Source organism: Scleropages formosus, chromosome 4, assembly GCF_900964775.1.
Source record: "Scleropages formosus chromosome 4, fSclFor1.1, whole genome shotgun sequence".
Taxonomy (NCBI): domain Eukaryota; kingdom Metazoa; phylum Chordata; class Actinopteri; order Osteoglossiformes; family Osteoglossidae; genus Scleropages; species Scleropages formosus.
In genome coordinates this window covers 17,212,810-17,355,689 of record NC_041809.1, presented here as the reverse complement: position 1 = coordinate 17,355,689, position 142,880 = coordinate 17,212,810, and the positions used below count along the sequence as shown (strand labels likewise).

General features: G+C 44.2%; 6 protein-coding genes and 1 long non-coding RNA gene across 18 annotated transcripts in view; 6 read left to right on the top strand and 1 right to left on the bottom strand.

Moving 5' to 3' along the window:
• The window catches only part of bbx (BBX high mobility group box domain containing), a 35,741-nt gene extending 5,643 nt beyond the window's left edge, over window positions 1-30,098 (top strand). For 5 of the 6 annotated variants that reach the window (XM_018755579.2, XM_018755577.2, XM_018755578.2 and 2 more), the window contains 16 exons: window positions 11,236-11,404; window positions 12,469-12,729; window positions 15,489-15,693; window positions 16,252-16,319; window positions 17,644-17,721; window positions 17,817-17,897; window positions 19,911-19,988; window positions 20,078-20,161; window positions 20,565-20,660; window positions 21,479-22,295; window positions 22,446-22,584; window positions 23,626-23,774; window positions 23,906-23,995; window positions 24,337-24,528; window positions 25,419-25,623; window positions 25,792-30,098. In XM_018755579.2, the coding sequence (XP_018611095.2) occupies window positions 11,246-11,404; window positions 12,469-12,729; window positions 15,489-15,693; window positions 16,252-16,319; window positions 17,644-17,721; window positions 17,817-17,897; window positions 19,911-19,988; window positions 20,078-20,161; window positions 20,565-20,660; window positions 21,479-22,295; window positions 22,446-22,584; window positions 23,626-23,774; window positions 23,906-23,995; window positions 24,337-24,528; window positions 25,419-25,623; window positions 25,792-25,879 (2,790 nt within the window). In that variant the 5' untranslated portion in view covers window positions 11,236-11,245 and the 3' untranslated portion in view covers window positions 25,880-30,098. The remainder of the gene's footprint in view (window positions 1-11,235; window positions 11,405-12,468; window positions 12,730-15,488; window positions 15,694-16,251; window positions 16,320-17,643; window positions 17,722-17,816; window positions 17,898-19,910; window positions 19,989-20,077; window positions 20,162-20,564; window positions 20,661-21,478; window positions 22,296-22,445; window positions 22,585-23,625; window positions 23,775-23,905; window positions 23,996-24,336; window positions 24,529-25,418; window positions 25,624-25,791) is intronic. The other variant, XM_018755580.2, reaches the window with a different exon arrangement.
• A 6,985-nt stretch (window positions 30,099-37,083) lies between these two features.
• Window positions 37,084-52,542, top strand: LOC108936102 (uncharacterized). Its single transcript, XM_018755181.2, has 6 exons — window positions 37,084-37,124; window positions 37,218-37,345; window positions 37,779-38,135; window positions 43,373-43,648; window positions 44,557-44,649; window positions 51,952-52,542. Exons 2-6 carry the CDS (start codon window positions 37,285-37,287, stop codon window positions 52,089-52,091), a joined length of 927 nt encoding a protein of 308 aa, XP_018610697.1. The 5' UTR covers window positions 37,084-37,124; window positions 37,218-37,284; the 3' UTR covers window positions 52,092-52,542.
• A 31,082-nt stretch (window positions 52,543-83,624) lies between these two features.
• Window positions 83,625-84,733, top strand: LOC108936150 (uncharacterized). The gene is made up of 3 exons (XR_001966257.2): window positions 83,625-83,668; window positions 84,097-84,169; window positions 84,535-84,733. It is a non-coding gene; the product is annotated as an uncharacterized LOC108936150 (long non-coding RNA).
• Window positions 84,734-84,737: 4 nt separating this feature from the next.
• Window positions 84,738-88,385, top strand: LOC108936133 (DLA class II histocompatibility antigen, DR-1 beta chain-like). Of its 2 annotated transcripts, none has more exons than XM_018755226.2 (4): window positions 84,738-84,882; window positions 87,011-87,331; window positions 87,464-87,550; window positions 88,079-88,385. In XM_018755226.2, the coding sequence occupies exons 1-4, from the start codon at window positions 84,825-84,827 to the stop codon at window positions 88,270-88,272; spliced, it is 660 nt and encodes a 219-aa protein (XP_018610742.2). In that variant the 5' UTR covers window positions 84,738-84,824; the 3' UTR covers window positions 88,273-88,385. The 2 variants fall into 2 exon arrangements, with proteins under 2 accessions (XP_018610742.2, XP_018610743.2); XM_018755227.2 differs by having other exon boundaries at window positions 84,820-84,882; window positions 87,037-87,331.
• Window positions 88,386-90,716: 2,331 nt separating this feature from the next.
• On the top strand, window positions 90,717-95,764 carry tiprl (TIP41, TOR signaling pathway regulator-like (S. cerevisiae)). 2 transcript variants are annotated; one of them, XM_018755186.2, is made up of 8 exons: window positions 90,717-90,802; window positions 91,293-91,417; window positions 92,309-92,488; window positions 92,594-92,693; window positions 93,570-93,701; window positions 93,863-93,958; window positions 94,189-94,251; window positions 94,785-95,764. In XM_018755186.2, the coding sequence occupies exons 2-8, from the start codon at window positions 91,293-91,295 to the stop codon at window positions 94,914-94,916; spliced, it is 828 nt and encodes a 275-aa protein (XP_018610702.1). In that variant the 5' UTR covers window positions 90,717-90,802; the 3' UTR covers window positions 94,917-95,764. The 2 variants fall into 2 exon arrangements, with proteins under 2 accessions (XP_018610702.1, XP_018610701.1); XM_018755185.2 differs by having other exon boundaries at window positions 91,290-91,417.
• Window positions 95,765-96,035: 271 nt separating this feature from the next.
• On the top strand, window positions 96,036-100,927 carry riox2 (ribosomal oxygenase 2). 4 transcript variants are annotated; one of them, XM_018755079.2, is made up of 10 exons: window positions 96,036-96,091; window positions 96,581-97,049; window positions 97,183-97,302; window positions 97,503-97,631; window positions 98,267-98,370; window positions 98,668-98,770; window positions 99,701-99,869; window positions 99,984-100,072; window positions 100,219-100,326; window positions 100,449-100,927. In XM_018755079.2, the coding sequence occupies exons 2-10, from the start codon at window positions 96,618-96,620 to the stop codon at window positions 100,605-100,607; spliced, it is 1,413 nt and encodes a 470-aa protein (XP_018610595.1). In that variant the 5' UTR covers window positions 96,036-96,091; window positions 96,581-96,617; the 3' UTR covers window positions 100,608-100,927. The 4 variants fall into 4 exon arrangements, with proteins under 4 accessions (XP_018610595.1, XP_018610594.2, XP_018610592.2 ...); XM_018755078.2 differs by having other exon boundaries at window positions 99,701-100,072; window positions 100,225-100,326; XM_018755076.2 differs by having other exon boundaries at window positions 99,701-100,072.
• A 165-nt stretch (window positions 100,928-101,092) lies between these two features.
• On the bottom strand, window positions 101,093-142,676 carry LOC108936207 (uncharacterized). Of its 2 annotated transcripts, XM_018755422.2 has the most exons (22): window positions 142,016-142,676; window positions 140,137-140,227; window positions 132,641-133,104; window positions 123,548-126,719; window positions 123,413-123,460; window positions 121,682-121,800; window positions 119,239-119,386; window positions 118,961-119,097; window positions 117,348-117,474; window positions 116,900-116,935; window positions 116,696-116,817; window positions 115,310-115,436; window positions 114,066-114,211; window positions 113,515-113,641; window positions 111,152-111,184; window positions 110,805-110,914; window positions 110,195-110,321; window positions 108,859-108,986; window positions 107,343-107,466; window positions 104,926-105,084; window positions 104,251-104,410; window positions 101,093-102,118 (listed from the first exon to the last, which is right to left on the bottom strand). In XM_018755422.2, the coding sequence occupies exons 1-22, from the start codon at window positions 142,150-142,152 to the stop codon at window positions 102,030-102,032; spliced, it is 5,931 nt and encodes a 1,976-aa protein (XP_018610938.2). In that variant the 5' UTR covers window positions 142,153-142,676; the 3' UTR covers window positions 101,093-102,029. The 2 variants fall into 2 exon arrangements, with proteins under 2 accessions (XP_018610938.2, XP_018610939.2); XM_018755423.2 differs by lacking the exons at window positions 101,093-102,118; window positions 104,251-104,410; window positions 104,926-105,084; ... (5 more) ...; window positions 113,515-113,641; window positions 114,066-114,211 and adding an exon at window positions 114,232-114,290.
• Window positions 142,677-142,880: the final 204 nt, after the last annotated feature.

Genomic DNA, 142,880 nt, shown 5'->3' with positions numbered 1-142,880 from the left:
AAGTTGCTTTGGAGAAAAGCATCTGCTCAGTGAAAAAAATGTAGACGTGTCAAACTGCTCAGTCCTAAGACAAAGTAGGGGCGTTGCATTGAAATTTCTCGTAAAGTCGAATTCTTGTAACTTGAATGGGCCAATCTCGAGAGATGACTGTACATTGTGTTGCTGATAGGTTGCTCTGTATTAGTAACTATGTCTCAGTAAATACTTTATCTCTGCATATGACAAATTAACTGCACTCTAGAATCATGTGTCTGCATCCAAATCTCTCCTTCTGTTGATGTAATGCACTCATTGTATTTTTTTTCTCTGAGATCTACGTCACTTTGGAGAAAAGTGTCTCCAAAATGTGCTAAATGAATAAAAGTAAATTTATCACTGGATCCACAGCAATGTTATTTTAGCTCAAAACTGAAAGATAAGAAGGTGTTTTTTAGTCTTTTCTGATTACAAAAGTTGTTTTTGACTAAAATAAACTCATACACTCTTCTGTCTCCGGATCCATGTTAATGAAAATTTGATGATGTTCTACATGACAAAGGGTACCTTCAATCTTACGTTTTTGGCTTGATATATTGAGTTTTTAACTCTTTATGCCCTTTATGTGCACTGCTCTTACCATTAGCTCAATAAAATACAGTTTACAAATTCTTAAGTAGGCATAGTTCAGTATTCTCACAAATGTGATAATATGAAGAAGTGTAATAAGAGACAACATTGGGACATGTCCCACTCAGTGTACAACCAAGTGTAATGTGCCCCCCCCACCCCCTGTTTCTATGTAGAACTCTGTTAAATACTATAGCACAGAGCCATTTAAATATCGGTTTTAGCCGCAGATTTGGTTAAACTGCAGTGTGATCATATCCCCCACTCCTTGTAACTTAAGACACAATATTCTTCAATGCGTAGTTTGTGAAACATCATGATAACTCTGAATATTTGCATAGTGATTTTTGTGTTAATTTGTTTTTGTCTTGGTAGTGTTCATTTTATTACATTAATTTTTATAACATTATTACATTGTTTTTATACTCTGCTGTGAAAACACATTTTGTCTGGGTAAATGAGATTAATTTGTGGTTTTGACGGTGGGGTGTCCCATGTCATGTGCTGTATGGGTTCAGTTTAAAATAACTTTAGGACTGGCCTCATTAAACCCAGTCTGTTTAAGACACTGTCCGCATTGCTCGTTTCCTCACCACCATGTATAAGTGGTCTGCCTGTTGTTGCTTTTTTTTTCGTCCCCCAGTACGAAACAAGTTTTCATGCCACTGATAAAATATGCTGCTGTGATTGTTGTGCTGCCTCTAATGTTGTTATTTTGATGTTCTTAGGTGTAACTTATGGCTCTGTGAAAGTTTTTTCTTCAGTTTGAGTCCTTTATAATAGTTTTCCACCCAACGTGGTGATTTCCCAGAAGGAAGTAGGCCCATTAATGGGGGAACCCAATACTGTATTAGTATAGAAACTATTAGATGTGATTCCTGCCCACTAAGTGAGAGAGCAAGCGAGCAGCTCACTTAAGTAACAATGTCCTCTTAATATTATTGGAACTTTTTATTTGGAGACTACAATTTAGGAACTTGTTCTTTAGTAGACTGCAGTATGTGTGCCACATGATCTCAACAAGACTTGTAGACATACAGGAGAGAGACTCATACAACATATCCAGTAGCGTGAAGGTCGCCTATGGCACCATAAATTACATTCAGTGGGACAACACTGCAGCAGTAAATTAACACTTCACGATAAAATAAGAAACACAATCAACTGGCCACACCCCACAGCAGGAACTTGCTCTGAACAGGTTAATTTACAAAATAAAACACAAGAATTTGGGCTGCAATTCATTAAGGAAAAACAGAGAACCATTTTCCTGTCGATGTTATAGTAAAAAATACAAAAAAGAAAAAACAAGCACCGCATAGCTGCTACAGGTGCATATTCCATACATATTTTGCAATTCCGTATTCTTTGGGGTGGGGGGATGCGGTGGCGCAGTGGGTTGGACCACAGTCCTGCTCTCCGGTGGGTTGGGGGTTCGAGTCCTGCTTGGGGTGCCTTGCGGTGGACTGGTGTCCTGTCCTGGGTGTGTCCCCTCCCCATCCGGCCTTACGCCCTGTGTTGCCGGGTAGGCTCCGGTTCCCCGTGACCCCGTATGGGGCAGGCGGTTCTGAAAATGTGTGTGTGTGTGTGTGTGTGTGTGTGTGTGTGTGTGTATTCTTTGGGGTGCAGTCAATAAGTTCTAAGACTGGTCACCGTGTGGCAGTGCAGATGTTGGTTGGTGTCTTCTCATAGATTAATTCATACATAATGAATGCACAGTATCCTAAATATAGGATGAGATTAGAAAAAATACCTAAGTACAGTTGTTATTGTTGTGTGACAAAATACTAATAATAAGGATGAGAAGTCATCAAGCATGGTAGTGGTTGGATGAGTAAGATAAAAGAGACTAAGGGTAAGATGTTACATATGATATATAACCGACTAGACCTGCCTTACATGGCACACATGCCTTTTTTGTCCATCTGCAGAGAGCATCTTTGCTCTTTGCTGCTGCTGTTTTGCTTCATTTTTTTCCACAGTGTTATGCTGTACTACTTAGTTGTTTGTTTCTTCTGCTTATTCGCATCAGTTATCTTTAAACAGAATGCACCCCAAGAAAAAAGATCTACTAGCATCTCAGTTTTTTAATTATGTTACATCGATCCAGATTAAAGACATTTCTCAGTATTTCTTATGTGAAAAATATTCCACTACGTGTTGTTTTGTTAATACACAACGCATTATCGTCAAATAGTCAGGACCCCCTGTACATTGATAAATAAACATGAATAAGAGATGGAATGCAGAAGAAAGAGGGTGGTTCTTCTGTCTTAAATATCATTGCAGACTTGCAGTGCTCATAAAAGCTGCTCTTAGTGATTTTTAAAATACTGAAGAACTTAAAAATAATATTAAAGGTGGGAGATGTGAAATACAGAACTTGAAAGACAGACTTGTGGTCATATGGTCTCCTGCACATTAGATAATAGCAGAGCTGAATTAGCTCAGGAAGTGATCTTTTGAAATGACATCATCTCGATACTGAGTATGTAGCAAAAAAATGTAGTTTTAATTAATATGTACCAGTGCTGCATGAGATGAAATGGGTGGTTAAGAATTAGTTCTTAAACAAAATATTATTAATTTTAATTTCATGCCACTCAATATTTGAAACCAATATCTATAAGGTGTCTTAGGAAAGACACTTTTGATCGTTGACGCTTTGCAGTGTAAAGTGAGCGGAAATGTTATTGTATGGCAGGTAAGCTGAACAACATTCAGATCACTGCAGTAGCATGCTGGTCTCCCCAACGAGGAGACGCACAGATGTTGCACTGAAATACAGAGGTGTGCATTACAAATACACACAAGTTTGTGTGTGACCTGGATGACACAGAGCGGTACCATTGTCTCCTCTGCAGGCAGTTTCTCCGGGAGACTTCTGTGCTCTGTGCTCGAGAGAAGGGGGCATGAGAATTGAATGTTTAAGACAATGAACTGGCAGAGTGCCGATCGCAAGAGCCAGACAGATGTGTTATTTCATAGGTGTACAATTGGCAGAACTACACAAAAGAGATGAGTGGATAACACTGACTCTCTTTTGATCATTGCTCGTCCTGGTGAAGGCCATGGTGGTGCGGAGCCCATCCCATAAGTACTAGGGATACCCTGGACAGGATGCCAGTCTATCACAGGGTAGCCACACACACACAGGTACACGCCACAGGAAATTTACAGTCGCCAAAGTACCTGAAACACATCTTTGGGCTGTGGGAGGAAACCAGAGCACCTGGAGAAATCCACACAGACACTGGGTGAACATGCAGAATCCATGTAGAGGGGATATGTAAAATTTAAAAACATAAATTTCAACTTCTAGCTGTGAAGTGATAGCAGAAGAGCAGGTAGTTCCTTTTTTGCATAAACAAATACTTATTGTAAATATTACTAATAGGGGCTGCACATAGCATAGTGCTTATAGCTGCTGCCTTGGGATTTGATGGATCCATCTTTGAATCCCACATCTTGCTGTAGTACCCTTGAGCAAGGTGCCCTAAATTGTTCCACTGAATATTACCTAGCCATATAAATGGGTAAATAATTGAAAATAACTGAACTATGCGATTCATTCTTCGGAGAAAACATCACCTAAGTGATTAATTGTAAATGCTGTTATGAAACAGTCCCTAATAGCAGTACAACAATGTGTACAGAAGAACTGAATGCTGAATATAACATCAGGATGTCATAACTCCTTCTCCACACCACCACAGTGCTTTCTACCAAATCACACTTATTGTTAAAGCGTAAAAAAGATTCTTCTACTTTGTCAGCATTATTATTATTATTATTATTATTATTATTATTAACAGTTGGTATTGGTTGGCAGCATGGTGGTGTATTGTGTAGCGCTCATACCTCATAGTGCCTGGGCTGTTTTGATGTTGATTTCAATCCACTTCAGTCTGTGTAGTGTTTTCATGTTCTGTCCTTGTTTGTGTGGCTTTCCGCTGGGTGCTCTGGTTTCCTCCCACAATCCAGAAACATTGAGCTCAGGTGAATTGAACATCTGGTAGCGTAGTGGTTTGAGCTGCTGCCCTTGGACCCACAAGGTCACAGGTTGGAATCTCACCTCCGGTTGTAGTACCCATGTGCAATGTACTTACCCTGAAATTTTTCCAGTAAAATTGCCCTCTCACTCGCATTTAGTGAGTGAGTGTGTTGGATCGCCTTGCGAGGGACTGGTGTCCTGTCCAAGATGAAGCCTGCCTTATAGCCTGTACTTTTAGGATAGTTGCTGCACCACCAGATAGTGAGAATTAACAGTGGTACGATGTATAGCGGGTAGAGCAGAGATCCCAAAGAGTGTGACTTTCAGGCGGTCCACTGTTGATGTCAGGAGGATATATTGTACATTACCGTAATCGCTGCAATAAGATGGGGCAGTTAGCTTGCTAAACTATTATTTAATCATCTCATTAATTGGGCTAACAACTGTATCAGCTGTAAGTGTTGTATGTCACCCAGGATTACATTAACCTGGAGAATGTTTGCAGTGGTTAGAGGCATCTTCAAACGCATCCGTGGTAACATCTTTCCAATGTAAGAAAGAATATGAAAAAGCCATGAAGCTTTTTAGTGCTTTGGGCTGTTCACGTAATGTATAGTTCATAAAGTGTATAACGTCATGAATAAGATTTGTTTATGTTTTGAACCACGTGGTCTTCAGAATGATGGACCACTCTGATCAGTTAATTTTTTTTAAGTTCTTAGTGGAATTAAGGTTGTTTTCCCTTTTTGAAGTGCACAAAATGTGCAGCTGTGCACAGCATTATGGAGTGCTCTTTTATATGGTTGCCCAGGGCTGTTTTCTCCCGAGCTTAACCTCGACTTAAATATATGAAGAGCAACAGGTAGCTGTATGTGATGTGCAGCCGCTAGTTTGTAAACAGGAGCTTTAGCCCGAGTGGGGAGAAGTGTGAGTCTTCATGTGGTGTCAGCTGTTTTGCATTATAAACACGTGGAAAGAAACTGATAGTGTTATTACATGTTTCAGTGTGCAAATCACATTTATGCGCAGATATTCTTACACTGAAGGGGCTGACTTTGTGCACGGCGGACACCGATGCATTGCAGGTCTTGCGCGTCAAAGAGCTGACAGTTTCCAATGGAGGCTGCGAGTGTCGCAGAGCTCGGAGTGGAACTCTGATGAGAACAGAGGGTACGTGTCTGCAGAAATGAGGAGACACCATTATAGCATAGTGTCGCGTCCCAGATATCGAGCAGACAAGGTGCTGCGTGCCCGGACGGGGGACCCACTGGACAGTCTGCGTATTTTACCTACTCGTGCGTAACTTCATAGTGTGCATTTTACATACTCTTAAGTGTCCTCCAAAAAAATGAGCAGCTATTCAATTTATAGCCTCAATAAACAGGATCCAATTATGAAACGCAAGCAAGCAAGCGAAGGGCTGTGAATTTCCTCTTGTAAATACTGGTGCCGTCTTTGCTTCTGTCCGCAAGAGCTGCACCTCATTAACTGTTCATGTAAAACTAATTCTTCTGACATGATTAATGACGTATATGCGGGCTGAAAGTGTAGCGAAACTTTCAAGGAAAGAAGCTGTTTGCGTGCAACAGTAAACATCCCTATTATTTGTTTCTAGATGTTGGGGAATTTTTCTCCAGTACAGATATGTCCTGTAATTATTACTGAGTTGAAAGCAAAATGTTTGATTTAATATTTAATACATGCCTGCCTCTTACTCCCAGTAGCTCCCATGAATATTAATCCAATCTAGAAGGAATGGCCCTCCTCTCAGCGACTGTGTGTGCGTTCCATTATGCCAAAGTGCTGCCAGATTTTTGCCAGGGAGTGCGCACTGCTTCATGTGAGTTCTGCCTTCCTTCGCAAAGGCCACTGAATAGCTGTTATCGCACAAAGCCCTGTGTTCTTGAGCCATGTTGTTGCTGGACCGGGTGCACAGGGTACCGTGCCATTGCGGACAGTCCCGAAACAGTCTTGTCCATGCACGGCTGGGTTCAAGACTCCTCGGTTTGTTTTACCGACGGTGGCCTTTGTGACACACAGATTCACGGCCTATTCCCTCGCCCAGAAGAAAGTATGTGTAATCCCTTCCCAAATCGGTCGGCGTTGCACAGATTTAACAGCAAGAGGGCAGCAGATAGTAAAAGAACAAAGGCTGGAGCCCAGTGGCCCGGCTGTTTGCGTAATGCACATCAGGTGTGTGTTCTGGGATTTGCAGCTTGTGCGTCAGGACGGTTCTTGCAGTTATTCTTTCTCCTAACAAGATCGATTGGCCTCATACTGCACTCAGGCAGCTGAACTTTCATTGTGTACATTCTTGTCATTTGAAGGGGCTTGTTTCTGCATTAAGATTTTTCAGAAATGCTCCTCTTCGTGCTTGCTGTTAAAGGGGAAGCTCATCGAAAGATTCGTCTGTTTGATGGCTACACACGATGGAGATGGGAAAGTAGTTTTTCTGCAGGTCGGCTTGCAGGTGAAGTGAGCATGTGGGACTGTGCGGTCATACACACGACAGCAAACCCCTACTTGGGAGGATCATGGACCATCACTGGAGCCCGTCTTCACAGCGAATGTGCGATGCGCGCTGGTGCGACTAAAGCCAGCGTGAGAAGGCAGATTGGTGCAATTCTAAGATTTGGGAGTTTAGAGAGGAGACACTCACCTCCATGAGCTGATCTGGCACCACATTCTGTTCATCCTTTGGAAACTTCAGGGGCTGTAAGAGCGAGGGCCTCACCTGTGTGAGGGTTCACCGAAGGCCTTTCCGCTTACACTTGCCTCCCTCTGTGGAAGTCTTGTGCGGACGAGTTTCTTAAGTACATATTATGTAGGATTTCACTTCCACGAGGCTTCATTCCTGATCCCTCCTGCCTCTCATCGTTTCAGAAGCTGGCTTGTTAAAAGCTCGTTGCTGCAAAAAATTGGGAAAGCATGGCTACATGTCCCACCTATCTCCGCCGAGAGCGAGACGCGAGTTACGCCAGCCAGGGCTAATTTGCTTGTTTGACAGGCATAGACTGGAGGCCGCGGAAGGTTATTTATCTGGAATAAATGTTGTGCCGCCCAGTACACTGGCAGGTAATTATGCGGCCGCGGTATCCGAAGAGCTTCCCGCCATTCTGCTGCTGTAATTGACTTCTCTTAGAGGCTTTCCGGTTCCACTGGAGTTGTGCTGTTGGTTCTGGTTCAAACACCAAATTTACAAATGTTTTCACAGGGTTTTTCTCTGGTTTTAACTGTACACAGTACAACACAGTATAGTATGTTTTTAGCTGTCTGCAGGAGTAAATACTTTGCCAGCTGGTCTTGGCAGTGATTTGTATGTCATGGAATGAGCTGAGACCACATGGGCGTCTTCTCTTGTAATGAAGATATTGTTGTGATACTGTTCTTTACTGGAGTATTGTGAATGACAGCGTCACGGCCGCGCTATAGATCCCACTTGCGGTCACGTCCAATCCAAGTGCATCATGGAACTTGCGAGCAGGGCCCTTTGGAGAGAAGTAAAGCATGTGAACGGAAAGAGCAAATCGTCGCTCTCGTCCCTTTGCTCTCCTTTAGTCTCGGTGCTCCACGGTCACCACAAACAGCCAGGGCTGCCCGCCACCCCCCACTCCAACCCAACCCCCCGCCTCGGCCTGAGCTCCCACTAATATGTCAATTACAGCAGAATCCATGGAGCGTGGAGGCCTCCGTACAAATGAATTAATCACATAACATGCTCTTTGGAGAGAGCTCCTTTTTTTACCACTGCATTGGTCACGTGAGCTCCCAAGACTTTGCTAAGGCAAATGTTTTGTACGAATATCAGATTTGGTCTCGTCATCTTTTCTGGATGCCTTTACGTTGATCAGTTTTTCAGGCCAAATTGTTCACTTCAGTGGTGCATGTTTTTGTATGGTTACAAACATTCCAGTCAAGGTGCTTTTTTTCTTTGTTTTCCAAAGCAGTAGAGATGGTTCCCTATGTAAAGTGTTTATTCAACATGCAGGTTTACATGGAGCGAAAGATACATATATACATACATACATACATCCATACAAACGTTATTAACCCTGAAGGACATTGCATGAGGTTACAACAGCATACATACAAAAAGTAGTGAAAGAAGACACTGGAGTAACACTGAAACAAATAAAATAGACAGACAGACAGACACACAGTCTGAAACCGCTTGTCCCAAGCGGGGTCACGGTGAGCTGGAGCATAACCCGGCAACACGGGGCGTAAGGCTGGAGGGGGAGGGGACACACCCAGGACAGGACACCAGTCCATCACAGGGCACTCCAAACAGGACTTGAACCCCAGACCCACCAGAGAGCAGGCACAGGCCAAACCCACTGCGCCACCACGCCCCCTCCAAATAAAGTATAAATAGAAATATCACACTCAGGTAAATAAGTATAAACCAAGTATAAAACTGTACAAATAGACACTGTGCATGTAAATAAAAAGTAGTATTGACTGCTCAGAAGCACTCAGAAAATCAGAGGTCAGTAATAGTGGGAAGACTCATTACAGAGCCTATTTATTAATTATTATTACTTAATTACGACATAAAAGAGTTTCATAAACTGAACGTGTTGCTTGATTTAATCTGTAAAGCACGCCATGCATTTTTACATGAATTAACAGATGACTGGTACAATGAATGAATAGACGTGGCCAACAGGTAATGAGTGGTTTTTTTTTTTTTGTATTGCTATGAACATTTATGGCCTTGGGACAGCTCATAGTGTCCTGGTTAGAGCTGCTGTATTTGGATACAAAAGCCACTGGTTTGAATCACTGGGTCACAGCTTCAGATCCCACCTCCTGCTGTAGTACTGTTGAGCCAAGTACTTATCCTAAATTGTTCTAGTAAAAGGAACCAGCTGTACAAATGGGTAAATAAGTGTGCGTAGTTTAACACTGTAAGTCATGCTGGAGAAAAGTGTCAGCTACATGAATAACTGCAGATGATGATACACAGAATTGTACTATAATTAGATAAAGATAGGAATACACTGCATTTATTTCAGATATTTTGGTTTTGACTTACATACCTTTAATGTTGATGACTTTCATTCATTCATTTGTTTCATTGTGTTTATGGTAATAGTGGTGCTTTTATTATGAACATTACTTTGTAAATTCTGTCTTTGTGTCAGGGTTCACGTGCGGTCAAGCAACAAATTGAGCAGCTTTCGAACTGTACATGTGTAGTTTGTACATGCATGTCCACTAGTTCCTCTAGTAAGAAATGCAAAGTCACTTTTACCACTGTCATAGTAAATAGTGATAAATAGTGATACTGAAGTTTCTTGATTTATTAGCTGGTGAGTTTCTGTGAAAACCTCAGAAATAATAATAATTACGAAAAAAATTCCTCAGAATTTTGAAAAACTTCCTATTTTTATTAACTTCAACCAAAATTAAAATGAAAGGTAATTTAAACTAAACAACCTCCCGATGTCACGCCCACACAATCAAGCCAAATAAATGACCGCACCTGCTGTGAATCAGAGCAGTGGAATATAAAAGCAGCCGTGCCCACTCACCGGATTGTGGAATCTCGTAGAGACTACTTGCTTCACCTGTGATACGACGCGAACTTGGCTTACCTCCTCGTCCCTTCAGTTCCTCCTTCCTCCTTGCTTCTTGTTCTCGGATTCAGATTCTCGTCTTGCCTCTAGAATGACATCTGCGTCCCGGAAGACCCACGCCTGCCCCCGACTGCGATTCTTGTCCTCTGCCTTGATAATCCCCATAGTAAACATCCCCGCAATTGGGTCCACAACTTCCCTCTCGGGCTCCTGTCTGAGTCATAACACCTGATCTAGCCTGATGGTTCAAATCCCTTAAATGTCTGTAGTGTTCTTTAGTTTAAGACTGTTTTTAACCTTCTTTGTTGTCTAGACAATCAAAGTTTAATACAGGTATCTTTAATTATGGGTTAGATTCTCTAAAAGTCTCAATTAAAGCCAAATTATATGAAAAATACTTTTAATTTTGAACATTTTGTGCAATAAATTTAAAGGTAATTTAGAATGACTGAAAATAAGCATAATTCATCTCCACAATCACCTGTCTAATGCCAATTGTTAACCATCCATGTGCAGTCTTCGTCATCCTGTTATTGATTAGCGACGCTCACAATTGGACACGAGTGCGTGAAGGCAGTCCCACAGTCCTACACGGTTTTGGTGCATTTCACCGTCAGCTAATATCTAGGTGCAAAAATGCATGTTAGTTTCACTCTACCCTGGAAATTTTAGAGAATGGATAATTGAAAAATGAATAACAAATAAAGAATCTGTTATAAATCTGGAGGAATTTCATTTAATAATCTGGAAAATGTTTGTATCTTTTTCGTATGTTTGTAAATTCCTAACTCGAACCTTTGCAACATGAGTGTTCTTGTGGCCTGCAGACTTGTTTTTGTCTTGAAACAAACGTGTTTTTAAAAATGGTGTCCTCTGAGATAGCAAAGTACTGATGCCAATGTGGAGTGCAGTTACGCAGTCATGAATAGCCTTTAAGCATAACCCTTACACACTGTAGACTCCACTTCATCTAAGTCTAGCAAAGTCCTGCTTTAAAGTAGTCCAACAAGGACGACGCAGGTGAATTAACAGCATTTGCCTGTGCCCCCCCAGGGCGAGCAGCATGAAGGGTGGAGGACGGGGCAAGGAGCCTCCGGGGGAGGGGGAGGTGAGTGGCAAGCGACCCAAGCGCAGGTGTCTCCAGTGGCACCCGCTACTGTCCAAGAGGGCCCTGGATTTCTCAGAGGAAGAGGAGGAAGAAGACGAGGAGGATCTGGACAAAGTGAGCATGCTCTGTCAAAGCGAGGGTCCTCTGTCACTACCCTGACTTTGACACTCGTCCTGGTCCGGGCAGCAATGGAGGAGTCAGAGGCCACGCTTCACCTGTAACTGTGTGCTTGTCAGCAAGGATGAGTGTGCAGGAAAAAGAGTGCACTACAGGGACGAGCTGGACTGTACTCAGTTGTAAAGCCATGCGGAGCTCTAGGTCCAGGCTTGGTGCTGAAACCGCTGGATTTTACTGTAAGGGCACAGTGGGAAGTGTAATGGGTAGGGGTTGTCACCTTGCAGTCTGAAGGATCCCACTCTGAACACTGCATCTGTTGAAGTACCCATGAGCCAGCTCCTTTCCTTGAATTAATGTAGTAAAATTGTTGAGCAGTTTCAGCATGGTGGTGCAGCACCTGGGTGGTGCAAAACAACGGGTTCGATCCCCACTTAGTCTTGGTGGAGTTTGCATGTTCTTCCCGTGTCTGCGTGGGTTTCCTCCAGGCACTCTGGTTTCCTCCCGTAGTCCAAAGACATGCAGCTCAGGTGAACTGGTGACTCTAAATTGCCATTAGTGTGTGAATGTGTGCGTGACTGGCTACCCTTAGTGTGGCCCCCCTCAGCCTTGCACCCAGTGTTTCCTTGGGTAGTCTTTGGTTCACCGCAAACCCTGCTAAGGACAAGCGGTTTTTGAAATTGGATGGATGGATACTCAGCAGTTTAGCGTAGAAATCTTACATTGTAAGTCGTACACTTGCGAGATTTAGGAAGGGAAAAACTGTGTAACTATAGTGGGTGTTGGTGCTGAATGCTACCTAAGACCCCAGATACCACAGTGGTGTTTGGCACAGGCATCCTGCGCTATTTGACTGGCAGGACCTTCTCGTCATTAGCTGGACTGTGTGCCTTAAAGCTGATTCTGACGTTCCTTCACATGCACTTGCATGTCCTGGATAGTCAAGGGAGCATCTATAGCTGCACTAATATCCATGTCCTATCCTGCGGAAAGAATGTCAGCAAGGCATCTGACCATGTAGACAGTGGTGAGGCGAGACAAACTGTAACCCTGCACCCCTTCAGGAGCCACTGCTGTGTGGCGATGCCGCGGACCCCGAGGCAGAGTGCGGGACAGCCGAGGGAGAGGAGGCCGAAGAGGAGTCATCGGAACAACGAGCCCGGCGCCCCATGAATGCTTTTCTGCTCTTCTGTAAAAGACACCGTTCTCTGGTGAGGCAGGAGCACCCAAGGCTGGACAATCGGGGTGCCACCAAGATCCTGGCCGACTGGTGGGCTGTGTTGGAGCCCACAGAGAAACAGAAATACACAGACATGGCCAAGGAGGTACGGCCTGTCCTGCCATTACTCTCTCTACATTATGCTATGTTGATGTAAACTGTTTTGTACCAGCGTGTAAGGTAGCCTGAAAGCTGCGCAGCAAGCATGCCACCTGAACTGAATTGTTCCTTTTAAGAACCCACCGCTGGCTGAAATTACAGATTTATCTGACAGTTTTCTCCAAAGCAACTTGCAACTATTTACACAGCTGAGTAATTTTACTGGAGCTGTTCAGGGTAAGTACCTTGTTCAAGGGTACTACAGCTGGAGGTAGGATTCAAGCCTGTGACCGTTGGGTCCGGTGGCAGCAGCAGTAACCACTACACTACCAACTCTAATATCGTTGGTTTTTCGCCCTTTGTGGAATTAAAATGGCATTATAATGGGCAAAAATGCCCTTGTGCAAAATAACAAACTTCTGTGATAAAGGGGTATATATGAGGGTAAGTGAAAAAGTATCCCCACTATGTCCTTAAATTATCTATTATTAATGCTTTTTTGACTTAACCTCGTGTTTTCATAAGCTTGTTACAGTGGATTTTATTGTGAGGGACCCAGTTAAATGATGTGTGTGTATGTGTGCGTATGTGTGTATTCTAATCTGTAGTGTATACTTTACTCTATTTTACTATGTTGTCCAAGACTGATTCATCTAAAGTATGCTGTACTAACACTACTGCACAATACTTACTGCTCTTATACAGTACTAAAACTACACACACATACTGAAATAAATTTACTATCGCATAATGGAAGTGTTAATACTGTTCTTTACTGGAGTATCATACCCTATGAAAATGAGAGAAATGTTCTTTTTCTATAAATGTACTATGCAAATTTATTATAAAGTCTCTTCGCAGCGCTTCTTCATTGGAGTGATATTCCCAAAAGGCTCCACACTGCTTTATGCGATGAAAAACCCTCTAATAGCTATTTTTTCCAATGGAGCGCACATGTAATGACATGTAAATTCATAATGGATAAAAGTAAAGGGAGCGTTCAGCGACAACGAACGTAGCTTTGTTTAAGTTGGAGGGTTTCGTTGTAATGTACACCCTTTTGTGATTTCATTACAAGTTGAAGATATTTGCTTTTTGTCTCAGTATGTACAATAGACTTGAATATCAGACTGCAATTACCTGCTAATTTGACCTGGTGAATGTAATTTATTGTTAGAACGGAGTGAAAACTTGACTTGAAAGGATTTTGCTGGATTTTATTGGATCCTCTAAAATAGCAAAGTAAATTCAATAAGGCTAATTAGGGGACAGAGGTCTAATTGTCGCCGATGAAGCTCCATGATAGATCTTAGATGTAATATCTAGCTACAGTTTCTTTTTTTTTCCGAGGGAGTTTGTTCATCATTGGTTTGGACACCAATGGCTGACAGCAGTGTAGAATTTACTTGTGGACAAAATGAACTCTTGGGCCTTGTTTATTAGAGAACACAGTAATGAGCCTGACATTCAGTTGGCTGTCTGGCCCCGCTCGTCTCCTGTTTTGCGGTGAAAGGTCGCTGCGTGCCCAGGAGAGCAGCAGTCGGAACTGCCTTGCAGATGTGATTTTGGAAAAGTGGTACACGAGAGCCGACCCGACAGTGCCAGAGCTTGTGGACACTAGGGCTGTCACTATCGATTATTTTGGTAATCGAGTAATCAGACAATAATTTTGGCGAGTACTCGAGTAATTGTTTTTTTTTATTCACAATAAAAATAGAATCAAGTGAACAATAACATATCATGCTTTGCATTTCAAAATTGAAAATAAAGCCATGGTTAATTTTTGTAAGGGTTATAATTCCTTGATTTGTGTGATTAGTAACCATCAAACATGCTAACCCAAGCAGGAGTTTATGAGTTATGAAATCACGGTGAAAAGTAATGTGAACATTGTGAAACATGGATATATATTCATGCCTTAACTTCACTTCGTCTGAGTTTATTATCATCTACATTCCATTAAATTGTGCTCTCTGACGGGTGTTTAAGTGGTGAAACTCTTTATAATGCAAGTATATCATACATATATCATGTTCGGTCTTGTGTTTAAAACGGCATGCAAATTAGGAGTATTCAAAATGATTAAAGTAAAGCTAGTAGTGAACTTACCGTGCTGGCGGAGCATCTGTTACGCCTGGATGTCACATTTTCAGGTGTTGTAGCATTGCAGACGTGCTGTTATTGTATTTAAGTTGGTTTTTGCACAGACTGCAGACAACTATGTTATTCTTTTCTTTTAACGTGAAGTGTTCCCACACCATTGACATTTTTTGCCGTTTTTTTTGCACGGACCCTCGTCTGTGCACCGCCGCCTTTCCGCCATTTTGCCTAGTACTTGACACGGCAAATTGTACTCGAGGATTTTCTTAATCGAGTAATCGTGACAGCCCTAGTGGACACAATCTCAATTTCCACAGTCTTCATGTCAAAGCCAGCCTCTGCAGTGTCGCTGTCATGTGGCTCTTTCTCAGCACTGGCTCAATGTGATCTGGTGAATACCTTTCAGAAGTTAAGGTCTCACATAATGTCCATCAGTGGTCTGCACCTGAACCCCCGGTCCTACCATCTGTCATAGCTTGCAGTCACCGGTCAGAGCGTGACGTTTTATATGCAAATTCTGAAAAGTAAATCATGTAAGTAGCGTCAGTCTATCAGCCCCTTTACCAGCCATTGAGCAGAACATTGGGGTGAATAGCACTGTAAATGCTGTAATGAATAATGTTAGACACTGTTTCCCACAATCTGTAACATATCTTTACTTTCCAGTACAAAGACGCCTTCATGAAAGCCAACCCAGGGTACAAGTGGTGTCCCACCACCAACAAGCCAGTGAAGAGCCCTCTGCCCACCGTGAGCGCCAACCGCAAGAGGGTGTGGTCTTTGTCTCCCTCCAGCTCCCCGAAGGACTGCCCCGTGGCCAGGAAGATCCCCAGAACTGACAGTACCCCGCAGCTCAACTTTGCCATGGCAGGTGTGTGTGTGTAAGAGAGAGAGAGAGAGAGAGAGATTGTGATTGTGGTTTTGAAAACATGTGGTCCTTCCACCAGCCCACGAAGCTGGCTACTTGTTGCTCATTGTTCAGGTGAAATGTACATACCTTGCTGCTTGACAGCAAGGCAGCAAAGCTCAAAAAACATTTTTCTTATAAGTTTTTGTGCTGTATGCAGTGTTGTGTACATAAAAATAGAATAATGCACATATTATGAACTTTTATGAATTACTGAACTTTTCTTTACATTTTCTAACATGCGAGCGTCTTCTGCGAGGTCGCAGAAGTCCAAAAAAATTTTCCCATTTAATTACTGCAGACCAACTCGCGAATAATCAAATTCACGTATATTAAACTCACGTATTTGGAGGGCCGACTACATACAAGAATAATGACTATCCTTGTAGGGTTCACATACTTTCAAGCAGCCCTGTGGAGGGGTTCACCCTATATTAGGTCCCTGCTCTTGCTTCAGTGGGCAGCCTACAGCCCCTAATCGCTGTCACCAGGTGTTCTCCTAACGCTGATGTATCCCTGTAGATCCTACCAAGATGGGGGGCCTGAGCATGCTGTTGTTGGCTGGAGAGCATGCGCTCAGCACCCGAGAGGTAGGCCCCCGTGACCTTGGCAAAACCCCAGTACCCATCCCTGCCCTTGAAGTCAATATTCCAACTGTAATCTGGTGCACAGATACATATGAGCGCCAGCATAATGAGTCTTCCTTGTCCCGGCTGGATTTGTCTCTGCATCTGTATTATACATGGGCAGAGTGGTTAGTCTTGCTCTCTATAGTTCCTGAAATGCTGAACGATGATATTTCATTGTCAATTATTGTAATCTGGTTAGAGTGGAAGATGGTTGCATTCAGAGTATCGGGGGGAGGGTGATAATCAAGAGTCTTCCTGTCATTTTCATGGATGTCTGGAGGTTTCCATCTTCGAAACATTTACTGAATGGTCGGTCCAGGGAAATACACATTATCCTGTGCACCTCTCGGACTGAATTTAATGAGCATCTGATTGCAGCCAAAGCAGATAGAAAATGAATGTTCTTCAGACAAGGAGCGGGCACACATAATGGCAGCCTCAGCGTGTGTGTGTGTGTGTGTGTGTGTGTGTGTGTGTGTGTGTGTGTGTGTGTGTGTGTGTGTGTGTGTGTGCTAGCTGTAGTATGGAGAACATGAGCAAAAGGTGCTCATCCCAAGTATGCTCCTGTGTGGTCATGGCCAGGGCTGGGGCCGGGACACCTAGAGCTAAGGTGCTTCTCAGCAAATGGCTGACTGGTGACAAAGCAGCCCTCACTGCCACGGTTCTCGAAACTGAGCAGCCAGTGCTGGCACCGCCAACTGCGAAGATGCTGTGGCCACATGTTCCCCTAATCTTCCCGATCCTGTTTATCCCAGCGCAAATTGCCGCTAATTACAGCAATGCAGAACGTGTGTCGTAGGGTGTTTCCGCAGGGGGTCACTGTAAAATAATGAGCACCAGAAATCAAGTCGTAGCATAGAGAGGAGCGGTTTCATCAGTAGTGGAACATACCATGAGAAGCTTAAAGTTCCACAGATACCTGCTGAAAAAGAGCCACATGTTGGCTCTTTTTCACCAACCTTTCGCAGTCATTTTACAAGGTTATGGAACATGTAGCTGTCTTGAGCGTCACATACCCCTTTTTTAATTTGGAAAGAAAATTGCAGCTATATGAAATCTCCTGACACTTAAATGATGCAGTACCACCATCTCAATTACGGGCTAGAATGCTTGTATTGCTTCTGTATTCATACGAAGCCCAGAATAACGGTGTACGATATTCTGACAAATTCTGCTCAAGTGTTCATGATATCGCATCTTTTTAACCTGCACTTAACATTTATCTTAAATATTTAATGTAAGCCATATTGATGTGTATCATGTGGACGTGCTCTTCCTGTACCAGATGACTTCAAGCACACCCTTAGTGACGGTGGACGCAGACAAGCAGAGCGGGAAGTCGCCTTTATTCCAGCTTGCTGAGGTATTGGCCTCCTAGGAACATATTGATGATCTCCACAGCCTTACTCAATGCGCAGCGGCAGTGTTTGTTTTAAGGTTCAGGCTTTGTCTCCGCAGATTTCCTCCAGTTCGTCGCATTCGGGATCCACGGACGTTGCTAAGCACCCTGGGAATTCTGCCCTCTTCCAACTCGCTGAGGTAAGCCCACCTGGAGTTCGAAGGTCAAAGTGTTGCGACATGGTGTGACATCCAAAACAGGGTTCTTAACATTTGTCTCGTAGTGGGGTATGTTCTTGATTGACAGATAAATTGAATGCAAATGTACCCACGCAGTTTTGTAAATAAATGTTCTCCAAATAAAAATGCACAATTTAAAGTCCTAAAGAATTAATAACAAGAAGTCATTATATTCAAACATAATGGCTTATTCAAAAACGTATTGAGGAATTGTATATTAGAAGATATTTATTTTCTTAAAATGAATTCCACAGTTGCTTCTTTATCGATTTTTACAGTAGTTTTAAATAATCACATTGATATTGTCAGGGAAATTGAAGAATAATTAACATAATAGCTCTTTCTTACATACACTAAATGTGAAATAATTTAATAAGCTTTAGGGCAGCGCAGTGGCTCACCAGGTAGCCGTGCTGCCTCACGGTGCCTGTGCTGTTTCGACTTGGGTTTCAGTATGGTTTATGTGGTCTCTCTGGAGTTTCTGTAGTCTCCCTGTGTCTGTATGGTTTCCTCCGAGTGCTCCGGTTTCCTCCCACAGTCCAAAGACATGCTGTTCTGGTGAATCGGTTGCCTCTAAATAGCCCGTAGTGTCCCTGTGTGGCTACCCTGCGATACACTTGGATCCCATCCACAGAGTAACCCCAAACCCCCCCCTCGGCCTTGCACCCACTAAGACCTCTAAGACCAGGACACTTGGTTAATAAAAAATTAATTAATAAGAGAACTGAAAGATTCTGTTTATGTATTCAGCATATGTAGAGGAGTATTTTCCTTTGTTTTGTTCTACATATTGCCCTCTTCGTTGCCTTTTCTGATTGCTATCGATATGTAGTTGTAGGCTTTCTCCAGTGCATCTGTGTACTTCTCCTGCACCATTACAGCAGGTAGCAGAGAACATACATGAGCACATGACAACATATGAAGAAAGTTAGTTTTCCTACCTTTTCTTCTAACTGCTTGTAGTATTGATGATATGGCTTCAGCCATGGAAGCTGTGTGTGTGGGAGGGGGAGAGAGAAGTTCATCTGGCCACGTATAATAACGGGTACAGTACAGAAGGCCTGTCTGAGATCCCACAATCCAGATAGGATAGGTGCAGAAAGTGTGTATGGGAAGTGGAAGGTACGATCTTTTGTCATATCAGCACATTTCATCCAACATGGGACCCTTGTCCCTGTTGCCTGCATTGGAGCCCAGTGAGATGGATGCTGTCACCACGCAGGTGAACAGTTCACAAAGAAGGTCTTGAGCATTTTCTAGTCTTGCTAAGAGCTCTTCACACGCTGAATATGTGCTTGTAATTAGTGGTATACTTACTTTCTCAGTTACATTGTAGATTGTCTTTTTTCCCAAAAGATAAATCACTTGCTTTTGCCCGTCAAAGACTCCTATGGTCATCCAAAGGTCAGAGGAAATACCACGTGGAGATTTTGTGAATCGTCCACTTCAACTTGATCCTCTGATGCTTCAGAGCACTTTTGAACATCAGTGAGATTTTGCAAATATTTATAAACATACATAAAAGGATGTGCATAACGCGCCTGGGCTGCAGCCACCGAGATGAGGTGAGTTCTTAGCGGCCTAGTTCGTCAGTCGGAATTTGAGGCGGATTTGTGACCGATAATGGGGGCTTTGTGGAGCACACACCATCTTGTCAACAGGTGCCGGCTACTTTGCGGCATACCCTTTGTGCCAGAAGGTCTAGCAGTTCCAAGCGCAGTCGTTTACTCTTTGTCCCGTTGCAATAGGACAGCAGCAAGAGACTGGAGCTGTGGGCACGGCTGCCAGTTACTGGGGGGTGGGTTGTGCATTCTTATTAAGGTTCTACATTAATTCTTTGTAAAGTGTAAATTACGGAGGTGCTTCCTTGTCACTTGCAGTCATGCAGGAGGAATATCAGCTCAAGCGTCATGCAGTCCAGGAGTGTGCTGCAACTCTGTTTTCTTCTGACCTTCTCTACCACTCTGTTGCCAGATTTCGTCCAGCAGCCCCCAGTCTGCTGTGCCCGTCATCGTTGCAGAGGGGACAGCCGGCCCAGTGGACCCAGCGGAGGTGAGTTTGTCTCTGCCAAACGAGCTCACACCCTCATCGGTCTGCAGGGACTCGATGTGTCAGATGCACTGTCCAATGTTCACCTGCAGGCCTCCTCTCCTGAAAAGCCAGAGATGGGGGCAGCCAGCCCAGCCAAAACCTGTGTGAATTCACCTTTATTTCAGTTTGCTGAGGTGAGATATGTGTGCATTTCCTTGGAGAGTTGGTAGGAACTTGTCTAATCATATGGCTGTAGTTTAGTTACTTAGTCTCTCAGTCAAGTGAGATGACCTTAGGGTAGATATGGATATTTCTTTATCTGGTTGTTGTGCTCTGGGGATTCAGTCAAAGCATACCACTCGAGATTGCGACCCAAATATCACATGCTGAGCCAGTAATACTGGTGACTGTGCTGTACCTCACACCTCATGTCGTTCGGGCAGTGCTGGACATAAAAAGTGTGCACAGAGCAGTATCCTTGTTACCTGGTGCCTTGCATCCTGTTTGTCCCACCTCAGTGAGATAACAGTGCTGGCATCGAGCATCATGCCTCGCAGTGCCAACGTCTCACCTGGCTCTCTGGTTTTCCCTAAGCAGATCTCTTCCTCGTCCACCACCTCCTCTTCCCCAAGCACCTCGCAGTCCACGGAGGGAAAGCAGTGTGGCCAATCTGCTCTCTTCCAGCTTGCTGAGGTAGGCTGCCCTAGGACCTGCCCTACTGACGTCCCCTAATGTCCATGCTAAGGGAACGGGCCTCGGGAGAGCACCTTAATGTGCACAAAGCGCCAGCCTTTCAGAGTCTTACCTGTAAGAGGATCAGTGTTCATTTAAATGAAGTGGTACCATGGTTTAGAGCTCAGACACTCCAACTGGGGCAAATGGAACATGGATTGCTAATTATTAGCTGAAGCACCGGCCCCTGTTTAGCAGATCTTTTGGCTCGAACATCTGTTTTTAATAAGGCCAACGCTGCCCCCTGTTGGACCCGTGTGTATTTCCTCCTCCTTTCAACACATCACCAATAAGCTGTTGCCTTGTTGTCCATACTTGATTAGTTCCTTAACATCTCTGTGTATCAGGTGAATGCTAACAAACCGTAAGGTCTGAATAACCGGGGATGGAGTCCTTATATCAGGATGAGGTTGTCAAATTCTTGAAGTCCAGATAAGTGAATGTCTGCCTAACAAGTGCTTGTACATTTTATGGCAGTTGTATATGTCCGTTATACAGTATTTCATAATGTAATAAAAGTTTATTTTAAACAGTGCTGAGCAGTAAATGTTGTCCAAAGCAACTTATTTCACCTGCTTATGTTCCTCAAGGATATTTTAAAAACATGTTATAGAGCGCTTGTTTTTCAATGAAAAGTTGGTTGACCAAATTTACATCCTTTTCAGTTCGTAGATCCCCTTGCACTGCCATCTTCCACCTTTTCCTATTCCTGGGTGTGGATAGAGGAATGCTGTTGAAATATTTCCTCTCATGTTTCCATCTTGTGGTCTCTCTGGTAGATGTGTTTGGCCTCTGAGGCAGTGAAGATGGAAGCTTTAGCCTCTCAGCCAGTGACGAGCTGCCCAGCAGGCCCCTCCTTCGGTGGCTCCTCTGAGCCACCCAGTGATGACCTTCTGCTCTCCTCACCATCCTCTGCCTCCTCGTCGTCCACTTTCTCATGTACACCCACAGATGGCAGCCCCCCAAAGAGTGCAAAGAAGAAAAAGAAGAAGAAGAAGAAGAGAGAGCGCAGTGAGGAAGCCAGGTCAGACAAGGGGCTTGGTTCGCCGAAGAAGACTGCTAAGAAGCGACAGTCCTCTGAGTCAGACCTTGACAGTGTCATCTACACCATCGAGGCTGTGGCCAAGGGTGCCTGGGGCGGAGATAAGGCCCTAAAGAAGAAGGTCCGCCCTCCAGGCAGCGACAAGGACTACCCCCAGGAGCCCGGCTCACCAAAGAAGAAGGCAAAGTCAAAAGTGAAGAAGCCACCCAGGATGAAGGAGGACATAAAGGACATGAAGGAGGAGGTAAAGGAGGAGGCAAAGGATGCAGAGGAGCCACAGGAGGGCAGCAAACTCCCACAGCCAGAAGCCCCACAGCCCCTGCTGGAAGGAGATACCAAGGTGGTCAGTGTGAAAGCTGAATCCCCAGGCCCCATGGAGGAGCCCCCACCATCCAGCCCCTTGGCTCTCTCTTTTAAGTCAGAGGATAAGGAGGTGGACGTCAAGCAGGAGAGCTGTGGCTCCAGGAAGTCAGAGAGGAGTTGCAAGGGGGCACTGTACAAGACTTTGGTGTCTGAGGGAATGCTGACATCACTAAGAGCCAATGTAGACCGAGGTAACCACTTCTTGCTGTCCAGCTGGCCTGATACAGAGCATGTACTTTAACCTCAGCACACGTGTTTGCATGGGCTTTTGTTGTTGCACACATGCCCCTCTTACATAACCACCTTGAGCCTCAGCACGCTCTCTCTTCTACTCACCCCAGGCAAACGGGGCTCAGGCCGAGGAAGCCTTTCTGACCACGAGGGCAGCTGGACAGACGAGAGCTGGGCATTTACACAGACGGGCTCCTGCAATGCCAAGAAGCTGAAGAAGTCCAAATCAAAGGATGAGTCCGTCCCCGGGTGAGCAGCCAAGGCCAACAGATGCTTTGGATGCTTTGTGATTCTGGGGTCTGCACCATCAGCGGTGCCGTACAGACAAGGCTATGGTCATTTCTCTTCCTCTTATGTGCAGCTGAAAATACCCAAATGTGTCAGGTTTATGGGGGATTAAATGTTTTTCTTCATGGTTTGATCCCACTTTAGAAGTTACACTTTCCAGATAGACAGTACAGCAATCCCTCATTTTACTAAATTAATCCATTCCTTAAAACTGTGCAAACACCAAAAGCCTATTTTCCCATGATTTTAAAGGGGAAAAGTAATAATGCGTTCCCAGCCCATCCAAAAACTCCAAAAAATTTTCCCAAATGTCACTAGAACACTGTAAAACACCTGTGTAATTGTCAAATCATGATTTCAGCTCAATAAAAAACACTTACATTTGCACACTTATTGCTCCGGGGTAATCCCCACATTTTAATGGAAACTTTATTCATCCCAGGGGGACATTCAGTATCAGTATCAATTCTCTGCAGGTTTAGCAATAAACCAAGAGGGAACCACTGAGCACATCACTTTTATTGTGAACAGCTTTCTAAAACTGCTGCTATAATGTGCATCCATAACCCAAAAGCCATCAGCTAAACCACACACACACAGCTAAACCTTTCCTGCTAATTGCTCTGCTGTCTCTGCAATATTTCTGCTACGTAACACACCCAATATGGCCGACAAACACTCCCGTGGAAATTCATACACTTCCCATAATGCTCCACTCTCTTAAAGCAACACTTTCATATTTCTTAAACACCAACATTTGCTTTTTTGCTTCACTCACTCAGTGCGCAAATTTCAGTTTTCTTTTGATTGACACGCATGAGATAAATTTCATTATACTAATTTTTTGTTCCATAAATTGAAAATTAAGTATCAAAAGACTACACGAGACCCTGTTATATAACCCTGTTATACCAAAATTTCGGATAAAGAGAATTTGTAAATCAAAGGAAGTCTTTCCACTTGGCGGGATTATTAACAGCCCTTCTCTCCATGTCTGCACAGCTTGGGCAAGCTGGAAGAGGAGTTTGAGAAGAAGTTCAACAGCCTGCCACAGTATAGCCCCCTGACGTTCGACCGCAAGGGCACGTCCATCACCAAGAAGAAGAAGGCTGGCGGCAGCACAGCTACAGAGCAACCCAAGGCAAACAAGGGTGAGCTGCAGGGTCTGCCACAGCTTGCAGCCCTCCTCTGAAATTGAAGCTGCCCTGGTGATTGCTCATCTCGCTCAAGGATGACATTTAACATACTACGTATTCCTCTTTTTTTCCATTTTTAATCTTAGGTTCATCTTCATCTCAGAAAAAGAATTTATTCCACAAGATTGTTAGCAAGTACAAGCACAAAAAGGAGAAAACCAATACTTCGGATAAAGGTGACGAGAAGCTCTCATCTCTTGTGTAAAGTGCATTTGATTTGTTTCTCTTTCATATTTAACCATAAGTGGTCATTCATCCTGGGATGAACATAGCAGAGATACTGTGAAGATTTTTTGCATGCAGCATAGGTGAAACATCCTGTTTTAGACGGAAACGATAAGCCACTAGTCAGAATCTAGGTCAATGCATTACATGGCGGTCTCAAATGGGGTCAGAGCACGTGTGGGCAGTGTGTGAACTGATGGGTTTTGCACCATCATTGCACCCACGCCTCACGGTGTGCAAAAGAACCTCTGAACTGACCAGTTTGCCCTCGGCTTTCCTCTGTGTTCTGCAGCCATAGCGACCCAGGAGCCCCCAGCTCCGGACACGGTCCAGAAAGCCAAGACAGCAACCACATGTGGTGCACTGTCCCTGGAAGTTCTGGGAACGGCAGAGATGCTGGTGGGCAGCCAGAAGCGGAAGGCCAGGAAGAGTAAGATAACCCACCTGGTGCGCACGGCAGATGGCCGCGTGTCCCCAGCAGAGGGTGAGCACCAAGGATATTGAGAACTCTGATTAGCTGAGGGGTCAGTGTTCTGCATTTCATTTCAAACACATAGAATGGATTGTGTTGTTCCTTCAGTATAAAATCAAGCTCTGCTAATAATAAGGTAAGAAGAATTCACATCAAACGGCAATTCTACTGCAACATACCCCAAATCCTGAGCTAGTTTACATGTTTTTTTTGTCTTAAATAGGGTTCAGCTTTCATTCCAATACCACAGTTTTCAGTCATCAATAAACAGTGCCATTCGAGATAATAATTATGAGATTTGAGTGACACAATTGGAGCCTCACAGCACCTGGGTTGGAATCCGCTTCAGTGTGTGTGGAGTCTGCATGTTCTCCCTGTTCTGTATTGAGTGGAGTTTTCTCACAGTGCCCTGGTTTCCTTCTGTGGTCCAAAGACATGTGTTTCAGGTGAATCATTAGCAAATTGCCTATCGTGTACAATACACTGGTGTTCCATCCTGGGTATATCCTGCTTCATGCTCTATGCTTCCAACACAGGTGACCCACATTTAATCACTTAGCTCACACTTTTCTCCATACCAGCATACAATGTTACTGTACCTACAATTACTTACCTTTTTCTGTAGAGCTGAGTAAATTCTACTGGACTGCTAGGGTAAGTGCCTTGCTCAGGGGTACTACAGCATTCAGTAGGCCTCAAACCTGTGACCTTTGGAACCAAAGGCAACAGCTGTAACCACTATGCTGTAAGCTGTCGGACGGACGAACAGATGGATTAATGGAGGGAGGGAGGGGTTAAGATGAGATTGGCTATGTATCTCTGTCAAGAGGCTATTGACATGGGCCACTGTACATTTGAGGAGCTGGCAGGGTGGGGCTCACCATGTTCACTGTTGTCAACAGAGGACAAGGCCAAGGAACAGAGCCAGGATCAGGATGAAAAGCCATCAATCCAAGAGACATTATGCAATGAAGCAGGGTGCTATGCAGACCCTAAGCCACGGGAGGGGTGTGACTCCGGCGCAGACGGGTCCAGTGTGGCCGACCTTCCTGCATTCTTCAGCCTGGCCGCCTTGGCCGAGGTGGCAGCCATGGAGAACGTGCACAGGTCAGCTGGGTGCCAGAGCGCAAGCTCATGTATGACCCCTTCTTCACAGACGTGTCTTTGGCCATCTCTGTTTGTCTTGGTTTGCGTTTCTCTGTCTGACTCTGTGCTGCCTCCCTGTCTACTCCTGTGCTTGTCATTGCTTGATGCCTTCCTCTCTCATTGCCCCAGGAGCCAGCGTGCCGTCAGCATGTCCGGCGAGGGGCAGTCCAAGGACATGGCCCAGACTCCCGTGCTCATCTCCTGCGCGGATCAGTGAAGGTCCCGCTCCCACCCCCCCACCCCTTTGAACAAACGGACACAACGTGCTTCTCTTTCCTAACCTCCTAGCTGAGTCCCGGGGGATGGAAGGTAACCACAGAAGAGTTCTCCGATCAGATTGGGCTTGGCTCTGGTCTGCGGGGGGAAGGAGCTCACTGGACAATGACCTCCCTTTCCCCTTCGCGGCTCCCGGGCGATGTGGTGTTGCGGTCCGCGGCAGAGCCGGGCTGCTTCCAGAGCATGGCTTCACCATCGGGTGACTCTGACGGTTTAGCGGATGTCGTTGCTCCAGAGAAGGCTGCCATTTCTAAGGTCAAGTTTTGCAAACAGAAAGTGCATTTAAAAAAAGATTTTGCAGTCAGATTTTTTTTTGCTTGTTTTTTCCTTGCCGTGTGATGTTTGTATTTTTAGTTATTAATTTGCCCACGTTGACACACCAGTCAAAATGACTGAAGAACTACGACTTCCTGATCATTCTTCCTGTTCTAAATTAGTCACAGTGAGGGCAGCTGCTTTTGGCCACCACGTTGTTTTCCCACACAAGCTGTGCACAAGTTTCTCAAGGTGGGGCATTAAAAGTGCGCAGTCAGCCTGAGTCTACATGAGAAAGTACAGCGTGCACACATTCACATGATCAAGTATACAGATAACATCATCTGGTCTTTCTTTTTGAGCCTTCATGACCCCATTAGGCAATGGTTCCAGCAGGTTCACACATGGTTGAATTTAACAGGTGGTGCCCCCCTGTGACCGTGGGAGCGTCACAGTTCATAGGCGGATTTTAGAACAGACAAAGCTTCATGGGCCCATCTGACGTGTTGCGAGAAGGGAGGTCACGGAGGAAAAGATGAAACTTTCCACTATCTCGTCTGCTGTCAGTTGACGTCAGTACAGGCTTGAGGTTATCTCTTGCACTGTGTATTTTTTTGCTTTGCTTTCCCAAATCCTGATAATGAATAAAAGTTCTGTCCACACACAGATCTCCTGCGCTGGAAGCACCTCTTAGAAATACTTGAATAATGAAATGCATTTTATGTCAATACTTGACCTTACAGCAGTCTGGGTAGCATCTAAATAGCTAATCCAAATGTGTGCTACTAGTTTCCTATGGTAGGTAGTTGAATAACACAAACACTGCACTAATTTTAGCAAGAGTAGAGAAGGCTTTTTTATTCCGTAGAGTTCGTATTTAAAGATTCTTCCTTTTTTGTTTAATTTCTGAATAGCCTAGGATTTTCAGCCCAAGCAACAGTTCACTCCTTGTTTGAAAAAATTACTGTACGCATTCAGACTAAGTTTGTGTGAAATGTTGTTGCATAGCTTTTGTTTTTTTCCTTTCAATTGCATGTCAGAAGTGGAACACCCAGCCATTCATTCCTTGTTTTAAAACAAAAAAGTAAAGTATCACCCCACACTGGCCCATCATGTTTTACATGGAGAGTCGCCTGATTTCCCCACGAATATGGCGGGCATAAAGCTCAGAGACTAGGCTTCTCAAATCTGGCACTAAGCTGTGATCTCTTCCCACAGAATCCAGCATATTGTGAGTTCATAATCTGGGGTGAGGCTCAAAGATCTGCTCGAATGCTCTCTCAAGTATCCCAACGTCTCTTCCTGGAGACGTTTCCACAAAGCAGCTGGTTGGGGTTCAACCAGACAACCCCATTTGTGGATCTACAACAGGTGGAGGAGTTACTACCTATTCTATAATCTTGGTTGCGTATCCAGAGACTTGAGCTCTTGAGCCAGAGGCCAGGACACAGCCATTGCTGGAACTGAAGCCCTCACTCTGCACACTCTTAATTATGTGTAAACAACTCAACAGGTGTCCTCCTTTTAGGGATCATACGTTCACTTACACTTTCCTTGTACAACGTCTTCTGTCAGTTTATTACTGCTACTTAAACGTAAACTTTGATTTCTCTTTAAAAAAAGTGCTGTGTTAGGATCTCTTTTATTGGCTTTCTATTGCTTTTTTTTTTTCTTTAGTTTTCTAACCTCAGATATATTTCCTGGGGCCCAGTTTACTGGATTAAGACTGTTGTCAAAAGCTCATATACAAAAAATGTATGTATGCTTACTAGTTAAGCAGATGAGAACTGAGATGTGATGCACCGCTTTTAGAACAGTAGTTGGTGTTTCGCTGCTTCTGAGAGTATATATTTTTAAAGCAGTTGTATTGCTGTTTCTGGCTTGTGTCTGAATGTCTTGAGGCATCAATATGTTTGAAAACATTGGATTTCGGGGAGTACCGCCCCATCGTAAAATGAAGACTAAAGATAGTGGCACAATGGTAAGGTACCACACAAAGTGTAGTAAATGTTTAAAAGTGTGTTATTGGTCAGATTTCCCAGCACAGGTACAGTAACAATTAATTGTCTTAATTATCTGAAGATGTTCACTATATGTGTCAGATGTGGTGAGGGGAGTCAAAAGTGTAAAATTGTAGTTTTTAACATTATTTAAAATAGAGATTTTAGAGATTTTACTGCTTTCTAAAAAAACATAAAAGTAAGGATCTGCAGTTTTTCTTGGAAAAAGCTTAAGTAGATGAAGTACTGAACAGCTCACAAAATATTTCCTTGAAAAAGCAGTCCATATATCGAGTTACTTAAGTAAGTGAGCAAAAACGGAGTGATAACAAAACACTTAGGTCTCACTCCCAAGCTGTTCTGCTTCAGCTTGTCACTTCTTCTGTAGGCGTCTTCCTAGAAGAGAAGTCTCGCCAACCAGCTAGATCACACACCTCCCAGGGAGCGATGTCATAGAAGGCAAACAAGCGTGTGTGTAACTGTCAATGCTCGGGCCTCCATGTGGACCTGCAGACATTTGCCAAAGAAACAGTGTCTTTAAACGGAAACTATGGTAAGGAAAATGCTAGAAGAGTGGGTGCACTGAGGTTCAACGGTGCACAGATTTTTTTTTCAGGTAACAGATGTATTATATCAGCACAATGAAATCTATATTACTGGTGGGGTTCTCCGAAGTTTAACCTGTCGTGAATGGTGTACAAAGCGTTGGCACCTTTTAAATGCCTCTTTAAATAAAAAAAACAATATTTGCACCTTAAAAACCCAAACCAAAATATCACTCTTCAGAAAATTTTAGTTCTTTTTCTCCATTGCTCTTACTTTTCCACGTTCTCTGCATTCTCTCAGTGTTCAGCAGGCTTTGCGTACTGTGGGAGGCCTGTTGAGAAACTGAACATGTTGCTCAGTTCTTATCATGTTTATATTTGAATATTGGAAATATTTTAGGCTAATTTGAACATTTTGGCATGAAATTTAAAAATGTCTGCACACTTTAAACCCTCCCCTCCCCATAACACATCATCTTTCACTTTTTCTATATAGAAGATGCCTATATAAAACTAGAGTTCCTATATTAGTTAAATGATTATTAATAAATACCCTTTTGTGCTAGTACTGTCTCTTGAATGTAATGGATTTTGTACCTGTATTTTTCTATTTACGATTCAATCTCAACTTTCTGTATGCGATGGATTTATACGGAGGAGATTTTTTTGGCTGTTTACACAAGCAAATGGTTTGTTAAAGGACCCACAATCATCACTGTCGCAGCAGGACAGACGCCCTCAGCGGAGCGTCTCTAACAGTTTGTTCAGCCGAAATACTGGAGAGTTTTTTTTTGTTTGTTTGTTAGTTTTTCCTTTTTTTTTTTTTTCTGAGAGCGGGAAGACTGCGCCCTGGCTTTCCGCTTCTGGGTAGGACGCAAACGAAGTCTCTGCTTGTAGGTGGTCCAAACCAGGGACGCTCTCTGCAATTACAAAGAACAATTGCCAAACCCTCTGTAATTAGCTTATTTATTTTATTCACTTTTTGTTGTTTGTTTATCCAGATAGTCTTAAAAATCGAATATGCACCCAGAAAGTAAACAGATATTACCTTATCTGCTCTGTACAAGAATGTACGCTCATGGCTGAGTTGAGCAGCTATGGAACAGTCTTGTTTGAGAGGTTCCTCCAGATATGATTATGTTTTCCTCTTGAAAGTATGTACAATGTGTGCTTGATCTAATTTATGTCAATAGTACTGTACCATGACATGTATGGACTTGATTGTTACAGCCCAGTTGTTAATGCAGCCTTGCCTTACTGGACCCCCTCTGTAGAAAGGGATTCCTTTGCCATTGCCCTCGGCCCCTCTCACCGAGTTGTCTGTCATAACACTGTCTGCTGACGCAACAATTATTCCTTGAACACCTATTAAAAATAACCTATATTAAACACACTGTTTTCCAGTATTGCTTCTTTCAAGCTGACGTGGACCTGTTGGGTTGTTGAAGCATTCTTTTGGGGCTTGCGTGCCATGTGCAGGGGGTTTGTGTTGTGTGGGTGGTCCTGGTGGAGCAGCATAGGTGCACACGGTGCTGCTTGGTTCTACTCAAGTGAGCACTATGTTGGTGGCTTATCTTGAGGTCCTTTGCAGATGATTGCCACTTTGCATCTGATTCATGAGGACAACGATGATGATATCCAAAGTTATAGGTAGCTACTCGTGTGGTGGACATTGGTTCATATGGTGGAAAGAAAACTATCTGTACTTAAGAGTCACATGTCTACATCTATGTATCTCTTCCTGCTAATGTAATGCACACATTGTATTTTCTATGAGATGTATGTCGCTTTGGAGAAAAGCATCTGCTAAATGAATAAATGTAAATGTAAGTGATATATCAAGAATGAAAAAGATGGCAGAGTGTAGCAGATGTAAGTATAGAAATACTAAGTACGTTTAAAGAGCTATAATAATAACAGAAAGTAAAAGTAAGGGTGTGTAAAGAAAATGTAAAATACAGTTTAGTGCAGAAAGGACCAGGAACAACTGAGTCGCAAGAAGTGTGTTTTTCTACAGTGTTTAAGACGGTTTGCAGATACTGTTGGAGGGGTATCTCACTATGGTGGTCTGCTGCAGTGATGACTAGGTTTGTGGTTGTGCTTTCCATCCGCCCCCAGAAGGTTGGAGGGGTGTAAACAGAATGAAAACTTTTCATTTGGGTTATTTTCGTTTTTTTAAGCTACGTACGCGGCTATGTACACAAAATGTTGCTCAAAATACTGCGTGTTGTGTTTTCTTACTGCTATTGTTCAGAAACAGGAGATTTTAGTATGGTGGTAACACTGAGTCCATTTTGTGCTATTTTTGCTTTTCCACCCTCTGGGGTGCACTGGAGTATCAACAAATGGCTTTTCCTATAAAAACCTTTTGACATCATAATGGATCAGTGTTGACCAATCTGCAAAAAAAAAATTATATTTCCCTTTTTTTAATTTCATTCTGTCATTCCATTATTTTTTCCTCAGTCTTGTACTCGCTTGAAAAAGCTTATTAATATTATTTTAATGTTTTATATATATAACCAACATCAACAATCACTTGTCCCGAGCAGAGTTGCAGCAAGCTGGAGACTACCTGGCAACACAGGGCGCCGGGGACACACCTAGGACTGGCCGCTAGTCCATCGCAAGGCACCCCAAGCAGGGCTTGAACCCCAGACCCGCCACACCACCACACCCCCCTATATATGTAACATTATTTTATATGTTTATTATGTTTTTTTTCTGAATACTTTGAAGAGGCATCTCCCAAAATTTTCTTAATGGACTACCAGCACATTGACTCTGGTGTCTAAAGCTGTTTTGTAACAAGAATCATCCCTCCACCATAAGTTAGAACATCATTTTGTGAATTAATAGACTTTAACTATTAAAGCACTAGAGTTATGGATTCTTAACACTTGAACTATTCCTTAGTTTTCAACCTCTGAAATGTAGAGGTGTGTGCATTGAGGGATGAACTGTTTCATTATATTTGTGCTGGATTTTGTAGTTATTTTCATTACACTATACATTCTAACCTGCTGAAGAGGAACCCTTCTGGGTCCACTGCTCTGTGGCTCTGTTCTTTGACTGCAGCTCCTCCCAAAGTCTTTCTGTCTCAGGTGGAGGGACCCAGTGGAGTTTCCATGCTCCTCTGCTCCTCTAGGTACTTTCACCCAGCACCAATAGAGCAGGTGTGGCTCCGGAATGGACTTCCACTCAAGACCGCATCCCTTCACAGAAATATCACAACCAACGCAGATGGATCCTTCAGCCTCGACACACACCTGTCTCTGCAGTCAGAGCGCACTGAGGATGTGCTCAATTCCTGCTGGGTGAACCACTCCTCACTGTCCACTCCTAGTATAAAATATCTATTTTATCTATCTCCCATTGCTCCCCTTACATTCAGCTGGCCTGCAACATATTTTCAAGTGACTTCAATTATACAACTGACCTGGTAATTTATTAGAGAAATGCACACATTATTTGCTGAAGTGGGTTTTTTTGTATCATGAAAATTTTACATCACAGTAAATTTTTTTTTTTTTTTTTTTATTACTGGTTAGTGGCACAGTGGGCAATGCTGTTGCTTCACAGTGGTTGAGCTGGTTCGGTGTAGTTTTGAATCTAGAGCAACGTTTATAGTTTGCATGTTCTCCTTGTAGTTGTGTGGATTTCCTTGTGGTGCTGTGGTTTCCTCCCATACTACAGAGATAAGTGTTTCAAGTTTACTGGCAGCTCCAACTGCCTATAGCACATGTGGCTACCCTACAACGGACTGGTCACCTGTATAGGGTGCCTCCTTCGACCTTGCATCCATTGATCCTGGGATAGGTTTTGGACTGCCGCAGCACTGATCAGGAAAAGCAGCTATTGAAAGTGAGTGAGTTTTACTGACTGATGACATACTCTAAGGTCTGAAACATTTATATTCATTGCTGTTTCACTGGTTCTCATGTTGGCTGGGATATACAGCAACTTGCAGAGACTAAAAGTGACAAAAGTATTAAAACACCTTGAAAGTTGTCAACATTGCCTTGATTAAAAATTATACTTACATATATTTTTCCAAGCAGTATTTTTACTGTGAACTTATTTACTCTAAAACTAAATTGTCAAACAAACGAAAGTGTTTGCACAAAGAAAACTGAAATATGCTGTTTTAATAAGTATTCATTTTCATCAGATTTTGAAACTGCAAGTTTACACAGATGAAAAACTATTGCCAAGCAAGGACACAATTGGACGTATATGGTTTCTACCTCTGAATCATTAAAGCAACAACTGTGTTTCCTAAATTGAAAAAAAAAATTGTTTTAAGGATCAATGGTGAAGCTGTTGAACTTGAAGAAAAGGTATCAGAATGAAGACTGAAAAACATATTAAAGAATTTACAGATAAAGTCACAGAAATGCATAAATTAGGAAAAGGGTGCAAAATAATTTCCAAGTGTTCCAAGCAGATCTCGGAGTCAGTGCTGTTGTATCAATAATCGGGAAGTGCAAGGATGTATCAAACCACCTGTCACAGTGAACAGAGGACACTGGACCCAAGTGCAGGATCATTTATTCAGTTCCAAAGGATTAGGCGTGATCTCGTGTCGGGGACGGGCGAATGGTTGGTCGATCGGCGAACTGAACATAGGCAAGGATCTGAAGTCGTGGTCGGGGGACAAGGCAGGTGGTCGTTATCAAAGAGACGTGGAGCAGGACTGGGGAACAATGCGGAACAGGACTTGAAAAAACCAAGGCAGGATAGGTTTGAGAGCACAGAGGGGACAGTTGTCTCAAGTGAGATTCCGCAACTGGGAGATATTTGAGTGGTGGTTTTTATAGCCAAGTGCTCCGACTGAAGCCAGCTGGTTAATCGGAGCCAGGTGTTGTTGGTTAAGGTGCGGGCATGGCCGTGATACCGTGATACCGTGACACCACCCAGGCACAGCCCAGACAAGGCCATCTTTCAGAACTCGGCCTCAGAGCAAGACAGAGAGGTGGATAATCAGTCTGAAAGAGCTGCAGAGGTCAATGGCTGAGAGTGGAGGAAAGGTTACCCAGTCCACAACTTCAAGAGCACTGCATAAAACTGGCCTATATGGGAGGATGACAAGAAAGAAGCCATTACTCAAAAAGTATCATATCAAAGCATGTGAATGTCCCAACTAAGATGTGGTCAGATGAGACCAAGACAGAGCTTTATGGCCAAAGTTCAAAGCACTATGTGTGGTGCAATCCTAACACTTCCGACGCCTGAGGATCACCATCACTCCAGCAAAGTGTGATGGTGGCAGTATCATGCTGATAATCTCATATTGTCCCTACACCTTCAGACAGTACCTGCAGTAAGTACAGATGTCCACAAATTGCTCCGTGTTTATACAGCAAAGCCTTTATACCAACTCACTGTACAAATTCTATGTCACCAAAGATCCATTTATTCTACTGACAGTTGTCAACCTTGAACGAATATAAAGTTAAGTAAAACTCAAAATGCACAATATCTTTCCTCAATCACCTCAGCTTCACTGCAGAAAGTACTACAAGTTAATCGGTTAAATTCATCGGAGAAATACGTGATTTTACTATATACAAATACATGTGCTCATTTTAAAACTTTTTAAACTATGATGAACAAATATCTGTTGAAAAACAGGTTCCAGCAGGATCCTAAACACACACACACACACACACACACACACACTTTCAGAACCGCTTGTCCCATATGGGGTCACGGGGAACCGGAGCCTACCCGGTAACACAGGGCGTAAGGCCGGAGGGGGAGGGGACACACCCAGGACGGGACGCCAGTCCGTCGCAGGGCACCCCAAGCGGGACTTGAACCCCAGACCCACCGGAGAGCAGGACTGTGGTCCAACCCACTGCACCACCACGCCCCCGGATCCTAAACATTTCTCTTAAAATATTTTTAATTAAAAATGTATGTATTAATATTTCAAGTTGTTGCACATAATTGCCGTACTTTGCTACAAGAAAATTCTTAGTGCACTGTAAGATTTCAAATGAATTTGATTTTCCATGCTGGTGTAATTAAACCACTGTTCAGCTATGTATTCAACTTAAACCTATGGTCCGTTTTTGCATAGATAGAATCAGTTGGATGTTTTTTTGTAATTTATTAAGAGCACAGGTTCAGAACAGGTTGGGACAGTACACCAAGGGACTGCAAATATGTCCACATACACAGAGCAAGGGCTCTGTGTCAAAAGGTTAGATCACATGTGATCATTCAGCATGGTCTAATAACTCCCAGAAGGGTGTCCACACATTCCAAAATTCATTAGAGCCGTCATCAATAGAGCACCATGTAAATTTTTTCCAGTGGAAGAAATTTGAATTGTTGGATGGTTTTTTGCTGTGAAAGATGTTACTGGTTTATCCCCAGTATGTAAACCAAAAAAGTCTGTATTCTCAAAGCGTTTGCTTTCATTGTACTTTCTTTCATTTCTTATCACAAGTTTTCTCAGTTGTTCCTTGCCTCTCAGTCTTTTTCCTTAATTTTATCATCTACATTGTTTTCTTACCACATTTAAGTTCAATATCTTTAATTCATTGAAATCCCTCAAAGTGCTCACTCAACACCATAAACAAATTCAGCACCATAACATAAAATTAACTTGACCAAAATGGGAAAACAACCATCTCACTAGAAGACTATGTGATATGTGAAACAAATTTAACAATACAAAAAAAGGCGGAAGAAAATTTTCTGAACATCCTTGTAAAGCTGCGCAAGCAATTTGCAGGGGCACCAGCTCAAGTTAATAGGAAGGACGTCTTATGAATGTGAACATGGCCTGCAGCGTGGCTGCGGGCGGTTATGAGGAGGAGGAGCACCGCACCAGCTATCCTGCTTGTCTGTTTTTATTCAGTTTCCTGTGTTCTGAGATCTGAAAGATCATCGCGCAGTCACATCTGTTACAGAGAATGAGTGACGGGGAAAAGTGTGTTTCGTGTGCAGTGGGGTAGTATGAGTGTATCCTGTCTACATTCTGGAAGTGCATTTATACAGTAGGATGTTTTGTCACATCCTTATTTCATGGTGCTGCAACCCACCCACTGTTATGTACATGAACTGTTACAACAGCAGTTCTGTCTCAGAAGTTTCATAATTAGTCATATGCTTCATTTCGTTATCAGGTTCAGCAATAACCATTAGTACAACAAACAAACAATGAAGTGAAGAATCTTTAAAAAAATCCTATAAAAAGAAAATTGAACTTTCTAGGACAGGTGGATCATGTCTTATTTTTGATCTGTCTGAAACTACATAAAGGGGGGTGTGGTGGTGCAGTGGGTTGGACCGGGTCCTGCTCTCCAGTGGGTCTGGGGTTCAAGTCCCACTGGGGGTGCCTTGCGACAGACCGGCGTCCTGTCCTGGGTGTGTCCCCTCCTCCTCCGGCCTTATACCCTGTGTTAGGCTCTGGTTCCCCACATGGGACAAGCGGGTCAGAATCTGTGTGCATGTGTATTTAGGCTAAGTAGCTTGTTCAAGGGTACTACACCTGGAGGTGAGATTCAAACCTACAATCATCAGGTCCAAAGACAGCAGCTTTAACCACTACGCTACCAGCTATATTGTACATTAAGCTGTTTTATTTATTTTTTCCCATATGTAAAATATTGTCTAAACTACAATGTAGAGGTCTCCAAGTTATTTATAGATTACACATTCTTTTTTTTAAAAAAACAAAAATGTATAAGTTCAAAACAACACTTCCTGTTTATGCGTACACAGTCTTATTGAGGTTCCTTGGAACTGAATCCATGTTTCAGCAATGCTGACAAGTTCAGGCTCAGAGCCACAGATAGTGCTGTAACACCGAGCTTTCTTTCCATAAACAACTTATTTCTCATTTAATGTCATTCAGCCTGTGATCAAATAAAACCTGAGCATGAAAAACATCTGAATGGAACTCCAAAGTACTGTTTTTCAGTATCCTTTTTCCATTACTTGTCTTTTCATTGCATAAAAATGGTTCACTTTGTTAAAATGAAAATAATAAGAGAATAATGAATAAATGCAGAAAATATTTTAAAAACTATGAGGCTCTGTGGACAATGAACTTCAAAACTCATAATGGCAGCAACTGGAACGGTTTAAAACTCTTACTTCTTGTGTCTTACTTTAACTGACAAGCAGTTGTTTCCAAGAATGGTTTTAAGCTCTTTGTGGTGGAGCATTATGCTTCAGTAAGGTACAAATGCGGTTTGTCGCATTGAGGTGGTACCAGCATGTGACAGATAGCGGTTCAGAGCGCAATAGGGGTGGAGCTAGAGTTGGCGAACTCCTCTAGAGTAACACACCACAGTTTTGTGCTGTGCCCACAGGAGCTCCCCGGGCAACAGGTGGGCCATGTTCGCAAATGCCAGACTCTACAACGCAGGTCGATAATAGAAGGGAAGTAAAAATTGGTTTTCTTTCCTTTTTTGTAGAGGTTTTTAATTCGTCCAGTGTGCGTCTGAACTCTGATTCACAGGAAGCTCCTTCTAGTTAAATGCAAACACAAGTTCTCGCTGCGGCATCCTGTCAAGTGTCTGATAAGAATGGTTGCACTATATGCCTGCTCAGTCCATGTCATCCTAGCGTTTATGACCATATTAACAGGTAAACCTCTCAGTTTTTACCGCCTGACTTTACTCTTTTGTATTTTCAGATGTTTATATGCATTCGGTCTCATGGGGTTTCTGCAGCAACGGACTGAAAACTATCAGCAGAATTTCTTATGCTCCACTTTTGTAATCTCTCGTTAATTAGTATGAGTGTTATTTCTTTTGTATATTTTAGTCAGACATGTTTAAACAAATTGGTTTGCAAATTTAGGGGTTGCAGGAAGAGTCAGTCAAAAGATCAAAAATGCAGTAATTAGAGAAACCTTGTAACCCCCGTATCGATCAGTCTTACCAGTTACTCTACTTCACGTAGAGGAAAGGACAGTTCGAGTACTACATCAGTACAATAGAAAAACTGAACTTTTTTCCGTACAGCTAATATTTGTTGTTTTGACTTGCATTGTGATCGTGTGGTTTGTCTCAAACAGAGGTGGTTGCCCCTGAGGTGCAGTCGAAGTGCTCAGAGTCCATGAGAAACATCACAGCAGTCAGTGGAAGCACAGTCCATCTTCCCTGCCTTGAATGTCTTGATTCTTTGGAGCATTTTAATACCTTGGCAGTTCAATGGAATAAGACTCGAAGTTTCTGTCATTACCGTATGACACAAAACAACACTTCTAACATGTTATGTAGAGACCGTGTTGAGTTGAAGGGACACCCTGCTGAAGTTTACTTAAGGGATCTCCAGCTCACTGACTCTGGTGTCTACAGATGTTCTGTAACAAAAGTCATTCCTCCACCAACACTGGAAATATTCAGCCATCAGCTGAAGCTTCATGTCATAGGTAAGTACTTCTTAACTGGTCTCTGCTATTGCTGCATACATCTGTTGAGAAAGTAAATACAATTGTTGATTTCCGTACAAAGTTATCATTGCGGTCTGAAAAACACACAAAATTACCTGAAACATTTATGTTTCTCAGTTGCTTATTTGAACCAAAAACAAAAAGAAGGTGTGAGAACGGTCAGAATCCATGGAAATCATTAACTTTATCTTCATATAGCTAGTTACAACATGCTAAAATAACATATGTTGTTAAGAAATACCATACTGAATGATTGACTAGGCAAATACCAATGTTTGATTAATATAAAGCTATTATTAAGAATCTTGCAAGTTCACAAAAGCTTACGATAGCATAATTTGCTCTGCAAATGGCTAGGTGTTTGCAGCAGGGCCCACTGATCATAACTAATATTTATGGTTTCACACTTAAACACAATTTACAGAGAGTTGCTAACTTGCAGCTTAATCCAGGGTCCTTTAACACCATGGCAGCAGCTCTAACCACTAAACACTCCTTGTCCCGCTTGAACATCTTGTATGTTGCAGCAAAAATGTATCATTCAACAGGGCTGCAAACCTGTATTTCTTTAAAATAATCAGCTGTCATTTTATTTCTTTTCATAATTCAACTGCCTGGATTTATAACCATATTTTCAAATACTTATACTGTCTAGATACAAGTGAATTTGCCCTCTTACATACATTTCTGTTATGAGAGGCTTGAATTGTTTCTTCTTTAAATGCTGCTGGCGGTGTGATGGTAGAGCTGCTACCTTTGGATCCAAAGGTTACTGGATTGCATCTCACATACCTTTTAGCAAAGTACTTTTCCAGAATTGCTCCCATAAATTTACCCAGTTGTATAAATGCGTAAATAATTGTAGGTAGCTCAACATTATAAGTCACTATGAATAAAGGCATCAGCAAATTGAATTTTATCTCATCCCCTTTAATGACTTAAGGGTCCCACACACAAGAGAGCCAATATCAAAAACACAAATGTTTTCAGTTCGACCTCTGTTGTACTGGAGTGACCTCACTCAGTCACTCAGAACTACTTAATCACTCCCAACATTCAAGGAGGGTCTCAAAACTCACCTTTTTTGAATTAACTTCTCCCAAATCTCCAATGTGCTAACGTGTACTACATTATCTGGTTAACTATTAAAAAAAACTCTACATGCAGCTACTTACAGTATGTAATGTATATTGGTTTATACCATGGTATGAGACAAATTGACTGTTTTCAATCATGTCTCTGTATCCATATCTTTCTTTCCATGGCCACGATGCACTGTTGTATTGCTTTCTGATATGTACGTCGCTTTGGAGAAAAGTATCAGTTAAATGAATAAATGTAATGTTTGTTTTATATATAAACTGGTAAACAAACATAAAATATGTCATGAAAATTAATCAAAATACCAAAACAAAAAGTATTTTGATGCCTTACCTTTATTCATTTAGTAGATGCTTTTCACCAAAGTGGTGTACAATGATGACTATGTAGTTGCTAGCTGACTCCTTTTCCAAAGTGACTTTCGGTGTTAACTACACTATGCCAAACTCCCAAATGGTCATTTACCCATCTATACATAGCAATGTGTAACACACACACTCCAGTGCACCTGAGATGTATGTTGCTTTGGAGGAAAGTGTCTGCTAAATGAACAAGTACAAATCTACCTGAAACAGGTCTTTGGAAACCCACATGAACATTGCGGAAAACATGCAAACTCCACTCAGACTTAGAACGGAGATCAAATTTACATTCATTTCAAGCGCTGTAAAACAGCAGTGTCACCCAATGGGCCAGTGTGCCGCCATCACAACACCAGCATATGCCGTACTATTTCTAACAAAATTGTTGTTTACACTTTGGCTTTTAAAGTCATGAATGAATGAATGAATTAATTAATTAATTCATTCATTCATTCATTCATTAATTGAAATCCTTTCTCTTGCTGCAACACCCTTGGTCGAAATATTCCCCCAAATTACTCTCATTAAAATTACATTTACATTTACATTTATTCATTTAGCAGACACTTTTCTCCAAAGCGACATACATCTCAGAGAAATACAATTTGTGCATTACATTAGGAGAAAGAGAGACAGTTGCAGACATGTGATTCTTAAGTAAACCTAGTTTGTTTCTTTCCGCTTTATGCACCGCATGAGTTCATCGCACAAGTAGGTGCACAAAACTCTGGATCGATTAATCCTGATCACCCACCTGCAGTTTTTTTATTTAAAAGGTACACAAACATTTACAGCAGCAGCCGTGTAAATGCTTATCTGGATATGATCATAAAGTCAAGGTGCATGAACATTTAGACCATACACGAATCCCTGACGTTTATTGCTGTATCCCTTGCTGAGCTCCTGTGGTGTGTTTTGGGCGAAGACCAAGATTGTGTTTGAAACAGGGGGCTGATCTCTCTGTCTCACTAATTCGTTATTCGGACACATTCTAGTCGAAAGCTACAAGCTGAAATTAATGTAAATGTTTTTTTCTGCCTTTCATTTGTATTGCTACAGTATTTATTCCTTGTTATAACTCCTTGGGCAGATAGAGAGGCACTGTTGTCTTGTTCTTCTTTTCCTAACAATAGATTCATTATGTCGTTTATAATTATTACTGTTACTCTTCTTCTGTCTGAGCATGCTGAAAGTGTCTTTTGTTTACGAGCCCTGTGTGGTGGAGATGGGACAGCTAGTAGTATCGTGGTTAGAGCTGCTGCCTTTACACCCAATGGTTAGAGGTTTGAATCCCACCTCCAGTGGTAGTACCCTTGAGCAAGGTACTTACCCTGAATTGCTCCAGTAAAATTACCCAGCTGTATAAATGGGTAAATAATTGTAAGTACATACATATGCTTCTCTGACATTGTATGTAAATGCTTGTAAACCTTATTAAAAAAAAAAATGGAAGAGGTTCACAGGATTAGTCTCTTCTGAGCTTTATGCACCTACTCGTGCGATAAACATCGGTGCATCAAGTGGAAAGTAACAAACTAGGTTTACTTAAGAATCACATGTCTGCAGCTATGTCTCCTTCTCTTAATTAATGCACAAATTGTATTTTTTGCTGAGATGTATGTCGCTTTAGAGAAAAGCGTCTGCTAAATGAATGAATGTAAATGTAAATGTACATGATCTTGAGAGAAATTACCCTGTTCTACAAATCATTGCAGGTAGCTTAGCAGTGTAAGGTGCTTTGCAGAAAACCATCAGCAAAATTAATGAATATGAACAGTATAGAATCTGCAATTTCAGCTGTAATTCATATTTACATTTAAATTTAAATAAATGATCAAGAAGAAGTATTTTTCAGGGTACAAAATAATAAGTCCATTGTATGAAAAAAGATATGTATTTTCATAAGCCGTTTTTGTTTTTGTTTGCTGTATGCTACTAATTTCTTCGAGGGCTGAGTGTATTCTTAATGTAACATTAAACAATAAAGCGTATGATTTTGCAGTGATGGTTGTTAAGTTGCGCAGTTTGTTGATCTCTTGACAACAGTTACATTTATTCATTTAGCAGATGCTTTCCTCTGTAGCGACGTACATCTCAAAGAACAATATAAAAATGCATCATGTCAACAGAAGGAGAGATTTCGATATGGATATGTGATTCGAGAGTCCAGTCAATGTCACATTCCACCATAAAAACCAGTACACATCACACCAGTAGCTGCATTTAGGCTTTTTCATTATTAAATAAATTATTACATAAATTATTCAGTAAATTGTTATTAAAAATGAAGCACTTAGGAGGTTAGGGGATAAGTAACACTGAAAGAGTTGAGTTTTGAGACATTAGTGTGAATTGGTGCGCAAAGGGTGGTCTATTCAGCCTGTGGGAATTTAGTTGTGTGGGGTGAGGAGATGGGGCTCAAACCCAGTGAGTGAAGGTCGGTCATCATAGCGCAGCATTGAGGGCAAATCATTTTGAGTGTGTCTAGAGAGTATGTGTAGAGCCATCAACTTAAGCAAGATGCTTACCATGAATTATTTCAGTAAATATAAATAGGTAATGGGGGACGCACTGGTGCAGCGGGTTTGAGCAGGTCCTGCTCTCCGGTGGGTGTGGGGTTCGAGTCCCGCTTGGGATGCCTTGCGACGAACTGGCGTCCTGTCCTGTGTATGTCCCTTCCCCCTCCAGCCTTACACCCTGTGCTGTTGGGTTAGGCTCCAGCACCCCGCATGGGACAAGTGGTTTCAGATGCAGTGTGTAAATGGGTAATAATTAACAGCACAGTATACAACTCTAGCATTGAAAGTTGCTTTGGAGAAGTGAAAGAAATGATGAGTTATGATTGTTTTTAAAGTGTGATTCTTTCTTTCCCTTTTGGCACCAGGCTTAGTGAAGTCCTCTCTTTCAAAACCACCTGTCCTTAGTGACCTCGGGCTTGTGTTTTCCCACAGTTCCTGTAAATTTGTGATTGAAAACTTAGCTTGGAATATGTTGCCGAATGTCCAAGCACGCGTCAGGAAGCACAATGAGGTAGAAGAAAATGAGCGAGAGGAGGAATTGATGGAAAAGATGATATACTGTGCCATGGGCTACCAGTATCGAGGTGCTACTAAGATACTACTAAGACTCCTTGTGCCTCCATAGAATAGTATTAAAAATCGTCAGTATTATTCACAATACTGAATAACAGCACAAAAATACATCAGACACTTAACACCTACAGCTGCTTCCCACACATTTTAAAATAAAACTATAAATACAGAACTGGGTTTTTTCATGATTTTGGGCCCATTTTTTCTAGTTGTCAGCACGGGCTGACCCATCGGATCCATAGCTAATCTAACTTCTTTCTACACGTTTGTGACATAAACTGATGCTGCCCCATTTTGCCTCATTATTTTCAAAAAATGAAGACATGTAAACCAGCAGTTTAATTTAATTTATATAAAGTAATTCATCTGTCTGTTCATACATACACACATTTTCCAGTGCAGTCATCTGCATGTGGGCTGAAGCCTACTTAAAATCTTCAAAGGTTAACATTTATTAATACACCGAAATGCCACTAAAACGTAGGTTTTCCCTTATTGTGCTGATATGGAAACTGAGACATAAAACTGCAGACAGGCGCGCGGGATTGACAGCTGTGGATACTAACAGCACTGAACTTGTCCATGTACAGTACAGGCAAATAATATCTTGATAATTATCATTTAACTCAACGTGTTCCTTTGTGTCGTACATCATGCATAGATATCATCGTAGGAGACCTGAACAGCAGCAATCAAAACTGTACTCTACAGCTCTGGTGCATGGTCGTGGGGCTTCTCAACGTCACGGTGAACTTCACCTGGAGCAGAAAAACGAATGAGGGATGGGAGGTTCTTCAACACAGAGAGCACTCCACAAACCAGAACAGCACCTTGGAGCTGTGTGATGGTGGCTGCAACAATGCGGATGTCTTCAACTGCAGCATCAACACCTCTGGCATCAGTGGGTTCAAGATATTTATATTACCATCAAGGAAAGGTTGGTCCCGTTGAGTGCTGATACTTACGTTTTTTATGTGCTCACCTGAGTTTTGTGAAGTTCCTGCAACCCGTCAACAACAAAATCTATTATAATAATAATAATAATAATAATAATAATAATAATAATAATAATAATAATAATAAAGTAGACAGCTTGAAGCATAGTGGTTAGAGCTTTGGACCCAAAGGTCATAGGTTTGATTCCCACCTCCAGCTGTAATACCCTTCAGCAAGGTACTCACTCTGAATTGCTCCAGTCAAATTGCCCTGCTGTATAAATTGATAAATAATTGTATGTTGCTCTGGAGAAAAGCATCAGCTAAATGAGTAAATGTAAGTGGAAGGTAACAAACTAGGTTTACTTAAGAGTCACATGTCTGCAGCCATGTCTCTTTCGCTTAATGTAATGCACAAATTGTATTTTTGCTAAGATGTACGTCTCTGTGGACAAAAGCGTCTACTAAATAAAAAAATGTAAATGTAAATGTAGCAATAACAATCTATCCACCAGTAAAATATCTAAGAATTATTTCAGTGCTATCAGACTACAACACTGGTCCAAGAAAAAAGCATGAATTTGAGTACTACCATGAGCTCCAGAATTAGATTAAAACTCTGGAAAACAGATGCTGAGCGAATCCCTGTCATCACTGGTACTGCTGGGGTTATCACTATGTTCATACGGTGATTCACTGATAAACTCTAGAGTATTCTTTGCATACCACCTGAAAAGCTGTGAAATTCAAAGAACTGTGTTAATAATAATAATACCTCATGTCAAACCAGACTATTCAAAACGGACCTGTTGCATCCGGCCGTGACAGAGAGATTATCTGATAAGTATGTGGTCTATACCATCCCATACTGACACTATTTAAGACTGTATTGTGTTCTGACATGTCACAGGACTGTGTGTCCAGGACCTGCTTATGATCATCGGGCTCAGCCTGCTGCCCCTGGCCATTATCCTTGTCTTGCTGACCATTGGTTGCATTACATGTAAGTGTACACTGCTCTTTTTGTTTTGATACTGAGGATACCACACCAAATAAGGTATCCAAGGTTAGTAGAGCTGTTCATTTTTGCTAAATTGATTTTCACAGTGTGGGGGGCGTGGTGGCGCAGTGGGTTGGACCGGGTCCTGCTCTCTAGTGGGTCTGGGGTTCGAGTCCCGCTTGGGGTGCCTTGCGGCAGACTGGCATCCCGTCCTGGGTGTGTCCCCTCCCCCTCCGGCCTTACGCCCTGAGTTGCTGGGTAGGCTCCGGTTCCCCGCGACCCCGTATGGGACAAGCGGTTCAGAAAGTGTGTGTGTGTGTGTGTGTGTGTGTGATTTTCACAGTGTAAAAAAAGGCAGTGCTGTACATTACAGTCATCTGCATATGGAAAAAGTGAGCGATGAGATACCATTTTCCACATCTCTTTCCCTAATTTCTTCACTTCCCCATACAAATAAATACACATTGTATTCATGATGTGTCACGAGCTGCTTTGTGATTTCTCTACTAAAATGTGATGCACTTGTTTCTTTTTCTGAAAGAACTGAAAGCAGAGAGGCAGTTATTGTCACTGAAGTGTATGAGGGTTTGGACTAGGGGTTCTAGAACTGACCATCACTTAAGACTCAGTGTGAGTGCAGCACCCATCGTGCCCTTGACTCAAAGGCATCCACAGGGAACAGCAATTCATACGCCACATGAAATCCATCCCTTTTACTGTTATACACATGTCATTAGGTTCCATTTAAAGATTAAGACCTTCCATGTAACTGTGGTCTGGTGTCAGAGAGAGCGGAACAGAAACTAACTTGCACAATCTGCCTTGCCTTCTTGGCTATTACACAAAGCCAAAGAGGAAACAGAGTCCATGCCCGCTCTTCTTGCTAATCACCAGATTCGGCCCACGATCTTGCCCCTCTCTCTTGCCTAAAATCCCCTGTGTTGCAACGCTTTACACAGAAGAGGCCCAACATTGAATATCCAGGCCCCCTTCATGCCCGAGTCAGCCTAACTTGTTATCTGAGCATCTAGGCGGAAACTGCACTGCAGCATTTTGCAAGGACAGTGATGCTTTTTTATCAGTAATGCTAAAAAAAAAATCTCCATTATCTGTAGACATGCCGTCCATTGCTCTGCTCCGTTATTTATAAAGCTGTGAAATTGCACCCTTGTGTTTGTATGTACCATTTTCATGTGTGTCATGTGAACCCTGCTATTTAAGTGGTTAATTCTGTAACTAATTTAACAGCACACATCATACTAGTGTAACCTATTTCATATTTAGTTTTTAATTTAATTAGCAGGGTGTTAAAGGCACAACTAGCTCTACTATAGCATTTCTATTTTTATTAATATTTCATTCTGTGCATGTTTGAGAGAGCGCGATGGTAACTGCCTCGAGGTCTGAATTTACCTGATGTACAATTTTTTACGAACTCTTTTATTGATTAACAAGAGAAAGGGTGTGGGTCAACGGATCACAGAGACAGAAACAGTGTACCGTGAAAATTCAAGCGCATACGGGTACATAACACAATGCAAATGTGATTGTGGCAAAGGCAGCTTCTGGTGGAAACCAGAGCAATAAAATACTAAGAAATAAATAATGAATTTATTTAAAAAAAAAAAAAAAACTGCCAAAACATAGGTCAGTTTGTGTTATTTCTCAGGTGGTCCACATCTAGTGCATGTGCATGATGTATAATATCTGTTCAGAGAGCCTTTGTCACTCGTAAGTAAAGCCCGCAGAAGTCTTGTTATTCTCAAGTACAGTCTAGAATTTTCTTCTTGCTTACATTTTTCTCCAAGGCAACTTGGAGTGATTCACCCATTTATTCATTTACCTGACTCTTTTCTCTAAAGTGACTTACAGTATTAAGCTACCTACAATTATTTACCCTTTTATAGAGCTGGGTAATTTTAGTGGAGCAATTTAGGGTAAGTACCCTGCTCAAGGGTACTACAGCCAGAGGTGGGATTCAGACTTACGGGTCCAAAGGCAAGAGCTCCAACCAATATGCTACCAGCTGTACAACAGAATAATTTTCACTGGATGAGTAAGTTACAAGGAAAATAGTATGTTCAAGGGTACAACAGTAGGAGAAGGGATTCAGTGCCCACATCCTTTAAGCACAAGGCAGGAACTCTAAGCACTACACTACTAGCTGCTCTTTTTTCTGTGCTCATACAGCAAGACTAATAATGGGGAAAATGTTAATTAAAATTATGGCATTTTGTGTAGAAAAAGAGGTATCCAGTAATTAGGTAATAATGCAGATTGAAGGTTCAAGTCCTGAAGGGACTTTACTCTAGTACTCTGCAGCACATATTCCAAGCTACTCCAGTGAGTTGAGCTGTACAATTTATCGAAAGGCTACTTTTGATAAAATGACCAGTTCAGCAGCAATGTAATAATAATTGGAATTTTTGAAGAATGCTGCTTATTCCCAAGTGTCAAGAACATGTGCCACCATTTAAGAGCTCTAAAGGGGTTTCACGTCCACCAGATGGTGCCACATCACTGCTCAGTTCCAGCAGTGGCGCCTCCACTGACTAGTGACGGGTCTTCGCACGTTCGCGCTGCTGTTTTTGAATGCAACAGAAATCCTTTGTTACAAATAAAAAAACGTCAAAATTCCTCAAGGTAAATTCCAGGTGAATTCAGAGTGTGGCACAGAAGCCATTGGCTCAGAAGACAGATGACAATTGTGTTCTTGCCCTGAAAAAGGCCGAACTGCAAACTATAATTTTCACACCAGCCCCCTTAACGGTTTCCTGTAGATGTCAGAGGTGGAAAGAACGCAGTGCATGTTTTCATGCTCTTCAGAACACGTTTCCAGAGTGCCAGTAAATAGCTCGCAGTTCTCATCCAGAGTGTGTCAATAGCATCTCGTGTGTTTAGCTTATCGGCTATGACACACAACGGGTTCAACCATCTCGCACATAGATCGAGCAGGGAGGACTTTCTGCAGGCCATTTCTTTAATTTCGGAATCACATTCAAGTTAACAGAACTGCCTAAGGAGATTTTAACTGATTTGAAACTTTAGAAACTCTGGAATCTCTACCTTCTCATTGACTTTAGACGAAAGATGAGCTGACCAAATTTGTTTTCATGTAGATGTTTCTGAGTTAGTAATGAAGGAATATTTCATTTGACAGAATAAATTTTTTTTAATGTGTTTTCATGTATTTATAGAAAAACAGGCATCCAGCTGAGTAATATGTGTGAGCAAAATGGCAGCTTCAGTCAAACAAGCTGTATTTCCATTATTCAATAATTGTGTGCTAGTGTATAATCCTTTGCGTCTGTTACTAAATCACTTTTGTAAAACATGAGTTGTATGTTGCTTTGGGCAAAAGTATCAGCTAAATGGGTAAATTTAAAGGTAAGCAGGAACCAAACTCCAAAAAAGTCAATAGTATATACATCTACAGTTTAAGACAGTACATTTTTAAGAGGTCAGAATGCTCACCTATATTAAATATAAAAATAGGTTTTCTTGAAGAGTTTAGAGAGAGGGTGGCACAGTGGGTTTGACCAGGTCCTGCTCTCCAGTGGGTCTGGGGCTTGAATCCTGCTTGGGGTGCCTTGCGATGGACTGGTGTCCTGTCCTGTCCTGGGTGTGTCCCCTCCCCTCTAGCCTTTCGCCCTGTGTTAGGCTCTGGCTCCCCGCGACCCCATATGGGACAAGTGGTTCAGATGATGTGCGAGTTTAGAAAGAGTGAATTAGATCTTATTAATTTATCTTAGTGGACCACTTTGGAGTGCAAACACACACTCAAACTCTCACATGCAGTTGTACATCACATCATAGGCACCACTTCATCTAGAAGATGAAAATAAACACACACACACACACACACATTTTCAGAACCGCTTGTCCCTTACCGGGTCACGGGGAACCGGAGCCCACCCGGCAACACAGGACGTAAGGCCGGAGGGGGAGGGGACACACCCATGGACGGGACGCCAGTCCGCCGCAAGGCACCCCAAGCGGGACTTGAACCCCAGACCCACCGGAGAGCAGGACTGCGGTCCAACCCACTGCGCCACCGCACCCCCAAAATAAACATTATTCATTATAGGAATATCACATGAACTTCAACACCCATATCACAGAACGCAAAAAGATGCGCATTCAATTCAATTCATTTTTATAGAGTGCTCTTCTCACGCAGTGACACAGAGCGCTTTAACACAGGCATAACGCAAGAAAAACAGATACAAACAAAGAAGACAGTCGACTAATGGCTACCATAATGAAGGACTTATTATAGAGCTATAAGTATACCTACTGGCCACTGGGGAAAGGAACAAAAACTCCCAACTGAAGGTTGAGGGAGAAAAAAAAACCTCTGGGGGTACACAGGCCAGAGGTTGCCCACCCCTCCTGGGCATTCTAGAAAGTAACAATTTGTAAGCCAGTGTGTAACAAGTAATAACGATAACGTTGGTAAATGGCATCTTGGATCCCCAGCTCGGCATGGAACATCTCGATCGTCTTGGCAGATGGACATCATCCTCTGTCAGCACGGGATTCGTCTCACCACTGGCCGGCCTCCTCAGGTCTTATGTAGCGAGGCAATGCTCAACGAGGAGATAGAACAGAGTTAGTAATTTGTTACTTAAGTAAATTTAATATACATTTTTATAAAGGTGATGAAAAACTAAAGCAGGTGGAATTACATTTCGAGGTGGAATGCCTGAATGAACATATAAGTCTTTAGTTGGGATTTGAAAACAGAAACAGACGGGGCATTTCTGATTAACTGGTAGACTATTCCACAGTTTAGGTGCTCTATAACTAAAGGCATGACCTCCTACTGAGGTCTTATTGATCACAGGTACTTTAAGGTAAGCTGGAGCAATGCCATGTACTGCCTTATAGGTCAAAAGCAGGATTTTATAATCAACTCTATAAGCAACCGGGAGCCAATGCAATGACTTAAGTACTGGTGTTATATGGTCAGACTTCCTAGTTCTAGTGACAATTCTCGCAGCAGCATTTTGTACCAGCTGTAGCCTGGATAAAGTCTGGTACGGACAACCCGACAATAAAGTATTACAGTAATTCAGCCTGCTGGAAACAAAAGCATGAACCAGTTTCTCAGAATCCTGTCTAGAAAGGAATCGCCGCATTTTAGCTATGCTTCTTGAAGGAACTAAAGGAAGCACGACTTAGTCAAAGCATTTACATGCGATACAAATGACATCTTTCCATCCAGCAGGACACCCAAATCCTTGACACAATCCGTACGCTTGAAGGTAATACCATTTGTTTTAAAGATTGGCATGATTATGTCAAGAGTTTTAGCATCACCACCCACCACAAGTACCTCTGTTTTACTTGCATTTAGAGATAAAAAATTACTCATCCATAATTTTATACTGGTAAAACAATTAGCTAACACCACCACATGTGATGGATCATCAGGCTTAAACGATACATATAGCTGTGTGTCATTGGCATACAAATGAAAATTCACAGTGTTTGTGAACAATGTCACCCAATGGTAACATATAAAGTGAAAAACAGTAACGGACCCAACACAGGGCCTTGTGACACACCATGCTGAACCGTAATAGAGATGGAGGGGGTGCAGTCGCCAGATTTCAATACAGATTGTTCACGGTTAGCTAAATACAATTCAAACCACTTCAGAACGGTACCTTAGTCCAACCAGGTTTCCAAGTCTACTCAGTAGGATACCATGGTCTACACTACAGTATCAAACGCAGCACTCAAGTCTTGTAACATAAGAATAGAGATCTGACCAGCATCAGAAGAAATGAGAATATCATTAACAACACATGTAAGTGCCGTTTCAGTACTGTGACCAGTGCGGAAACCAGACTGAAATTTTTCAATTGATTTTTCACAATTTGGGAAGCTGCGATTTTTTTCTAGAATTTTGGATAAAAACAGTAGATTGGAGATCGGTCTATAATTAGATGGGTTATTACAGTCCAGATCCGATTTCTTTAGGGTCTAACTAATAACGGCGATTTTAAGGGCTTTTGGAACAGCCATTTAGAGACGACGTATTAACAATACAATAGGTTCTGCAAGCATGGAAACTGCGGCTTTCAGTAATTTAGTGGGGATTGGGTCTAAAGGACAGATAGTACCTTTGATAGAGCAAATTAGCATAGTAATTTCCTCTACAGTTATGTGTCGAAGCTACTGAGATGGTGCGGACAACTAATATTATCATCGTCAGAAGCGCTTATGCTTGCTAAAAGCAAACTAGAAGGCGCTACCGTACGGATTTGCGGATATTCACTAATTTATTATTGAAAAACGACATAAATTCATCACTAGTAATGGTAGCAGAAATATTTCAGACAGCCGAATCCCCCAAAAATGAGCACATTATTATTAGGTGAACTGCTTAGAGCCGAAAATCTATTTTGGGTTTGGGCGGGAGAACCCGAACCAGGAACCTGTAGCTTAGGCTTCTCATTATTCGACTTCTTACTCCGAACCGTAACCCAGTCTCCGTGAGAGCGCTCCAGGGTACCCGGCTTCTCATTAGCTCTACTGGGGCCTAAGTGTCGACGCCGAGTTTGATACTACAGAGGTATCGGGACACCCCGAGTCCAACCAACTCTCCGGCGTTTCTCGTATAGAAATCAAATTCTTAATGCGCTCTTCTAAATCGCAGACCTTCCGCACCAAGTCATTATTTGTTACGCATTTTGAGCAAATGAAATGTTCTACAATGTCAGCAGGTGCAACCAAACAAAACGTTACGTGATACACAACACACAGGTGTGCCGTCAGACGATACATTCAGGATAGATCTTACGTCGAACAGGGACTCCATTCTTTCCAAAGAGGCCGTCTCAGCAACCGGTGTGTGACTCCACACTCTGCCTCGCTCTGGATGCTCTGCCTCACACTGGACACTCTGCCATCACTTGTATTTCACATCTTGGTGTATTTAAAGATTATTGATGAATCAGTTTAAGAAACCTTTAGACTCTCATAAAAGGTAAAAGAAGGTCAACAGTCATAGTGTCAAGGATGAGGCTGGGAGAGAGAGTGATAGGTGGACCCAATCATAGGAACTTTTAATGAAGAACACCAAAGGGGTAAACCAGAATCATTGTCATGGAGCAGGCAAGGGGCGGTGCTTTTATACTCTGCTGTTTTGATTTGGTGCAGGTGCTGTCGCTTGGGCCAATGGCGGGGCATGACACATAGATGGTGGAGAACACAATTGCTCTTTGGTCTGTGATCTGCAGAACGTTGTTGCATATGCTGACGGACACAAGGTGATCATTGGTTCTTTGTCCACAGATCAAAAAAGAAGAAGACAGCGAGATGAAGCCATGATGTACACTAACAAGGTGTACGAGAACTTCAACTTCACCACTCCCATACCCACGCCGTCCTTGAGTGAGGACGAGAAACACGAACATTGCATTTATGAGAACTAGAGGCTGCTGGAAAACATCTGAACTGCATAAATTTATTTTGCCTTTTCTACTATAGCTACTATTTTTCTTTCAGTTCCATTAGGAACAGACTCTATTATATAGAGTTATTTCAAAATAATTAAACAATAAAGTCTTGTGCTGTATAATAAAACACCAGACTTCTCAGGCTATTTAATAATATGTAATTATTGTGGATGTCTTTTGTGAATATGTTATTGTGAATGTTAGTATTTTTTGTGAATGATGCAGTCTTTGCTCAGTTTTGAAGACTTATTGCAGAGCTTCATCACATACACAATGAGCATTTTTACATTCTCATTGAGAAAGTGGTGTAATATTCATATGATATGTACCAGCAGCACCAGTCTTGTCACAGCGTGTAATAAGATGTGTTTTGGAATTTTTTGGTTGCGTTGAGTTATGGAAGTGTGGATAAATAAATACAGTTCTAATAAAGAGTAAAGAGTTTTAAATGTCCTTTATTTGAAGCTGCTGTTACCTGGAACACAACTGGATACTCATTATCTTTACATTTAGACAAAGATCCTCCACCGTGTGATAACTGTCAAAAATATTTAATAAGGCTCCTTTTTTGGAGATCTGAAAATTAACATTTCTCAGTTATAGTGTCTTCAACCTTGCATTAAAGGCTTCATTGCAAAGGCCATCATTCCTTTAACCAGCAGTTTCCTGCAGCATCCGATCCATTCTCTCTGTACTTGTTCTATAGTTCCCAATAAATGAGTAAGTCATATTTGTATAGTACAGAGTTACAGGATAGGACAATGATCCAGTGTACTTGCATATTCCTGACCTTTAAAGTTATTTTCATTTGTCTTTATTGTGCTGCCAGTGCCCTACATGTCAGTCCAGCTGTGACATTTTCTTTATTTTTGTCTATCAGTACAGTTATTGTGTCCCAAAATAGAACAAATAAGGGAGTGAAGAAAGAGGTTTGGCAGCTATAACCAGTCAGTTCAGTAACCATATGATAGTATTTTGAAGTAAAAAATCAATGTAAGACATAACTATTGGCAGCATGGCCCCTCCACCTTTGACTGGTACTCAAGGGAATGCACCTTAGGAAATTCATTTTGACCTGGACGTCTATACATAGTAGATCTGCATGCAGGAGACGTTGCTCTTAAATGGCCAAGTGTCCTTTTAATGAACCAATGATATTGTTTTCCACTCCACCGATGCCAATGTTCTCCATACACCCTGAAAAAACTAGAATAGACTCACTGGCACCAATATTAGCCTTCATTTCAAAATGGCTTTGAGGAGACCATGAGGAAACCCCTGGCTGAACATACCCTAAAGCACACTGAGACCTCATGGTAAAAGCTGCAGAAAGCAGAGTACAAATACACTGAAGCAGTGTTGTTTCTTCACACAGAACACCAAACTGTTTCCCGCTCACCCTCCTTAGTGGCAAGGGTGCTGCAGGGCCGTGTCGTTTATGTCTTGTAGAGGAACCTCCTGTAACATCCTGTGTGAAATCTGCTAGGTATTTATATGTTGCTCCTTGCAATTCGTCATGGGGGCATGACTGGGTTGTTTTTCAAATGCATGAAATTTAAATGCACTGTAAAAAAGTACATTTCTTGTAATGGAACTCTCTGGAAATCTCAAATGATCAGCATTATAAAAAAGAGTTTGATATGGAGCAATGAGACAACACACCATTGTAGTTTCTGCTGGGTTCGTGAAGCAACCCTTATCTTTTGGCTTCTCTGAAAGGATGTGTTGTAACACAGATCTCTAAGTGTACCATTTGTCTATGCAGAGAAATCCTCAACATGGCAGGAAATACCGACAGTTATTTGATTCTAACTCGTTTCACTATAGCCATGGCAGCTGATAGCGTAGTGGTTGGTGCTGTTGACTTTAGGTTGGAGGGTTACAGCTTCAAATCTAACCTCCTGCTGTTGTACCCTTGATACCAGTACTTACCTTAAATTGGTATAGTAAAAGTTACTCATCTGTATAAATGGATATGTAATTGCGGGATGCTTGACACCTCTCCACAAGCACAAAGGTTCTCAGTTCTGGCTCGAATGTGGTGAAATGAGCCCCCTCAGAAGTCTTAAATTTCTTTCAGCATTCAAGAAGGGTCTTAAAACACATCTTTTCCAAACTCACTCCTCTCTGCATCACCTATTTACTCCATAAATTGAAGAAAAAAAAACAATAATTTGTCACAAATACCATAGTATCAGCTCTATACACTGCTATTCATGTAATGTCACTATTAATGTTACCTGTTTAAAAAATTTGCACTCTCTACCAATTCTATATGCAGTTACCAGTGTAATGCATGCTGGTTTAAATGCTGACATCAGAAACACATGCTGCATCCTGAGACTTACATCTGCATCTATGCCTCTTCATGTGTTGGTGAAATGCACTTTGTTTTTTTCGCGGAGTTGTACATTGCCTTGGATAAAAGCGTCTGCTAAGTGAATAAATGTAAATGTACAATAAGGCCACTGAGTTATTGGCTACGCTGGCAGAGGCTGATGGAATGAGTCATGCTGGGGTTTAACCCATGTGGCTTAACACATATTATGGGAGAGAGTCCCAAAGGTGGTAGAGTCTGACTGTAGGTTTGTGTTCAGTGAACTCGACTCAGAGACATATAGAGGGTGATGCTGAATTCCGCATTTACTTAATCTGTTGAGGATCTGTTGCTAACTGTCATGTAGCCTACTGAGATTCACTCCTGATATTTACTATTAGGTTTGACTTGTTATAGTATATACGTTAAAATATCATAAACTTCCAACAAAACTGAGTGAAAACACTCTTTAAAAAGCATTTCCTAAGCATACTGCACATTTAACTGGTTTCTGGCCGCTTTGTTAGGTACACCTGTTTATAAACAGTCAGTGAATTGTGTGGCTGCAGCTCTTTCTACATGAAGTGTGCATACATGGTTGACATGTTCATTTACTGGTGGGCTAAACAAGACTTGCGGTCTAGGTTGTTTTAAATATGGTATGATTGCTGATGTCAAATGTGATGGTTCCCACATCTCAGAATAGTTATACTTCTGGGTTTTTCCACACACTTCAGGTTTTGTAATTTCCTGAAAATTAGTGAGAATCAAAAATATCCACTGAGCAGTACTTCTGAAGGTGAAAACACCTTTTAATGAGGGAAGCCATACTTTTCAAAGCAAACAGGAAGGCCAGAAGTGCAAAAATAAAAGCTCAGTACAGGCAAGATGTGCAAGAAGGCATCTCCGAATGCATGCATTGACAAACCTTGAAGCAGACGGACTACAGTAGCAAAAAGGTCATGCGAACTGCATCTCCTGTGAGTTCAGAGGAAGGTGATAAGGTCCAGTGGACAAGGAGTCAATAAGAAAATGTCTGAAGAGTGAAAAAACAGGACAATGCACCATGTTCCAAAGCACACATGATCTCAGAGTGGCTCCACCAACATGACAGTCCTTTACTTTACTCCAGTGGCCCACACAGTCCATACCTCGCACGCCTGCAGAGCGCCTGTAGGATGAAGAGGAAAGAAAAGATGACAAAATAAACAGGCTGCCAAAAATCTGCAGAAACTGTTTGAAACTGCCAAGGCAACAGAGAGCAGGAACCCTGTGGAAAGTGTCCAGCACCTTGTTTCTCATTTTATGCTGTTCTGGAGGCAAAGGAAGGCCATAGCAGGTATTAGCTTATGTACCTCAGGAAGTGACCAGTGAGTGTATACTTATGACAATGAGCAGGAGATTCATGAACATGCATCATTGACCAGGGGACACACATTTCCTAGTGCTCTAAGAAACATTATGCTGCCTTTTCAAGCAATAGATGTGCGCTGACACCGTGGGTGGGGCAGCTGATTGCATAGCAGATAGATATGCTTCCTTTACAGCACACGGTTGCAGGTTCAAATCCTGCCTACTGCTGCAGTACCCTTGAGCAAGGTATTAAACCTGAAATTGCTCTGGTAAGAATAAGCCAGCTGTATAAATGGGTAAACTATTGCATGTAGCTCAACACTGTAAGTTGCTCCACAGAAAATAAATGGATAATGTGATGACAATGCTTAAAGAATGCAAAAGGAACAATAAACAGTTCTGACTATGAGGTTTTCCCTCAGTTCACTGGGTCCAGTGAGACTCCCACACAGTTCTTCTTGTTTCTACAAGATCTTCTTCTCCTCTAGTATCTGCAGAGAAGTTAGCACTTAAATCTCCACCTCCACCAAGATTTCACAATATGTGTCTGTGTCTGAGTGTTTTGTGAGTTTGTACTGTGCCTTTCTACCACTGTGACACTATCAGAGAACAAGAACAAGATTGGCATTCCTTACCTAAAACTTCTTTGATATTTTGGGATTTTTCCTCATTTTCCTTGAAACATTGTGGTTCCATGTTGGACAGTGATTTCAAACCAGAAGCAAATACTTAAAAAAATGAATGAATAATAAATTTTTATATAAAGAATTGTGTAAAATAGAATTTTATAATTTTATAAAACAGAATTTTATAAAATTTTATATATTTTTATATAAAGAACTGGAAAGAAAAAGAGTAACTTGTTGACTGTCACGTCCACGCCCACAACTCAACCGACAGCACCTAACTCTGGTCCAGCACCTGACTAACTGCTCACCCTTTAAAAGACCCTCCTCAGCTCCCATACCTTTGCAGAATCTTGTCAGAGACAACCACCCTCCTTCGTGATGTCCAGTTCACACGCAACCCTTGTTCTCAGTTCTCGTTCTCTGGTTTTCGTCCCTTCTCTTTGTCTCCCGACCGCCGATCGACCGACTCTTCGCTTCATCTCCTGACCTCGTCTATGGATGCCCACTCTGACTCCGACCGCCGATCGACCGACCATCCGCCTGTGCCTGACACCGAGAACTTGCCTGATCCTCTGAATCCAGACGAGCAACTCTGCACTTGGGTCCAGCCGTCCCGGTTCTCTCAGCCCCTCACGACATTGACATTATCTGTTGCTTAGATTTTTTAAACCTGGAAAAGAGATTTAAGTAAATTAATAATTGTTACTAGATGACAAGTATCCTAAGGACGAAACTGCCTTCTGTAAACAGTATACAGTAAACAATATATTGCTGGCTACCTCTTCCTATATAACTCATGCAACATAGCCCTCTGTGATATGAAGGAATTAAAATTACATGAGAAGACTGAGAGTGTATCAAAAACAGTGAAATACCTGCAGAAATAAAACATAATTAAATCCTAAATTGTTAGAAATAACTAAGAAAATAAATATATCCTAAAGACCTGCTAATTACTTCATCAAGTCACTCCATTAAAAAGGCACTTTAAAATACATGTGTGTCTGCAGGTACCTCCACTGATCTTCCTCTTCCTTATCTCCTCGACATTTCAATTACATCAAATCAAGAAACACATTTCATTAACAGATATAACCCTGAGATCCATTACAGCAAGGTAAGAAAGCAGTTGGATACGGAAAAAGGGATTGTGTGTTTTACAGTGAACCAGCTAAAAGATTCAGGTTCTTGCACCTGTGACGTGAAGCGAATGAATCCTGCACCTGTGATCATTTTAAAACAACTTCGACATGTCTTTTCAAATAACATTCTCTGTTGTCATGGGGGAGGGCAGGGCGGGCGAGGCGGGCTTGGCCAGAGCCTGCTCTCTGGCGGGTCTGTGGTTCGAGTCCCGCTTGCGATGGTCCAGCATCCCATACTGGGTGTGTCCCCTCCCCCTCCCGCCCCACACCCTGTGCTGCTGGGTTAGACTCTGGTTCACCTCAACCCCACTTGGGACAAGCGATTTCAGCCTGTGTGTGTATGTGTGTGTGTGTGTGTGTGTGTGTGTGTGTGTGTGTGTGTGTGTTATCATGGGCACTAGCATCTCCTGGGAAAAATATCAATATTTTCCCAATGTGTCCAAAACCCCCAAAAATGTTCCCAAATGTCAGTAAAACACTGTAAAACACACACACACACACACACACACACACACACAGATGCCACCGTGCCCAACACTGTAAAACACCCACATAACTATCAACCCATGATATCAACACAACATAAAACACATTTACACAATTGACGGGGGGGCACAGTGGTGCAGTGGGTTTGGATGGGGGTCTCCTCTATGGTTGGCCTTGGGTTCGAGTCCTATTTGGGGTGCCTTGCAATGGACTGGTGTCCTGTCCAGGGTGTGTCCCTTGTGCCCTCCTTTGCCATGTTAAGCTCCTGTTTGCTGTGACCTGGCTCAAAACTAGCAGTTGTAGACATTGTGTGTGTGATTCACTGAATTGATTCTGGGAACTCCTACTTTTTAATAGATCAGTTTTCAGCAGGATGAACAATAAACCAAGCAGGGATTCACTGAGCATGTCGTGTTTATTACGAACAACTTTATAGAACTATACAGTGTTGCTAAAATTTGCATACATACCTGATAAACTATCATATAAACTTTTCCTGATAATTGCTCTGCTACCTAAGCAATCATTCAACTGAATAAGATGCCCGCTATGGTGGACAGACACACCAGTGGAATCTCATTCACTTTCCATATTTACCCACCCTTTTAAATCAACACTCTGACATTCATAATACACCAACAGACAGAAAAATATGACCCAAAGCAGTACATTACTGCACTTCTGCTTCTCTTGTGTGATGCAAGACTTTCAGGATGTTTTTAGATAAATTTTGTTATAGTGATGGCTTGTTCCTTCAATCCAAAATTGGGTATCAGAAACAAAATCCCACTATACCAAAATTTTGGATAACAACAATTCATAAATTGAGAAATATACTGCATGTACTTTGACTACAATGCTTAGATGGCCATCGCAGCTAAACTGACTAAAAGGTCATGCAGAAAATATGAAAAAGCCATTCTCAGGTTAGAATTGTGTTTAACGAAAGAAAACATTTTCTGCCCTGAAAGTGTTTCAGTAAGCAAAACCATGGCCTACAAACAATGAGACTCACTGTTGGACACCATGTAAAAATGAAAGAGAGTAGAACCCAGCCAAACCCACCACACCACCATGTCCCCACTTTCTCCTCTGCTCCTCTATTAAAATTATTCCAAGATAACCTATGAGTGACTAACGACAGATTCTTAGAAGTCTTTACCGCACAGAGTACTGCACATTAGTCATGTAAGTCATTTCATTAGTGAGCTCAGCAAAATCTACTGGTCAAATAAAAAAATTCTAATATTTTGGAAAAAAGTCAAAATTACAATTAATCTTCCTAAGACATGCAGAAGACAAGTACTGTATTTCAGTGTCCTTTTCCCATTACTTCTTTTTTGTTACATAAAATGTTCTCAATTAACGTTTAAAAATAAAAATGGTTGACCCATCTACAGTAATACTCCAGAGTTGTGTGGTGCCCACAGGAGTACCCAGGGCAACAGGTGGGCTGTGTTCGCAAGTGCCGGACTCTGCAATGCAGGCCGATAATATGAGGGACGTGAAAACTGTTTTTTTTTCTTATCGGTAGAGATTTTTATTCGTCCAGTGGGCGTATGAACTCTGATTCACAGGAAGCTCCTTCTAGTTAAATGCAAACACAAGTTCTCGCTGCGGCATCTTGTCAAGTGTCTGATAAGAATGGTTGCACTATATGCCCGCTCAGTCCATGTCATCCTAGCGTTTATGACCATATTAACAGGTAAACCTCTCAGTTTTTACCGCCTGACTTTACTCTTTTGTATTTTCAGATGTTTATATGCATTCGGTCTCATGGGGTTTCTGCAGGAACGGACTGAAAACTATCAGCAGAATTTCTTATGCTCCACTTTTGTAATCTCTCGTTAATTAGTATGAGTGTTATTTCTTTTGTATATTTTAGTCAGACATGTTTAAACAAATTGGTTTGCAAATTTAGGGGTTGCAGGAAGAGTCAGTCAAAAGATCAAAAATGCAGTAATTAGAGAAACCTTGTAACCCCCGTATCGATCAGTCTTACCAGTTACTCTACTTCACGTAGAGGAAAGGACAGTTCGAGTACTACATCAGTACAATAGAAAAACTGAACTTTTTTCCGTACAGCTAATATTTGTTGTTTTGACTTGCATTGTGATCGTGTGGTTTGTCTCAAACAGAGGTGGTTGCCCCTGAGGTGCAGTCGAAGTGCTCAGAGTCCATGAGAAACATCACAGCAGTCAGTGGAAGCACAGTCCATCTTCCCTGCCTTGAATGTCTTGATTCTTTGGAGCATTTTAATACCTTGGCAGTTCAATGGAATAAGACTCGAAGTTTCTGTCATTACCGTATGACACAAAACAACACTTCTAACATGTTATGTAGAGACCGTGTTGAGTTGAAGGGACACCCTGCTGAAGTTTACTTAAGGGATCTCCAGCTCACTGACTCTGGTGTCTACAAATGTTCTGTAACAAAAGTCATTCCTCCACCAAAACTGGAAATATTCAGCCATCAGCTGAAGCTTCATGTCATAGGTAAGTACTTCTTAACTGGTCTCTGCTATTGCTGTGCATATACTGCAAAGTACCATCAGAATTATGGGCTCTTAATGTAATGAGATGCAATAAGAATTACTGCAGATATTTTTTGGGCCTTGTTTTCTTGTTTCTTGAACCACTTCTTAATTTTCAGCCACTGAGATGTAGAGGTGTGTGCATTGAGGGATCAACAGTATCATTATATTTGCGTTGGATTTTGTTTTCATTACACTGTCAGTTCTAAGCTGCTGGAGATTAACCATTCTGTGTCCACTGCTCTTTGCCTCTGTTCTGTGACTGCAGCTCGTCCCACGGTGTCTGTGTCCCAGGTGGAGGGACCCAGTGGAGTTCCCATGCTCCTCTGCTCCTCTAGGAACTTTCACCCAGCACCAATAGAGCAGGTGTGGCTCCGGAATGGACTTCCCCTCAACACCACATCCCTCCACAAAAATATCACAACCAACGCAGATGGATCCTTCAGCCTCGACACATACCTGTCTCTGCAGTCCGAGCGCACTGAGGATGTGTCCTACTCCTGCTGGGTGAACCACTCTTCACTGTCCACTCCCATCACTGTCAACTACATTCCCACTCCTGATGGAGCTCAAACAGGTATTCATTGGTTACAGTCATAAAATTAAAAAACACTTTGAAATTAAACTGGTCCAAGCATTATCAATGACAAAGATCTTCTGTCGATGTTTCCTAAGACCTTGAAAATTTCCTCAGAGAAATTACAAGATAACTCTTCGTGACTGATGACAGATTCTAAGAAGTCTTAACTGCATACAGTACTGCACATTAATCACATGCTTCATTTCTTTCACGGGCTCAGCATATTCCATTAGTACAACAAACCAAAAAAAGTTTGAATCCTGGAAAATGATATGTTTCTCATTACAGTTCCTGTGGGTGCTGTGATACTGACCGCAGTATCTCTTCTTGTGCTGCTGATGATGTTTTTCTGTATTTTATTCCTGGATATACACAACAGTAAGTTTTTCGTCCTTTCTGACTGTTATTGGTTTCATTGGCCTATGGCACATTGAAACTGGCTGGCTTACTAAATTGTATTTCATCTGGTATCTGGTATTCATGCTTGGCTGTTAGAGATTTCCAGTAATTTATTTAATAAGGCATTTATAGATTAATGAATTTCCTTTTGTGCAAATTGAAAGAACAATAATAATTCACATAGAGTACTGTTTTCAGGGAGGGTGCGGTGACGCAGTGGCATAGTGGGTTGGACCAGGTCCCGCTCTCTGGTGGGTCTAGGGTTTGAGTCCCGCTTGGGGTGCCTTCCGATGGACTGGTGTCCTGTCCTGGGTGTGTCCCCTCCCCCTCCAGCCTTACGCCCTGAGTTGCTGGGTGAGGCTCTGGTTCCGTACGGGACAAGCGGCTCCGACGGTGTGTGTGTGTGTATTGTTTTCAAATACTCCTGTAATGCTGTGAAAGGGCATAGGCCAGAGCAAATCTTTTTATGGCACCCTTACATCCTCTAGCATTTTGAGTATGACATGGGAGCTCATCAGTTTCTTTCTATTTATTCTAATAAAAAAAGAGAACCGACATCGGTCCACGTTGGTACACTGAGCCTTTCGGTCTTTTGTAAACAAAATTACAGTAAACCTCTTCCTGATGGGCAGGAAAATGAGGCACCACAACCTATTGCACTATGAGTCTGTCATTAAGTGTGGAGTGGAAGTGTCCGCATGAGCAGGAAAGAGTTGCTTAAACAGCATGAGTGTACAACAAACTGAGGCTTTCATTAACCCAGAACAGAATAGCACAACACAGGGCTATAGCCTCTTTGAGTCAGACAAAAAATAATACAGAAAGTTAAAGGCAGTGACAAAAATAACCACAATATCAGCAGGAAGCTGGGAGCTGTAATCACCTTCTCAATCCTTTACACATTTATGACCCATAATCCTCAGACCAGCTCACTTAAATAATGTTTTAGCTATCTCATTAAAGTCGTCATTGCCATTGACATTTTAAAATTTGCATGCAACATCTCAAACTCAGAAAGAGCTACAGAGAAGTTATAGATGTGCTGTCGGCTACAGTAAGGTTACAGAAATGGTCAAATGTACGGTTTCGGCTTTTACAGTTCAATAGATCTCTGCTTGAGAGAATAATAAATAACTACTAAAAGGGTCATTAGAAACTTAGCTGCAATAGCATCTCTGATTTTGATCTTTGTTATTGAACGTCACACGTTATAGTGTAATCTGGAGCAGGACCAAGTACTCACGTCTAGTACTAATAACCGCCTCTTTTTAACCTCTCTTCCCACCGAATAGAATGCAGAAAGAGGATGAGAGACGGATCCCAAACCGAATTCTGAGCCCAGACCCTCAAAACCAGAGCACCGCTCCAATCTGCAACTTCCCGTCACAAGATCGGCTCCTCCAAGCACTTTTTTGAATAGAAAAGCACTGATAGGCACTCACTCCGAGGGTTTCCTCTTCCTCCCGTGGTTTCATGTGCGACACACACCATGGCTTTAATGCTGCAGTGAAAAGTGACAGCAAAACCTCGGGCAGCCACTTTATGAGCTGTAAAATAGACGTCTTTGTTACACATTACAGTCTGGGCTGTTCTGGATTATAGAAAAGTAATACAGTAATTCAGTAAAAAAGTGATCTGTGCCATCACTGTCTATTTTAAAACAAGCATCTTAAGATGAAAAATAAAGGGGTAATATATTAACTCACAGGAATGATTTACTTGCTGTCTTGTACATGTATGAGTATGGAATGTATCTGTATGGTGTTTATAACATGCCCTAAAAAGCCACGCAGTAAGTTTCCTTCCACTTTTCCTGGTAAGGGTGGCGGAGGCTCCCTTCGTGAACCGCCACCTTACCGTGGTGGAGGGGTTTGAGTGCCTGAATGAGTCCAGGAGCCATGTTGTCTGGGGCTATATGCCCCTGGTAGGGTCTCCCATGGCAGACAGGTCCTGGATGACAGACGAGACAAAGCGCGGTTCAAAAACCCCTTATGACGGAAAAATCAAGGCTTTCGTTTACCCCGCCCGGTATGGGGTCACCGGGGCCCCACCCTGGAGCCAGGCCTGGGGGGGGGGCTCGCATGCGAGCGCCTGGTGGCCAGGTCTATGCCCACGGGGCCTGGCCAGGCTCAGCCCAAAGCCATGACGTGGAGCCGCTCTTCGGTGGGCTCACCACCTGCCGGAGAAACCGTAAGGGGCCGGTGCATTGTGATTTGGGCGGTGGTCGGGGCCGAGTGCCCGGCCGACCCAAACCTTGGGCGCCAACTCTGGTTTTTGGGACTTGGAATGTCACCTCACTGGCGGGGAAGGAGCCTGAGCTGGTGCGGGAAGTCGAGAGATACCGTCTAGATATAGTCAGGCTCACTTCCACTCACAGCTTGGGTTCTGGAACCACTCTCCTCGATCAGGGGTGGACTCTCCACTATTCTGGCGTTGCCCAAGGTGAGAGGCGGCGGGCTGGTGTGGGCTTATTAATAGCCCCCCAGTTCAGCCGCCACGTGTTGGAGTCTACCCCGGTGAATGAGAGGGTCGTCTCCCTACGCCTTCGGGTCAGGGAACGGTCTCTCACTGTCGTTTGTGCTTATGCGCCTAGCGGCAGTGTAGAGTACCCGGCCTTTTTAGAGTCCCTGGGGGGCGTGCTGGAAAGCGCTCCCACTGGGGACTCTGTCGTTCTACTGGGGGACTTTAACGCCCACGTGGGCAGCGACAGTGATACCTGGAGGGGCGTGATTGGGAGGAACGGCCTCCCTGATCTGAACCCGAGCGGTGAGTTGTTATTGGATTTCTGTGCTAGTCGCGGTTTATCCATAACGAACACCATGTTCATGCATAAGGGTGTCCATCAGTGCACTTGACACCAGGACACCCTAGGTCGGAGGTCGATGATCGACTTTGTAGTCGTTTCTTCTGACCTTCGGCCATATGTCTTGGACACTCGGGTGAAGAGAGGGGCTGAGCTGTCAACTGATCACCACCTGGTGGTGAGTTGGATTCGATGGCAGGGGAAAAAGCTGGACAGACCTGGCAGGCCCAAACGCATAGTGAGGGTCTGTTGGGAACGTTTGGCGGAGGCCCCTGTCAGAGAGGTCTTCAACTCCCACCTCCGACAGAGCTTCAACCAGGTCCCGAGGGAGGTGGGGGACATTGAGTCTGAATGGACTATGTTCCGTGCCTCCATTGTCGGGGCGGCGGTTCGGAGCTGCGGCCATAAGGTCTCCAGCGCCTGTCGCGGCGGCAATCCCCGAACACGGTGGTGGACACCGGAAGTAAGGGATGCCGTCAAGCTGAAGAAGGAGTTCTATCGGGCCTGGCTGGCTCATGGGACTCCTGAAGCAGCTGACAGGTACCGACGGGCCAAACGGAGCGCGGCTCTGGCAGTCGCTGCGGCAAAAACTCGGGCTTGGGAGGAGTTCGGTGAGGCCATGGAGGAAGACTTTCAGTCGGCCTCAAAGAGATTCTGGCAAACCATCCGGCGACTCAGAGGGGGGAAGCGGTGTTCCACGAACACTGTTTACAGTGGAAATGGTGCGCTGCTGACCTCAGCTGAGGATGTTCTTGGGCGGTGGAAGGAGTACTTTGAGGATCTCCTCAATCCCTCCGACACGCCTTCCGTAGAGGAAGCTGAGGCTGGGGACTTGGAGGGGGACTCATCCATTACCCTGGCTGAAGTTGCTGAGGTAGTCAAAAAACTCCTCGGTGGCAAGGCTCCGGGGGTGGATGAGATCCGCCCCGAGTTTCTCAAGTCTCTGGATGTTGTGGGGCTGTCTTGGCTGACACGCCTCTGCAGCATCGCGTGGAGTTCGGGAACGGTGCCTCTGGACTGGCAGACCGGGGTGGTGGTCCCTCTTTTTAAGAAGGGGGACCGGAGATTGTGTTCCAACTACAGGGGGATCACACTCCTTAGCCTCCCTGGGAAAGTCTATGCCAGGGTACTGGAAAGGAGAATCCGACCGATAGTCGAACCTCGGATTCAGGAGGAGCAATGCAGTTTTCGCCCTGGCCGTGGAACACTGGACCAGCTCTATACCCTCACTAGGGTGCTGGAGGGTTTGTGGGAGTTTGCCCAACCAGTCCATATGTGTTTTGTGGACCTGGAGAAGGCATTCGACCGTGTCCCTCGTGGCATCCTATGGGGGGTACTTCGGGATTATGGGGTTCGGGGCTCGTTGCTACGGGCTGTTCGTTCCCTGTATGACCGGAGTAGGAGCTTGGTTCGCATTGCCGGCAGTAAGTCAGACCTGTTCCCGGTGCGTGTTGGACTCCGCCAGGGCTGCCCTTTGTCACCGATTCTGTTCATTATCTTTATGGACAGAATTTCTAGGCGCAGTCAGGGAACGGAGGGTGTCTGTTTTGGTGGCCGCGAGATCTCGTCTCTGCTTTTTGCGGACGATGTGGTCCTGCTGGCTTCATCAAGTCAAGACTTGCAGCGTGCACTGGGGAGGTTTGCAGCCGAGTGCGAAGCGGCGGGGATGAGAATCAGCACCTCCAAATCCGAGGCCATGGTTCTCAGTCGGAAAAAGGTGGATTGCCCCCTCCGGGTTAGGGGGGAGTTGCTCCCTCAAGTGGAGGAGTTTAAGTATCTCGGGGTCTTGCTCACGAGTGAGGGAAAAATGGAGCGGCAGGTCGACAGACGGATCGGTGCGGCGTCCGCAGTAATGCGGTCATTGTACCGGTCTGTTGTGGTGAAGAGGGAGCTGAGTCGTAAGGCGAAGCTCTCAATTTACCGGTCGATCTACGTTCCTACCCTCACCTATGGTCATGAACTCTGGATCATGACCGAAAGAATGAGATCGCGGATACAAGCGGCAGAAATGAGTTTCCTCCGCAGAGTGGCTGGGCGCACCCTTAGGGATAGGGTGAGGAGCTCAGTCACCCGGGAGGAGCTCGGAGTAGAGCCACTGCTCCTCCGCATCGAGAGGAGCCAGTTGAGGTGGCTCGGGCATCTGTTCCGGATGCCTCCTGGACGCCTCCCTGGGGAGGTGTTCCGGGCTTGTCCCACTGGGAGGAGGCCTTGGGGCAGACCCAGGACACGTCGGAGAGACTATGTCTCCCAGCTGGCCTGGGAACGCCTTGGGGTTCCCCCAGAGGAACTGGAGGAGGTGTGCGGGGAGAGGGAAGTCTGGAGGACTCTGCTCGGACTGCTGCCCCCGCGACCCGGCCCCGGATAAAGCGGAGGAAGATGGATGGATGGATGGATGGGTGGCGGAGGCAGCAAGCAGAACAAGTGGGCCCACACCTTCCTATCACCAGCCATACACTCTAGCTCCCCTCCTCCTGCGGGATCCTTAGATATTCCCAGACCACCCTTATAATCTCTCCAGCATGTCCTGGGTCTGCCCTGGGGTTTCCTCCCAGTGGGACCCACACCCAGGCACCCAGGAGACCTTCTTACAATACGCCCAAACCACCTCACAATGAGTCCCTCGACCCGGAGGAGTAACAAAATTCTGCTCCAGGACTTTCCCTGACCCAGCCCATCCTGCAGCAAATCCTTATTTCACAGTGACATGTATCTGAAATCTCTTTCTTTCAGTCAATACCCGAAGTTCATGACCATTGGTGAGGACAGAAACATATATTGAGTGGTAAACCCAAAGTTTTGTCCGAATATTCAGCTTGAGTTTCACCATAACAGACCAGAACGGTGACTGCAAAATAACTGATACAGCTCCGATCCACCTCTCGATCCATTACTCGTGAACGAAACCTTGACATACTTGCACTCCTCCACTGAGGGTAACTGCTCCCCCTCACCTAGAGATAGCAATCCACAAGACACAACCTTGGCAAAAGTGTATTCCTTATGTAGGACATTAACATGGCAAACTGTGATTTTGCATTAAACTTCTCAGTTATTTTGAGTCCAACAGCGCGATGAGGCACCATTCAGAAGTTGGACTGTTCAAGCATCCCTTAACCATTCTGGTGGTGATGGTAGCAAGCACACACAAGGAGAATACAGCGCAGAGGAGTGCAGGCACAGCAATGCCAGAGGAGGCTACAGCTTGACTTTACTCATATATGAATTCATTCTCAGTCCTCTTCAGCTGAGTGGCCCCCATTATGGGGAATTTTACTGCTGCTGTTTAACAGCTTGTGGGTGTTTCTTAGCAGAAAGCAGTAGACGGGTGCCAGAACAGAGCTTTAAATACACACACACACACACTTTCAGAACTGCTTGTCCCATACGGGGTCACAGGGAACCGGAGCCTACCCGGCAACAGAGGGCGTAAGGCCAGAGGGGGAAGGGGATACACCCAGGATGGGACGCCAGTCCATCGCAAGGCACCCCAAGCGGGACTTGAACCCCAGACCCACCGGAGAGGAGGACCGTGGTCCAACCCACTGCGCCACCGCACCCCCGAGCTTTAAATAATTACAGTTAATTTGTCACATTCCACCATATGAACCAGTCTACATCATACGAGTAACTCCATAAAGGCTTTTTCATTATTAAACAAATTGTTATTTAAAAAATTATTGAAAAAACACTAATACATTCATCATGCACTTGATATCAATATATATATAGCAAGATTGTAAAAACTTGACCGTAGCAACTATGATTATGTATAAAAAGTGTTTATTTATAGTTCTATTTGCTGTAAGGAGGCTCCAGTAAAAATGTATTACTAGTTTTTCCGGATGTCATTTTAACAATACTTGGTTGTTCAATAATTCACTCTCAGTTGGAGTTATTAGAAGAGAACTTCATTCACACTGAGGTCCAGTAATATTTCGTGCTTAATGACTTTTCCAGTGGCATTTATGCAATTGTATCTGTTTTTCTTGCTTTATGCATGTGTTAGGGCTGCGGTGGTGCAGTGGGTTGAACCACAGTCCTGCTCTCTGGTGGGTCTGGGGTTCAAGTCCTGCTTGGGGTGCCTTCCGATGGACTGGTGTCCCGTCTTGGGTGTGTCCCCTCCCCCTCCAGCCTTATGCCCTGTGTTACTGGGTAGGCTCCGGTTCCCTGTGACTCTGTATGGGACAAGTGGTTCTGAAAATGTGTGTGTGTGTGTGTGCCTGTGTTAAAGTGTTCTGTGTCACTGCATGAGAAGAGTGCTCTACATAAAATAAATGAATGATGATGCTCTATTAATGACACAAGAAAGGACTGAATTTTAAGAAGCAAAATATAATAATGCATTGCATAATTGCAAATTATATAATGGTATCTAATGTTCATCCTGTTATTGTCATGTAATCAAATGTGAGAAATGTGTCCAGGCTGCTTTATATATATATGGGCTCTTTAATATTCACTACACTATCTGATGGTGTCTAAGCCCTGGGTCCAGTAAGACCCACAAGATGCAGCTCTCCTCTCTGCAAATCTGACAGCACCACAACCACCAAAAAACTAACCCACCACCCCTGACCATATAAAGTACCCCATGCTACCGTGTTAGTCTGCAGTGTCTGTCTTTCTGCATTGAAACTTGCTGCTGTTGTCTGTCATACCATCTTACGCAACGGACAGGAACAAGGTACACACACACACACACACACACTTTCAGAACCCCTTGTCCCATATGGGGTTGCGGGGGAACCGGAGCCTACCCGGCAACACAGGGCACAAGGCCGGAGGGGGAGGGGACACACCCAGGACGGGACGCCAGTCCGTCACAAGGCACCCCAAGCGGGACTTGAACCCCAGACCCACGGGAGAGCAGGACCCGGACCAACCTACTGCACCACCGCGCCCCCCATGGAACACGGTACACTTTTTCATTAAATAATTCAGCGTACTTTTTACTTGTTTGTGTGTAATCCATTTCCATACAGTTATCTGCAGTTATAACAGCAAAATTCCATTTACATTTATTCATTTAGCAGACACTTTTCTCCAAAGTGACATACATCTCACAGAAATACAATTTGTGCATTACCTTAAGAGAAAGAGAGACATACTGTAGTTGCAGACGTGTGTTTGTTTCTTTCCAGTTTATGCACCGATGTTCATCGCACGAGCAGGTGCATAAAACTCAGATGATTCCTGATCATCTTCCTACATTTTTTTTAAGTACACAAACATTTACATAAATACAGGAGTAGCAGCTGTGTAAAGGCTTTTCTGGGTATGTTCACAAAGTTATGGTGCATGAACATTTACACCTTATATGAGCTTGAGAGAGAATGGGTGAAGTGAATCTGGAAGAGGTGAATTTTCAGACCCTTCTTAAATGTGGACAGAGTTTCCAGCAGTTCTGAGTGAGAGGGGAAGGTCATTCCACCACAACGGAACCAGAACCGAGAACCTCCATGATTTACCTTTCGTGTGCGGGACCACCAAGCGAGCAGAGGTAGATGAGTGAAGCGGTCTGGTAGGGGTGTAGCAGTTGATCAAGTCTTGTAAATAGCTAGGGGCAGTTCTACTGATGCATTTGTAGGCAATAACCAGGGTCTTAAATTTGATCCAGGCAGCTATAGGAAGCCAGTGCAGAGAAATGAATGGAGGAGATACATTGGAACGCTTTGGCAAATTAAACACAACTCATGCAGCAGCTGCAGACGTTTGATGGCAGTAGGAAGGCCAGACAAGAGAGAGTTGCAGTAGGCCAGACAGGATGTCACCATAGCCTGAACAAGTAGTTGGGTAGAGTCAGTTGCGAGGTAAGGATGGATCCTACGGATATTATGCAGGATGAATCTGCAGATCCGGGTTATGCTTCGATGTGCTGAGAGGAAGATAGACTTCAGTCAATCATCACTCCCAGACTCTTAGCTGAGGAGGTTGCCAAAATGTGTGAGTTGTCTAGTTTGATCAATAGATTGTTACAGGAGGACAGGCCAGCTGGGGGGTGAAAAATCTCTGTTTTGGAGAGGTTGAGATGGAGGTGGTGATCAGACATCCCTCCAGAGATGTCCGACAGGCAGGTAGCAATGTGTGCAGAAATCTCTGATGCTCCAGGTGGAAAGGAAAGGAAGAGTTGGGTATCATCAGCGTAGCAGATGACCAGAGCAGGCCGAGGGAGGAGGTTTAGATCGAAAAGAGAAGAGGACACAGTACCCAGCCCTGCGGGAATCTGGTTGAGAGAGGTAGAGGAGAAGAATGGGAGCTCCCCAGACCACTTCATAGGATCTGTCGGATAGGTAGGACTCAAACCATCTTAGTGCGGTTTCTTTGATCACAAGCTGACTGAGAGAGGAGAGTAGAATCTGGTGCTTGACAGTGTCAAATGCTGCAGACAGATCAAGGAAGATGAGGACTAAGGAGAGGGAGGCAGCTGTAGTTGACTGGAGAGTATCAGACACTGCCAGAAGCGCTGTTTCTGTGGAGTGACCAACTTTAAAACCAGACATATCCATCAAGGAGATGATTCTGGGTGAGGAATTCAGATAGTTAACCATAGGCCACCCACTCTAGAGTTTTGGAGAGAAAGGAGAGGAGGGATACTGGTCTACAGTTTAGCACGTGACATCTACACCACTCAACCACATTTCAGTTTCACATTTCCCTAAGCTAATCTCTCCACGTGTGCTGTCAAGGTCTTCAAGATTTAAAAAAAGAAGTCAGAGGTTAAAAAGTAACAATGGAACAACAAAATCAAGAAACGAACTGAAAATTTGCAATGAGTAACTCAATATGAAAGGATGTTTTGCTTCTCGTATGAAGTTCTGCAACACTTTCATCCCCTTTTCTGCCTAAATGTATGAAAAGTGTGGGCGGATCAAAAGCAAACAAAGACTTTAGCAGTTTGTTGCTGTTAAGTGTCATTGAGCTGATAGACTGAGTGTCTTCACAATGTTCCGTCCTCCACCTGTGTCTTCGGTCTAGAAACATTTGTGTCCACGGTACTCAGAACTGAGTCCGTTCATCTGTTTGCTGGTTTTCCTCTCTCATCTCCTTCTTTGTCTCCCTGATCTATGGCATGTCAAGGTCAAGATGTCCAGATCCTGTCTTTCTTGGAGGCTAAACATTTTATTGAGAGTCACGTTCTGCCTACCTGCAGGTACCTCTCAACATTCTTCCACTGACAGCACCCTGTGTCTGTAACAGTACCTGACAAAGTGGCACAAATGAGTAAACGTGGAATGGATCATTTGAGTGTCACATCAATAGCTCTCCTGACTGGGTCTCTTTCTTCCAAAATAAGATAGAAATCTATTTGCTACATATTTGCCTGTGCATTGTCTGTACACTGTATATTTGTTACAAGATGCCCATAGTTCCTGCACTTAAATAAGGAGAACATGTTATTTATGATCGCAATCCAAAATACAATGAAGGCTGTCAATTTCTCTGGGACAAGAGAGAATAACAATTTCCAGGAAAAAAAAAAACATTAATACAATGATCCCTGTGTGTTTTCCTGCAGTGATGATGATCCTGCAGAGTGTTCCAGGAGAGTCCAAAGTACTGACTGCACTCAGTGGAAATGAGGCAACGTTCGAGTGTCCGTTCAACACCAGTGATTCACTGTACGCAATTCTCAGAAGAAAGACCGCGCTGTGTGAATTTGGAATTAACAATAACAACAGCGACATGAGAAAATGTAATAACAGCAGGATAAGAAAACACGCAGACACAAGAAAAGGGATTGTCTATTTTACAATTAATGGACTTCGGATAAACGATTCGGATTTTTACATCTGTGAAGTGAAGCGAATGAAACCTGCACCTGTGATCCTTTTAAACAGCTGCAACATATCTCTTCAAGTAACAGGTATGGAAATTGTACTATCACATGACAATAGAAAGCGGATAAAGATATAGAAAAAAATAATGTATTTGGCACATGAACACTGACATTAACTGTCAGTAAAATTTACCATAATTTGTCTTATTTCACATTGAACTGAATGAGCTTCGTGTTGATGAAGTCTTGCTATCTTGGCTTTGATCCATACTTATTCTGTAGGGAGTTTTTCTGTTCACACACAAACGCAGGCTGGAACCGCTTTTCCCAAGGAGGGGGGGGTCATGGCAAACCAGAGCCTAACCCAGCAACACAGAGTGCTAGGCTGGAGGGGAAGGGGACACAACCAGGATGGGATGCCAGTCTGTTGCACGGCACCCCAAGCAGGGCTCGAACCCCAGACCTACCACACAGCAAGCACGAGCTGAACCCAACGCGCCTCCGCACCCCCATGTTTTTCTGTTTCAGGTGTTGAAATTTCTATCCAAATATATTGTTTTAGTTTAATTCGAGACTAACAAAATGCATGTGATATGTGTGTTTACTTTGCTGGGTGTATAAATGGATAGATAATTGTAGGGAGTTTTATACAGAGTACCAAGCAATTCAAGTCACACTGCACAAATGTGTCAGCTAAATACCACAAAATAATTATATGTAACAAATTATATATTATGTATTCCACTGCTCAGAAAAGCATCTGCTAAACAGAGGAATGTAAATGTAATTCAGATAATTTTTGTATAGCACGACAAGAGTACACATTCTGTTTTTAAAAGCATAGGAAGTGACAAACAATAAAATGCAAACTAAACAGAGAACCCAGACTGATAGGATACTGGTCAGAAAGAAGCCACCTGAGAACTGAGGAGAAGAAAACAAAAACCCAGACAAAGGAACTGAGAGAAAAAAAAACCATATGGGGGTCCAAGCGCCATTCTAATGGAATATAATGAGTCTGTGCAGGGTGCTTTGATCACTAAGAATGTCAGTTTAGTTGTGTAACAAAGTCAGCATGGACAGAAACCATAGCCCAGTGGTCATTGGTACCTTAGTTCTAATGAGAGCAAGCGACAGCACAACTGAGAAAGTAACTTTTCTGAACTCAGAGGGTGCAGGTTGGAATCCCACTTCCTGTTATAATACCCCTGAGCAATGTACTTCCCCTAAACCACTGCAGTAAAAATTACACAGCAGTAAAGTAGCTTACCATTATATGTTGCTTTGGAGAAAAGTGTCGAGTGAAATCTGAGCCGATTCCTATTTTCATGGCTGGTTCCAGAAGGAAGTGGCGGACCCAAGTGTGGAGTGGAATTCGTAGTTTATTCAGGGAAATCCGAGAGACGTGGTCACAAAACAGGCAATGGGTCTTCGAGGCACGAATGTTGTAACAAGGACAATCCAAAAGGTAAGGTCGGTAAACAGGCAAAAGATCGTAGATCAGAAGGAGGTACAAGGATGAAGGATCAGGGTCATGGGACAGGGAAAGGACTCAGGGATCAGGGAGGAGTAGAGCACTAGTCCGAAAGTCGCAAGCAACAAGACTGAACAAGGTTCTGAGTCAGCTCCTGGTCTGACACTGCCTTTTATGGCTCAGTCTGAGTCGCGCCCCAGGTGTTCTGCGTTGGCTCGGCGGCATGGGCATGACACCTATTTCATCTGATACCAACCAGAAATGTTTCTTTTGGAATTTTATTTAAAGGTATTCCTTGACATCATGAGCACTTGTACCAGTATGAATCCTAACACTCAATGTAGCCTGTTCTAAAATGCCACATATTTTGTTTCACATACTGTGGTTAAGTGGCCTTTACAACGCAAATGTTATGGAGTTTTCAATGGCACAAGTTTTACTAACTTTGGGTAGAAGAGATGGTGTTTCATCGCTTTCATTTCCATTAACCACTTTCCCTTGTCAGAGTATCCTGGAAACACCAGGTGCAAAGCTAGTCAGTCACAACCTGGATGGGACACTGGTCCATTGCAGGGTAGCCACATGCACACAGTTAACTTAGATTCACCAAATCACCTGAAACACATGTCTTTGGATTGTGGATCCTTACCTAAAACTTCTTCAGTATTTTGTGAATTTTCCTCATTTTCCTTAAAACATCTAAATCTCGCAGTTTTTACCACCTTACTTTACTCTTTTGTATTTTCAGATGTTTATATGCACTTAGTCCCATGCAATTTTCATAAGAACAGACTGAAAACTCTCAGCAGAGTTTCTTATGCTCCACTTTTGTAATCGCTCTTGGGTATTAGTATGAGTGTCATTTCTTTTGTATATTTAGTCAGACATGTTTAAACAAATGGGTTTGCAAATTTAGGGGATGCAGGAAGAATCAGTCAAAAGGTCAAAAATGTAGTAATTAGAGAAACCTTGTTGTCATGGCGAAATAATGGAAGCTGGAGCAAAGGTAAGTGGGACACAATCGCGGGTTCTGTTTAATGGGCAACAAAGTCCAAAAGCACTAGACAAGAGCAGTAGTCGGGGACAGGCATGGGTCGGGTGATGTACATTCAGGGTATCGGGGACAGACAAGAAACGTAGTCGATGAAAACGAAGCAAGGTCAGAAGCCAGAAGAGCAAGACATAGAATGAACTGGTATGCTGTAGAGAGTGGAGACATGGTTGCTCGTGAGAGGTTCCGCAATGAGGCGTGGACTCCCAGTACTTTAAACTCCTGCCGCCTTGTTAAGAGGCAGGTCCTGGCTGGGTGCTTGTGACAGTAACCCCCCCACCCCATGGGCTGCTCCAGCTGCTCGATGAATACCCCTGGCGCCGGCTGGTCTGGATGGTCCCTGTGAAAATCAGAGATCAACCCAGGGTCAAGAATATCCTGAGTGGGTACCCAATACTGTTCCCCCGGACCGTAGCCCTCCCAATCCACCAGGTATTGCAAGCCCCCCTGCCTTGGCCGGAAGTCCAGAAGAGCCCGGACAGAGTAGGCAGGCGCATCTCCTACCTGCAGAGGCAGAGGGGTTGCATCCACCCAAGGAGCCTGAAAGAGGGATGTGCAATATGGCTTGAGGAGGGAGACATGGAATGTGGGACATATATGCATCGTCGGCGCCAGTTGTAGCCGATACGTCACTGGGTTGACCCGATGGAGCACCTTGAAGGGTCCAATGTATTGAAGGCTGAGCTTTTTGGAAGGGAACAGCAATTTGATGTCGCGAGTGGACAACCAGTCTCTCTGTCCAGGAATGAAGGAGAGGGTGCGTTGGTGCCGATCTGCCTGTTGTTTCATCCGCCACGTGCTCAGTTGTAGATGCTCTCTTAGGGCCCACCAGGCCTATTCGCTGCCCTGATGCCAGGTATCGACTGCAGGTACTTCACTGGGTCTGGGATGCCAGGGGAACAACAGGGGTTGATTCTCTAGAACACATTGGAAGGGGGAAACCCCCAGTAGAAGCATGGGATAGGATGTTACGTGCATACTCGCACCAGGGAAGGAACCAGGACCACTGAGGTTGTCAGTGGCTACAATAGCTCCTGAGGAATTAGCCGATGTCCTGATATAGCCTCTCCACCTGGTCATTTACTTCAGGGTGGTATCCTGACGTGAGACTCACGGACACCCCTAACTTATGCCAGATTGCCCTCCAGACTCGGGAAGAGAACTGGGGTACCCTGTCGGACACAATGTCTTCGGGGAGGCCATAGAACCTGAAGATATGGTGGAACCGGGTCTTGGCCAGGCCATCTCGAACGCAGTAGGGAGTCTGGGTAGGGAGATCAGACGACATGCTTTGGTAAAGTGGTCGATTATGGTCAGGACCACGGTGTTACCTTCGGAGGGAGGCAGATCCACCAGGAAGTCAACTGCCATGTGCAACCAGGGCTGGGTTGGAACCGGAAGGGGTTTCAGCAGGCCTGCAGGCTTCAGGTTGGAGGTTCTTGGCCGGGGCACATATGGCACAGGCCTCCACGTACTCCTGTACATCAGACGAGAGAGAAGGCCACCAGAAGTCGCCTCATAGGAGGGCTAGTGACCGTTGTGTGCCGGGGTGCCCGGCAGCTGGGGAATCATAGGCCCACTGCAGCAGAGTCAGCCACATTCAAACTGACACATACTCCTTACCCTCCAATTTATCTGCCAGTCCTAGTTTAGTGTCTTGCGCAGCCTGGAGATCCTGAAGGAACTGCCATCGCACTGGGGCGACCACACACCCCTCAGGGAGGATGGGCTCTGGCGGGGCCAGCTGTTGGTCCTTCTCGGGGATGCATGACATGGCATTGGCTTTGGTGTTTTTGGTTGCCGACCTGTAGGATACAGTAAACCTAAAACAGGTTAAAAATAACGCCCACCTGGCCTTAAGAGGGTTCAGTCAGCGTGCGGACTATAGATATTCCAGGTTTCAATGGTCCGTGAGCATCACGAATGGATGTGCCACCCCCTCTAGCCAATGGCGCCATTCCTCCAACGCCAATTTGATTGCGAGCAACTCCCTGTTGCTTATGTCATAATTGCATTCAGTCAGGGGACAGCTTACGGGACATGTAAGTACAAGGGTGTAGCTTTGGGGGAGTCCCTTGCCCCTGGGACAAAACCGCCCCAACCCCTACCACAGAGGTATCCACCTCCACCACAACAGGCAAAGCGGGGTTGGAATGTCAGAGGATGGGTGCGGTTATGAAGCACTCCTTGAGATTCTGGAAAACACGTGCTGTTTGATCATTCCAGGACAGATGGGTCCCCTTATCTGAGGTGAGCGCCCTGAGAGGAGAGGCGATGGCACTGAATCCCCTAAAAAAAGCACCTGTAGAAGTTTGCGAAACCCAGAACCACTTCAGGGCTTTCACAGTTGCTGGTCTGGGCCAGTCCACCACTGCCTGGACTTTCTTCGGGTCCATTGCCACCCCCTCAGTGCTCAACAAGAATCCAAGAAAGGGGACCTGGATCTGGTGGAACAAATACTTCTCTCCTTTTACATAGAGCCAATTTACCAACAGGCTTCTTAGAACTTGTTGTACCTGCTGAACGTGTTGTTCTGGAGAAGGTGAGTATATCAGAATGTCATTCTGGTAGACCAGAACACAGCAGTTGATCAAATCTCCCATGACATGATTCCAAAAGGCCTGAAAAACTAACGGCACATTCGACAGACCGAATGGCATGACCGTGTACTCATAGTGCCCTAGGGCAGTTCTGAATGCCGTCTTCCATTCATATCCCTCTCTGATCCTGATGAGGTTGTACACACTCCGCAGGTCCAGGTTCATGAACACCCGAGCCCCGTGGACCTGTTCTAGTGCAGCGATGATAAGTGGCAAAGGATGGGGATATTTGACTGTAATGGCATTTACACCCCGATAATTGATACATGCGTGTAGGCCCCCCCTCTTTTTTCCCGATAAAGAAGAACCCCACTGCGGTGAGCGATGTAGATGGCCGGATGATCCCCGAGGCCATGCCTCGGTTACATATTCCTGCATTGCCTGCTGCTCAGGCAGGGAAAGGGGTATATCCTAACCCTAGGGGGCGAGGTACCCTGCAAAAGGTCAATGGCACAATCCCATGGCCAGTGAGGGGGCAAGGCTGCAGCCTTGCTTTTATTAAAGACTGCCACGAGGTCTTGATATTCCTGCGGGATCACCACCGGCCTGGTCATCTCGGGGCTCTTGATGGAGGTGGCCCAACACAAGAGAATGAGACAAGTGTCTGCGCATCGCAGCCCCCACTCCACCAACTCACCCTTGCTCCATGTGAACACCGGGTTGTGATGGGTGAGCCAGGTAAACCCCAGGATGAGTGTCCGGAGATCGTAACAGAAAGAAAACAATCATTTCCTGATGGCAAACCCCAACCTGTAGGCCGATTGGTTCGGTTTGTGCCTCCACTCTCCCGGAGCTTAATGGCTGCACGTCTAGCGCGCTGACCTGTAGCATGACGTTACAGCCCCTTATGGGTAAGCCACGGGAGTGCGCAAACGCTGCGTCCATGAAACAGCCCGCGGCCCCTGAATCCAGTATTGCGCCCGTGGAGTTGGTTCCCTCCCCAGGAGAGGACCACAGGTACTGTTAGCTGGGAGATAGGGTGAGAGCAGACACTGACCTGTGGTTCCTAGTGGGAATCCGTTGGTGGCGGTTGTCAAACTGGACAGGAGGCACGGAGTTGTCCAGGGTCACCGCAGTACAGGCACAGCCTGTTCCTAAACCTGCGCTGCCTTTCAGCCAAGGACAACTGCCCTGTCCCAGCTGCATGGGCTGCAGAGTGTTGTGGGGTCCCAGGAATGAAGCGGTCGCCTCCCTGGATGGGGGAGCCAGCTGCCGGCCCAGGTTGTCGAGGGTCACAGTGGCCTCCACAAACCAGTCGAGGGTCCAGCCCTCCCCTCGCTAGGTGAGCTTGGCCAGAAGTCGAGGATTGAGGCCATTCCAGAAAGTGGTCACTAGGGCCGCCTCCTTCCACCTGCTCTGTTCTGCGAGGGTACGGAACTCCAAATAATACGCCGAAACTGAGTCCTTGCCGTGTTTAATCTGCATCAGCTGTTCACATGCATCCTGTGCCGTGAGTTGAAGGTCAAACACGGCTTGGAAACTTTGTTTGAACAGCTCATAGGTGGTGAGTGCCTGGTTCCCCCAAACAGCTGTGGCCCATTTCAGCGCCGGACCAGTCAGCAGGGAAAGCAGGTAGGTAATCTTGTTATTTTCAGTCTGATACGTATGTGGCTGGCTAGCAAATACCAGCTTGCAATGCAGCAGGAAGCCTCTGCAGACGTCTGGTCTCCCGTTGTACTTATTGGGCGTGGCCAGCCATGGGTCCGTGGCGTGCATCGGCGCAACGGGAACTGACGCAGAAACCAGAGCTGAAGGGGGCGGGGTTGAGGCAGCTTCCTTGCTTACTGCTTCCAAGATGCCTTTCACTTGGAGAGCCAGGATGAGTTCCCATAGGGTTTCAGAGAGCTGTTTCAGGGTCTGGTCGTGCAAGCCCAGGAGGACTCCCTGGGCGGTGACTGCAGTCTGCAGCTGATCCAGAACTGCTGGATCCCTTGGTGAATGCGAAACCTTCTGTCATGGCAAAACAATGGAAGCCGGAGCGAAGGAGAGTGGGACCCAGTCGCAGGTTCTGTTTAATGAGCAACAAAGTGCAAAAACACAAGACAAGAGTAGTAGTTGGGGACAGGCGTGGGTCGGGTGATATGCGTTCAGAGTTTCAGGGACAGACAAGAAATGCAATCGATGAAAACTAAGCAAGGTCAGAAGCCAGAGGAGCAAGGCATAGAATGAACGGGTTCGCTGTAGAGAGTGGAACTGCGGTTGCTCATGAGAGGTTCCGCAATGAGGCGTGGACTCCCGGTCCTTTTAAACCCTGCCGCCTTGATGAGAGGCAGGTGTTGGCTGGGTGCATGTGACACTTGTAACCCCCATATCTATCAATCATATCAGTTACTGTACCTCATGTGGAGGAAAGGACAGTTTGAATGTTACATCAGTACAGTAGAAAAATTTAACTTATTTCCTTACAGCTAATATTTGTTGTTTTGACTTGCATTGTGATCATGTGGTTTGTCTCAAGCAGAGGTGGTTGCCCCTGAGGTGCAGTCGAGGTGCTCAAAGTCCATGAAAAACATCACAGCGATCAGTGGGAGCACAGTCCATCTTCTCTGTCTTGAATGTTATCATTCTCTGGAGCATTCTCATTCTTTTATACTTCAATGGAATAAAACTCAAGGTTTCTGTCATTGCTGTGTGACACAAAACAACATCTATAACATATCATACAGAGACCCCTACTGAACCTTATTTAAGGGATCTCCAGCTCACTGACTCTGGTATCTAAAAATGTTCTGTAACAAAAATCATTCTTCCACCAACACTGGAAATACTCAACCATCAGCTGGAACTTCATGTCATATAAGTACTTCTTAACTGGTTTCTCCTGTTGCTGTGGGTATACAGTGAAGTACCATCATAATCATGGGCTCTTAATGCAATGAGATGCAATAAGAATTACTGCAGATATTTATTGGGCCTTGTTTTCTTGTTTCTTGAACCACTTCTTAGTTTTCAGCCACTGAGATGTAGAGGTGTGTGCATTGTAGGATCAACAGAATCATTACATTTGCATTGGATTTTGTAGATATTTTCATTACACTATAAATTCTAAGCTGCTGGAGATTAACCATTCTGTGTCCACTGCTCTTTGCCTCTGTTCTGTGACTGCAGCTCATCCCACGGTGTCTGTGTCCACTCCCATCACTGTCAACTACATTCCCACTCCTGATGGAGCTCAAACAGGTATTCAAGTGGTTACAGTCATAAAATTAAAAAACACTTTGAAATTAAACTGGTCCAAGCATTATCAATGACAAAGATCTTCTGTCGATGTTTCCTAAGACCTTGAAAATTTCCTCAGAGAAATTACAAGATAACTCTTCGTGACTGATGACAGATTCTTCAGAGCTACAGAGAAGTTATAGATGTGCTGTCGGCTACAGTAAGGTTACAGAAATGGTCAAATGTACGGTTTCGGCTTTTACAGTTCAATAGATCTCTGCTTGAGAGAATAATAAATACCTACTGAAAGGGTCATTAGAAACTTAGCTGCAATAGCATCTCTGATTTTGATCTTTGTTACTGAACGTCACACGTTCTAGTGTAATCTGGAGCAGGACCAAGTACTCACGTCTAGTACTAATAACCGCCTCTTTTTAACCCCTGTTCCCGCCGATTAGGATGCAGAAAGAGGGTGAGAGACGGATCCCAAACCGAATTCTGAGCCCAGACCCTCAAAACCAGAGCACCGATCCAATCTGCAACTTCCCGTCACAAGATCGGCTCCTCCAAGCACTTTTTTGAATAGAAAAGCACTGATAGGCACTCACTCCGAGGGTTTCCTCTTCCTCCCGTGGTTTCATGTGCGACACACACCATGGCTTTAATGCTGCAGTGAAAAGTGACAGCAAAACCTCGGGCAGCCACTTTATGAGCTGTAAAATAGACGTCTTTGTTACACATTACAGTCTGGGCTGTTCTGGATTATAGAAAAGTAATACAGTAATTCAGTAAAAAAGTGATCTGTGCCATCACTGTCTATTTTAAAACAAGCATCTTAAGATGAAAAATAAAGGGGTAATATATTAACTCACAGGAATGATTTACTTGCTGTCTTGTACATGTATGAGTATGGAATGTATCTGTATGGTGTTTATAACATGCCCTAAAAAGCCACGCAGTAAGTTTCCTTCCACTTTTCCTGGTAAGGGTGGCGGAGGCAGCAAGCAGAACAAGTGGGCCCACACCTTCCTATCACCAGCCATACACTCTAGCTCCCTTCCTCCTGCGGGATCCTTAGATATTCCCAGACCACCCTTATAATCTCTCCAGCATGTCCTGGGTCTGCCCTGGGGTTTCCTCCCAGTGGGACCCACACCCAGGCACCCAGGAGACCTTCTTACAATATGCCCAAACCACCTCACAATGAGTCCCTCAACCCGGAGGAGTAACAAAATTCTGCTCCAGGACTTTCCCTGACCCAGCCCATCCTGCAGCAAATCCTTATTTCACAGTGACGTGTATCTGAAATCTCTTTCTTTCAGTCAATACCCGAAGTTCATGACCATTGGTGAGGACAGAAACATATATTGAGTGGTAAACCCAAAGTTTTGTCCAAATATTCAGCTTGAGTTTCACCATAACAGACCAGAACGGTGACTGCAAAATAACTGATAAAGCACCGATCCACCTCTCGATCCATTACTCGTGAACGAAACCTTGACATACTTGCACTCCTCCACTGAGGGTAACTGCTCCCCCTCACCTAGAGATAGCAATCCACAAGACACAACCTTGGCGAAAGTGTATTCCTTATGTAGGACAATAACATTGCAAACTGTGATTTTGCATTGAACTTCTCGATTATTTTGAGTCAAACAGTGCAATGAGGCACCATTCGAGAGTCGGACTGTCCAAGGATCCCTTAACCATTCTGGTGGTGATGGTAGCAAGCACACACAAGGAGAATACAGTGCAGAGGAGTGCAGGCACAGCAATGCCTAAGGAGGCTGCAGCTTTATTCGTATATGAATTCATTCTCAGTCCTCTTCAGCTGAGTGGCCCCATCATGGGAAATTTTACTGCTGCTGTTTGACTGCTTGTGGGTGTTTCTTAGCAGAAAGCAGTAGACAGGTGCAAGAACAGAGCTGTAAAGAACTGCAAATGTGGTCATAACTGGTGGTTCGCATTCAGTGAAGACCCATGCATTTCATAAGATTTGACATCACTCATGTTAACCACATGTATCCTGTATGTTCCAGTGTATTATTCTGAACTGAAGTTCTTCAGCACTCCTTTGTCCTACATATACTGCATTATGGTCCATCTATAAAAATAATTTAGATGGAGATTATCATTTATCAAAAGAGGAAATACACTACGGTTTATTTTCTGAACGCTGCCTGAAGCAGGAATTCTTTTGAGCTGTAAAAACCACATCCACAGAGCACATTCAAAAGAAAAATTATCCATAGTCACAACTTCTATAAGATGGTTATACATTTACATTTCTATATTTATGTTTAAATACATTTACATTTATATTTATTCATTCAGCAGTTTTCTCCAAAGCGAACTGCATCTCAAAGAAAAAATACAAGGAGTACATTACATCAGCAGGAGAGATTTGGATGTAGGCGTGTGATTGTAGAGTACACTTAATTTGTCACATTCCACCATATGAACCAGTCTACATTATACAAGTAACTGCATAAAGGCTTTTCCATTATTAAACAAATTGTTATTTAAAAAATTATTGAACAAACACTAATACATTCATCATGCACTTGAGATCAAAAAACATGTATAGCAAGATTGTAAAAACTTGACCGTAGCAACTATGATTATGTATAAAAAGTGTTTATTTATAGTTCTATTTGCTGTAAGGAGGCTCCAGTAAAAATGTATTACTAGTTTTTTCCGAATGTCGTTTTAACAATACTTGGTTGTTCGATAATTCACTCTCAGTTGGAGTTATTAGAAGAGAAGCTTATTCACACTGAGATCCAGTAATATTTCGTGTTTAATGACTATCCAGTGGCATTTATGCAATGAATGAATGAATGATGATGCTCCATTAATGACACAAGAAAGGACTGAATTTTAAGAAGCAAAATATAATAATGCATTGCATAATTGCAAATTATATAATAGTATCTAATGCTGATCCCTTTATTGTCATTTAATCAAACGTGAGAAATGTGTCCAGGCTGCTGTATATATGAGATCTTTAATATTCACTACACTACCTGATGGTGTCTAAGCCCTGGGTCCAGTAAGACCCACAAGATGCAGCTCTCCTCTCTGCAAACCTGACTTCCCCACAGCACCACAACCGCCAAACAGCCATCCCTCCACCCCTGACCATATAAAGCACCCAATGCTACCATGTCAGTCTGCAGTGTGTGTCTTTCTGCACTGAACCTTGTCGCCGCTGTCTGTCATACCATCACAGTCAACTGACAGGAACAAGGTAAACTTTTCATTAAATAATTCATTAAATAACTTTTTACTTGTTTGTGTGTAATCAATTTGCATACAGTTCTCTGCAATGTTATAAGAGCAAAATCAAGAAACTAACTGAAAATTTGCAATGAGTAACTCAATATGAAAGGATGTTTTGCTTCCCGTATGAAGTTCAGCAACACTTTCACCTCCTTTTCTGCCTAAATGTATGAAAAGTGTGGGCGGATCAAAAGCAAACAAAGACTTTAGCAGTTTGTTGCTGTTAAGTGTCATTGAGCTGATAGACTGAGTGTCTTCACAATGTTCCGTCCTCCACCTGTGTCTTCGGTCTAGAAACATTTGTGTCCACGGTACTCAGAACTGAGTCCGTTCAGCTGTTTGCTGGTTTTCCTCTCTCATCTCTTTCTTTGTCTCCCTGATCTATGGCATGTCAAGGTCAAGATGTCCAGATCCTGTCTTTCTTGGAGGCTAAACATTTTATTGAGAGTCACGTTCTGCCTACCTGCAGGTACCTCTCAACATTCTTCCACTGACAGCACCCTGTGTCTGTAACAGTACCTGACAAAGTGGCACAAATGAGTAAACGTGGAATGGATCATTTGAGCGTCACATCAATAGCTCTCCTGACTGGGTCTCTTTCTTCCAAAATAAGACAGAAATCTATTTGCTACATATTTGCCTGTGCATTGTCTGTACACTGTATATTTGTTACAAGATGCCCATAGTTCCTGCACTTAAATAAGAAGAACATGTTATTTATGATCGCAATCCAAAATACAATGAAGGCTGTCAATTTCTCTGGGACAAGAGAGAATAACAATTTCCAGGAAAAAAAAAACATTAATACAATGATCCCTGTGTGTTTTCCTGCAGTGATGATGATCCTGCAGAGTGTTCCAGGAGAGTCCAAAGTACTGACTGCACTCAGTGGAAATGAGGCAACGTTCGAGTGTCCATTCAACACCAGTGATTCACTGTACGCAATTCTCAGAAGAAAGACCGCGCTGTGTGAATTTGGAATTAACAATAACAACAGCAACATGGGAAAATGTAATAACAGCAGGATAAGAAAACACGCAGACACAAGAAAAGGGATTGTCTATTTTACAATTAATGGACTTCGGATAAACGATTCGGATTTTTACATCTGTGAAGTGAAGCGAATGAAACCTGCACCTGTGATCCTTTTAAACAGCTGCAACATATCTCTTCAAGTAACAGGTATGGAAATTGTACTATCACATGACAATAGAAAGCGGATAAAGATATAGAAAAGATATAATGTGCATGGTACATGAACACTGACATTAACTGTCAGTAAAAATGAGGATCATTTGTCTTATTTCACATTGAACTGAATGAGCTGCATATTGGTGAATTCTTGCCGTCTTACGTAACCTGGATGGTACCGCTGGCTGTGGGTTCGATCTGTGCATATTCTGTATGGAGTTTTCTGTTCCAGGTGTTCAAATTTCTATCCAAATATGTGTTTTAGTTTAACTGGTGACTAACAAAATGTCTGTTTACTTTGCTAAGGTGTATAAATGGATGGATAATTGTAGGGAGTTTTATACAGAGTATCAAGCAATGCAAGTCAAACTCCACAAATGTGTCCGCTAAATTCCACAAAATAATAATATATAACAAATTATATATTATGTATTCCGCTGCTCAGGAAAGCATCTGCTAAACAAAGGAATGTAAATGTAATTCAGATGATTTTTGTATAGCACAACAAGAGCACATATTCTGTTTTTCAAAGCACAGAAAGTGACAAATAATATAATGCAAACTAAACAGAGAACCCAGACTGACAGGATACTGGTCAGAAATAAGCCACCTGACAATTGAGGAGAAGAAAACAAAAACCCAGACAAGGGAATTGGGAGAAAAATAAACCTCATAGGAGTCCAAGCACCATTCTAGTGGAATATAATAAGCCTGTGCAGGGTGCTTTGATCACTAAGAATGTCAGTTTAGTTGTTTAATGTATTCAGCATGGACAGAAACCATAGCCCAGTGGTCATGGGTACCTTAGTTCTAATGAGAGCAAGCGACAGCACAACGGTTAAATTAGCTCCTCAAACTCAGGTTTGCAGGTTGGAATCCCACTTCCTGTTATAATACCCCTGAGCAATGTACTTCCCCTAAACCACTGCAGTAAAAATTACCCAGCAGTAAAGGAGCTTACCATTATATGTTGTTTTGGAGAGAAGTGTTCGGTAAAATTTGCGCTGATGCCTATGTCATCTGATACCACCCCTTAATGTTTCTTTTGGAATTTTATTTAAAGGTACTCTTTGACATCATGAGCACCTGTACTAGTATGAATCCTAACACTCAATGTGGCCCGTTCTAAAATTCTATTGTGGTTAAGTGGCCTTTACAACTCAGATGTTATGCAAAGGTTATGGAGTTTTCAATGGCACAAGTTCCACTACCTCTGGGAAGAAAAGACTATGTTTCATCTCTTTCATTTCCATTAACCATTTTCCCTTGTCAGGGTCACAGTGGTCTGGAGCCTATCTTGGAAACACCAGGTGCAAAGCTAGTCGGGGCACAACCTGGATGGGACACTGGTCCATTGCAGGGTAGCCACATGCACACAGTCAACTTAGAGTCAGCAAATCACCTGAAATATTTACATTTATTCATTTAGCAGACGCTTTTCTCCGGAGCCATATACATCTCATAGAAAATACATGTCTTTGGATTGTGGTATGAAACCAGAGCACCCACAAGACACCCACACATGGAGAACATGCAAATTCCGCATAAACTGAGGCAAACTGAAACCTACACCGAAACAGCTCAGGTTTTGTGAGAGAGCAGCACTACCTACATAAATGTTCATGATCATGCTCGGATCAATCCTTTAAAGAGCCACTCCTGTAATGTAACATAAATGTTTATATGTATCTCAAAAGAAAAAAAAAAAAGCTACTGGGAAGGTGATTAGGAATCGCCGACATTCTGGTAAAGTTTTATGCAGCTACTTCTGTGATGAACGTCTGTGCATATGATGAAGGAAACAAATTAACTGTACTTAGGAATCACATATTTGCAGCTATGTCTCTTTCTCCTAAGGTAATACACAAATTGTATTTTCTATGAGATGTACATCACTTTGGATAACAGCATCTGCTAAATTAATTAAATGTAAATGTACTGCACCACCGTGTGTTATTGCTTAGGAAGTTCTTTTTGGCCCAAGAACATTTTTCAGTGAGTAAAAAAAAAGCGATGAAATAACATGAGACTTACTGTCGAATATTATTGAGTCTAACGTGAGCGTGAACTTTTCTTAAGTTTTAGTAACAATTTAAGGGCCTCTGTTCTGTAACTGCAGCTCGTCCCACGGTGTCTGTGTCCCAGGTGGAGGGACCCAGTGGAGTTCCCATGCTCCTCTGCTCCTCTAGGAACTTTCACCCAGCACCAATAGAGCAGGTGTGGCTCTGGAATGGACTTCCCCTCAACACCACATCCCTCCACAAAAATATCACAGCCAATACGGATGGATCCTTCAGCCTTGACACACACCTGTCTCTGCAGTCCGAGCACACTGAGGATGTGCCCTACTCCTGCTGGGTGAACCACTCCTCACTGTCCACTCCCATCACTGTCCACTACATTCCGACTCCTGACAGAGCTCAAACTGCTGATTTTAGAGGTATTCCCATTCCCCGATGGAATTGTACTGTCATTAAAAAATTGATTTTCTAAAAAAAGCTTTGTGTGAATGTTCTGTGAAAAGCCTGTTTTCTGCACAGTAACACTTTTCTTATATCCTGCTCCGTTGCAGATCCGCAGATTCTGGCCTTGGTTGGTGTGTTTGTTGCAGTGTTGCTGATTACTTTTTTCTTCATTTTTTTCCAATATCAAAACATCAGTAAGTCTAACCTTTCCATCTTTTTATACGCATTGAAGTCATACATACTGCTTTTAACATTTAAATAGAGTGTATTCCAGTCTAGCCTTATGATGGCTGTTTATGTCTGTTTGAACTTGCTTTTGATATTGCAATTATTATTTATTGTGCGACACATTCATGAAATTTGCTACACCCTAATACGGCCCAAATTTCATCAGAAGCACTGGGCTGTAACATCTTAAAGTAAGATTTAACTTCTGTTTTGTTTTTTAATTAGCATTGTGCAGGTAACGGGGGCAAGGTGGTACAGTGGGCTTGGCCAGGTCCTGCTCTCTGGCAGGTCTGGGGTTCGAGCCCCGCTTGGGGTGCCTTGTAACAGACTGGCATCCTGTCCTGGGTGCGTCCCCTCCCCCTCCAGCTTTACGCTCTGTGTTGCCGGGTTAGGCTCCGGTTTGCTGCAGCCCCGCTCGATACAAGTGGTTTCAGACAGTGTGTGATTGTGCAGGTATGTTTTAGGTTGACTCCTCATGAGGTGTTCTTTTTCAGAAAAAGTGCTCCTCTGTTACACCTCTGGCTCCGTCCACAACGCTGGAAATGATCAGGAGCGGGAGCTGGTTACTCCTGCTGCAGATGACAAAATATACTCAGTTCTGTGGGACCAGCAGAAAAACAAAGTAAATGTAATCTCACAGACTCCTCCACAGCGTTTGTCCAAATGCAGCTACACATCTTGGAGTTGAGAAGCCTGGTATTTTAATAAAATGTCATGCCTCACAGCCTATGCTTCGGGGATGAATTAATACTTATGTTTGACATTTTTCTCAAGGTTACAACAGTCTGACTGTGACTTTGGTTAATCACTACATTGTTCGTGTAACAGAATAGCAATTTAACTTTAAAAAATATTTCTGTAATGTTTTTATTTAAATTCACATTAATATATTAACAAAATGTATGTATATAGTCACTGTACTTCACACTTCAAATAAAAGTGGCAAAATTTAACTAACATTGGATCAATTTGGTTGTCATTTAAATTGCTGAATTCACTAGCTACCTGTTTACAATTTTTTATTATCTAAATTATTTTTTAGATTATTCCTAAAATCTACTGTTTTTTAATATTGTCACAAGTTTCGCAAAGAATGTAGATGTGTATATCTGTGTTCATTTAAAATGTCATCCGGGGCTTTTGTGTCTCTTTGCTGTTACATCTGCAAAGATTGATGTTTTCCTCCTGAATATGTTTATGACTTAGACCAAAGTAGAGCGCAATATTTTGATTTTTTTTTCCTTTTTATAATATAGGTTTGTTTTCTAATCATTCGTTTTCTTATTTTCTGTAGGTACATTAGAAAAAGGACAGAAAAACAGGAGATTTGACTTGTCTGTGAGTTAGGCCTACAGTAACAGTGTAGTGTACAGTGGGAATTGGTGGAGTGTATGAATCACATAGAATCCGGCGCCATAAGCTTAAGTTTACACAGAAATACATTTATGGTCTCATTTAGCAGACATCTTTTTCCAGAGAGATGTACAATTATCACCCACTATTTACCTAACACCTTCATCGAAGGCAACATACAGTTACAGTTGCAACTTTCGTGACACGCAATAGGCTCAGAGCGCATTTGCAAGGTAATCGAAATGCCACGCTATCATATGTAATACACATTTGCAAAAAATATTATATATGAAAGAACAACAACTGAGGTAATATTTCAAAAGCAAACAGTTAACTAAAACACAGTCATCATTGACGTACCTGACTACGATGAAGTGGGCAGCTGGCAAAAGAGGAGAGGAAAACAAAAACACCAGAGAGACATCAAACTGGAGGAAATAAACCTTAAATAATCCCCTACATTAAAAAGCCTTAAATAAACACGGAGACCAGCTGGCCTTAGAGTCTTTGAAACATGTAATGTGTGTAATTTTCCAGTGTAGGTTCCACCTTCCTCCATCCAGAAAGACCTCTGGAGCTGTCAGGTGAGGTGCCGAGGGTCTCCCGGGTGGCATTGGTAGATCTGAGACCAGTCTATGTGGTCTGTGGAGCCAATGCCACCACAGGGCACTGAAGGGGAAAAGAGAAAAAGTAGGGTGGCTACACTACACTAAACCTCCTACAATCACTCATTTCTTTCTAACTACTTTTATGAGTGGCACTGGGGCACAGCAATACAGAAACATACACGCATAGAGACGTACATACATGAAGCAAGTGCAGAAAGACAAAAGCTGCAGATATTTCATGGGTGTGAACAGGCAGCACTATCTAGTAAGTTCCAGAAGGGTGAGCGGACATTGCAGAATTCCTTTTGTCAGTTTTTCTAGCGAAAGAGGGTTAAACACTTTGGCCATTCACATATTTTGAGAGGGAAACGTTTGTGCGGATTATTACGGCAACTTATTCACCTACAGCAGAGCAAAGTAACACACACACACACACAATGCAGCTGAAACTATTGTCTCTGGGCCATGGGAGGAAACCTATGTAGAAAACATGCTCACTTTGCACGAACCGAGCTGGATTCGAACCCATGTCCGAATTCAAGCCCGAACAAGCAAAGCGTGAGGCAGCAGCGCTACCTGTGCCGCCATACTACCCAAATAGCAACGGTAAACTGGAAAAATACTGTAATGTTCCGAAAGAGCACAGAGCCACTCTAGAAATGAATCCCAAAAAGACTGGGGTTTATTAAAGTTCTGTACAAGAGGACGGACTGCTGTCTCGTCTGCAACTAACGACAATAACAACTCAGAGAGGTTTCGTAGACCGCGCGCCTACACAGCTCGCTCTCGGCTTCTCTCACTCGATTCCCACCGCTCACAGACATGCGCACTCCCACGCATTCGCTCAACCACGCTCTCGATAGGGAACACAATAAAAGACAACTATAACACAACTATTTACAATTCAATCATAACTAACACCGCAAGAAGGTATTATAATACGTTGTCAATACTACATAAAAATAAGAACAAATAAAGAGCGGCTCTCAGGAGTTGCCTGAAATAGGAACTACTAGGCGGCTGTGTCAGAACCATATTTGGTGCGGGGAAAGTTTATTTTTACAAAAAATAAACTAAATAAAAATTTTTAAGGTGAGATGTAGATGAGTCGCTGCTGTTGAGGTGGAACTACATGGCAGGCTGATCGGTTGTTACTCCGGAAGCTTTTAGAGGGAACATCTCTGGAACAGCGCTACGTTTGCTGCTAGAGCGACACTCACTACAGAATTTTAAACGTAATTGTACAAACAAGAAACGGTACGTTGTGCTTTTTAAAGTTACACGGTATATCGCCGGGAAATACATTAACACATGGTACCTGTGTTAAAGTGCAGGCGACGAGTGGAAGTGGCAGAAGTCAGCAGGTTGCTAACTCGCTAGCATCATCATGTGTCGCGCTCTGCAGTTGTGACAGGCATGTTTGGCGAGTGAGAAACTGACTTCATTCAGGTTAAACAGACACATAAGGCAATTAACTCGCTGTAGTTTACCTGGTTAACTGTTAAAGTACTTAACAGGACTGTATACTTGTGAGTCATTATAATTTCAGTGAGCTGTCATCCTGAGGTAGAGCCTCAGTCAAGTCACTGTGTGTGTGTCTCCTCTCTGGCACTCACTGCTGGTTTACTCACTCACTGCATCATTTTCAACACTGATAACTCAAGTGATGAAACTGTACCAATGTTGGGCTCGTAACTGTGGTGTAAAGGGGAAACTGAGCGTGCTTGTTGGCTCCTGGCTGCAGCAGATGTTGTCCAACCTGTCAGCCATGATGTCTCATGGGTTTAAAAGCAGCAAACAGGATTTCACTTTTGGACCCTGGAAAGTGACCGCAGCAAAGACGCACATTATGAAGTCAAAAGACATTGAACGGTGAGAATCTCCGCAGTGCATTCCTCGTGTTCTTTTTATTGATCCTGCAGGGGTGGGCAACGTATCAGAAACAGAGTTTGGGAGAACAAGTCGGTCACAAGGAGTAAGGCCTCCCTTTGCCTTCAGAAAAGCTGCAGTGCTTATTTTAGTGCTGTCAGATCAGTGCTAAGATGTGTCTATTGAGTAATTTTGAAACCTTCAAGCCCTTTCACCTGTAAAGAGTGTTGATACCTTCACCATCCTGTGCTCCTCAGATCTTCCAAAGGTCAAGCATAGATTAAATTAAATACTCAGTTAGATCTTAAGATTGCATAGCTTATTGATCAGACGGTAGCTCCTACCAGTACTGATCCAGCTCCAAACTACTGTATCAAACATACTTTCTCCACACTTGAGGCTGCCTATGTGTAAGGAAAATAGGAAAAGAACCAGTTGATCCAGTTTACTTTCCATTGCTCATTGATCCAATTCTTGTGCTCATTGCTCCAAATTGTTCTTCTTCCTTCCAGCTGTTTTTTCATTGCAGAATTGCCATAAATTCCAACCTTATAATGTAAATGGTGAACAGTTTCTGTTGAAACCGATTCACGAAAGGTGTTTATTCAGTTTCATGTGACTGCATTGCTACGTGCTTGCACATAAGTTTCTTCAAAGTTCATCTTTTTAAACTGTTTTTCCAATATTTAGTCAACCCACTGTAATTACAACACTAATTGCATTCTTTGTGATTATTTCCTTCATTTCAACAGATTTAGCCATTCTAACACGATATTTGACTGACTATTTATTTCAACTTTTGAGTGATAATATAGTTTTTGTAGCTTGGATCTCCCAGGTATTAGTAAACATGTAAACGTGCAGACTTTAAACTTTTTTACGTTTTCATTACAGCTTAGCTGAAGAGATGCACATGCCATCTCTTCCGGAGATGCTGTTTGGTGACAATTTCCTACACATTCAGCACACGGATGGTTTTGGTATCGAGTTCAATGCCATCGATGCCCTTAAGCGTGTCAACAATATGGAGGATTCGGTAAAAGTAGCATGTGCCCAGGAGTGGCAAGAGAGCCGGTGAGTAAATTCTGCCATGCAGCAGAGATGTCTGTTGTAACTAAACAGTAAACATGTCCTATTTTAAATGGTCTGGTTGCTTGTCTTCATGTGACAAATGTACAGAGCAGATTCGGAGCACTCCAAAGAAGTGGTGAAACCTTATGACTGGACGTACACTACTGACTACAGGGGCACTTTGATAGGGGATGACTTGAAGATCAAGGTAAGTAGTAATTTTCTCACTAAGAATTTTACAGCACTGTCCAATAGAAGTATCTTTTTGAAAAAGTTTCAGGCAGAAAATTGTGTGTGGTCAGTGTGCTTTTTCTTTCTAATGCAGCGAGCAGGTAATGTATTGGTTAGCACCATCACCTTCCACTCTCAGAATCCAGGTTAAAGTCCCACCTCCTTGCGTAGTATCCTTGATGAAAGTCTTTACTTTGGATTGCTCTTACCCACCTCTATAAACGGGTAAATACTTGCATGTTGTTTAGTGTACAAACCTAATGCAAGTGGCTTTGGAGAAAAAACAACATTATTTAAATAAAAACATGCTTTTATCTGACACAGCATACAGTTTTTCCGGTTCATACTGCTATTTAACTGGAAGGTACTGCAGAAAGACCATCGTAATACTTGAACCAGGAGCCTTAGGGTTATGTGTCCCTATGGGGCGGCACGGTGGCACAGCGAAGAGAGCTGCTGTCTCACAGCACCTGGGTGGTGCCAGAGGACATGGGTTTGATCTCCATTCAGTCTGTGTGGAGTTTGCATGTTCTCCCCTTGTCTGCGTGGGTTTCCTCTGGGTTCTCTGGTTTCCTCCCACAATCCAAAGACATGCTGTTCAGGTTCCCCCATAGTGTATGAGTGACAGAGAGAGTGTGTTCCACTGATGTATGGATGAGTGTCCCATTGTAAGTAGTGTATCTAGCAGTGTATGTCACCTTGGTGAATAAGCTGTGCGGGCTGATAACACTACATAGAGTTCATTGGATGTCGCTTTGGAGAAAAGCGTCTGCTAAATAAATAAATGTAAATGTTCTGCCTCGTACTACAATGCAAGGCTTTTCAGTAATCAGTCTCCTGACATGCCTTGAAGGTGATACCAACGACAGAACGCATTGACTTGGAGAAGCTGAAGGCACGAGAACAGATCATGTTCTTTGAGGACGTGCTGCTGTTTGAGGATGAGCTGCACGACCATGGGGTTTCCATGATCAGCGTGAAAATTGTGAGTCGCTGTGTTAAGTTGCCCAGAGTCACTGTGAATATGTACATACAAATGTTTATGTTGGTTAAGTTCAGAACAGTGACTGAAGATTTAATTTAAAAAAAAAAAAAAAAAACTTATTCTTTCTGATGAGATGCGTGCATTTCTTTTTTTCTTTGAAGAGGGTTATGCCCACTAGCTTCTTTGTCTTGCTGCGCTTCTTCCTGCGAGTAGACGGCGTTTTGATCCGGATTAATGACACAAGGATCTATCACGAGGTCTGTACAGTGACCCCTTTTTGGCACACTCATCTTCATTTTTAAACATGTCTACAGATCCTCTTTTAAAAAATCACTAACAGCAGAGACTGCTTCTTGTCTTGCTTCTGACACTTGAATAAATTTGTCTCCACAATACATAGTAACTCAATTATTTATGATTTAAAGAAAAATCACTGTAAAAATTAATCTCTTACATTTATTTTTAATTATTTATGTTTTTTCTCCAGGCTGGAAAAAATTACATGTTAAGAGAGTTCAGTACAAGAGAAAGCAAAATTTCTGAACTGAAGGTAAGATTCTGCGGAATGTGTATACATAGTGCAACATTAATTGGTTATTTCATTGTTGAATGAGATATATATTTTTATATGTGGGATATTTTCCCCATTGAGGCCAGTGGGGCGGTTGTTTTGATTCCACTTAAGAGGAGCCATTTTGAACCCCTGAGCTTGGTACTCAATTTGTATTGCATCATTTTTTAAAGGGCAGATAGAGAAAAATCATGTCGTGTGTTACTTTGGAAAATTTCAGAACCGCTTGTCCCATACGGGGTCACGGGGAACCGGAGCCTACCCGGCAACACAGGGTGGAAAATATATTTAAATATTTGCTGAACAAATTTAGAAAATTCCAGTTAAAATAAATTTGCCATTAACCATGTGTTTGTTTTTCATGCCTCATTGTTGTATGTGAAGTGATTTCTTGAAAATAGGGAAGACTATAGAAAAATACAAGAATTGGCAAATGGATTCTGGAGAATTCTGTTGAAAGGTCCACCACTGCTGTGCCACCCCTTTGACTGCTGCTATTTTTGCCTCCACAGCACGTACCCCCACCACTCTACACAGACCCAAATGAGATTGCTCAGCACCTGCCCCTCAGACTGACGGTGTGTGAGAAGCTAGAGTTCCCCGAGACACAACACCAAACAGAATGCACAGATGCACCGCAGTGATGCAAAGAGCCCAGAGCAGATGGGTGGAGGCAGGGAGCGCCGAGTCAGCGCCAAGTTCCTTGTGGCTCCAGCCGGACTCCTCGGTGTGGAGGAGGGGGACTCAAGTGTGGAGGCAGAAACCTTCCGCTCTATATTATGGTGACCCCAGAAGACTTCTGTGAGACACAAGTCCTCCCTCTATCCCCACACCAGCAGTAAATGGAACTGAGCGCTGTTGTACATGAGGGATCTAGTAATGTGAGACGTTTCAATAAACACTTGTCCTTCTGCATTCTGTTTATTTACACACAAAGATTTCAAATGGTGCATACTGCAGTTTCCTGTATGAGGTAAAATGGTGTGTGAGCTTCCTGAGAGTCAGATCATTGTACTTTGCTCTTTTTGTGTGAATGGTCTTAATGTATATGTTCTAATACTGCCTGTGCGATCTGCTCTGTTGTTATATTTAGTTTGCTTGTCAGTACGCATATATGTGCAGCTGTGTGTATCAGCTACAGACTTCAGCTGTGGTCAAAATGAGCAACAGGTAGTACTGGGTTTTTTTTATTAAGGAAATTTGATGCTTGTTTGTGACTGTGATCAGATAGGACACTTGGTATTTTAAAGAGGTTCTCAAGAGTCAAGTAAATATTTTTGTCAGTTAATTTTAATGTTTACCTGATCTGGTTTATCGCTGTTTGTAAATACCAGACATAAAGCTGCTTTGTAAATAGTGAGCAGAAAGTGTTTTTCCTTAGTGAGTTTGAATAAGTGTTGACGATGTCAAGCTTAGGATCAAATTAAATATTTTATAAAATGCAAGCTTGAAGCAACTGTGTTGCATGGAAAACAGTTGTGACTATTTTGTAAAATGCAAAAATAACAAATGTATTGTGTACCTGAAGTCCTCAATGGCATCTGTGGAAAACAGAACGTTGCTAACAATTTTAATATCTTGCGCAAAGCAGTCTGAGGAGAACTGAGGTGAATTCTTGATTATATATATAAACAACTGTACATCATCTGAGGGTTGTGCGAGATTTGCTTTAACACGTTTTATTGTGGGGCAACAGCAGTTCCACCTCGAAGAGAAGCCGCATAGGAGGATCCGTTCCGTAAGGGTCACGTGTTTCTCGTCGGAGCGTTTTCGCGGTGACGCCTGTTATCCGCCGCATGGCATGTGCGTAGAGGACTTGGTAAGGTGGCAAGTTTTACTGTTCCTCAGAAATGAATGTGTGAAACAGTGCGACCCATTTGCATTAGGAGCAGTTACTGCGTAGGGTGTTTAGCTGATTGATACTGTTGAAATGAAGCACCTTCTGGAGCAAAATACTGACATTTTCGGCGATTCTAGGGCAGTGAGTGGGGAGCTAACGCGTGAACTAGTTATGCTGCAGTAAGTTTGTGACATAGATGCACACAAGAGCACAGGAATACACTCAATATGAAGAGTATAAGCTCTTAAGTAATCCTACGTGTTCAGTTTGAAAGTAACACTCTCTCTTAAAGCATTTTCACGTGCAGTTCAAGTTGACAATTTTTTTTTTCTTTTTTTTTGTGAGCTATTGTGTTATTGATTGTGCTCACCTCATCATCCAGTGGATCCACTCAGCACCGACTTGATGTTAACAGATAGCGCCTTTGCTCTGTCCTAAGGAGAATCGCTTGTCTCCTCATCCCACCAGCCTTACCAGGTGATAGAGAGGCGTCTTGGAGACGACGATGCCGAGAAAATCTGCTCGCAGGAAGGACGCCGAAGAGGAGGACGGGGTCCTTTCCAAGCAGAGAAGAGTGGACTGTGTGGATGTCCCCTGTCCCCTTGACTTCAGCAGTCCTTCCAGCCTTTTCCAGAGCCTGATCACCCCCCTAGAACGAGACCAGTTCTTCCAGGAGTACTGGGAGAAGAAGCCCCTGTTCCTCCAGAGGCGGGACCCAGATGTGGCGGCCTACAGCCAGTCTCTCTTCAAGCTCTCTGAGTTGAAGGAGCTGTGTGGCTACGGCTTGGAGTATGCCAGAGACCTCAACGTGTGCCGCTGTGTCAACGGCAAGAAGAAGGTGATGAACAGGAAGGGCCGGGTGATCTACAGCCAGCTGGAGAAGGACTTTAACCAAAGGAGAGCCACTATACAGTTCCATCAGCCGCAGCGGTTCAAGGTGAGTGGACTTTTAACTCATAGTTGGGAGTTTGACATGAGAAACGAGACCGAGCAGCTGGGGCTTTCGCCTCGGTCCTCGGCACGGATGACGCGGACTTCCTGCCCTGCTCCCTGTGGTCTTCTGTGTCCAGGATGAACTGTGGCGTATCCAGGAGCAGCTGGAGTGTTTCTTTGGCTGCCTGGTGGGTTCCAACATTTACCTGACCCCACAGGAGTCCCAGGGGCTGCCCCCGCATTATGACGACGTCGAGGTGAGCAGTTTGGATCATATGGCTCACTGGGGGGGTAGTACAGTAAGGCCACGTGGGACTTGAAGCAGCAGCCTTCAGGTTACACACCACTGAGTCACTACCCTGAGGTGTGCAGTGTGCTGTGCAGGGAGAAGGGAGTTGTGCTCTTGTTCCCCCAGCGCTCACCGCATACCTGAGACACTAACCCCCTGCCGCCTCAGGTGTTCATCCTGCAGCTGGAGGGCGAGAAGCACTGGCGCCTGTACGAGCCCACAGTGCCCCTGGCACGAGAGTACAGCCTAGAGTCTGAGGAGCGTATCGGCAGCCCCACCCATGACATCACACTCAAGGTGGGCAATAAGGGAGCCTGCACCTCACCCTCACCTGTTGAGCACAGAACTACTGTGGAAATACACACACACACACACACATATACGCAGTGCTGTCTTTTATGTCTCTTTGTGTGCAGGGGGTTGATTGGGATTCGCTCGTCCTGTGTGTGGTTAGAGGTTAGGGCTGCTGCCTTTGGACCCAAAAGTCACAGGTCCAAAATGCCATCTCCAGCTGTAGCACCCTTGAATGTGCTACTTACACTAAATTGCTCTAGTAAAATGGTAAATAATTCTAAATAGCTTAATATTATGAGTCACTAAGTGTCAGATAAATAAATGTAAATCTTATGCTGTCTCACAGCGCCATGGGGTGCAAGAGGACATGGGGTTGGGTTTCCTCTGGGTGCTCTAGTTTCCTCCCACAGTCCAAAGACATGCCGTTCAGGTTCACCCATAGTGTGTGAGTGACAAAGAGAGTGTGTTCCACTGATGTATGGATGAGTGACCCATTGCAAGTAGTGTATCTAGCAGTGTAAGTCACCTTGGTGAATAAGGTGTGTGGGCTGATAACACTACGTAGAGTTCATTGGAAGTTGCCTTGGGGAAAAGTGTCTGATAAGTGAAAAAAGTAAATGTAATGTGTCCCTCCGCAGCCGGGCGACCTGCTCTATTTGCCCCGGGGAACGATCCACCAGGCGGATACGCCAGCAGGAGCTACCCACTCCACCCACCTGACCATCAGTGCCTATCAGAACATGTACGTGATGCGCTGCTCATGTCACTGGGCTGTGGTCACTGCGTAATGTACTCTTTTTTTTTTTTTTTTTTTCCCAGAGGAAGTCTTGCTTTAGCTGCAGAGTTTTGTTTGATACCTTTAGTGGTCTAAAGTAAATGAGCTTTTCACACCTCTATATTCACAAGTCCTGCATCAGGCTGCATAATTTCTATTGTATAAATAACAGCACCGGGCGTTATCACACTCTTCTCATTCACGCGTCCCTCCATGAGCCTTGCAGCTCTGAAATGGTGTTTCTGTTTTCCTCCTTGCTCTCAGGTCCTGGGGTGACTTCCTGCTCGATGTTTTTCCAGGCTTCCTGTTTGACTCCATGAGGAGCAACATGAGCATGAGGGCCGGTTTACCCAGGAAGCTCATAATGGTCTGGTAATTGTTCCATTATACTTGCACCTCTCCAACCATTATTATTGGCACCAAACGATGCACCAACGAAAGCAACGTTTTGGATGCTCTTCCGTTTTGTGTTTATGTGAAGAAATTAAACTGGTGTCTCAGAAGTAGTAGTCAAAGAAGAAAATGTGGAGAAAAATAATGTCCCTTTCAATATTCAAAATGGTTTTCAGGACCCACATCCTGATCTCCCAACTGCTCCATAAACTCTCTCACCATCACCTCTCTATTTCACTTCCATTTGTAGCTGTTTGTGTGATGTGCGCCAGGCAAAACTGTACAACTGGACAAACTGTCAGTACTCATATTCTGCATCTGTGTCTTTTATTGGAATGCACTTTTGTTTACTGTCTGTCTGACTGTCGCTTTGGGAGAAAACATGAATAAATGTAAATGTATAGATGGCAATATTTACACACACACACACTGGCTGAAGCCGCTTGTCCCAACCGGGGTCGCGGCGAGCCGGAGCCTAACCCGGCAACACAGGGCGTAAGGCTGGAAGAGGAGAGGACACACCCAGGGCAGGATGCCAGGCTGTCGCAAGGCACCCCACACAGGACTTGAACTCCAGACCCGCTAGAGAGCAGTACCGAGCCAAACCCGCTGTGCCACCACGCCCTCCTTGGCAATATTTAGGCAGCAATAAATATGAAACAGCAGTATGTGTCGGACTAGCAGTAGGTCAGCAATGGGGATGTGTCGTGCCTGGGCAGTAGAGGAGCCTGTGCTCGGCACTGGACTCTTACGGTAACAATAATAGGACTGCGGTTGTTTGTGTCCATACAACCAAGTCCTTCCCACCTGCCAGACTCCTTGTCCATACTGATGGAGATTTTTTTTTAGAAAGGGCGAACCTGGCTGTGTGTTGAAAAGCTGACCATTCAGACCGTCTGTTCAGGATGCCGGCCCGTTCACGGATGTGGCCAAGCAGCTGTCGGGCTTCCTCAGGCTGCTGGCGGACAGGATGGAAGAGGGTCGGGAGGAGTTGCGCTCTGCTGGAATGAAGAGGGACTTCGTGTCCAACCGCCTGCCCCCTTACCTGCCAGAGGACACCGACGTCACTCAAGGTGGGGCATTGGGCAAGAGAGGGAGAGACAGTATTTTTCAGCCTGATTGCCATAGCAGTGAGGCTGACTGTTTGTTTATCTGTGTGTGTGTGTGCGCATGTGTATTTGAGACAGTGGGAAGGATGCCTGCACTGGAGGACACAGTTTTCCTGCGTTATAAAGACCACGTAATGGTGACTGTGGAGCCGAGCCAGGAGAGAACGGTACAAGCAGCTGAGCAGGGGCCGCACTGTAGCTTCTGAGTACATCCTAAGCCTGAATACTGACACACTTCTTTTGTGTGTGTGTGTGTGTGTGTGTGTGTGTGTGTGTGTGTGGTGTGTGTGTGTGTGTGGGGGGGTTCACTAAGGACAAGCCTGCAGAGATGGTGGTCTATGTATTACACTCCCTGAAGAACAACAGGAAGACACACATGATGGGAGAGCGTGATGAAGAGGACAAGGAGGACATGTCAGAGGTGGTGCCTTCCTCACCTTCGATCTTTTCATTCTTCAGTCTGATGACTTATGTTGAAAGATCTGTATCTTTGTTATTCTTAACTTCTGTCATTTGAGACTTCTATCTGTATCGCCATCTCAGAGCCACGGCCTCCGCTTTCCCATCTCCCACCTGGCGGCGCTCAGGCAGCTGCACGGCGGAGAGCGCCACCCTGTGGCAGAGTTGCCCCTGTCCCTGCACTCAGATAAACTGAGCCTGGTCCTGTCGCTGTGGAGTGAGGGACTGCTGGAAGTGTGTTAGGTCACGTGCTCACACTTTGCTCCGCTAAATAGTCCTCCTCCACATCGGTCTGCTTGATACCTTGAAGCCTGTTCTGCAGTTCCACACCCTGCTGTCCGTGTGTATGAGTGAGGAGAAAATTATTAGAATTATAATAATAATGCTCATTAATTGTTGTACCCCACCTTACCTCTCTTAGTTTGAATAGTAGTGGATATCCGCAAGCATACAAAAACTGTAAAATGAGTGAATGACAGTTGTTTGCACAGTTATTTTATGTGATACTATGTATAAACATTAAGCAGTATGGAAAGTGAAAATATTTTCATAAATGTTAATCCTTTGTCTTCTTGTCTGTTGTGTTTTTACTGTAATGCAATATTATTTAAAAGCCAGTGACTGTAGCAGTGTGTTACCAGGCAAAAAATCTGTAGAAGCAATTATATTATAATTTTAATAATTATATATATTTTTTTAAAAACTGTGCTCTGAAATGCACATGGTAACATCTTTAATATACATACATATTTGGTTCTATAGACATGAATTATATACCGATATCATTCTGCATTAATTAGCTCCTGAATATTGTGTGTATGTATATATGTACACACATATATATATATATATATATACACACATACACACACACAAGTGTTTTGTCAGAAGTCCAGTGAAATGACCTGAAAACATATACAGTTCTGCCAGGAAGTCATTTTAAACGACCAGTACAAAGTAGCTGATATGGTCTGCTTTGTTTTATCTAAGGCTTGGAATTTTCTAGAACAAGCAGCTTTCTGCATATTATAAACAGACCCACAAAGACACGTGTGAATGCTGAATTTTAGTCTATTTCTCGAAGGCCTGTTTGTCTCTGATTCTTTCACAAACTGGTAAAATGGGTGGAGTCGCATCACAGTAACACTCACCCTTACAGATAAAAACCATGAGTCCTGGATAGTGCAAATGTGCTTCTGTAGCATTAACCAAAATATTTAGCCATGTCTGAAAAATACTTTAACATGTTCAAAGTGGCTTAGGGTCACTGTCCATTGTAAGGTCACAAATATACAGACGGCCGCTGGGAGTTGCCATGTGGCCAAAAATTGTGGGTCTCATTGGGCTGTGACCTCATCACTCCTCTCATGGTGTGGGAATTCAGTTGTGTGGCACAGCAATGTTTTTTCCTCATGTACAATAAATGTTTTTATTTGATGTGAGTTTTCACTCTAATATGTTACTGCAGTTTGGTTTTTGGGACCTGAGATGAAAAAGAGGAGAGATGAGATTTATAAGGAAGTCTCTTTGTCACACTGCTTCATGACCTAAGACGGCCTGACCTGCAGCAGGGGTATCATTCACTCACTCACTCATACACAACCCCCCCACACACACACACACCCCCAGCATGGCTCCAGTCCTCTTCAGTCCAGTGCTTCTGCTCTACGCCACCTCTATGTCCCAGTACTGTGTCGCCTGGTCACCTGTGAAGTCACTGGTAACAAGGAGGTCCTTCTCAAAGTCACTCCCCCCTGGAAAACAAGCAGGACAAGAAGCCACTTCCCTCAGAACAGAAACTGATTCCAATAATGGCTTGCCATTACCATGCTTGTTATTACTGTGTTTACTGGAGTTACTAGAATGCCTTAATATTATTAATAGAATTCTTATATTTTGTTTTGTATTGTTAATAGACATACTGTATATATTCGCTTACTACACCCCAACCAGACTGCTACGCTCCTCCACCTCTGTCCACATGGCTTCAAGCACAAGAGGTCCAAAATCAAAAGCGCAAAGGTTTTCAGTTCTGGGTTTGTTGTGGCAGAATGACCTCGCTCTGTCACTCAGAACTGCTGAATCTCTCTCTACGCTTAAGAAGGGTCTCACAACTCTCCTTTTTTGAATTCACTTCTCCCCTGATCTCGTAAGTGTTTGATAAATGTGTACATGTTCCTTTTTTTTTAAAGCTTATAAGCACCTACTGGTGTGATGTATACTGGTTCATATGGTGGAACGTAAAAAACTGACTGTACTCTAGAGTCACGTGTCTGCTTCCAAATCTCTCCTTCTGTTGATGTAATGCACTTTTTGTATTTTGCCTCTGTAATGTATGTCGCTTTGGAGAAAAGCATCAGCTAAATGAATAAATGTGAATATAGCAACAATATAAAAGACATTGGTTGGTTGGTATAATACTACTGTATATTATATGAACATTATATTAACAGTATAAAACTACATTATATTACATCAACAATGTCTATGCCTATTATATTACATTATATTAGCATGATATTAATATAGATAACCATGTGGTTACTGGAATTACTGTAATGTCCTTCTTATTCAATTATTGCTTAGGCTGATGCTTTTATCCACAGAGTGTTACACCCTGGGTATTTCACTGGCACAATTCATGGTAAGTACTTTGCCCACGGCTACAACAGCAGGAGTGAGCAGGACATCCTCCAGTTTACAAGTCTATGTCCTTAACTGCTATACCATCTGCTGAGCCGGTACAGCCGCTACTCTAGTAAGCGGCTTCATGTTGTATAGGGAGTTATGGAAGAATTATTCATTCCTGTTGCACAGTCCAAAACCTAGTTGTATACATATAAAGTTTTAACAAAACCACACAATTATTCCAGGATCCATGTCAATTGAAGTACTGTAACGAAAAAGTTGCTGCGTGGCTTGTGTACAACTTGTGTAGTGTTCCCACCATGAGTGCAGTTCACATTTCTGTTCAAGGTCACATGGGCTGTCACCTAACACACTGTACACCACATGTAGTAATGCCCATTCTGACAGCAAATGAATGATGATTTGAACCTGGCAACAGCAAGTGTGAACAACTTGTATGTTTTATGTGCAGTGTCAGCTGGCCAGTAAAGCACACCTTTTCCAGCCCTGATGGAACCAGTCCCTAGTTATTCTTACAGTACTGCACTTATTAACATTTTGCCACAACAAACTTTTCAATAAGTATTTCTTCACAAGTAGCACTAGCGTACCATTTCAAACTGTGTGTGCTGCCTTAAGTTTGTCAACATCCTGCTCTAGTTCCAGCCAGTGTTTTTCACTGTGCTTCCTTACTTTAGAGGTCACAAGTACCCAGTCAGGGGACACTAAACACAGAGCCTGGTCTCTATGAGCTGCTCAGTGGGAGAGAAATAGAGCTCACTGCACTGATCCCATCCAAAACAGGGAGCTGTCATGTTGCTGATATTTATATTTACATTTATTCATTTAGCAGATGCTTTCCCCCAAAGCAACATACAACTGAGCATAAATAAAGTGCATTTCACCAACAAACACAGAGATATAAACAGAGACGTGACTCTCAAAGCACAGTCACTTAGTCACACCCCTGTTTTTCCCGGCATACATTACACGGGTAACTGCATGGAGAATAGAATAGAACTGGTGATGAGCCCCCAACCCACTCTGTGTCACATTTGACTAATAAACTTTCTAGGTAAGAAACCAATTAAGTTTGTAAGTAGAGGACCCACTGTGAACAGAAGTAACCCTCGATGTCTGTTCAGCATGGCGCTAAGTAACGCCTTGGACACACCATCTACTGTGAAGCTGTACAATTCAAACACTGATCATACAAAGAAAGCAAGAGAGACTCTGATACAGAAATCGTGTGGTTTACCTTTGAGGTCCAGGACAAGGTTGTGGTCAAGATGGGAAGAGATAGTTCCGTTCTCATTGAGGCTCCATTTCTGGTTGGTGCGCCCATGTTGGGGCCACAGGGCCACACGGGCCCCCGGCGATGCCCTCCCACCAATCACTGACAGGCACATCGCAGTGGCCTAGTAGGGCAAACAGCATGGAGATACCATAGGACACCTTCAGATGCCTGCAGAAATACCCCTCTGATACTTAACAGCAGACATCTCCACATGTTGCCTAATATATGACATCATTTTAGGTGATACACACACACACACACACACATTTTCAGAACCGCTTGTCCCATACGGGGTCGCGGGGAACCGGAGCCTACCCGGTGACACAGGGCGTAAGGCCGGAGGGGGAGGGGACATACCCAGGACGGGACGCCAGTCCATCGCAAGGCACCCCAAGCGGGACTCGAACCCCAGACCCACCGGAAAGCAGGACTGTGGTCCAACCCACTGCGCCACTGCACCCCCTTTAGGTGATACCATGTTTTTAATTGTGAGATCCTAGGTAAATATTGATAAACACACCATTCGAAAGTGAGTCAGTGTCAGCAATACAGAAAGAAGTCTAGGATGACCGAATTTGTAACTCATTTTCATAATAACAGAGATGGCTAGCGGTGCTCTACGAGAAAGGCTCTTACCTTACACTTGAGAAGAGCCCCGCTGAAGACCCACAGCTGGGTGTCCAGGCTGCCAGGGGGGCTGAGGGACACCTTGACAGGGGGCGAACAGCCTTGTCCACTCTCTGCTGTCAGCACGGAGCCGAGGCAGCGGTTCCATACCCGAACATACACCTTGGGCTGAGCAAAGACGTGCTTGTCAGGGGCGACTCAGCAGGAAATCACCCAGTGTCCAAAAGCATTACATTTACATTCATCTGACACTTTCCTTCAAACTAGCTTACAATGTTAGGTTACTTACACTGATTTACTCACACGTATAGCTGGATCATTTGTACTGGAGGTTAAGTACCTTGCTCAAGGGCACTACAGCAGGAGGTGGGATTTGAACTGGCAACCTTTGCCTCTGAATGCAGGCAGCAGGTCTAACTACTATGCCACCTGCTGCTCTACTAATAATTACACACACACACACAGAGAGTCTGAAACCGCTTGTCCCAAGCGGGGTCACGGTGAACCCGGCAACGCAGGGCGCAAGGCTAGAGGTGGAGGGGACACACCCAGGACCAGACACCAGTCCGTCGCAAGGCACCCCAAGCGGGACTCGAATCCCAGACCCACCGGAGAGCAGGACCCGGTCAAACTCACTGCGTCAGCGCACCCCCATTAATAATTATTAATAGTTGTTAATAATTAACATTACAATTACTATGTCACCCTGAATTGACAACGAGGTACTCATAGTGTCTGTCTGTGTGTGTGTGTGTGTATTACTATGTTCCTATTACTCATAGGTCAAAGGTGCACAAAGGGTAGTTGTGTCCCCCCAGTTGTCCGAGTAGGCCTGTGCATAACACCTCTGAATGCTGATACTAGTATTTTTACTCCCTCAGTTCCTGCTTAGTCTATATGGAGTTTTCTTACACCACCCCCACCCCCCATTTGTGTGGGTTTCTTCCCACAGTCCATTTCAGGTGAAATGGCCACTCTAAATTGCCAGTTGTGTGTGTGAGGGTCATGTTGCTCTACTGTACAGATGGTAAATGACTGTGAAGTTTACTGCAGTGTATCAAGCAGGGTAAGTCACCTTGGATAAAGGTGTCTGCTGAATACAGCAATGCATATACATATAAAATAAAGCTTATAATAAGCTGCGTTGCTTCGACTACTTCTTTTTTCAACATCAAATTCATATCTGCCAAAAAAGCGTTAAAATTCTATGGATTTTGGATCTGCCAAAAATGTTCAATGGTCGACACGTTCGAATTGGAATTTGAACTTTGTCACATCCCTAAATTTACCGCATCCAACAAAAGTAACATCAGACACGACGTCTTCATGTTGCAGTACACATGTACACACTGTGAGTCTGTGTGCTATAATGACATCTGTTTCAGAAAGGTATGATAGTACTGACTGTGCTCGTGCTTAGGGCCACAAAAATCTGGGGCTGGTGCTGGAGAAAAGTCCCTGCTAAAAGAGTAAGTCCAACCATAACTTGTGGCGATCAGACGTCCGGCTCAGTCCAAGTTGAGACTATGCTGCTGAAAATGTTGAGCATGGTACTCTAACTATTTCAGCAAAGTAAAAACCTATGAGTTCATTGAAAACTTGAGTCTTTCTGCAAGACCCCTCTTCTTGGCACATAGCTGCATATCTCTACACCCCCATGTAATCATACTGCAATTATCTTGTTGACAAAAATCTGCAGAGGCTCACAAAGAAGCTGTCTCGGCAGGCCCCCATTTGCCTCAAGCATGTATAAACGTCCTTGTGGCAACTGTGGTTTTATCACTGGCACCCAGGCCTCAGCTCCCATTCGCTGGCGTTCAAGGATCCCTGCGTTCCCACCCTCAGTCACAAACACCGCCTCCGATTTCAAGGCCAGGTGCCCTACTGGGGACGGCAGATAAGGTGACAGTGATTTCATCTCCTGACCTGAAAGAGAGGCACGGAAGGTATGTATGCTCTTTAGGTGAAGGCCCACCCCACCCCCGGCCCACACATAGGCAGTAGCTGCAACCGCTAGCTGATCTCCACACGCGGCAGAGTTCCTGGTGACTGGAGATGGAACGAGGAGCATGTGAGACCATAAGGTAACCACAGCAGGGAGCTCTGTACCACTCTGTCTAAGGTCACCCTTCCCAAGCGCTTCACTTTCACCCTAATTCAGTTCTCAAACAACGGTAGAGCATGCTGGCAGTAGAGATGCCCCTGAAAAGAATCATAGCACAAAATGCCCCCAAAAGTGCAGTAGTGGTCAAATATGGTGTTCACTGACATGTATTAGAGACCACATTGACCACCTGATATACTGATATAAACTGGCAAATGGCTAATGGGGCCATACACTAGGAGCTATTTTCAGCTTCTCCCTCAGCATCCTCTTTCACAGTCCAAGCGCAGACCCTACCTGACCACCTTCAACATAGTCCTACCTGTCTCAGAGGGTGCAGAGAACCTACAGTGTCCCAGCCGCTGTGACGGGCCCACGCCGATACACTGCCGGGTCCCAGGAGCATCTGACGGCCTTTGAAGTTGGGGTATTCATATGCCACCCACCTGGGAAAGGGCACAGTCATGCGTACTTCTAAAACCAACATGTAGATTTGTGCACCGGGGTTTACGCTATAAGGCCCCATCACAAACAGCAGGTTGCCTCAAGAGCTGAACGAAAATGAATACTCCATCTGTGAGATAACCTGAATGAACTGTTGAAGGCTAGATCGCACACACACACACTTTCAGAACCGCTTGTCCCATACAGGGTCGCGGAGAACCGGAGCCTACCCGGCAACACAGGACGTAAGGCCGGAGGGGGCACACCCAGGACGGGACACCAGTCCGTCACAAGGCACCCCAAGCGGGACTCGAACCCCAGACCCACCGAAGAGCAGGACTGTGGTCCAACCCACTGTGCCACCGCGCCCCCGCGCCCCCCTTATGGCTAGATCACATTTTACATTTTCTTAGAGAGGGCTGTATGATCACCCTCCTGACATCCGGGACCCTTTGCCCTACTATTAGGGATAGAGGTATGATAATTACCTGTATTTGCACCGTCTCAGTAAAGGTAGTACTCGGCTTACGACAGGGTTCCGTTCCAACAACTTCATTGTAAGTCCAGTTCACCGTAAGTAGCAAATCCTCTTAGAGAGTCATGCGCCACTTAACGATGTTTCGCTTAATGACTGACCTGATATGATGGTGGTCCCATAAGATTACACTGGAGCTGAAAAATTCTTATTGCCTAGCGACGTCATAACTGTCATAACATCGTAGCGTAACGTGTTACTCGTGTTCGTGGTGGTGCTGGTGTAAACAAACCTACTGTGCTGCCAGTCGTATAAAAGTATAGCACATACAATTATATACCGTACATAACATTTAATAATGATAATAAACACCAATGTTACTGGTTTATGTATTTACTGTACTGTACTCTTTATCGGTATTTTACAGTGTACTCTTTCTACTTGTAAAAAAGTTTACTGTAAAACAGCATGCTCTTTTACGCCGGCAGCAGCCTCATAAATCTCGTGTTTACCGCGTCGCTTGAATGCATCAAGGCTATACCATCTAGGTATGTATAAGTACACTCTATGATGTTCGCACAATAACTAAATCGTCTAATGATGCATTTCGCAGAACGTATCCCCGTTGTTAAAGCAACACATGTCTGTACTGTATTTTATAAACTACAATGATATACTGTATAAACAATTAACATGCAAGGATGCTAGGTTCTACGAGGGCTTTATTATACTTTTTTGCTAATTTTGCAGATTACTCATGTTAAAATAACACTAACATGGAATGATATAAATACAGTACATTATTCACAGGTACCTATGAACAGCTGTTACGCTATAGCCCTAACTGTGTATGCTGGTTTCAGAAATACTCCACAGCTTTGGAGAACAGTATGAGCTTGGTGAACTGAAGGTGACTCACAGGCCACTGCTGACCCGAAGAGACTGAGTGAAGAAGTTGTCCAAGTGCTCGATGGCTGTCACAGCTATTGTCTCCAGACCTTCGAAGGAGTCCAGAGAAAACAGGCTGATGGAGGGATCTGAAAAACACTGAGAGGAAGGGTGCCGGAGTCCGAATTAAAGACTTGGTTTAGCTAGGTCCCACTGACAACAGACAAATGAAAAAGCTCTGTTTATACTTTTATTTATTTATATGATGCTTTTAGGATAGGACAGGACGGGGCAGAGCAGGGCAGGGCAGGACAGGACAGGACAGGACAGGTCAGGGCAGGACAGGGCAGGGCAGGACAGGGCAGGGCAGGGCAGGGCAGGGCAGGGCAGGAAAATACTTTATTAATTCCTGCAAAGAAATTCGCACATTGCAGCTCAACATAACACATAACAGACCTGAAAAAAATGTCTAAGCAAACATTTTCAAGTTTTCTCCAAAGCTACATACAATTATTTAACCATTTACCCAGCTGGACCTGTGTTTTGTGGACTGTAAAGCAGCAGCTCTAACCACTACACTGCAATTATAAAAGAGGTGGTCCTAGTCTTATGACAGGGTACCGTTCCGACGACTCCCAACTTATATTTTTTACTAATTTCACATATTATTAATGTTAAAATAATACTGATATATAATAATATAAATATGGTACTATATATTTTTATGCTGCACTGTTATTTTAACTTTCATTTCTAAAAGTAGGGGGTGCGGTGGCGCAGTGGGTTTGGCCTGTGCCTGCTCTCTGGTGGGTGTGGGGCTCAAGTCCCGCTTGCAGTGCTGTGCAAAGGACTGGCATCGTGCCCTGGATGTGCCCTGCATCCTGCACCGCCGGGCTGGGCCCCAGCTAGCCACAACCTCGCTCGGGACAAGTGGCTTCAGTCGATTTGTGTGTTTCCAAATGTATTGTCTTTCCACCTTTCCTTTTCAAGCACTTTGAGAACTCATTTTCCCTTGCTAGACATTTCAAATAAAATGTAACTTGAAGGGAATCAAAGGAAAAGTTTTGCAACCAAAATGCAATCATTGCTAAACACCCAAACATTGACAAAGACCCAAACAGCAACAAATATAAATGCCTAGTGGCAGTGGTGCTAGCTGACATTATTGTACAGCAGATGGAGCAGTCGTCATTAAGACAATGCGACCAAACGATGGGGCTTGAGAACAATTTAATAAGGTTAACAGGACAGCCACTGTAAGTACGGGTGTTCATGATTTGCATATGTTTTAAGTTGAGAACCACCTGTACATAAAGCAATGGATAGGTATTTTCCATCAGAGTGCAGTGGGGTGTAACGTGACTTACAAATGGGATGGGCTTCAGTGATTTGATGGATGTGGCCATGCAACCACAGGAGGTGAGGTCAGGGTAATTGCCCTCCTGCAGGACAAACTGGTTCCCTCCACAGCTGTCTTCATCAAAGAGAAGCCACCTGGACAGTGAAAAAAAAAACACACACAGTCAAAGTTCACGGTCACGAAAAGCAGAGGGAATCAAATTAGGATAACACACACACACACACACACACATTTTCAGAACCGCTCATCCCATACGGGGTCACGGGGGAACCGGAGCCTACCCGGTAACAGAGGGCGCAAGGCCGGAGGGGCAGGGGACACACCCAGGACGGGACGCCAGTCCGTCGCAAGGCACCCCAAGCGGGACCCGAACCCCAGACCCACCGAAAAGCGGGACTGCGGTCCAACCCACTGCGCCACCGCGCCCCTCATTAGGATAACAGTAAAAAAAAAAAAAAACAGACAGGTCCAGCTCTAGGGAGAGCAAAGCTGGGCTGAACAGCATCGACGATCATCTCCCTAAGTGCTCCTGAAGTGCAGTGTGCTTCCACAGTTGGCAAAGTCTTTTGTTAATAGGCATTCGGGTGACACAGGGGGCATTGGGCTGGGATGCTCACCTGCCTCTGATCACCCTGAAGGACATGGGAGTCCAGGCAACAAGGGTGGTCACCTCTGAGGTGTACTCCGCACTGTCGCCCTGGTACTGCGGCTGGCTGTAGGCCCGGAGCTGTGGGAAGAAGAGGAGCTTTGATAAGAAGCTGATTTATAAAGATTCTGTCAGTATGCTCTGCAGACCATGGACTCCTTCCATTTTCTGATGACCTACAGCTATGTTTTTTCATACCTTTAAATTCTTATGTCTTTAGAAAACCGATGCTGCAATTCCTGCTGTTTTTTCAATCATCAAGGACATAAATATAAGTAGACCATAAACAAGAGAGATCCACTTAGATTTGGAACTTACCAAGAACTTTGGCTGCCCACTGGTGCAGTGCACCTGTAACAAAACATATGTCAATGAAGCTGAGCTGCCTACCTCCTACCCTCAGGTTCATGACACGACACACACAGTTCCAGTCAGGCAAAAGTCCCAAAAGGGAACTCTCTGCAAAAGGCATCCTTTGATTTACTAACTGTCTTAATCCAAAATGTTATTATAACAGCTATTGGCTTTTGATACCAAATTTTTGATTTAGGGAATAAAAATCATCCAGTCAAATTTTGTGATACTTCACAAAATTTATCCAATAAAATTTGAAAGTCGAATGAAGTAGAAGTGCAGTAATGTACCGATTTGGCGTGTCTGCATCCAGATCTATTGGTGTGTTAGGAATGTAAGTGTTTTAAGGAAGTGGGGCATTTTAGAAGTGTATAAAATTCCATAGGAATGTCTGTCAGCCATACTGGGTGTATTATTTAATTGATTGAATGATTGCGAAGACAGCAGAGCAATTAGCAGGAAAAGTTTAGCTGGTGTCTCAGTGGAGGCAGAAGAATGCCCGGGGTTTTCCAAAACAACCTGGAAGCAAGACAGCAAAGAAAACACACAATGTCTACAACCACTTGTCTCAAGCAGGGTCCCAGCAAACCGAAGACTAAGCTGGCAGCACAGGGTGCAGGGCTGGAGGGGGAGGGGACACAAGTCTGCCACACAGCACCCCAAACAAGACTGGAACCCCAGACCCACCACACAGCAGGCTCCGGCCAAACCCACTGCGCCCCCTGCAGAAAACAATACAGTCATACCCCACAAAACGGCCTATCGAACTACGTCCGTTCACTTATACGTCTGTGGTCCCATAAGAAAATAGAAATTAAAGAAGAATTTTTTTAAAAGGTTTAGATTTAATGTAAATGTTTCATGTTTAGGGGGGCGTGGTGGCACAGTGGGTTGGACTGGGTCCTACTCTCCGATGGGTCTGGGGTTCAAGTCCTGCTGGAGGTGCCTTGTGACGGACAGGTGTCCCGTCCTGGGTGTGTCCCCTCCCCCTTCAGCCTTGCCCCCTGTGTTGCCGGGTTAGGCTCCGGCTCCCCGCGACCCTGTATGGGACAAGTGGTTCCGATAATGTGTGTGTGTGTGTGTGTGTGTGTGTGTGTGTGTGTGTGTGTGTGTGTGTGTGTGTGTGTGTGTCATGTTTGTCACGTGGAACTGAGGACGTGGGAATGGCTGGACCCAAGTACAGAATTGTTTGTCAGAAACCAAGGGGGTCAGGCGAGCTTTCATTGTTGGGGACGGGTGAAGAGTCGGTTGATCGGCGGGCAGAGCGAGAGCGAAGATCCATGGATGCAGCCAGGAGACAAGGCATGGCCAGAAGCCGCGGAATGAAGAATAGGGACTGGGAACAAAGACGATCGGGACATGAGAGGTAAGGGGGACGGTTGTCTCATTGAGATTCTGGGAGCGTCAAGAAGCCGAGGAGAGTCTTTTACAGTCAAGTGTTCTAACTGTCATCAGGCCCTTGATTGTCTTTGGATGCTGTCGATTGCAGTGCGGGCGAGGGCGTGACAATGTTTCATGTTTAAAAATTTCAAGTGAGAGAAATTAAAAATCTGATTAAGTGAAATAAAAATAAAAAGCTTAAAAAAGAAAGGTATTTTTGTATTATTGTCGAGTACTGTAAACTGTACTGTATTACTATGCTGTAATGTATATAATTTTACTACATTATACTGTTATTAGAATGTGCAGATGGTGTCTTTTTATCCTTTTTAACCTCTATTAATATGCTTAATCACAGTACTGTACAGTAATATAAAGTTGTACAGGTATTGCCAGAACTTACTGTTCCCATACAACAACAACAAATGGGTTGTTCGAACAACATCCAGATTGTACAACGTCCTATTTCTCAGAATGTATCTAGGACATTATGCAAGAGATGACTGTAACAATGTATTGCAATAGAATTGTTGTATTGCTTTCTGTAGTGTGCATCACTTTGGAAAAAAGCATCTGCTAAATATACAAATTTAAATGAAAATATAAGTTTTTTATATTGTGTTGAAATGATAGTCATGTAGGTGTTCTAGTGATATTTGGGAAAATTGATTTAGAATTTTTGGATAGGCTGAGAATGCATTATTATTTCTCCCATTTAAAATAAAGGGAAATAGGCTTTTGGTATCCAAAATTCTGATATCTGCACCGCTTTCAGGGACAAATTAATTTTGGAAATCAAGAGACACTTGTATTTGTACCTGACACTGGTGAAAAAGGCTTTAATGTAACACGCCATATATCTGGTGCCAGGGACCACACACATTCTAGCTGCTACCATCATCTGCCCCAGAGCCTTGTTACTGATACAGGTTACATATGCCACTCACCAGGTAGACTGGTCGAAGTGACATGGCGGCTCTGCAGGAGTCTCCCCAGTCCAGCTCTCCTGAGTAGATACCCTTCTCCAGGACAAACTGCTGTCCACAGAAGAAGCGGTCACTATAGGCCACCCACCTGCAACATTGACAGGTGGAACCATCACTCTTATCATCCCCAATCGCCACCCCATTACCTCAGAGATCTTCTACCCTGCACCTTAAAACACCATAAAGAGCCAGAACTGGATTTTTTAGGGTGAAGGTTTTTCTTAGATCCTGATGGTCTTAAAATATGTGGGAAGAATCTAGTTTCATGCTCTACGCATAATTTGTAATGCATCACAGTTAGCCTTAAGAAATTCATTTGCTTTTTAAAATGAGCTCAAAAATCATAAATAAGACCAAAATAGAGTTAGGTGGGTGCTATGGTAAGAGTCAGCAGGAAACTAGAGTAACAGTAACTTTTGAGGAAACTGCTGGCGAAAGAGTGCAGTTAGAAGCACATTTTAACTGTTATGCATTGAGGGGAACCTCACACACCGAATGAGCTAAACACTCACACTCCACTCCTCACACAGATGGAAGCAGGTCCCTTTACGGGTCCCATCAGTTCCATATCTGGAACTTCCAAGTTGGTGATCTCCGTTTCCTTGGGGTTGGACAGGTCCGATCCCTCGCGCAGTGACAGAGATGAGTCAATGAAGTCCTGTCAGAAACAAGTGGCAGGCCTGGTTGAGGGTACTGGTTTAAAGATGGTGGGAGGTCAGTGCCACAATTATCAGCTTCTAGAAACAACAAAAAGCAAAGTAATTGAGCACAGACGTGCAACCTGAAGGTCAATGGATTAAGTCCTATTAGGAGTTTTGGGGTAGAACCCTTAAGAAAGGTGCTCCACCTGACCTGCTGCAGAAAATATACAGTTGTATCAATAGTTTGTTGCCTTTACTAAAGAGTTCGGCTGTTACTTGGTATGTCCATTATTCACTGTAAACATGTCACAATAAAAATAAACAGTAATGAAAAAATAAAATCTGCCAAGGACCAAAGTCAAAATGATAAAAACTGTCTGATTTGTTAATAATAAAGCAAAGCATAACAGTGCACACAGGTGACACTTAAAATACAATTTTTGTAACATTATGCAGTGACAGTTTTAACAATACCTTCGAAAAAGCAGCTGTTGTCTGTAGCAAACACTCGAGTGTAACACATTTTAAAGCACTCAAGAGTGAGAAGCATTTGAATGATGACTGGTAACTACTGTACATCTCTGAGCAGAAATGACCAGGCACTGAGTTACAGAGGAGAGCTGGAGGACAGAGGGAAGCGACAGGACTGGAATCACGACAGCGAGGGCCGCAGAGCAGATACGGCGCCACTGTTTCCTCGCAATTAATCCCATTACAAGTGGAACTGGGCTGGGGCTTAAGTGAAAACAAACAGCTCAAAAAAATCCCCCGCGGGTACCGAGCAACTCGCCCGCCTTTCGTTCTATTTTGTTTCGGGAGTTGGGGTAAACTGCGGCGCAGGCTTCAAACTGCCCCGCCGTTCAAGACACTGTTAATCGAAATGGGGCTTGCACAAGCCTGCCTGCTGTCAGGAAAAATGAAAAAGAAAAGAACTGGGTCACAACACCATCTGATGCAAAACTCAGCCCAGACTGAAGAAAACGCTCAATTGTGGCTCTCATTCGCCTGACGATGGAGGCCTCCTCCGCTGCTGCCTGTTCCAACCAGCAGAAATGAAGATCTAGGTTTGTCTACTGCAGTAAAAAAATAGAAAAGTAGCTGGGAACAGTACATACCCCCAGGAGACAGCGAAAAGACAGGAGGGCATGATCGGACCCATACAGATTGCGGCAGTCCTGATACTCGCCCTCCTCCAGCAAATACTGCTGTCCTCTGTAATCCTCCTTGGTGTAGCCCACCCATCTGCCAAACACAAAGTGTCACAGGTCAAGGTGACAAGATACATAACAATACTGTGGCACACATCACAGCCAGAATTGCACCAAGATCCCAGTTTGCTCCATTACACTTACACTGATTCATTTACCAGATTCTTTTCTCCAAAGCAACACACAGCTCAGTAAACAGAAGTGCAACTCACAACAGGCAACGGGTCATAACTGCAGATGCATGATTCTCAAAGCACGGTCACTTTTGAGTGTCACCACTGTTCTCCTGTTACCACTGTTTTCTGCTGGTGCCCATTACACAAGCAGCTGCATATAAAATTGACAGAAAAAAAAAAACAAAGATGACTGTGATGAGAGTTTTTGGAACTGTTCGGAGATCAGGAGAAAAGTGGGTCCCAGTGAGATGTGTTTTCGGACCTTTATTTAATGTTGAAAGGGGTTTAGCAGCTCTGCGGGATACAGGGAGTTAATTCCACAACTTTTGAGCCAAAACAGGGACCTGTGGAGTTTGGATTTTGAACCTCTTGAGTGTGAGAGACACTAAGGGCCAGAGCTGGAGGAGCACAGTGCTTTTTCTGGGGTGTAGGGAGCAATCAGACTTTGAAATGTTCAGGGTGCACATCCTTTGACTGTCTTGTATGCGATGATTATAGTACTGCACTTGATGCAGTCAGTCCCAAGAAGGACACAGAAGGGGGGTGAGGAGGGGAGATACATGGGAACACAACACACTCACAAAACAAGGCTATAAATACCCCCCATGCACAAAGAAACACTCCTTTCTTATTTGCAGAGGGAGGCACAATTTAGTCTTCATTGCCAGGAGGAACATTCCAGAGGAATGATGTGACCATGAAAGAGATTGTGAAACTGCAGGGCTGCACTTAAGGACACAGATACACCTTGAAAAATTTGCTTCTGAATTAGCAAGTGAGGCCTTCCTGCCCGCAGGAAACGGGTGCGAACACACGGCTGCTATGCCTCAGCTGCAGTAAATACAGGCTGGTAAGAAACTGGTAAGCGCTATGGCACGTGGAAAGATTAGTGACATCAGGAGAACCTACAGGCACTCAGGAGAAGCCGGTGTTGTACTGCCCGAAGTTCACAGCTCTGTGAGTTATGCGTTTGTAAGGTGATGGTTATTGGTTCACGTCACAAGAAAGATTGTGATGTACTACATTACAATACTCAGCCTGAACTGCTGATACAAAATTACGTCAATACAAAAGAAAAGGTGAAAAGGATCAGGTACCCAATGAAAACAAAACTCACATTCCAGAAATGACACACAGTGATGCTGCCCCCCTCAGGCCCGGAGGAGTCCATAAGCTTGGCACATTGGCCAGCAGTTCTCTGCTCTGACCCCGGAAGCAAGGCTGCTCATACACCACCATCTGGGGAAGGAGGGAAAATTTCAAATCTGGTCCAAGCATTGAAGCCTCTTGTAAACAATCACCCTTCTTTCACCACTGTTACCTTGGGATCCATGGGTCTCCACACCTTCAGTCCACCCTGTCAGCAGAACACAGAGACTCCATCATGTTGCACCTACTTGGGTTCTGAATGCAATCAACTTCTATTTTCTATAAGACCTAAATGCAAATAAGCTCTAACACTTACTCGTACCACACCAGCACTAGTCACATGTTTACTAAATGTTCTATGCTTGTCAAATATTCATTAAATACTCCTGTTATGCAAGGAAACTTCAAATGGCAAACCCAGAACTAAAGGTCAACGTTTTCCAGCTTTATTCACTGAGTATCACCAGCAGAATGTCCAAACACACAACGAGCTTTCACAATTTCAGCCACACCTACATGCAAACAGACAGGGGTGTTTGTTTGCTGGCTCTACCTAAAGGTCACACTCTTGGGAGAGTGACCGTGCACAGCCATTCTCTTTGCTTCCCACCGCTTCCTACCATTCTCATCGGACGCAGCGATCCAACGCAGGCCACCAGGGAGCCATGTGGCCCTGCCGTCGGGGGTCTACCTGCTTCCAGGATGGTGTAGTTGCCCTTGAAACCAGCAGTATCATATGCCAGCCAACTGTGGAGGCAGAAAGTGATTCACAGTAAGCAGACGACTGAGTGGCACCACTGACACTTCAAGCAGACAGATCTGTTTTGTAAACAAGGCAGGAGGGTGTCGAATTCAACGTAATCACACTAGCTGCTGTTAGCACTCTTTACAAATCTAAATGAGTTTTTTTGGTATGATTCCTCTCTGTAAGAATTTCTAAATCACCATTGCAATAGCAGCTCATTATGACACCTTGAGTATTTTCTACTCAGCTGAATGAAAGCAGAAAAAAATATCTTCCTATTAGCTTACTAACTCACTATCTTTAATCATTTTCCCTATGGCAGGGTTGCAGAGGTCTGGAGCATGTCCAGGAAGAATAGGCTACAAGGCTGGTCAGTGTACACACTGGGGAGGATGCCAGTCCATTTCCGGGTAGTCTCACACATGCAATCACACAGAGTAACCAGTCCACCTGGAACATGACTTTGAACTGTGAGAGGAAACCAGAGCATCCGGAGGCAACCAACATAAACATGGGGAGTACATACCCAGCTTCAGTCAGTTTACACACACACACACACACACACACACACACACTGGCTGAAGCCGCTTGTCCCAAGCGGGGTTGCGGCAAGCCGGAGCCTAACCCGGCAACACAGGGCGCAGGGCTGGAGGGGGTGGGGACACATCCAGGACGGGACACCAGTCCGTCACAAGGCATCACAAGCAGGACTCGAACCCCAAACCCGCCAGAGAGCAGTGCCGAGCCAAACCCGCTGCGCCACTGCACCCCCTTTCAGTCAGTTTAGTGTTTCCATAACAATAAACCATCCCTACTGTCCACAGATGGCTCAGAGCACAAGATTTTCAGTAATGTGTTCACATATTCCTACCAGAGAAGTAGGAACCTGGGCCACTCGGAAGCTGGCCTTGATTATTTAGGGTGTTTTACATCCTCACGCTTAAGAAGTCCCTTTGTAGAGTGAGTCATCCGGAAAACCACATTCCAGTGGCTGTATTTCCACAGAGCAGGACCAGGCCATAAATCACAGAGCAGAATGCAAAGCTAACAGGCAAATAGGCAACTCCTACAAAACACCCCCTGCCCCACACGCAGAACAGTGGGAAGTGGATCTTCTTGGCAGGTGCAAACTACCATGTGCATGATGGACTGCAGTGATTCAAAAGGAATGGCTACCGGTGCATTCTGAGGAAAAATAAAAACAACAGACCGGTGAAATTCCACCCATTTGTCCTTGATATATGCTTTGACTAGATTTCCCCTATTAAATCATCTGCCCCCACATCGCGAGTCAAGACCTTCCTTTGTTTATTTTGTTTTCTCCTTTTCCCACAGTGCTAGTGTCAAACTCTAAAGCCACGTGTGCTCTCAAGCCAGCTTAACAACACAGCCATTGTTCCTGTTTTTCAAATCCGCCTTTCTTTAGCAAATTCCGCACAGGGCCACCCAGCATCGCTGACGTCTCTGGAAAATGATCGGTCCCCCTACCAGCCGGATTTCACGGTGAGACATGACAGCGGAAGGTCTCCGTGCTCCTCCAAGCTGTGGGCCTCCGCATGGAGACGCAGTGGTGCCACATTCTGGCCAACTTGTGGCTGGAGCTCAATTTCCGGAAGGCTGTCATCCTAACAAAGAAGAGACACAATGAGCAACAGAGACACAAGGCAGCTGCAGGAGAAAAGATATCAGCTAAGACATTGTGGTCAATGAACCAGACTCTTCAGACCATATTTACGCAGTTCTGTCCATGATAACCAGGAACGTACCGTGACAGCCCTTCGAATGGACCCGACGGTGATGGCAGTGGGGCCAATCTCTGGGCTGCCCAGGCCACTGGTATGCATCAGCACTATGTCCCCCTCCTCCAGGACAACGCAGGACCCTTGGTACCTAGGCTCCCGGTACAGGAGCCAGCTGGGACAAACACATAGACAGTGTCCTTGTCCATCTCCCTTTTCACAGTTGTAACACAAATTGGAAAGAGGGTATAGGTTAATATGGTAACTTTGCCATACCCTACAAGCCAGATGACTACACAGAGCACTTGGCCTTTCAATGGAAGAACTGGCCCAGCATCAGGGTGGGTAGTCCTCTGTAAGGACACACTGAAAGCTATGATACCAGGAATGGAAATCGATTGCTCCTTTTGTGGCCTTGGCCTTCTAAAATGTTAAGCCATTTGCTCAAACCACTTAACAAGGAGCACAAGACGCAACAGGAAGCAGGACGAGCCAAAGAGAGGCCTTCTGTTGCCTGCTGTGTTTAATGTATGAGAGACTCAGCTGGACTTAAAGCCCTGATCCCTGGACACATTAGCAAAAGAAAATATGTTAACACTAACTGAAACGAGTGCCTAGCCCATCAGCCTGACCTACTCTGGGAGTTTCTTTGGGTTAATTATTGTCCCATTCCATGAATAATCCATCACGATGACGGGAAATTCCTTTGAACCAGCAGGAGCCCCATCTATTGACTCAGGCGGCAGGTGTGCTCTTAAAAGGGCTCCAGTGCACTGCGACTGATGGCATTTCAAATGTGATTCTGACGTGATCGATACCGAACACTCTGATACGTCTGGACATAACGGATCAGAAAGAAATGTGTACGGGGGAAGCAGTTACATGTATCCAGCTCACAGTATTCCAGGTCTGTACCTGAGAGGATCCCTTAGTGGATACTGAACAAATACACAGCTGTGCCCATTTGGAAACCTCAGGGGAACTGCTGTCATGCCTCTAGAAGACATCTATCTGCTAGTGCCACACCACGAAGGCGCCGCTCCTGTTGTGTGTCGGAGAGATGACCTGTGTGTCGGGTGCGAGACTCCAAGAACCGGGCATGGCCTAACACAGAGGTATATTTGCCTTCATTGTTCCCCTATCTGCTGCTCACATCACCCACTTCCATGCTCTTCTGTTAGCTGCATGGGTCCGAGCAGGAGTCTGGCAGGAGGCTAGCAGGAGGGTGGTGTAAATAATGTAGTGGAGATGAGGCTCCAGGGTGAAGCCTTTGGATGTAAATGGTAGGACAGGCATCCATTAAACATGAAGCATTGCATAAATCCCCGTCACAGCCCAACAATCTCAAACGGCACCAAGTCGAGTGACTTGTATCTTGCGTGAGTCACTCGGCAAAATAAGAGAGAGTAGCGCGCACGCCGTGTTTAACAGAACAAAAGAAGCGAGCTGTACATCAATAAAACATGAACACTTCCGTATCTGCCTGGGCCGTGTAGCAGAAACGGAGCAGTTCATAAGAAATGGCGAAAGAGAACGGGCTGGAATCATTCCTCTTCTGTTTGTTCTGCTTAAATCTGGAGGGGAACAATTAATACCCTAACTTCTCCATGAAGCTTAAAGGGCTTTGTGTTCTAAGGAGGCCTTTTTATGCTGCTCTTACACAGCCATTATTAAGAAACAATTACTCTCCGAACCACCTAGTAAAAATCAACCAAGGAAATGTGTTCTTTCATTTACAGTAAGAACTTCTCTCAGCAACTGAGCTGGCTGATTATTACTCTCACAATGAAAATTGGCTTTTCCCATAGTTTCATTTACACTACATTTGTTAGGTAGATTTTCTTAATGAGAAACCCTGGTAATGTCTTAACGGAAAAGAGAACTAGCACGGTCCACTTTAGTTGTCAGGTATCAAATATATAGCCTCACAGAAGGCAATGGTTCACATTCTCAAGGTCAAAAAGCCATGTAACTGGATGCAAAAATTGCCATCCTCAAAAACACCAGCGTACGCCCAGCAAAGGGGAAGCAGCTCAGAAATGCAGTGTTATTTGCAGCCCTAATCCTAACTGACGCATGTTTTCATGGGGCTTATGAACTGTGCCGATTAATAAGAGTCCCAGCAGCAAAGGCCAGGCAGAGAGCACATTTTGATGCCACGTGATTTTTAGCACATTGACACGAGCTGTCATGACTGAATGGATCTCCTGAAGAGGGGATGAAAAAAAAAAAGAGCCATACATCGATGGCACAACCCAATCACCCCTTTTCATCATCTGTGGGACAGGTTGGACCGCCCCGCCAGGCCATCAGATGCTCACTGGGAGGAAGCATTCGTTAAATTTGTACAATACTTTGTAAAGGAAGATGTGACCCTAGTAGAAGGTGTCTTGGAACCATAACAGAAGGCTGGTCAAGAAAGCGTTTCAGGTTCTGCAGAGAGGTGAGGAAGAGTCTCCTCAATTCTTACCATCCCTGTAGGACTCGGACCGACGCTCCGTGGAGGAACACAGGCTCAGCCACATCCTCCAAGTCATAGTGAATCCTTCGCTCCTCCCCTGAGAAGGTTATGCCATCATAGATGCAGACCTTATTTCAAAACAAGCATAAGAGTACAATCAGCCATTAAAGAGGATGGTTCCTCACATCCACCATCCCATAACCCATAACATCACAACATGTAGGAATGAGTGCTGGACCTGCAACCACTACAACATTCAGGGGAAAAAATAACACACACATAAATAAACACAAGCAGTTTAAGTGCACCACATCCTTTCAGCTATCAAGTTCTGGCTGCACTTTATGAAATATTGATATATGGATGAACATGGGAAAAGTGCATTCACGGTTAAGGCAAAAACAGAGAGGGGGTGAGGGGGTGAGAATGAAAGTAACAGAGAAAGAGGAAAAGAAAGCTGATTAGCAAGTCTCTGAGTACAAGGAGCTCCTGTGGATGTTTGCAGGGACTTTATGAGCACAACATGAGCAAGGTGGTGTCAGGGTGGAGAGTGATATGGCTGCCCCCGCACAGCAGGGTTTGAGGGGCCAGGTTTCATCATCCCACACAGCAGCACATGGAAGCTCACACCAGTCTGAGGTGTGCACACCCAACCCAGAGTAACTCCAAGCCTCCATTATATAATACCCATGATTCTGTTATTAAACATGTTTTTCAGTGCTAATCTATCATACTACAAAAGCCTTTTTTCGCCACTGTATAAAAATCTTTATTATGTTGGGTGTTTTCATTAGGGTAACAAAAGACTGAAAACATACAGACACACTTGTCTTGCTGTCACTGTGGGCACTTCAAACTGACTGCTACTTTAAAACAAATTATTCCCACCCCACTTTAGTAAAAAATACATGAAAGTTTCTGCACGTACAGTTTTTAAACAAAGCTAACCTTAAGAAATGTTTTTTCAATCCTAAAATCCAGAGAATATCTATTTTTCAGAGTTTACTAAACTTTCTGGAACATTTTATTCTGAAAAATTTTTCCATATTAGTTACCAAGGCCACACGCACATATACAAATAAGAAAGTGCAAAGCCAGGCAGTTCTCACACAGGGAAAATTTGTAGCATTGTGAAGCAGCACAATTCATGCAAAACACAAAAAATTAGAGCTTTGTTCAAGAGCCAGGCTGGATTGTTTCAACATGTGTGGTCTTTTGTTTCCTCTATGCATTGAAAGCAGAGATAATGTATGCAAAACGCAAAACAAGTCGTTTCTTCGGAAACCTGTTTCCCATTTCAAATTCTAAGGAGCGGTACATCTACATACAAAATACTGCAGTATTTGTGTCCCTTGCATCTGAGTCACATCTAGATTCTGTGGATTCATTTCTTATCATATATGTGCTGATGTATAGCAGTGTGTACTGAAATTAAAAAGAACGGCCCTCTCAAGGAGGTTGCACAGAATCAGAACCAACAAGGTATTGCACCAAGGGAAAGTAAATAACATTACCACAGACTTTCACATAGCTTAAAGTCAGAAAAGAACTGCCCTACTTTCTAAATCCATGGGCATTATTATGAAATAAAAGGGTGGAGTCCGCTCACCGTTGGATTTAGCATACTTGGCTTAGGCTAGAGCCTTGCAAATATTATAGTAACCATGAAAAAAACCTGAAAATGTATTATGGTCATGCACCCCAAAAAGATTTACGAAAAGACATTAATCACAATATTACCTGTGTGGGCCTTGGGATGGCTCGTTCTGGCATGTCATTAATCACGTTCTGCAAGAGATGAAAACCTGTCACAGCTGTGACGTTCCGAAGATTACGGCCCTTTGACAACTGATCTGTACATGTTCTCTGACTCACCCCTACAGCTGAGGCCAGAGAAGCTGTGTTATCCTGCCGCTGGAATAATGTAGCCTGAGGCTTGTGTTCGACATCCGTGATATGTGGTAACAGAGACCTGGCTTCCTTCAGATAGTTATAGAATGGAGTGTTGGTTGCACTCATCAACTTGGACTCGGTTGAAGGTATCTGCTCTTCTTCCTGGGGTAGAGAAACTTGTCTTGCCCCGATTCCACATCCCAAAGGATCCTTAGAGCAGAGGGCACTAGGTTTGCCAAAATCTAATGGCTGGTTTAACAACTCTTCTCGCTCACTTCCCCCTTGTCGGGGGATGAGGATGCTTTGGTGTTCCTCAGTTGTCTGTGGCTCCTCCTCGTCTGGGTAGCAGTCCCAGGAGGGACGCCGCAGCAGGGTTGGGTAGTCTTCGCATGAGTCCTGCAAGGAGTCAGAGAAGGTGCTCGACTGCAGGCGCTCACTGACAGACTGCAGCAGGGACAGGATGGAGGAGGCCTGCTGCTCCACACTCCGCAGGTCCTCCTGCATCAGAAGCTGATCCCGTCGCTCATCTACACAGGCCTCTTCCCGAGCGCTCTCCTCCTCATAGATGGGTGACAGGGAGAAGGGATATACCTTTCCTCGACGTGATGTAGGACTGAGTGTCACACCGGTGTCGTTGATAAACACGCTATCGGGCTCCTCCTCTTCACTTATGATGGCAAACCCGCTGACACCCTCTTGCATGTCTGTATCGAGGAACCTGTGGGGGTGGTGGCTGGACAATTCACTCCGGGAGGCCCCTGGTAACAGGTCGGGCAGTACCTTCCTATTCTGTGTGCCGAATCTGGATGCCCGGCTGTTAACACTATCCTGAAAGCTCCCTCCAGCACCCTGCCTGGGTATCTGTAAGTCCTGCCATGACTCAGTAAGGAGAACACAGTTAGAGGCTTTCAATGCACTCTTCAGTTGTCCATTCTCATTACTTGTACCGGGAGCTGAGAGTAATGCATGGCACTTTGGGTTATCCAAGTCCTGAGGGCCTGCTTGCCCATCAGCATCACCCATTTGCCCCAGTCTAGCCTGTTGAGGGGTGTTGTCTTCACACTCTCTGTCAGGTCCATCCTCAGTGACGGCCGTTAAGTGACCCTCTGCCAGAATAAAACTTTGATCTCCTACGCTCAGCTTCTCTCGCAGATCCTGCAGAGTTCCTGTACCACATTGCTCCAGGTGACTAACTCCGTCAAGGCCATCCAACACAGACCCTGCATGACTCTTTTGTGACTCGTCACTTTTGCTTATAGAATCACCACCTGAAGGCCCATGTATGACAAGTAGCTTCTCACAACTTTCTAAGGACTTTGTGAACAGAGTGGGCATTTCAGGAACCTTGTTTAAATCCTCATTTATGTTTGGCTGGACAGTGGACAGTGTTACCTTTCCTTCCTGACAAAATATTTTGTTTTCCACCTTGCTTCCAACAGGTCCTATAGAGACAGACTTCTCATGCTCCACTTGGTTGCTAAGCTTACTGTTCTCAGTACTGATCTTTATTTTTTCCTCATGAGCTCTGTCAAGTTTTGGCAAAACCATGTCCTTGGCACTAATGGACACACTGTGAACTTGTTCATTACTTTCGGTGGAGTCTTTTGGTAAACTGAGAAATTCACTTATTGGTCCTTCACTGCATTCTATAGAAAGCACCCTATTGAAGTAATTACCCCCTGAAATTTGCTCAACCTGTGCTTTGTCTTCACTCCTTCCACCTGGGACACACTCCAGCTGCTCAAACATATTATTTACTTGTTTGAATATGTCACCATTATTTTTGTCTACACATTGTTCTACATACAGTGCTTCACTGAAAGAATTTGATCTGTTCTTCTGATTACAGACATCACCTTTGCTTTCAACATGGTCTGTTTTTTCTTCTTGCACAATCAGCTTGGCAGACTCAATGTCACTGCTCGGCTGAAAATGCATTTCCTCCTCATGGCCTCCATTCCTGCTGTCTAATGAACTACAGACTTCCGAAGAAGATGTGAGGTTTTGGCTCTCAACAGGGATCTGCTCTCTCTCTCTATGATCTGGAAGGCCCAAAGAAGAACATAGGTCAAAGTTCAAACCAAAATGATTTCTGCTGTCTGTGTCCAATCCAACAATGGACTGGTAGCCCGAGGACTGCATGGAGCTGCCATCATAATCCTGTTCCAGAAAATTCACTTCCTTCTGAAAACAGACTTCTGTACTTTCTCCTAGTTCAGTGGGTAAATCAGAGCTGCAAGCCCCACTGGTTGTTGACAGTGTCCTACCATCATGTTCTGAATTCTCAATCTTCTCAAGGGCAGCAAGAGCATTTTTCAGAATGTTAGAGACTAACAGTTTGGACTCCAGATGAAAAGCTTCTTCTAGGCCCACATTCTCCAAACAGCCATCACTGACTGGCATTGATCCACAATCCCCTGCCCCAGGCATGTCATCTAGTGCGCTTCCACCATCACCTGCTGCCCAAGGTGACCCCGGCAAGCACTGCAGTAATGATGTTTCTTTTTGTTCTGACCCTGCTTTTGTATCTCTGTTGACAACATCAGCTGTTGCCTGAGTCACTTTCTCCCTCAAACACTTTTGCTCTTTACCATCTACATGTGGAAAACAGGTCCACATCTCAGTGGAGTCCTTCCCAGCAGAAGACATGGGTATCACTGCTGAATTTGCTCCAGAGTGGGGCCCTGTAATGTGCTCCCCTTCCTTGTCGTGGGATAAGGCACTGTGGGTCGAGCTGCCCCTCGGCAGTGTAGAAAGTGGAATGCTACAAGTGGCAGGAACCCCAGCATGGGGACTTGCGTTGCATCCTGATGCCTGAGCATCTACTCCTTGAGAATCTGTGACGTGAGCTGCTATTGAAGAGGCAGACACCAAGCCAGCATCCTCCTCTTCTAGAAGCGAGGAATTTGAGAGACTGCCATTGTAGCACTGTTTCTCCTCTCCTTCTGGAGCAGCAGAGCTACCCTGCTCTTGACGTCTCCTCTTCATCCTCCCAGTTTCCCTTCGGCCTCGGTATGTCCCATACGTAACAACTGGAGGGCATGCAACTGCCAACTGGAAGCGGTCATTGGCACCATCCTCCAACAGCAGATTGCTCTTGGCAGTTATACTGCATGCTGTAGGGTCAACCTCTTTCGATACTTCATTCAGGACCCTGCACACAAACATGACACAACGGTGAGTAAACAGTCAGTGGATACATCTGTGATTCTACTGTAACAGAGAACTGACACCAATGTCAAAATAACATGTAGAAAAGCAGCTCACAAATATATTGATCAAAAATTAATGGTGAGCTGCTGAAGAGACTGTCCTGCTCAAGGATCTTCTCCTGCTTCTACTAAACTAACTGAATCTCAAACCCCCTCAACACCTTCTCAAACCAAGCCCCCACCACAATGCAAGTACAATTTTAATTTTTGACTTCAGGATACTGTTTAACCATATGAAGGACAGCAGGTGCATAACCTTCACAAAAAGCAAAGCCGAACACAGTGTTATAGGAAAACTGTCCTCAAAAGCACACATCTGTTTTGTGAACTATTGTCCCAAAAACACAATGGTGCATAGGGTGTTTTCAGTCCCGCTATCACTGTACGCTTCTGGCAACCTGCTTTGATTGTGGAGCAGTTACCTCCAATTTGAGAGCCTATGTTGCAATCACTGGACAGACAACATAGCACACCCCTGAATGAACTTATCAGGTGTCACAGCAATTTGGAAAAATTTTGAAATTTTCAGTGTCCTACATCCTTTTGCAGTGTGCTCCACTCATTGTCAATCAAGCATGTGCAAAAAAAAAACCTAAAGTATAAAAACAAAAACAAAAAAACAAACCCAAACAGCAAAACAGCCAATCATTGGTAATAACTGAATTTTATTTATTCATTATTTATTTTTATTTCTAGGAGGGGTGCGGCGGCACAGCGGGTTTGGCTGGGGCCTGCTCTCTGGTGGGGCTGGAGTTCGAGTCCTGCTTGTGGTGCCTTGCGATGGACTGGCGTCCCGTCCTGGGTGTCCCCTCCCCCTCCGGCCCTGTGCCCTGTGTTGCCAGGTTAGGCTTCAGCTCGCCGCAACCCCGCTTGGGACAAACAGTTTCAGCAAGTGTGAGTGTGTAGACGACTGGAAAGTGCATTATGTTACAGTGTTACAGCAAAGGCACATGGGTGATTTGAAAGGCAATAAGCTTTTCGCACTGAGTTGATGACTATGCAGTAACAGCTAGATCAAATAATATGTGGACATGAGACAGGTCATTATTAAACATAATTGGCCGTTTGCAAAGGGAGAGGGCACGGTGGCGCAGCAGACTTGGCCGAGGCTGTGTCCCCTCCCCTTGTGCCCTGCGTTGCTGGGTTAGGCTCCAGTTCGCCGCGATCCCGCTTTCAGACAATGTGTTTGTGTGAGTGTGTGTGTGTGTGTGTGTGTGTGTGTGTGTGGCCTTTTGCAGTGCTTTTCAATATTCATTTTATTTACTCAAAATACCTGCAACATTATGGTTAAACCACAAGGGAGCTGTGAAACTTCACAGAAATCTTCCAATACAGTTGGAAGGGGTGAGTAATTTAAAGAGCTCACAGGCAGAGTATCATCACAAAGTGATAAAAATGTGGACTCATCAAGGGAAAGAGCTGCCTTGATTGTACACAAGTGGAAGAACACAAGTACACAAAAATAGACATGAATTACGTGTGGGAGGTTAATTCTGAGAGTGTGGGTAGCCTGAAACAGAGTGACGGCATCTTGTCAGACTGTGCGGCCTCCGACAGCCATTCTGATTTGTGACAGCTCCCACGGGCTGTGGAGCATGGAGATCTTCTACAGCTCCGAGGCTAGGACTGCTGTATTAGCACACGTCGCAGAGCTGGATTTCTCCTTCTCTGTCTGAGTACGGAACTGACAGCGCTGGTGTCTTGGGACAGAGTTGACCGTGGCATTAAACAGACGCAGAACAGGCTGTGCTGTCATGTTGTGGATAACGGGGTCCTTTGTACCTTTGGAGGTACGGACTTGACAGCACGACTCTGTGTGTGTGTGTGTGTGTGTGTGTGTGTGTGTGTGTGTGTGTGTGTGTGTGTGCGTGTGTGTATGGCTTATTGAGACAACTGGACTGAGCGCAGTTTGTGAGTGATGGACGGAAAGATTGCAGCTCATTCTGGCAAAGTAAATCCCCCACCCCCACTTCCCTTCCCTGCCGAAACTATTCTGACCAAGTCAGGCTCTTCCTGCCGACTCCTTGGACACACTCCCCCCCACATACACACACACAGTCATTGCCCGAGTGAGTAATGGCTTCCCTGGGTGGAGAGCAAAGGGGGCTTTGAACAAGCAGACCCGCGGCGCCCATGTGTCTCATTTCAAACCGTCCCCCACCTCAACCTCCACCCACCCTCTCCGACTGCACAGCGGCCCTTTCGCAGTGCACTGATCCACGCCCAGCCTCGGGTAATTACTTCTCATCATGGACTTCCTGTCGCACATTAACTGGCACTTGCTCACACTTCACGGCTGTGCCGAGGAGGAAGTCCAGCAGCCACGTGTTCCGCTACACCCGCTTCGGCTTCCCTCACTGAGCCCTGAAGCAAATTAACAGGGCACTTCCAAAAAACACAGCAAAGATATACCAACTGTAAATACTCCGAAGCAACACAAAAGTCAATTTTTTTGAAAAACCCCAAAAAAAGTATATTTAATAAATCTGAATGCAAAATGATGCCTGATCAACATGATATAACACAAATCATTCTTAAATGAATCTGAATGAGGCACTATTTCTAAATGAAATACCCACCATCCAATTTAATGGACAGCACCTTTTCTACAAACCAATCCCCAAGTTTAGAGCATGAGGAGAACCTCAAAGAAGGTGGTAACCCTCAGACACCTCCCTTCTATACCACACACTTCTCTGAGACACTAGCCCTGCCCCCGGTCACTCTTCTGTGGTCTCCTCTGCCGGGCCCCCCAAGTCTATTTGCAGCTCATGGTCAGTGTGGTCGTGTTGCTTTGATCCTCGCCATGAGTCATTTTAGTTTTTTAACCACCAAAAAGACCACGATCAGAGGCAGGCTCGTATCTGTAATCATGCAGGTTTTCTATTACAATTTTAGTGTCTAAATTTAATGTAGCCACTCCCCCCAGCACAAGCCATCACACCCCTGCCATCTCCTGCCTGTCAACCACATCATTTCAGTTAATTTGATTCCCTTGTGCTGTCCCTGTTTTGCAGTCTCTGAGTGGCTATCCCACTCCCCTGTACTTTAATTGCTGAGCTATGAATAGAATCGTTGTTTGGCCCATTTCTCCCGGTGTGAAAAACAGTTTCACCTTCGCCGACAATTTCGGCTGTTTCTTGTCTGTCAGAACTCACCGCTTTGCGTGACGTTATTCTCCCCGGTTGACTACTGCCTTGCGCAGTGCACCGCCAAAATACTACTTCCCAGATGCCTCTAACCTTGCGCAGCAATGTCACTCAGCTGAAAAGAAATGTATTATTTCCATCAGTCTATTCAGCCGTCGCTATTTAATTAACGACACCGCTGTCATCTATTCACAACTTTGGACCCATTTATCATGTCAGTTAAATTGAGTAAAGACTCGTCAACAAACTGTTTCTCAAGGGCAAGTACAGAGAACACAAAGTTTCGAACCCTCATCCCTGACCCCTGGGTCCCACAGCAATCTTTCTGTTTCACTGAAAGCCTGCAGCCTGTACGTGTGTGAAGTGACTCACAGGGAATCTGAGAGACGAGGGGTTCGCAAGTGGGACCGAGGCAGTGGCTCACGTACGGATATAGCGACCGACTCTCTCTGTAGAGTCCCACGAAGCCCAGCACAATGTGACCAGCGAGTGGCCAGTTGGAGAAGAGGAAAAGCCTGTGCACTTCACAAATACACAGCTTCCTATGTGTTCATACTTCCCGCAATTTTTTTTTCTCTACTTATCAGCAATTTCCAGCCAGCGCCCTTCGCCGGCCGTGATGTTTCCTTTTCGCTAACTCTACACGTTTTAGTTTCTAAATCTAGATCTTCTCTCCAGCCACTGCCATCAGAGCGATGCTGTACCTGGCTAGACCCCTCTAGGTACTGACCTAGTACTTCTGCCTCATTCACTGCCTCCTTTAATTCCTCTTCTATAATACACGGTACTGCTTCTTCTCTGGAAAAACTGTTTCTAAATTTTTTTGCAGGGCTGAAAAATTCAGAGATCCCAAACTCCACAGAACAGACAGGTGAGAGTGAGCGCTAGCAGGATGCCCTGGGCATGGTCAGCAGGAAGGGAGAGGTAGCAGGGCCATTAGGAGTACAACCCCAGAAAATCGTCCCGCACAACATGGGGGCTGCCACCACACCGAAGAATATGCACCATACAGGCCGAGAGTGACACTGCAATCGCGGACGGCTGGAAAGGGAGCTGCCCACAGAACGTAGGCACCACCCACCATCCAAATGCCATCATGATGGGCCTCACGTGCTGATGACAAAGCTGTGCAGTTACAGCCCGTCCCCCTGTACCACACTGTGCCTTAATGCCCCACAGGATGACATAACTTCCATTTGCTAAACAGAAATCCAGCTTGGTGCCAAGGATCATTGCAACATGTGACTGTAACAGAGCAGTCTCTCATAGCACGTGTAGCCCGTTCGGCACAGGAACTGTACATTACATCAATATTATGTTCCCGGTGCAGTACTGATGCAGGAATGTATGTCGCTTTACGTACCAGAGACAATGGGAGAGTGAAGGAAAGTCTGGCGTTAGAGCAATGGGGACCAGCTACAGGAACACTAACTAAATCTTCACTCAGCACCACTGCCAGCAACCGTATGTAGAAGCTCATACACACTGAACTGTGCAATCTGTTGTCCTGGAGGTGTGATAATAACAGCAACAAAAAAAGCATTCATCTAGATCGGATTCATCCTCCAAGAAAGTTTAATTATGGGATGACTTTTAGCAGCGTGTTTTGTAATTTCTTGCTCTGAAGAGTAGTAAAAGCACTTGATATTACAGCAAATGTAATAAGACGGCCAAACCCTGTTTCCTCATTGATCCTCATTTGAAAGGCCGAACGGGAATGTAAAACTTTTGGACCCACTTCTCCTCTCATCTCTGGCGTGCTCAATAAACATGTACTAATGTACTATTTGTTATCTGTTTAATAATTCAAATAAAGCTCCATATGGTGCAGGGTATATACTGTGGCATTAGACAAATTGCTTTCAAGAATTATGTGTCTACATCCAAATCTCTCCTTCTGTTGATGTGATACACTTTTTGTATTGTTTTCTGAGAAGTACGTCATTTAGGAGAAAAGCATCTGCTAAATGAATGAAAGTAAAGGTAATCTAATGTTGTGTCTCTCCAGCCTCTGACAACGTAAAGGCAGCACAGAGGACCTCCAGGGAAAGTGGTCACTTGTGCTTCACAAACCGACGACTTTCCTTCGAATCAAACCCGCACAAACAAGCTTTTATGGCATTTGCTCTTGGCACTCGTTCGCCATGCAGTCACACGGCGTGCTGTTCGAGGCCAGAAGGACTGTTCCCACTCCCCCTAACCCTTGCGATGAGCACCTCGCCCTCACTGGCAGTCGCGTCCCTCCACTCTTTGTGGTTTCCCAAGTCCTCCACAAGTCTCCCACACTCTCTTTGAAGTCGAGCCCTCGCTGGGACCCCACTGCCGGCAAACCAACATATTTTTAGCAGTGCACTTATTACATCAAGCTCTGGATGTGCAAGAGTTGAGACACCTGAAACATTATAGAAACTCGTATAAAACCAACAGAAGGTCAGTCTACAGAAGATCACGGTCATTTTCATCAGGTGCAAACTGTCAAAGTGAAAGGCCAGAAAATCTAAGCCATGCAATGAGCACTGATGAGCTTGGTTATTCTAGTTACACCACTGATGGTTAGTTTGGTTAGTCTTGACATCAGCGCTATAACTTAGTGCTTCTGCTTCACTGGATATGAAGCAGGGAAATAATGGCATTGATACGCAGTAGGACTGCTGTCAGTGTGTTGCAGCATGGTCTCCGCGGCAACAAGAGAAAGGAGAAAAGAGGCCACTTACAGGTGCCGCTGCTCCTGGAGATCTGTGCCTTTGCTCTCCTTCTGGGATTGCTCCAGCAGCCTCCCTGCACCTCCCCCGCCTCCCTCGTCCCCCTCCTCTTCCTCCGTGGTGGTCTCCTGCCCCTCCTGGAGCGAGCAATGCGTGCCTCCCTCTCCCAGCGGTGGGCCGGCAGGGTCACGGGGCTCCTGGCATCCTCCCGCCTCCCATGTCATACCCCCCTTGTCCACCGCCGCATCCCGCTCAGGCTGTTTGGGATCAGCGTCCGCTGGGTCTCGCGTGTCTGCCTTTGCGGGTGACTGGAACAGGCTGCCCAGCTTCCGGAAGAAGGCATCTAAAGGAGGCGTGGGTGCAGGCCAGCTGGGGGGCGGGCTTGGGGCAGGTCGGTGCAGAGGTGGCTCTGAGGGGGACCCTCCTTCATCAGCCAGCGTGCTGCCCTTCTCTTCCCCTGCGGAGCCCTGGAATGCCTGGGAAACAGACAACGGGCAGAGCCGCCGCAGCAGAAAGGGGAAAAGAAAGAGAGTGGGAAGCCGGTTAACTTTCTCACCACCCAGCTGCCACAGCAGCAGCACAGACACAGCCGAGTGAGAGAGAAAGAAAGGGGGGGGGGAGGGAAAGAGGGAGGCGAGAGAGAGAAAAATGAGCACCAAGGGGCGGCCGAACTCAGTCTCTCTCAGCTCTCCTTTTACAGAAGCAGCCTTTCGCTGATGCAAATGTGTCAGGGAAGCAGAGCACTCCCCCTCCCCCTCCAGCTCAGCAGCCCTCCCCCCACCCTGCCCATACCACCGTTAACTCCTTCATTCCCACTGTTAGTGGCACTCGCACCCCAGCCGTGCCCTCAGACTGGGCCTGCCAACATGGCAGTTCTCATGGATGTTGTGGCTCACGTGTGATAGGAGGGTCTGTTTCCATGACTGCGTCATCACCAAAACTCCACTACATGCGATCTTAAAACTAAATGATGTTTTGCCTTCTCTTTATTTTTTCCTTTGAGTTCATCTTAGTACACAGGCTTTTTGCATTAACATTTTAATATACAAATAGATTTGGAGATCTTAATGACCTTGAGGTGATTTCAGAAAATACTGGCCCTGTATGTATTGGGTTTTACCTATGAGCAAGTACTACATTTATATTATTCACATTTATTTATTTAGCAGACGCTTTTCTATAAAGTGACTTCCAATGGATACTTTGAAGTGTTACCAGCCCACACACCTTATTCACCAAGGTGACTTACACTGCTAGATACACTACTTACACTAGGTCACTCATCCATACATCAGTGGAACACACTCTCTCTGTCACTCACACATTATGGGAGAACCTGAACAGCATGTCTTTGGACTGTGGGAGGAAACCAGAGTACCCACAGGAGAGCCACATAGACACAGGGAGAACATGCAAACTCCACACAGACTGAGCGGAGATAGAACCCACATCCTTTCGCACCACCCAGGTGCTGTGAGACAGCAGCACTACTCAGTGTGCCACCCTGCCAATATTTATTTATTTATTAATATTTACTCATTCATCTGACACTTTCCCCCAAAGTGACTAACAAGGTTAACATACTCAGAATTGTTTTCCCATTTATACAGCTGGGTAAGTTTTACTGGAGCACTTATGGTAATTTCCTTGCTCAAGGGTACTACCACAGGAGGTGGGATTTGAACCTGCGACCTTCAGATTCAAAGGTAAACTATACATCTACCAAAGTAACCAGCAATGTCATGCACTCATTTGGTGTCGTTCACCACACATTTTAAACAGATCACCACTTCTACAGTCTGAAGTCCACAAAGTCGCAGTGGATAGCAGTTTATCACAGCAAACTTTGGGAAAAAAGTGCTCATCGTTTTTTTTCAAGGCCCAGATCTGAGATCTCTGTAGGAACGACATGTCCTCCAGAGGAAGCTCTTCCTATATTATGCCTTCCGGGGGGAGATAAAACATTTTGAGATTAGTACAGATTTAAAGATTACAGATCTGAGTATGGGGCCAGAATTAAGGTCACCTGTCTGACAGTTGCTACTGAGACACAATGTGTCCAGTATACAAAAAAACTGGGTTCAGGAGGATGTATTTGTTGTCCTGGGAATGAAGGCCTTCCTATATTTTTGTCACCTTAATCTCAACAAGCACACCTGACAACACCTGATAATAGCACATCTGACTACAGTACACCTGTCTACGGTACACCTGACCACAGGACAAGAGCACACCTAAAGCTCCTCTGAGTACACCTGACTAGGGCACATTCGAGCCCACATCTGTACTGCCACAAGACCAGCAGTAGAAATGCCTCTGTAGAAATATCTTTCAAGGGACTAAGTAAATTAGAAATAATGCTGAGTTACCCGTAAAGTTACCTGTGCTGAGCTGGCCTGAACTAAAGTAAATGTAAAACCTTATGAAGCAGAATGAATCCTGCATTCAAAATTAAGCAGGTTTGCAAAATTCTTTCATCTGGGAAACATAAATTTAGCACCAGACTCATACATAGTCTTTAACAGGGCAAGCGTGTTCCTTAGTTAGGCAAGTGCGTGTGTCTATAAAGTGGAATGGAGGGTGGATGAGCTTATGAGCAATAGGCTGTACTAGGCGATGTAATCTTCGACGAGGAGTCATCGCCAAGTCAGCCTTGAGTCCTGCTTAACGTGGCCACATAATTAATGCTGTGACTGAAATGCATCCCATTACATTTTCAGAGAACAGGGACCTGCACCATGTAAATGGCTCTGTCAGCAGTGGAGAAACCCGTGTGTTCAGATCCTTTACCCTACCCCTAAATCCTTCACCATAACCCTGCCCCTAACCCTCATTTTACCTCAATGCTTTCCTTACCTTGGTGAAGTGTGAACTTGAAGGACCTCTTCAGATCCTTCATCCTAACCGTAACCTTAACCCTGACCCTATCCCTTAATGTTCCACCATTTGGACAGTGACGCCGTTAAACCACCTCTTCTGATAGGGGCTTGCACACATCTGTCCACACAATCGTCACATGGCGTGGATCCAGATAAGGATGGTGTACAGAGCGCTTGTAGTCACTTCTGACAATGAGGTGGGCTGAATAATGCATGAGGAGCCTGGTGTTCAGCCCACCTCAGCTCTCCACACAAATATCTCTTCTCTTTGTGCTTTGTCTTTTTGTTCTGCACATACCACCCGGAGGATGCCACTGAAGACCAGGAGCACCCATCAGTTTGTACACGACACATCCGGGCAAAAGGATTCTTCTCGTTCTTTGGCCTCGTGACAGGCAGCTGTTCCATGGGAAAGGCTGCTTCCAGCATGTTACCACCACTGACCTACTTCACTCCCTAAACACAGCCTTTGCTGTGACCCAAGTAACCTGCCAAACCCTTTCAGGAGCATCACCCGAAGAGAAACACAATCATGGTGCACGTAGTGAAACACACAGTGCACACCAAACAGATGGGTCACACATTGTTTTGAGATGAGGGCTCTCGTTTTCAGTCAAGTTTTTCCTGAATGGTGTGTATGCCAACAATATTGTGTTACACAGAGCATTCTTTAGCTACAGCCTACACTTATACATCTCCTATCTAAAGCCTGCGATGTGAAGTATCTTCTGTAGGTCCATGCATCGAAGCTAACTATATTTTCACTCTGAATGTAATGTCTTGCTGCATTTAACAAGCTAAAACATAAACCACGCCCGCCCTTCTGGAAGTGCTACTTCCAAGTCCAGAATAAGGGAGGCAACAGGATCTGTCAGAGAAAATCAGCCCTTACAAGACTAGACACCATGGAAAAAAAAATTATGATGCATTTCACCTGACCCAGCCCTCCTTTCAAAAGATGTTAAAATGACTGAATGGCTTCGGCAGACTACAATAATGTGGCTTGGGATTACAGGCGGCCTTTTCGATGTAGCCAGAGAAGGCAGACAGTTCTCATAAATTATATATTTCACTACCAAACTGCTCAGCGCGTTCATACGTTCATTCTCTAGCCCAGATCATTTGATGCTGTTAGTGTGAATACTTTCCATGAGCACAGCAGCACCGGACATCTATGATTAATTTATAACATTGAATGAGCTGCGTGTAATAATTAACCAACACGTTAACACCAAAGCGTTCAGTGGGAACATGTAAAGTTGCTGTGTTTCCCTTACATAATGTAACACGTTTTACTCTATAACACTTTCCTACTCTTAAATAATAATAACACTCCAATAACACTTTCACACTTTTAGAAATGGAACAGAAATATTCTCAGGGTTACTTAATCCAAAGTGAAAGACCAAGGTAAAGGTAAAGTCTGAACAATGCCAGCAGAAGGCCTGTAAAGACCACTGCCACTTTCCCTAAAATGACACCAGTTAATTCACACAGTGCCTAATCCTCTATATCTTTGTCACAAAAAAATGGGTATCTTGTAGAGTCATCACGTTCAGAAGGCAAACCAAGGGGCAGAATCTGTAAATGTCACCAGCCTCTGCCATCATAAACCTCTGCAGCTTGCGGGCCACAGTGGCTTAGTGACCTTCAGTTTTCTATCCAATGACCTCCAGGGCTTTGAGGCACATACAGTATGGGCAGCAAGACAATGGCAGAGTGAGGCAAACTGCCACACTGGGGGGTAATAGAGGTCTGGCCCTCGGATACACAACCCAGATTATGAAAAAGGGATGGGAGCTAGTAGGGTTGTGAATCAAAAGTACTGCCCTCTGTCTCCAGTTACTCATGCAGTTACTCATGGAAAAGGTGCCTTCAAACAGTTAGTTCTGACTCAGTGCAAAAGACTAAATGTAAATGTAATAATCAGCCTTGGGCCCAGAAACGTGATAGCGTGCTTTAAAACATAGCCACAAGCGAAGTCCACTCAGCAGCACTGTGACTTTCAGGGCAGCTCTGCCAAAAGGGCCATAACATCAGCAACATCCTGCTGGTCCTAAAGAGGAAGGAGCAACCCAATCCGGACCTGGAAGCTTTCCCTGACCTGCCGCAGTTGGGCTATTTCGTACCCTCGGCTATTGGGAACACGCTGTTACAGGAACCACTGACCCTGTCACTATTTCTGCTGACCTCAGTCTAAGATCCCCGAGAAGGGAGGTCAGTGTGAGCCATGGTCAAACCTCATGTCAGTAAGCAAGCAGCTACACACATGCACACATAAACTGAAGAAGACAAGTGTGGTGAGTGTGGGTGTTATTAGTCTGATGCAGGGAATATTTCAAGGTGATCATAAGCTAGGCAAGAATGCAAAACATGAGAAAATTTAACCAGACAGAACACGAATCCTTATAAACTCAACCTTAAGATGCAGATGTTTGCCAGCTGCTAGCTGTTATTAACACCGCACAAATAATTCTGCAGGAAAATGAGAATATGCTTCTGTGGCTCATGTTTCTCCTCTGATGTTCACGTGCACGCTGTCACATGATCTAACCGCCTGGCTCTTGTGATTCAGTTCGTGAGAAACAGTGGTGCAAAAGAGGAACATCAGCCCTTTAACAGGGAGTGACCTGCTGCTCCTACAGTTGTTCAGTGCAGTGAGGGAGAGCATTAGGCTCTGATGAGCTGCATCCCTCACAAAGTCATTTTTCCATTATATAATGTACATTCTTATATATTCTTTTATACAGTGTACAGCGGCACAGCGAGTAGCGCTGCTGGCTCACAGCACCTGGGTTGTGGGAGAGAATGTGGATGTGATCCCTACTCAGTCTGTGTGGAGTTTGCATTTTCTCCCCCGGGGACTGCGTACGTTTCCTCCAGGTGCTCCGGTTTCCTCCTACAGCTCAAAGACATGCAGTTCAGGTGAACTGGTGATGCTAAACTGCCCTTGGTGTGCGAAAGGGTTAGTGACTGTGCATGCAGCTAACCTATGATGGACTGGCATGCTGTCCAGGGTGTACCCAACCTCAGCGTTGCACACAATGCCTCTGGGGTACACTCCGTTTCACTGCAACCCTGCTCGGGACAAGTGGTTATTGAAACTGAATAGATGGACAATGCATTCTTCCATATTCTTAAATACAGTAAATTCATCTATACATTATATGCAGTACGTTGTATATTCTTAATACAGTATATTCTTTCATATTTTTATATACAATACAGTAAAGTCTCTATTACCCGACTTAAATGGGACTGGTGATAGGTCAGATAACTGAAAAAATCAGACAATGCAGAAATGTATGCAGGATAAAAGAAACACGAAAGTCTGTAAGTTTGAAAACCTGTTTTTTATTAATAATTACTTGTACTGTATTGTATTGTACAAGATGTTCAACATAAAAGTTATTTAATAAAATTACAAGGTTTAAAATAGTTTTTCTGTTTTACTTCTCTTGCTTTGCATTGGATTTAGTGTAAATCCTAAAGTTTTAAAGCAATGTACTTTGAGCTCCCCTATTTTTTTAAGCATTCAATCTCACAATCAGCTGTTATCTCGTCCTTCCTATCAAGTGGTTTTGTGAAGACCGAATACATGCGCATCAAAGTTGATGACATCATGTGGTATGCCGGGTATGACAGATATTCCGGAATGTTGAATAACCGAAGGTCGGATAATACAGACTTTACTGTATCGTGTTCTATATTCTTCCCCCTATAAATACAGGTTGTATAATATACATATTCTTGCAAACATTAATTTGTGAGAACATTGCAGCTTAGAAGTCAGCATTGTCACAAAGCATATAGTATTGTCTGATGTGATCCCATAGCTACTGAACATGGAGTGGTTAGAGCCACTGTCTTGAAATCAGAGCATCTGTGCTCAAATCCTGCTAAAGCATCCTTGACCTGGGTACCAAAACCACATAGTTCCAGTAAAAATTGCCCAACTGTTCAAATGAGTACATGTGTGCAAGCACCATATTACTGGAACCTGACAGCGTAAGATGCCTTGGGAAAAAAAAGTGTCCGATAAAATAATAGTTAATAACAGCGGGGAATGTGCAGTCACTTGCACGTGTTGTGAAGGCAGCTTCCTCTAAAACAACCTTCTGCTGCACTGTTGCCAGTGGAAATGAATTCAAAAACACAATTCTAAATATATTTCTCAGGGTCCTTGTGTTGTCTGCAGGAGCTGAATTTCAGAAGATAATTCCAAAAGCAAAGGCTAGACGTTAACAGCGACTGACGACAATATTGCATTTTTCAGATGTGCAAATGTCCTGCGAGTGTAAGACAAAGCAGCAGACAAGATCTGAAGGCTCTGAGTGTATTTTCAGTGCTGATGTCTCACTCACACACACACAAACACACCGCCCCAGAGCACAACTGCAGGAGCCCCAAGCTGTTTCTTACACATTCAAGCTCATACAAGTTTAACAGAGACGCGCGAGCTGTATATAATTTTGCTCTCTGGGGTGGAGCAGAAAATTTATTTATACATTTCAAAAATGCAAATACACAAAAGCAATCATTTTTAATATGCACTTTACCAGTACCTGTCAGGAGTTTTGCATCTCACCCAGCCATTCAGGAGTAGTGTCTCTGAGATGAGGAACGTACCTTTGACAAGTTGAGGACAGCTCCCGGGGACAGACCCTCTTTCCTCGTCTCACGACTGGGACCCCCGACATCATTCTCGTTATCCTGCGAGCTAGAAACATTGCAAGAGGCACACGGGCTGATCAGGAAACAGATGGAGCGCTGTGTACGCAACACACACTAGGCTCTGCCTTAACCTGCTGGCTCAGTGTCATGTTTATACACCTCACCAGTCTTGAACCAATAAGGTAAAAATTGAGCAAACCCTACTTCACTACAGCAAATGGTGAACTCTACACCTGGGAGGGAAACAAGGAGATCTTCTGACCAGCTAGGTGTTGATGGCACTGCTCCTCGACACACCGAACTTCAGGACACAAAGGACACTTGGACATCATGTAATAAGGTCCAAACAACACTTGTTCTCACTGTTTCTGAAGCACCTTCACACTGCTGAGTGTCACCATGAGTAAGTGTCTGCGTACAACGCTGTGACTGAGCGCAATAACACATGTCTCTTGCACTGGGTATCTTACCACAGTGTGACCATTTAGTGTCCATTTACTGGGTATCTTACCACAGCATGACCATATACTGTCCTTTTACTATGCAACTTACCACAGTACAACCATATAGTGTCCCTTTACTGGGTATCTTACCACAGTATGACCAATTAGTGTCCCTTTACTGGGTATCTTACCACAGTACAAACATTGAGTGTCCATTTACTTTGAAACTTACTACAGTATGAACATATTCTGATCAGCCAAAAAATTAAAACCACTGACTGGTGAAGTGGATAACATTGATTATCTCGTTATAACGGCACCTGTCAAAGGGTGGGATGTATTAGGCAGTAAGTGAACAGTCAGGTCTTGAATTTGATGTGTTGGAAGCAGGAAAAATAGGCAAGCATAAGGATCCGAGTGACTCAGGCAAGGGCAAAATTGTGGTGGCTAGACAACTGGGTCAGAGCATCGCCAAAACGGCAGGTCTTCCGGATTGTTCCTGATATGCAGTGGTTAGTACCTACCAAAAGTGGTCCAAGGAAGGACAACCAGTGAACTGGCGACAGGGTCATGGACACCCAAGGCTCACTGATGCGTGCGGGGAGCGAAGGCTAGCCAGTCTGGTCTAATCCCACAGCAGAACTACTGTAGCACAAAGTGCTGAAAACCTTAATGCTGGCCATGATAGAAAGGTGTCAGAAGACACAGTGCATCACAGCTTACTGCATATGGGCTGCGTAGCCGCAGAATGGTCAGAGTGCCCATGCTGACCCCTGTCCACCACCGAAAACAGAGTATAACCATATAGTGTCCATTTACTGTGTAACTTACCACAATACAACCATTTAGTGCCTTTTTACTATGTTACTTACTGTAGTACAACCATACAGTGTGCATTTACTGCGTATCTTACTATAGTACGACTATTTAGTGTCCATTTACTGTGTAACTTACCACAGTATGACCATAGTGTCCTTTTAACTGTGTAACTTATCACAATACAACCATGTCATTTTACTGTAACTTACAGTACAACCATTTAGTGTACATTTACTGTCTAACTTACTATGGTGTGAGTATGACCATAGTGTGCATTTACTTCGTATCTTACTAGTACGACTAGTGTCCCTTCCCTTGCTGTGTAATTTATTACAGTATTACCATGATGTACTGTACCACAGTACGAGCACTGACTCAGAGTGCGACTCTTTACTGTGTAACAGTGTACCTACACGCAGGACTGTAGTGTACGGCCACTCGCTGTCCGCAGTCACAGCGCTACATCAACAGTGTAAGAGTTATATTCCTCTTCCTGTTTCCATTGTCCGTCTGGACGCTGCACGTTTGTTCACGTCCCCAGTAGCGCGTGGCTTCGCTACCCGGCCTCGTACCTACAGCCTGAGCCAGGACCGTCCGCGCCGCTCTCCTGCTTCTCCTGCTTCTCCTGCGAGCCGCTCCTGAAGAAGAGTCTCGACAAGTTTCTGGCGATGTCTTCGTGCCACGATCCCTGCCGCTTCACAGCCGACATGGTCGGCGCTGCGCGAGCGCCTCAGTCTCTCACGCACACACACTCTCTCTCTCACACACTGACAGACGCGGCGCGCTACGGGCTCGCGCCTCGGAGCGACCGTGTGCCGCGCGCAGCTGTCCGCGGACGGGCACCGTCAGCGCGAGGCGACCGGCCCCCACTGGGGCAAGAGGAGGAGCCAGGGGCTTTGTCGCCGAGGACGTTCTGCGCGTAAAAGTGCGGAAAGCGAGCGGTTCGCTTGCAGTGACCGCATTGGAGGCGGTTAGTTACCAGTGTAACTGCATAAGCCGGACGGAAGTTTTCGCGCGCACGATCGTCGATGCTGGAGAAGTTCGTTTCCGCGGCAAAGCGAACAGAAACGACAGTCCGGCTCGTGCGCTTTTGGGTCGCGGCGCCCTTCGGCTTTGTACCGCTTGTACCGCCCGCGATACTGTCTGTATGTTTATTCCTCTCGAGGCGAGCGCCGGGCGCCCGGTGGCTGGATACGGTTTTACTGTTTACTGCGGGCTTTGATTTTTCTCTGAGGCAACATTAGTTTTGGCTCTGATGCCTCCTTTGGTTATGAAAAAGAAAACTTCCTGAAAGGATGTTCCCAGGCAGTCGGCAGTGTTCCCCTCTTTAACCCTGTGTGTGTGGCTTTCTCTGTGCACAAGTCAAACGCGTTCGGATCTGTCCCGTTTCATAATAAATAAATTATATAGGCTACATACATACATATCTAAATCAAT

Excerpts from the sequence above, each read along its gene's own strand:
- LOC108936102 (XM_018755181.2), top strand. The coding sequence starts at position 37,285 with ATGGTTGCACTATATGCCTGCTCAGTCCATGTCATCCTAGCGTTTATG. Across the intron at positions 37,346-37,778 it reads GTTTATGACCATATTAACAG|AGGTGGTTGCCCCTGAGGTG; the intron begins GTAAACCTCTCA and ends TGTCTCAAACAG. Across the intron at positions 43,649-44,556 it reads TATATTACCATCAAGGAAAG|GACTGTGTGTCCAGGACCTG; the intron begins GTTGGTCCCGTT and ends GACATGTCACAG.
- LOC108936207 (XM_018755422.2), bottom strand. The coding sequence starts at position 142,152 with ATGTCGGCTGTGAAGCGGCAGGGATCGTGGCACGAAGACATCGCCAGA. Across the intron at positions 140,228-142,015 it reads GGTCCTGGCTCAGGCTGTAG|CTCGCAGGATAACGAGAATG; the intron begins GTACGAGGCCGG and ends CAATGTTTCTAG. Across the intron at positions 119,387-121,681 it reads GTCCGAGTCCTACAGGGATG|CTGGCTCCTGTACCGGGAGC; the intron begins GTAAGAATTGAG and ends TGTTTGTCCCAG.
- LOC108936133 (XM_018755226.2), top strand. The coding sequence starts at position 84,825 with ATGAAACCTGCACCTGTGATCCTTTTAAACAGCTGCAACATATCTCTT. Across the intron at positions 84,883-87,010 it reads CATATCTCTTCAAGTAACAG|CTCGTCCCACGGTGTCTGTG; the intron begins GTATGGAAATTG and ends CTGTAACTGCAG. Across the intron at positions 87,551-88,078 it reads TTTCCAATATCAAAACATCA|AAAAAGTGCTCCTCTGTTAC; the intron begins GTAAGTCTAACC and ends GTTCTTTTTCAG.
- riox2 (XM_018755076.2), top strand. The coding sequence starts at position 96,618 with ATGCCGAGAAAATCTGCTCGCAGGAAGGACGCCGAAGAGGAGGACGGG. Across the intron at positions 97,050-97,182 it reads ATCAGCCGCAGCGGTTCAAG|GATGAACTGTGGCGTATCCA; the intron begins GTGAGTGGACTT and ends TTCTGTGTCCAG. Across the intron at positions 100,327-100,448 it reads ACAAGGAGGACATGTCAGAG|AGCCACGGCCTCCGCTTTCC; the intron begins GTGGTGCCTTCC and ends TCGCCATCTCAG.
- tiprl (XM_018755186.2), top strand. The coding sequence starts at position 91,293 with ATGTTGTCCAACCTGTCAGCCATGATGTCTCATGGGTTTAAAAGCAGC. Across the intron at positions 92,489-92,593 it reads CAGGAGTGGCAAGAGAGCCG|AGCAGATTCGGAGCACTCCA; the intron begins GTGAGTAAATTC and ends ACAAATGTACAG. Across the intron at positions 93,959-94,188 it reads ACACAAGGATCTATCACGAG|GCTGGAAAAAATTACATGTT; the intron begins GTCTGTACAGTG and ends TTTTTTCTCCAG.